The 144,179-nt window shown below is 32.9% G+C and overlaps 1 protein-coding gene across 1 annotated transcript; it reads left to right on the top strand.

The window, feature by feature from the left end:
* Positions 1–74,386: 74,386 nt before the first annotated feature.
* Positions 74,387–137,999, top strand: LOC143228057 (orexin/Hypocretin receptor type 1-like). The gene is made up of 6 exons (XM_076459396.1): positions 74,387–74,566; positions 90,019–90,450; positions 129,125–129,527; positions 133,752–133,917; positions 134,811–134,923; positions 137,380–137,999. The coding sequence occupies exons 1-6, from the start codon at positions 74,489–74,491 to the stop codon at positions 137,541–137,543; spliced, it is 1,356 nt and encodes a 451-aa protein (XP_076315511.1). The 5' UTR covers positions 74,387–74,488; the 3' UTR covers positions 137,544–137,999.
* The last annotated feature ends 6,180 nt before the right edge of the window (positions 138,000–144,179 follow it).

Genomic DNA, 144,179 nt, shown 5'->3' with positions numbered 1-144,179 from the left:
GCATACCAAAGCCTTGTTCAGACCAGTTCTCTGTGCTCAGTTAAGAGTCATGCAGAAGTTGTGAGATGATAAACAATCCAGAAGAGGGATAAAAAAATGGACTTTGGAAGAACAGTAGGGTACCTTCAGGGTAGTGTATCTAGAATCTAGAAACTTCTTTAGACCACAGGAAACTTTGTTCAAGGAAAGTCCACTGACAGTTCCCGAAAAACTACTGACCTGGATCATAGTGTCATGATCAGGTTAACATGTCAAGGTCGAAAAATCATGCAATATCTTACGACAAAAATAGTATGAACATATTCATTCCATGGTGTTCAAAATAAGTGAATATGAGATTAGTCAAACAAGGTTATTTTACAAGGAGGGCTATCTGCAAACCGATACTAACCAGTATTAATCACTTCTACCGTGCTAGCTGACGAGTAAGTGCCAACAAGACAGGACACTGGCGACATTTCATCTTTTCATGTGAGTCGTATTTTGGGCTTATTATAGTTGATGATAGAGTTTGTATTCGTCTTATGTCTAGAGAACAGATAATAGAAGACTGACTTTCTTACAGAAAACACACAGGAAAAGGTACAGTACATATTTAGACAGATATTCATTACAGTAAAAAATTGTTCTTCATATCCCTCAGGAAAACGCAAATGGCCATACGATACGGCAATATTTGATTGATTATAACTTATATTGTTTTCGCGAATGACAATGTAATTGCTCACATTGTGCTTATTGTAAAAGAAATTTTCGGTCAGGAGGATATTACAAGATTGTTGTGGCCAGCAAAGCTTCTTGACTTACCCCATTGAGAATTATTGAGTAAAACTGCACACACACAAAAATTGCTAACCACGACCTTACGCCAACTATTTTAGTTGAATTGTAGCGCCTTATAATAACAAGCTGTGATGAAATCACGGTGAATTACATCAATAACCTGATCGACAGCATGCCACATTGCCTTGCAAAAGCCAGTAGAGTACGAGAAGGACAAACCAAGTATTGAATGTTCTATGTAAATCAATATAAGACTACAGACGCTATTTATAATAATGTGATGTTATATTTTATCATTATACATATTTTGTTGTGATAGCTGAAATGCTGACTTATATATCTTTGTACATGTGTTTCATAAAATTGTTTGTTGTCCTAATAAATCATTCATGATATCAATTGAATCTGCCTCATTACATAAATTACATATGTAGATGTTTAGTATGACATTTATTTGTATTCCATCTTAATAATAATGAGCTTATTTATTATAAAATATCAAACTTTTATACTAAGACTTTATTACCAAATGTTGAAACTGAAACAGAATCAGATTTCTATACTTGTGACGGGCAGAGCTCGGATAGCCCATTAGGTTGCTTAGTGTTTTACAACAAGTAAAGAAACAAACGGAGTAAGTTACGCTGTAGCACCACCATCTGACAATGAGATTCACTAATAATCTTAAGTCAACAGACAGCACAGTAACATTCACAAATGCCACACCTTATGTCGCCATTTGAGTGCTTCAGAGATTTTGTTCACCAAAAATATTTTCACTATATAAAATAAGTTCAGAAATATAGGTAGAAATATTTCATTACTTTTATGCATAAGAATATATTAGTCTTCAAAGAAATATCTGTCATAATTGAGACACCAGCTCTCCCAAAACGTCAAAATAATTTTCATTACAATATGGAACTTGCAAATCTTACACATATGTAGGCATTGTCATTGAAAAACCAAAAGGGATAAAATCCACCATATGTGTCGATTATGGCTTAAGGCCGTGATATATGGACAATACTAATATGCTGGAGAATGCCATTAGAATATTGTTACATTCATTTTGGAGTATTTGAAATAGCTGAATCACGTTCTACGAGTGAGCTGATTACTTACACATAATCTTGTTCTGGTCATCCTAAAGGTGTTAAATGTGATTAAGATAAGGTGATTTTATTAGCTAGTCAAGAACATAAATGTTGATATTGCACATAAGGTCCGTGAGAATACTTGTAGTTGTGGCCTAGCATTATCCTGTTAAAAATGTCACCATGGATGTTGATTAAAAGATGAGAGTGGGTAACCAGCCTTTTCAAGTGGTATTTCAAGGTTACCGATTATAGGCACTAAAGAAGAACACGAATGTAATTGACTTAGACCATACTACCACACTGCTTTCTCCAACCTTTTCCACTTAATAATTGCAGATGGCCATATACTACCCCTTATATCAATGGTTGTCTCAAGTGTGACCATTCTATGAAAGTGTGGAGTAAACATTGGGACTCACTACTAAACATGATTGTTCTCCATGTCATCTAAGGCATACTCAGTGTCTATGGCATGGAAGCACTCTCGTTCATCTGTTCGTTGTCTGGATATGTGGGTTTACAAAAGAAGCATCAGAGTTCCAAACTACTATACAGAAATAAATAGTCTGAGCAGACACTCCGAATAATTTAGTCATAGATGCAGCTGTAGGTGGCTGTAGCAATCCAATATCATGAGTGTTGAAGTCATATAAGCCAATACTGTGTATGAGTACGGATGCATGATATTCTAGTGCATACATGGAGGCACGTAGATTATTGTCGAGGAAAATAAAACCAGTCTGACTCATGTTAACATGAAATCATATTGACATGATTGTTTGTTTTTGAATTTCGCACAAAGCTACTCGAGGGCTATCAGTGCTAGCCGTCCCTAATTTAGCAGTTTAAGACTAGAGGGAAGGCAGCTTGTCATCACCACCCACCGCCAACTTTTGAGCTACTCTTTTACCAACGAATAGTGGGATTGACCGTTACAGTATAACGCCTCCACGGTTGAAAGAGCGAGCATGTTTGGCGTGACGGGGATGCGAACCCGCGACCCTCAGATTACGAGTCGCATGCCTTAACACGCTTGGCCATGCCTGGCATATATTGACATGAACCCGATGATTTAGTATCCAAAGATTATCACTGTATTCATCCTGATGTAACCTTGTCAATTAACAAAGTCGTAACATAACACCATTTGCCTGCCTACTGATACAAATCTGGTCATTTTAATCAACATTTTACCAGATTACAATGAACAAAATTTGTGTTAAAAAACTGAAATATTTGTGCATTCCGTAATTTTTTCATGTAAAATGTTACTTTTACCAATAATTAGATTAATCAAACCAAAAATGAGTTTAAACATGGGTACCTTTTTGAAACAACACGTCGTACTGTAACTATTATATTAGTTTAAAAGCTTAGAAATATATAAGATATGCAATTTTTAGGAATGAGTATCCATAGAAGATATTCGCCCTAGTTGATAAGAATGAATATTTTTCTTTTATTTTTCTATGTCTATCAAATCCTTATTTTTTTATTAGCATTCTGATTAGTAAGTGCTCTAGAGGGGCTTCAATAATGTATGGCTTAGTTTATTTGCATACAGCCACTAAAACCACTTCGTAAAGTTAATCGTTTAGGATAACACACTAACTTGTCCTAGTGTCCTCCAACTGCATTATTTCAATATTCTTAAACAATGTGTTAACATATCTTCCAGTTTTTGAAGTTCGTAATCCATTTTAATTGTAATCTCCAGTCACTACAGTAGAGTCTGAAGTGTTTGATACAGAGTACAGTTTCAGACACTTTATTGTTTGTTGGACACTAGTATTATTCAGTGCTAATTATCATGTGGCTTTTGTATGAAACTACATGCTCAGTATGATCTGTTTCAATTCCATCAACACTGTTGTCTTTATCCGGTATATAAATGATTAATAAGGTTTATAATAGGCATTGAGTGTCAGTAAAACCACATTTCACAGGTTAAGACAACTGTTCATAGTTCTCAGTCCATATAAAATGTAAATCAACTTTAATGAATGAAGACAGTAGTATTGGTATCTTAGAAAATCTGTTCATAAAAATATTATCTCACGAATTCAAATATTTTTCTTAACTGTAAGCTCCAATTTAATTTTACTATTTTGTTTAATAGTAGGCAAGTAGATTTATATTCCTTACACGCCCATGAAGTTATGTTTGTGTATATGTAAACACATATATTGTTGACTTGAGTTTTAGTTCTATTTTTCTTATTTACTTAGATATTGCTTGGTCAGGATTTGATGAATTTATTGGAAACCATTCTCATTTAGTAGAGCAGTTCATAAGATATAAATGTGTACATCAAACTCTACTGTTTTCATCATGCAAAGGTAATACTGGTTGTAAACAGCAATTAAATTTCTCCATTCATCTCTAGCTTACCTTGGTTAGCCACCAAGAAGCTAGGATTTATTGACCTGACTGGTGGCTTTGTAGTAGATTCCTAAAACACAGTTAAGGCTTAATAAAGCCCTGGTCAATTTATTGTTGATTCTGAACTGATCCTCACACCCAAGCACAATTACAGTTACATAACTAACCATGTTCGAAATAGTTTGTTCTATCACACCTTCTGCTACGGTGACTTCACTGGCTACACTGATGTAAGGATGCCTCTTGATGAGGTACTGCAAGTTGTTGAAACAAACTAGCGAATGCTACTATCCTTTTTCGTTCTAGAATGTTTCTAGCAACCTTAGCTTCAAACTTCGTGGCCAGCTTACTGACCCAGCTTCAGTAAGTGTCAAAATGTTCTTGATGCTTAAATGGTTTGTGAAGGCTAATTTCATATGCTTTCTCTGAATCTGTCTATGAAGATATACCAGTGATTTGTGACAACCGGGCTTAGATATGCTTTAATATGAAAAAAGTAAAATATTAGTATAATCTGCCAAACTGAGAATATACTCAAACCAACGCCTTAATTCTACTACTGAATCAAAATCAAGCAATTTTCCTCCTTTCACACATTTGCTTGTTAGAATCACCTTAAAAATCATTTCAAATTATTTTTACTTGTTTTTTTAAACAATGGTAGATTTATTTGCTTTATATCACTGTTTCCTACAGAATTAAGTAAGAACAGCAATTTCGCACCAAATCCATATCCAGATAACATCAGCTGAACTAATGTATTTTATATATGACATCAGCTATGTTGTTTCTACATTTAAATAACATGCTCCTTGATGTATTGTAATTTCAACTTATTCTTTTAAATTGCTTTACATTTAAATAATACGATTTATACAGTTATTTGTTTTTTTAAATCAAACGTATATTATGTGCATTATTATAAAATGCTCTTTCCATTTCAGATTACAGCATTTGAACATAAACTATGTAAACGATATTTAATAAATTTGCTGATACTAATCCAGATAATGTTAGTTCGCTCTCAGTATCTTGAACGTTTTCTTCATTAAGAATTCATATACAAATTGTCGAATATTCTTATTCAATTTTATTTTTTATTTTTTCATTATTTACACAGTTTTTATATTTTTTTTTAAAAAAGGATTGCATTTATAAGTTATTTTACCAATGAATAGGAAGCAGCTACCAGAGGTCGCTCAATTTTACCTGGCTACATTGTAGCCATATATGGATCAAAATGTTACTTTGAGCTGAAGCCATTTTTGCTTTTGATTATTAAGTGGTGGTTTTAAACAATGAAAGTTTCTCATTGGTTCAACGGTAAGTATACTGAATACAAAGCTAAAATCCAAGGTTCGATTCCCCTTAGTGGATAAAACACAAGTAGTCTATTGTGTAGTTTTGCGTTTAAACGCATACACACACAAAGATAATTACATTACGGATCGGATGTAACAGTATCAATCGGATATTACAAGGATCGCCAATTAGTTACCCAGTATAATGTCACCAATAATAGGGTCATTGTCATCATCTGAACTTTGATTTCTTTTTAATTAGCATATAGATCTGTTTCCTCTGAATTAAAAAAGTAACAAAGTTGTAAACAATGATATTTTCCTGTTATTTCTCAATTCAATGTGAAGAGGGAAAAAACACAAAACATTCTATGAAAACTGTGTCTACGATATCAGTGTTACCGATGAATTCAAGGTTGGTTAAGGAACGAATTAAGGGCCATGAATTATACTCCCAATCATATATTAAGCTCCAGTAAGCCCTTCATACGTTATTTTATTTAAAACTGTGTTTTCGTGGAAAATTCTGCTGATTGCTTCTTTTTTGCAAGAATAACTGATTGTTAGGTGTTTAAAAATTGCATGTTCTTTTGGTAAAACAAATATAGTGTAGAGATTCTTTAAATTCTTACTTGATTACGTCTATACCGATAAACATTATCCTTACAGTCCTTCACAGTTTATGCTTTATAAAGTTTAACATACAACATTTCAGAATTTAAACTTTTTGAAACCAGCTAAGTTCTATTGAATAATGGTTAGTAATTCGGTTAATAATTAGACTTAATTATGTTTAAGTACTGTTTTCTCTGAGTACAAAATATGTATTTACGCTTCACAACAAATCTTGATAAAATTCTGTGTCAATGTGTGTTTTTCGTATAGCAAAGCCACAAAGAGCTATCTGCTCAGCCCACCGAGGGGAATCGAACCCGTGATTTTAGCGTTGTAAATCCGGAGACATACCGCTGTACTTGCGGGGGTCTCTGTGTCGACCTATACTCTTCAAAAAAAAGAAACGCAAAAGAGATATTTTTGTTATTTTAAAGAGAAATATATGTAATAACGTTACAAGCTCAGAGTATGTGATGTTACACGTGTTAAGGCACTGATTGTCAGACCAAAATGACAATAAAATGTGTGCACTTTGAAAACGGAGGAAAACATCGGATTTTTCGCCAAAACGCATTCGTGTCCAATAAATTTGTTTGAGAGATCTGCATGTTCTGCAAGTGCAACATGTGCAAAATCACTATAAAAGTGACGGGTTTTCGGTTTCCATAGCTCAGTGTTAAGCCACCGACACGCAATACAGTTACGCCAAGACTGACTGAAGCACAACGCAACAACGCAATTGGTCGCTTGGAAGTAGGCGAATCTCAATCAGATGTTGCCAGAGCTGTGAGTGTCCACCCAAGCACCATCACAAGGCTATGGAATCGTCACCAACAACATGGATCAACTCGTGACCGTCCACGATCTGGCAGACCTCGTGTGACCACATCCGCACAAGATCGCTACATCCGGTTACGTCACCTTCGGGATAGGACCACCACTGCGACGTCTACTGCCTCAACCATACCAGGGCTGCGTAGGATTTCCGATAAGACCGTACGCAACCGTCGGCGAGATTCTTAGGCCCCATCATGGTGAACGTCAACGACGTTTTTCAACATGACAACGCCCGTTCTCACACAGCCCGACTCACCACTGTCTTCTTGAGACACCACAACATCAACGTTCTTCCCTGGCCCTCCAGATCACCAGATTTAAACCCCATCGAACATCTTTGGGACGAGTTGGACCGATGTCTGCGACTGCGATAACCTCAACCGCAGACTCCATTTCAGCTTGCAGCAGCTTTACAGGCTGAGTGAACAACCATTCCACAGTTGTTCATCTCATTGCTTCCATGGGCAGGAGATGCCAAGCAGTTATTGATGCTCACGGGGGGGCATACTCGTTATTGACGTTGAGTGACGTTAAACTTCAACTAGTGAGCGTGGACTTCGCCTTTGCAGTCTTTGGATGTTCAACAGTGAATGTGCAAAGTTTCACACATGTCATACAAAACTACACGGAATAAACTTGTTAACAATATGTCTCAAATTTTGTCTTTTGCGTTTCTTTTTTTGAAGAGTATATCCAATTACTTAAAAAAATCTGTCATTTCTAATATTAAGCTTATATAAATTAGTTTATACTCAAGCCGTTTTCATGTGTGAAATTAACTTAAACAGTACTAGCTAATGAATTATCCAGTGTATAAAAATATCACTAAATAATCTTTGATAAGTGTTTAGAAATACAATTGGAGTCTGTGTTCGGATTGATACCTTGCGGCAGCGTTATTTCTAAATGTGTAATGATGTTATAATTGAGTACTGAAAACACAAAAAAATCTAGTATTGCGAATGAAGTAATTCACGCAAAGTATAAATGAACAGAATTAATTTTCAGAAAATTGAAACATAAAACTCATATGTGTATTAGATGTATATCTAGTTGTATATACATAAAACTCATATGTGTATTAGATGTATATCTAGTTGTATATACATAAAACTCATATGTGTATTAGATGTATATCTAGTTGTATATACATAAAACTCATGTGTATTAGATGTATATCTAGTTGTATATACATAAAACTCATATGTGTATTAGATGTATATCTAGTTGTATATACATAAAACTCATATGTATATTACATGTATATCTAGTTGTATATACATAAAACTCATATGTATATTACATGTATATCTAGTTGTATATACATAAAACTCATATGTATATTACATGTATATCTAGTTGTATATACATAAAACTCATATGTATATTACATGTATATCTAGTTGTATATACATAAAACTCATATGTATATTACATGTATATCTAGTTGTAGATACATAAAACTCATATGTATATTACATGTATATCTAGTTGTATATACATAAAACTCATATGTATATTACATGTATATCTAGTTGTATATACATAAAACTCATATGTATATTACATGTATATCTAGTTGTATATACATAAAACTCATATGTATATTACATGTATATCTAGTTGTATATACATAAAACTCATATGTATATTACATGTATATCTAGTTGTATATACATAAAACTCATATGTATATTACATGTATATCTAGTTGTATATACATAAAACTCATATGTATATTAGATGTATATCTAGTTGTATATACATAAAACTCATATGTATATTAGATGTATATCTAGTTGTATATACATAAAACTCTTATGTATATTACATGTATATTTAGTTGTATATACATAAAACTCATATGTATATTACATGTATATCTAGTTGTATATACATAAAACTCATATGTATATTACATGTATATCTAGTTGTATATACATAAAACTCATATGTATATTACATGTATATCTAGTTGTATATACATAAAACTCATATGTATATTACATGTATATCTAGTTGTAGATACATAAAACTCATATGTATATTACATGTATATCTGATGCACTTTTTAAAGGAAACACAATATACTTCATTTCCTGCTTCACTTTTATCGCTATTTTCGAAAACTGATGGTAACTCTTGTTATGTTACCTTATTCCATTGTATTTGATTGGTCATTTCAAAATTCTTACCAGACATTTGGACAGATTACTTAACCCTCGCAATCCTGAAGGACTGTTTTTATCTTTATGATTGGTTTAGTTTGGTTTGAATTTCGCACAAAGCTACGGGAGGGCTAGCTGCGCTAGCCGTCCCTAATTTTGCAGTGTAAGATTAGAAGGGAAGCAACTAGTCTTTCCTACCCTCTGCCCACTCTTGGGTTACTCTTTTACCATCGAATAGTGGGATTGACCGTCACATTACAACGCTCCCACGGCTGAAAGAGTGAGCATGTTTGGTGTGACGGGGATTCGAATCCGCGACCCTCGGATTACGAGTCGAGTGCCTTATCCACCTGGGCATGCCGGGCCCTTATCTTTTTGAATACTATGAATGTAAATCAGACTGAATAAAATTAATTTAATCTGCTTCTTTTCCAACTTTTATTTTTATGAGTTTAGAATAAAAACATCTGTTTTGAAACGATACCGTCTCACTTTTTGAACTTGGAAAAAGTGACGTATTTATCGCTTTATAACTTCCCTTGGTGGGATAGCCGTAAGCCTTTGGATTTATAAAACTACAATCAGGGGTTCAAATCTTCTCGGCGGACACAGCAGACAACCTCATGTGGCTTTGCTATAAGAAAACGCACGCGCGCACTTTTCAAGAAATTAAATTACATTTCCAGATGGATAATAGCTTGAAAAAAAACTTGTATAAAAATTTCAAATCATAAAAGAGGATATAAAAGATTAATAATTCAGAAGTTTTAATACAGCTGAAAGTGGATGGAAAAATCCATTTTAAACAATATTTTAATAAAGACTGAATTAATCTCGTATATTCAAACTTGATTTGTCAAGTTAATTTTAATACTGTTTCTATTTACATAAACCTTAGCTATTTCTTTTCTTATCAAAATGATCATGTAATAGCTTTCGTTGTAGTGATGCGTGAATTGTAGATAAACACTATGCGTGCTTACAGTCATTAACACAAAGTAAGTAATAACTTTTAGACTTTAACAACTTTTAGAACAAATATTCGAACCATTAGAGTTGTGATTACAAATAGCTTTGTACAAAATTCAACAACAAAAAAGAGAAAGTATTTAGTTGAAAACCATTTGTTCGTATTTATTTTGTTTATTTCTGGATACATATTCCATTTTTTTTCTATATATATGCATTTATATTACACCTCGCTGCCACCTGCTAGTACAGCGGTAAGTCTAAGGATTTATAACACTAAAATCAGGGGTTCGATTTCCCTCGGTGAGCTCCGCAGAAAGCCTGATGTGGCTTTGCTCTAAGAAAAATACACAAAACACAAACACATCGGTATCGACTGAACACATACATTGCACAAAATAACTAGAGGGGCACTCAGCAGAGAACATATCTAGGCTACGCAGCTTTGATCATAGTCGGCTTTCAAAAAGTAGTAAAACATGACCGTATGTTTGTCGATATTTACAGAAACGGACTATTTTTTCAAAACAATGAGGCATAATATCCTACATATGTCCACCAAGGTTTATTAAAGTCCTATCATTTTTGACTGAATTATAAAGCAAATTTAGTAATCGACAGGGATTTTTTTATTTTATTATCTTATTGTGACCTTCACTCGCTAAAACTATTTACTTCTAAGTTGAGTAATAGTCTAATTATATACCAGCATTCGTCCAAATCCTTTCAGCCGTTTCCGAGAAATCTTGCTGACAAACACACACAAATAAGGTTTAAAACATAACAACCAGCCACCGTCGTTGGCGAAATCAATTCATCGAAAATTCATTTGTGAAGTATTGTGAACATTTATCTGGAAAAAACATAAATATTTGCCCATCGCTTCCCTCACTTCAGGCATGTCAAGCATCTGGTAATCAATCATTCATATGATCCGAAATACTAAAAAGTGAATATTCAACCTAATATTTATGTATATGAATCTGTGTGTATCAATGCTGGCTTTATTACTACTGGTCGCTTTGAAGTTAATTGTATCATAAAGTTTATAATACCTTTAACTTCTTCATGAGCAATGACTCGACCTAATATTAATACAATGGGTGTTTGACTCATATAGCGAACTATCAGATCAATATAAGCAAGCTGATTAAAGCAAATTGTTGTGATTTCACTAAAATTGTCTCAAAGTAGCAACAGCAGAAAGTAAAATAGCTTCAAAAGGGGTACTGTTGCTTGGAGACAACAAAGTATCTGCCCATTAAGTCTCAACACAGTCGAAAGATACCGGTTCCGAGACAAAATCAGATGACTGCAGCCGTTACAAAACATAATGTCAGCGGATAGTTAGTTAAGGAGAGAGTTCACGAGGCTAGCCTGTGCGTCGATACTACAGGGATGCTTTCCAGTCAGACGCGAAACTGCTCGTTCACCTGAAAAGTTACCAAGTACAAGTTTAGTGCGTCAGTACCCTGTGAAGCAATATTAATTTTACAGACGATACGTGCTTACCCTGCTGCTAGATAGCAGGTACTTAGCCATTATAAATACAGCTTCAATTCCATGCATGAACGTGATTCATAAAGCAATAGTGAAAGTTTGTAGTGTTATATGTTGGTACCATTTCTCCTAATATCAGCCTAATATAACGAATAACGATAACGAATAACCGCCACATTTATTAAAGAAGAGAGGATTGTCCAAATGGCTAGACTTACAGGCTCGTTGACTTTAGTCCCTCAAACAATCACGGAATGCTCTTGAAAGACAGTGCCTCAAATTCTAAAGTTGCTCTGAAAATAATTCCACCGTACAAAATGTCGAAAATATTTCAGGAACGTATTGACTCTAGTATTTAATGGTATTCATGAACAACATTCGTGTTAACCATATTATATATTGAACTGAAAGATCGTCAACTGTGAAGATGGAACGTTCCTTCTACCAAATGTCCAATTACAAACTTAGACTGGTTTCATACGAAAGTGACTGACATTGTTTTGTTATAGTTAAAATATTATATATTTGAGTTATTATTTTGTGCTCTGTATGTCATTATCTTCTCTGACTTGTTTTATCAATGTTTCCTAAAAGACCGTATGTTATTGTTCAAGTTTTAGCATAAAATTACACAATGGGTTATCTATGCTCAATCCGTTGTAGGATATCGAACCTCAGGTTTAGTGCTGCAACTCCGTAAACTTACCACTGAAAAACAAACGGTATATGAGGCTGTTTTATTAAAAACTCTTCAGTCTTAGTGGCTTCATATTAAGTTAATAAAATTTCACAACTGAATGGTAGCTTCTAAAATAGTTTTCAATGCTTCACTCTTTTACAAACATTTATCTTTAAATAGGAGTGCGTTGAAAGAAAGGAATAAGAAAACGTTGCACCACGTGTTAATGTTTTGAAAGTACTTTATATTTTATTAATATTTTTTAAGGTTTGTACGTTATTGGCAAAAAGATTAATATTTTCAAATTAGTATTAATGACCCATTGTTTTTTTAAATATTGAAACAGTGAACTTTCTCTATGAGTTGTTCAATTTTTAGTGTTAATACATTACTTAATGTTTGTTTCCAATATATCATTCACAAATGTGAAAATATGGAAAATATTACAAAGATGAATAAATAATAAATTAAAACAAGAAAATATGACTTGTTACATAAGATAAAAGAAAAAAGAGATAAATAGAATGTTTTGAACAATAAGTGAAAGGTGATACGTTGCAAATGACAATTGGGGGAAGGATAGTCGAGTATACATCACCAAACGAAATAAATATAAAGTAAAAATATATATATATATATATATATGTATATATACATGCACACAATATTAACTTGTAGTTATTTTACCACTTCCGTTATCAGAAATGAGACTTAATTTGTCCCACAACATTAACTTGTAATTATTTTAACAATGTTATTAACAGAAGTAAGACTTAATTGTCATACAATATTAACTTGTAATTATTTTACTAGTGTCATAAGCAGAAGAAAGATGCTATTGTTAAAAGGTTAATACTGTTTGCCTTTGAAGTAAAGCCACATTGAGCTATCTGCTGTGTCTACCGCGGGAAATCGAACTCCAGATTTTAGCGCTGAAAGGCCATAGATTTACCCGCTGTCAAAAATTAATTTTGTATCATATCTATTGTAATATTACGAATCTATAAAATCATACGTATACTTTTAATTTTTAAAGCAAATGTACACGATGGAAGACTTGGAGTTTTTTACATAAGCTTATATAGATTAATTGATGGCGTTCTGAACACTAAGAGTGTTACAAACACCAACCTAGTTTGGTAATACAATAAGAAACTCTGAAAGAATTAATGTGATTCTTTATTATCGAGCAGAGAACATATAAAAAAAAACGTCCAGCAACTAATTTACTGAAAAGTACAGGCCCTTGGTTAAATTTCTGGTTTCGATCCTTACAGAGGAAACAGCGTTGCCGTACGTCGATCACGAAAAAAAAAAAAACAACCAAACGTGAAACGCAGACAACGCTGTTGAAAGTATTATTTTTCATAAACCATAGCGAGTACGGGACTTAGCAACTAAGTCTAGATTGACCTAGTGGTTAGAAGAGTTGACTTGTAATCTGCGAGTAACAGGTTCAAATCCCAAACGTGCTCGTCCTTTCAGCCGTTAGTGTGTTATAATGTAACGGTCAATCTTACAAAGTGTTTGTAAAGGATAGCATAAGATTTGACAGAGAATGCCTTTTCTTTCGCCTATCACTTTAAAATTAGGGACGTTTGTTTGTTTTTGAATTTCGCACAAAGCTACTCGAGGGCTATCTGTGCTAGCCGTCCCTAATTTTGCAGTGTAAGACTAGAGGGAAGGCAGCTAGTCATGACCACCCACCGCCAACTCTTGGGCTACTTTTTTACCACCGAATAGTGGGATTGACCGTCACATTATAACGCCCCCACGGCTGAAAAGGCGAGCATGTTTGGCGCGACGGGAATACGAACCCGCGACCCTCGGATTACGAGTCGCAGGCCTTAACGCGCTTGGCCATGCCGGGCCGTAAAATTAGGGACGACTATTGCAGATAGCTTTTAAGTAGCATTGCGCGAAATTCAACAAAGAAAATATTTAGTTGAAAGCCAAGAATAAATTTAATGGATATGGATACTATCTGTCTAGATTAGCTATAAATAATACATTTTCTATCATGGTTACAAGCAGCAAATAGTGCTTAATTTGATCGACTTACATACATTAATCCAGGGGTATGGTACACGAGAATACTTCTCGATACTGTATATTTAATTTGCGGAAAATTTTCAACTGTTCAGTAATGCAATAATGTTACAGGTAGTTTATACTCGGAGAAATAAACTAAATGACTTTCCGAGAAGTACGATTGTTAACATTTGTGGAACTAGAAAACTTATGTTTTCTAAAAGAAAACTTAAGACTTACCTCGTCAAAGCTTGTTAAATTGGAAGCTGCTGCGCCGAGCTGCAGTGAACAGTCATTGTTATTAGACTAACCTTAATTGACCGCTGGAACAGTAGTTCTAAGTTTTTCAAGGGTGAGTATATGATTAACCTCACTAGAAACTCTATCCTGCTGAGAATAAAATGTATTTTAAAATAGCATAGTCGCTATATTCTTGAGTTATTCAATTCATCTGAGTAATAAAGTGGGTAAAAGTTGAATATTTCCACACAACGTTTTGATAGTGCACTGGAGCTGTAGCAATATAAATTTCTTAATTGAAATACGGAGTAAGTTTTATAAGAGCAAAAATAATTATGCACAGAAAAGGAACAACTCAAAGCCCGAAAACTAATTGCAGATAGCGAGTTTGAATTCCCGTGTGGATCATTATAGACTTGAGTTCCCGTGTATGCTCCTAATTATGACACACATTGCTAAGTGTGTATCACATTTCTCTCTCCACCATCACTTCTTAGTTTGTACTCCTGTAGAGCTCAGTCTTGATAGCACTCTTAATTAGTCCTTATGTTTACATGTGCATGACGCTGTTTGTTTTTGGACAGTTTTTGTTAGTAGGTGGAGAGTAGGTCTTGCTATGCAAGACTCTTGTTATTTATTTATTTCTGTGTATATGTATAAATACATTTATTTATGAATATATACACATTTCTATAGCTCTGTAGCCACTTTGTTATTTTTGGATACTTCGAGATAGTTAATGTATATCCGGCGTGCTTTATGTTCAGAAATGTCTTTCTGCAAAGCGATATAACTAGTCAGAAAGTACTTGAAAGGAAACATTATTTACTCGTAAAATATCTATACACAAAAATATACAACTGCACAGAAGGGTAAGAGAGCATTAAATCCAGTCGTGCTGATAAGCTGTTACAATTCTACATTTCCTGAAGATATTTTTAGCTCCACACACGTTATCAGCTCAGATGGTCCAACTTGCTTGGCAAAACGCATCAATATGGATTCAGATAAATAAAGAAAGCCAACTGGATTGTAATTTTAGATATAGAAATAACACGAGAAATTTTATTTGTTAAATTAAATTTCGCGAAGAACTACTATAGGGCTATTTGCGCGAGCTGACTATAATTTCAAAGTGATTGACTAGAGAAAAACGTGAAATAAGGCAGAGGAGAAATTTATGAATGTCTTGTGTAACGCACGTCCTAGAAAGCATTATTTTATCTTCGGTACTATCGTAGGTCATTAATTTGCTCTACCAAATAACAAATGGATACGGAAATTTTGTAAAAAGTCTACATCAGAGCATAAGTTATAAGGAAAAAGACTTTAGGAATCGTTAGTTATAAGTCTCTCTCTATATATATATATGTATGTATCTAATTTCACTTGAGGTAAAAGTAAAATAGCAGCATTTCTAGTGCTTTGTATTTTCTAAAAAAGGAAAAAAAGCATTAGACCAGTTTTTCATTTATTTTATAACTTTAGAATATTTTTTATGGGACTGTATGCAATTAACCAAATTTTATTTATCTGCAACTTCCTGATGACGGACATAAGATTTTACAGAATTGCTGAACACAGTTGCACTTAGTTTCCTAAAATTTCGATCCTCTTAGAAATGTATTCATTGCCCGAAACGCGAGCATACAAGCTTCGCCCAAACCTTTTAAACCTAAATTCAAACGTCTCTGTACTGAAATCTAAACATTTACGACACGCAGTTTTACTCAATTTCACTGACGTGAAGCTATAATTAATTGTATGATATACTAAAACTTAGTCTATTGTACACAATTTCTTAAAATGCAAATTTTATCCAATATTCTGCCAGTCAAATCAACATCTTTACCGGTAATCGTAAAAACTAAACTCATACTCTTATTCTAAATCCTTGGTTTACAGGAAAGTAAAACCTATAATTTTATCCAGGTTCCTTAAAACTAAACTTACAGCTCTGTCGTAAATATTAAAATCTTATGATGAATTAAACAAACTTCCTAGAATCCCACTGTTTTACCAAACATTTTAATAAAATGTAAAGCTACATTTTTATTTAATGTACTGGAGCTAATATTCTAAAACTTTGACGTATACTTTTAACGAAAGTCCTAAAACAGAAGTTTTTCTCAGCTTTATGATGTATTCACTCTAAATACAGAAGGGTATGGTAGATTCAGATTCATAACTTAAATAAAATGAATTCATGGATACGCCAATACTGAATTTTCTGAAAACTAAAATTACAGTTATGTCCATTATTCAGAAATCTGAATCCATACGTTTTCTATAACCCTAAAATTTGGATGTAAAAATTTATACGGTGCGTTGAAATATGAACATAAATCTACTTTTTTACAGACTACATGTACAGGTTCACGCAGTTTAGAATCGTATCTTACAATTTTTATGTAGATCCAGCAATGTTCAACACACATCTGTACTTTCTTTGCTAAAACCTTTACCGAAAGTCTTATAACTTAGATCTACTACTATTCTAAAAATCTGACACTGTTTATGAAACTGTGTTTTAAAACTTGATTTTAAGTTTTTTACAGTCCTAATTGTAGATTTCTTTATTTCAAACAATGTCAAATAGCAGATTTCTTTATTTTAAACAATGTCGGGTAGCAATTTTCTTTCTTTTAAACAATGTCAAGTAGCAATTTTCTTTATTTTAAACAATGTCGAGTAGCAGATTTCTTTATTTTAAACAATGTGGAGTAGCTAACTTATGAATTTTTATTTTATAATTTCAAATTGTAATCTTACTAAATCGTTCTTCATTGGTTTGTGGTTAGTCTGCAGATTTATAACATTAAAAATCAGGTTTCGATACAGGTGATGGGAAGAGTAAAGATATCCTATCACATAGCCTTAGGTATAGCAACAGATAAACTTATTGAACCTTAGCCTAGAATTTTACATAATAGTCTAGAAAGTGAACGTCTACATTATTTCTTAAAATCTAACTCACAATATCAGAAGTCTAAGACTTTCCCCACAAGTCTAAGTTACTCTTTAGTAATCTAATTCTACAAATTTCACTGAAATCTAAACTCAAATGTTTGGCCAGAGCCATGAGGTTTAACTGTAGAACTTTATTCTGAAATGTCAAACCACTGTTTAAAAATAATTTATCCGTAGTTCTGTTGTTATTGTAATGTTGTGTTTTAGTACAATGTTGTGCAATGATCTAATTTATAGGTAATCCTGGTGTTGTCCCCCGGTGGGACAGCGGTAAGTCTTGGATTTACAACCCTAAAATCAGGGGTTTGATTCTCCTCGGTGGATACAACAGATAACCGATATGGCTTTACTGAAAGAAAATACACATAATTCCGTTTTTATTATAATGTTGTGTTTTAAGTACAACATTTCACAATGATCTATATACGATCTGTCTATCGAATCTGTGATTTAACATTAGTCATAAAAATAAATGCTCTGAGCAATTCTGCACTGCATCGTACTGCTTGGTAGAACTTAAGGATGACTGTATAAGATAATTCCGTTGAAGAAAAAACAAGAATCGTTAAGTGTTGGAAGTAATAGAAGTATTTCCAACGACAGTTTTGAGATAAATGCCATTAACAGGTTTGAAAGGTACGTTTTATAGAGAACGAAACCTGTGCTTGCAGAGAATTTCGTGCACATAACGACAATAGTATGTGCAGAATTTTAAAGATGAAAAATGTGTGCAAATGAAGAAAAGTCGTGGGAAGATACGCTATATTATCTGTACCTACACTGGGCGGGACTCACAGTTTCGCCTATAATGCTAATATCCTAGATCGGGGCTAATTTAAGAACAATTACATAACTTCAATAGTAAAATAAGTGCAGAACTATGAACATTAGTTTCAGGACTCAGCTTATAAATGAGCAAATTATCTTTTGTTCAGAGGTTCTTTTCATCATTGGGCCTAAGAAAGGACATTCTCTGCCCTGTATCAAAGGAACAATCTCCCTTTTTTGTGTGTGTGATTAAATCAGGGACTTTATGTAATTCACTACTCGGCTTTTGAGTTAAATTTTGTTTTGAATAAATAAGAGAGAGACGATGATTGTTACTGAGATTGCCCAACTTTCTACACCAAGGAATTATTAAACCACGTTTAAGTATGTACAGTAAGAGACACATAAGAACTGCATACAAGTTGATCTGTACAAGCTGCCAGGGGCATCTGATACGACACAATCAAGTAACACGTGTTCTTTGCCCTTACTGTAGACTATTTAGCATTTTATTTCGCTTAGACGCGTATGACCTAGATGTTAATAATCATACGCTTTAAGCAGCAATAACTATAACAATACCATTGAAATTACCAAAGAGCAGTTTCATCAAGTCGTCCGCTTTCCTCATATAAGATATACATATACAAACCAGAACTACAAACGTTTCTGGCACTACTGTTAATAAAGCTAAGAAAGAGCACGTATCTGTAGGTATCACGCAGCATGTTAAAGGAAGGTCTTACATTATCCGTTGTACAGACAGTGTTTGCATAAAGACCCATATATCTTGATTCTGTTTTACAGTAATTTCAGTTTTAACAATCACTGAGAGGTGTGTAGCTTCGAATAATACAAATTCATTTCTCTTTATGCAGTTACAAATGGCGAAAAATTGGATTTTACTGATGATGAAACTTAAGCAATAGATCCATTAAAGTGCAAGGCATAATATATAATTCACACCCAATACAAAACAATATTATAATTGCGATTCTAGCAGATATAATAAAATATAACAAAGTAAATACCATTATCTGTTACTATATGAACTAATTTGTATTATCATATTTGTCAAGAATTATATAACTTTTCCTGTAATTATATCAAAAATTACAAGCAGAGAAAATACATTCTGATTAACATTTACGTCCGCACACTACAGTACGTACCATTTTCGGAGTTATAATGTGATAGGGATACGAATATAACGTGTAAAGGATTTACTGTTATGTATTTATTTTAATATTTATCTTTGTTACAGTTTAACATATTTTTAGAAATGCATGTCATTTATATTAACTTTGTATTGCGAGAGTCCGAAATGTGGATTAAGTGAATTTTCTATGACCACGTCTTAAAGTTTATAAATCGCAATAAGTGGAGAGACAGTTTAACATAATATTGTTGGTTTGCTGCAGTCAATATACTATAACCCCAGGAAGATTTAATTGTACTAACTGCTTATTGATCAGAAACTACACATAGTTGACAAGGAACGTTTATAAATTTCGAACGATATTAACCGTTCAACTTCAGAGAATCAACTTTGGACGTTAGCATTTCTATGAGCACATTAGACATTGTCGTTAGTGAAAAACGTACATGTGTTCCATGAAGCAGCTAGCTAGCTAACCGTCAAGATATGTGTACCTGTGTATCAACATAAAATTAATTCACTCTCCGTGAACGGTCGATAACAGATTTAGTTTCAGATCAGATAGAATACTCGTTATTATTTGTAAATCTTTTGTATATAAAGTATTATTTGTAATAACTGTTCATATAAATTATATTGTTTTTTATATATTAAAATATGTCTGTGTTAAGAAAGAAAATTGTGGGTATCAATATTTTTAGCAAATATCATAAATTTGATACATGTCGACATTTAATTAATTTATAAGTTTGAATAACAGATTAAACTCGATTTCAGGCTATTTAAAATCGTAAAACGTAACATAATAGATAGGAAACTCGTTCGAGATAAAATACAATACGCAGCAATTAATATAATCAACTTATTAACTGTTACTAGATTTATTAAAATATTAAAGTAGATCTGATATGGGCTCTTTCAGGCCTCTATTGACATTTATATTTTGTTGTTTTCACCGCGTAACTTTCTAATAGAAACGCTCATAACAAGATAGCTATGTCAGTCAAAGGGAGAGAAGTCATCCTGTGACCAGTACAAGCAAGAAAAATATATCATTTTTTGTCTTTTCTTTTCAGATACAAGAAATAGCCTACGATCATAATAGTCCCTTTTGTTATTGTTGTTATTATTACTGCTGTAGTGACTGTTTATGAAATTATTTCAGGCAAACACAGAAACATACAGAATAATTAAGTTCTAGGTGGTTTACTAGCGACGTACTGTACAATAAGCTGATGAATTAATCCAGTGGCTCTAAAATGTGTTTTAATTTTCAGTTTTATTGTTAATTTGATTAAAGAACAAAATAATTCTTCTTTAATCTGTGAAGTAGGTTATATTCATATATATTTAACTGAAAAACTATGCGTTTTGTTTTTATTTATTGTAGTTAAACACAAATCTACACAATTCGCTATTTGTGCTGTTCCTACCATAGATCTACAGTTGGGTTGCTGGGGGAAGGGACATTAGAGGACAAAAAGAAGTATTAATATTCTCACTGTATCAACTTACATATATCAACTAAACAGATGTACCTTTGTGGCTTATATTTATTAAAAATTAAAGAATTTATCTCTAATGTTTAATTTTTCGTTTGTTGTATCTCCTTTAGTTATGTATCGCACATGCTTGAAGTTGCTTTTCACTTACGATTTGTATCGCCTTGTTTACACAGATGAGCAGAGACATAAAAATGCAAGCACGAATACCATTTACAAGGAAGCACAATAAAACTTACATTTTCATTGTTAGCATAATAAAAGAGTATTAAAACTGTCCAAATAAATTTATCAATAAAACAATATCACAAATAACAACGTTAGGAAAAATTGTGATTTTTTTACCTACCACTTTAAAAACATGGACAGACACAACCTTAAGTAATAAAATTTTGGAAATACTTATCCCGTATTGTACTTAGCTGATGTTGTGTATGCTCGTGATATTTTTTAAATAAAAAAATACTTAATATTATTCATAATGCACAATTATATATACAGTAGTGTGTAAGGGTGGTAAACATCCCCAAAATGTAATTTGTGAGATTTATATAAAAATTACTCTTTGATTTGTTATAGAAATTAGTTTATAATTATTGCATAATAATCTTCTAGGAGACTCCTAGAAAACTTAGTAAACAAATAACATTTATAACTTTCACTAATGCTTATATTTAGTGTGGCCTCCTTTGGAATCAGTAATAGCTTTGTACCTGTTTTATATTTATATATTATTTCAAAATATCTAGCGTAATCATTTCCACTTGTGTACAGAGGCCTTCTTTGGTATATTTGTTGCTTTTGTTGAGCATGAAAAACCAATAAATCCCATATTTGTTCTATGAAGTTACGGTTTAGACTTTGTAGCACCATTCCATTTGCTGAAGATTTCCTGATATTTTTCCTTTGCCATAGAAGCTCAACATTTCCTGGAAGTGTGCTTGGGATCATTATTTTCTTCAAATGTGAAATGTTTCCTAATCACCTTCTTCCGATAAAGATAAGATATAGTATATTTCTCGTTGCCTATTTGGCAAACGCGTGTTAGGCAGTCGGAATCACACAGTTCAAACAGACTCGTCTATTCCGAAGAATAAGATACGTACTCTTGCGATAAAGTATCATTACAGAATTCTCTTTGTGCAGTGAGGGCTTTCTTGTTCCTGTCTTTCCCATAGGCCATATTTCTACAGTGTTCTTGAGACTGTATTTCTTGAAACTTTAATTGTGTGCAACTTGTTTTAGGTTGTCAATAAGGTTCTTGGTATTTTACCTTCATTTTTTAGGGAATTGATTTTTAGACATCTAATATTTCTTTCAATGACATCCTTTTTCGTCTTTCTCGTTGTCTCACGTTATTAAACTAAAGTTATTTGTATCAGTCCGATATGTGCTTCACATTACATTCTAATCAACAGAGAATGATTATTCACTTAATTTTGGTTAAGTTAATTGTACCAGCAAACCGTATGATGTGTAATGAGCGATGCTTGTGAATACAAACGTTTAGCAATGATAAATAGTTCTAACTAGTTAGGACCGGTATGGTCAGGTGGTTAAGGCACTCGACTCGTGATCTGAGGGTCGTGAGTTCGAATCACCGTCACACCAAACATGCTCGCTCTTTCAGCCGTGGGGGCGTTAAAATCTGACGGTCAATCCCATTATTCGTTGGTAAAAGAGTAGCCCAAGAGTTGATGGTGGGAGATGATGACTAGCTGCCTTCCCTCTAGTCTTACACTGCTAAATTAGGGACGGCTAGCACAGATAGCCCTCGAGTAGCTTTACGTGAAATTCAAAACAAACTAATCTAACGGCAATTATGTATAATAATGTTGCGTCGCTTGTTTCTTAGGCTAAACGTCTTCAACATTTTCTTCAAACATTTATTACACTCAATCACCTGTGGCTAGTATTCCTTTTGTCTTAATATTTCAAATACTTAAATGTGTATTATATTAAAGTTGTAGAGAAAATTTGAAAAATGAATAATTTGTCTATTTAATTGTTTTTTTTTCAATATTTTAAACTGCAATGATTTCTATCACAGGTGTGATGAATAAAAACTACTGGAGCAATGGAGTGTTCTTATGAATGTTCACACTACATATATAGAACTTGCTACATTGAGATGAAATTTGAGATTTTTAAGTTTTATTTCAATACATATATTCAGCTGTGTTCTATGTTACCATGGATTGACGGAAAATAATTCTATTTATTTCTTCTTTCAACATTGATTTTGTATTTTTGTATGATGATTAGATCTTCGTCCATTTAAAACGTCAAAATACACTATTTTCTCTTTTGACCGTAAAAGGTTTACGTTGTCTCTGTTAACGAAAATAACAAAGCACAAAAATAATTTAGACATATTGTTCTCTTCCCATTGTCTTTATCACTAGTATGCAATGGAAGAGAAAAAACAAACAGTAATATTTGTTTTCAAGTATTTGTATATTTTAAAGTATATAGAGAAACTATCAGCCATATTATTAATTATCTACAGAAGCATAATAACATAATAAATCAGTACGCTAAATCATTACGTATTTGTAACTGGAAAAGGTTTTAAATTATTTTTCCTCAGTAATAGAGGTCTAAGTTAACAAGCATTTTGATAAATGTATAGGTGAGTAAAAGATTTCAGTGATAAGTCATTAATGAAATAGCATACCCTTTGTTCAAAATCTAAATGTGTGCTAAGCTACTCGATTTTCTTTGAAAATATTTTCAAACGTAAAACCAAGTCACGATATCTCGTATTTATTCAATAGATAAAAATTAAAATACATTTTAAATTAACAAAAAGGGGCTGTGATAATATAACTATCAATAATCAATTAGAAGTTAAATGATAAAATGATGAACATTAAAACTAAACTGGATGGACATGGCCGAGTGGCTAGTTATTCGGGCTGTAGGTCCGAGGGTCCAAGAATCTCATTCCTTTATCGCAAAATAATGATAATAATTGCACTTCTGTATGTACATTATAAGAGTGGCGGTCAAATGTTACTATACGATTACAATAACTCAGGAGTCGGCGGTTGAGACTGTTAAACTAGCTTTATTGTTGTCTGTCAGATCAGAGTTAAAGGCCTTAGGTGGATTTGCTCAAGTTTCCCGAAACAAACAAATAATGAATAAAACTAAACATGCCATAAAATATATAAAAGTACACACTGTATTATAAATTTCTGGTTAAATTTATTTAAACAGCTTTTTAAAGTATATAATAATTTCAAAAAGTGCCATGAGTGATCACTTTATTAGAATCTAAATTTGTTATCGTGTTAAATTTAAGTTTGTTTCTATAATAGTCTATAAATGTCTTGTTTGCTTACAGCCCATTTATTCAGTTGTTAGTTGGACCGATAATGTTCTGTTTAATAACATAGCGGACTATGAGTCTGATGATTCATGGCTCACATGCTGTTGCCATAAAATTGGACCTTACACTTTGGTACAATGGGCACATTATAAGAGTAATGGCCAACTCTTAGTATTTATCTAGAGTAACCAACAACTGATAGTTTGTGCTTTTGACTTACTGCCTGCCTCCTAATCTTCCAGTTTTAGATTGGGGACGTCTATCCGAATAGCTCTTATTTAGCTTTGCTTGAATATCAACAAACAATGAAGAGTCAGTAAATGATCCATAGACGCCAGCATTTTTTTATAGTAGCAAATGCGAAGTAATTATTATTTGGAAAGAAACTCAATTGGTTAAAGATCAGGTAAATATGCTGTCCAAGAACGATAAGTCACTGACATGTTCATTAATCGTTTCCGAAATCAAGAGTTTTTTTTAACAGATTATATCATTTTTTCCCATTAGTTCGGAAAAGTAGCATGGTGGAGAAATGTGTGATTGGTAACGACAGCGAGCAACACTCGAGATACTATTTATTTTTCTAAATGAATAAAAAAACACAGGTCATTTTACATAAACTATCTCTCCCTATTACGTTGTCCCCAGCGGGTTGATTTTAAATTCAACACAAACGAGGTCATGTGTCTCGTTTGGTTTGCTATTGTTAAAGATGTAAAACTCATCAAGTTACATCAAATGGTTCCAATCATTTGTTTCCCAGAGTTCGCACTGTTATTCCTAATGAAGACCTGCTTTTCTTTTTGTATTTTTTGCCGGTTACCGTACGTAACTTGTTTCATGTTTTACCTGGACCAGATAACAATGGTGAGTGATTAAAATATTTTCTAGTATCAAATGCATTAACTTTCGCTTACCGCCATTTAAAGACTGACAACAGATGTATATGAACACCCAGTTAACAAAACTGATCCAACTGCGTTAATGATGCATCCGATGTTATATTCTCATGAAGACTGGTGAGATCCTTCCTCTTATACGTGGTCATGCAGACAAACCATAATATGATTTTTTAACTAGATGTGATGGTGGTAAAAACATTTGTTAAAATATTACTACAACATTTTAATTAATTGAAGGGATTAGTTGTTTATCATTTACATTTGGAACATCAAATATCACGATCTTTTCTATGGAGCTAACTCTTCTATGGTATCAGAATGTAAATTTCAACATTATGGTAATGCTTTACTGATTGATAATTGAATAAACCAGGGTAAGAATACTTATCATTCTTCAGAACTTCCATATATTGTATGTCATAAAGGCATGTCATAAAATGTTTTGCTTTAATGAAAATACTGATCAAATTTAGGGTCTGAAATAATTGTCATTGTACTAATGCAATGTCTTAACTATATAGAAAGAAGTTATTACTTTCAAAGAATATTGAAAAGTTCTGTGAGTAAAGTTGATATTATTTGACAAGGATAATGCCTCAAACTCAGCATACTTGCCTTCTTACTAGAGACATCCAGCAAATGTATATTTGATTACGAATTATTCTAAGGTATAATATTTTGCTTTTGTCAACACATTTGGCAGAATTTTCAAATTCCAAATCATCCAGAATTACAATAATATCTTTCACTGCTAATATTTTTAGCTATTTGTGTCTGAGAAGCTTGCATGTAGTTAGGATAAAGGTATTGAAGCATTTTTTGTGGTCCGTAGGGTAAAATATTCTCGTCTATAGAATAAAAATTGTTTTCTGTTAAAAACCGAATTCCATCCTTTCCAGTTTGTGTTTTTTCTCAGGGGTAATGTTGTATCACAAAATACGATACGAAAGATATTACAAAACAATATTATATTAAATATCATATGCAATTAGCAATTTGAAAAGGCAAACCTCCCTGCTATTCGGATTTTTTATTGCTTTTTGTTAACGAAAGATGCAATGACCCTACCAAATGAGCTAAGTCATTACTTTAATAACCTGTGAGACTAAGCATATCTTAATATTCAACTCAGTATAGAATATTTCTTCAGTTTTAAACTTTTTTGCTGATATGGCCATATTCCCGTAAATTATATAAAAGATATTTGCTATTTTAGCTCTTTCATTTTCTCACAAATTCATTATTTTTATCTCTGCTTCCAAGACTAAATATTTGTAGAATGAAAACACAAAAAATATCTGAATGAGTGTTTTGTTAAAATAAACACAAGACTCAAGATCTGTGTAGTTTGCACATGACATACTTATTAAACACATTATCTGAAGATTCTGGTTTCTTTAGTTTAAAAGACAAAGATGTGCACTTTTCCAGGAAAACAATCTCTTAAAGAGGTTAGCTGTTGCACGTCTGTAGATTAGCTAAGTGAAAGTTAACCCACGAAACCTGTTGTTGATACTGTCATACTGTCAAAAACAGTTTATATAATCCCCTGGCTCAGCCCAAGATAGGTAACACTGTTAATGAAGATGGCAAGGAATACGTCAGAAGTATGGAAAAAGGGACGTTCCATCATTTCCTTGAATGTCTATAGATTAAGCATGTTTTTCTTGTTGTACTTAAATATAAATATACATGAACAACAAATAAAAAGAAGCTGTAAAAATAAATTAGAATTAAAACTGCATAAATCTTTAGAAAAAATAATGCCATTTCAGAATGTGCTACTTTTGTCGGCGAAATGTAATTTTTGATACAGAAAAACATTTCCCCTTATTCATAAAATTTATGAATTCAGTGACTTTCAGATGTTTGGAAAGTACACGCATTATTAAAAGTCTTGATGAACTTTCATAGTAACTGAAATGTTTTGTATCTAGTCTGCTTAATCTATTAAAAGGCATAAATTTAAATTAAAAACGACAAAACTCAAACAGTAAACGATTTGCGTTACGGTAGGGTTTTAAACCTGCCCATAAGACGTTTTCCTAATGAAGTTTAAGATATGTTTATAAGCTAATAATTTCACACCACTTCAAGAAAGCACTCTTGGGATTTTTAACTACAACTAAATGATTCTGATAAATACTAATCCATGTAGAATATTAGATTGCTACAGACACCTGTATTAGATAATAAAGTTTTATAATAAATAACACGTGAGTTTAAATCAGATAACAGATATTTCACATTGTAACAAACTTAAAACGGTTGTCTAGAGTAATATGAGCTTTAATGAACCAATTGAATTCGATAGTGTGAAATGTTAGTCCATGCAAACAGTATGAAACCTCATATAGGTAAGTTATATGTGGCGTAAAATAGTTATAATTTGGTAAACAGACACTTAATTATGCGTATATTTTAAACTAAATTTTTCATCAAGAATACAATCGGTTTTATATGCGATGTTTATATTAAAAACAATACAGATTTGCTGGATTTTAAAACATGATACACCATAGTTCTCGAATGGTTTCAATATTTCTTACTCTTATCAGCTCAATAAAATTAGTTACCTTACACATGACGCTTTGCTTACTGATTCAAAAAAGTAAGGGTATTACTTAAGTAATACTAAATATTGTTTAATTTTTAACAAGCCTTAGGAGTTGTAACTCAACATTTTTATGTACATGCAACATTTTCCTTGCTACACACACACACACACATGTATATGCCTATTTGTTTCAAGTAATATAGTTCGTGTATGGACTGACTTCATTATTTTCATCATGCTATACGCCCATGATGAAACTCGTAAATATAAGTACAGTAGCTTCTGAGTTCACAAATTCTCATTATAATGTCTAGCATTAAACTCACAACACTATATTACAGCTCTAGCTATTAGAGCTGGATAATTATAGTTTTACAAACAAAATTGAGTAAAATTACCTAAATCATGAAGCCCGGTTTTCAAATGGTATGTTATGATCAATATATTTTCAAACACACGCTGCAGATCCTACTTTTTAGAGGATATTCATTAAATTAAGATAGTAGAGGTATAAATGTTTTACATATTAAGCTAATAAGGGTTTGATATTTATTAAATAATGATACCTTGATTTCAGTAAAAGCTACTTTTTTAGGTTATTGAAAGTATTCTGTGCTCATTTACGTAAAAGTATAATTTTACAAAAAAAAATCAGAACTTATTTGTTGAACGCTTTTTAGCTCGGTAAACAATATTTGGTTATTTTTGTAGATAATAAATTAAGGAATGTTTTACAAAATATGTAAGTAAATAGTAATAAAGCTTCTATTTAATTATTGAGCATAAAGCTGCACAATGAACTGTCTGTGCTTTCTAATCGCGAATACTGAAAACAATATTTAATGTTATAAGCTCGGAGTAATACTGCTAAGTCACCAGGCAGAAATGAAGGTTTATTTGTTTTTGAATTTCGCGTAAAGCTATACGAAGGCTCTCTGCGCTAACTGTCCCTAATTTGGCAGTTTAAGACTAGAGGGAAGGTAGCTAGTCATCACCACCCACCGCCAACTCTTGGCCTACTCTTTTACCAACTAATAGTGGAACTGATAGAACATTATAATGCCCCTACTACTGAAAGGGCGAGCATGTTTGAAGTGACTGGGATTCGAACTCGTGACTCTTAAATTAGGAGTCAAGCGCCTTATCCACCTAGCCATGCTGGGCCGTTAGGGAAAGAAACAAGAAAGCTATGTAATAGTAAGACAATTCGTTACATTACTATTACTTATAACTATAAATAATCCGCTTTTACAAAACAAATCGAATATTAAGATGATTTATTATACAAAACTTATCAAATTTTTCTTTATTGTAATATACGAACAATTTCGAATTACGAATAATTTCGTTAAAGCACTTCCTAGTGCACTTTTATTTTATTCGAAAGTTATTTATTAACTTGAAAATTAATCCAGTTTCATCAGCAATTGTGAATCTCGTATAATGAAACTAAACTAAAAAAAGTATCATTTTTCGTATCGAGTTATTTATTGTTTTAATTCAATGTTTCAGAAATAGGGTAAAGCAGGTGACGTTTCAATAAACGAGAAAATAATAATTCATTCTCTAATTTTGAATGTCCACTAATAGATATAGGTTTGAACATTAGAAAGTTTTGATAGTATAATAAATGTACTTACTTCTTTCATACACACTTAATTATAGTGTTATGTTTAGTGACTATCAGTATAAAAGAAAAAAAATATGAAAAATAACCTTACCTTTACTTATCATTTAGGTTATTAACATAATTATATCGTAAATGAACATTAGTGTAATAGTTTCACTAATTATCACGAAATATTTGTTAATTTTTCCGTATCTCTTAGACTAATATTATATTTTCCGTAGCTAATGGTATGATATTTTATTTTCCACGAGTATTAACGTGATATTCTATTCAATTTTAGTGTGAGAATGAGTATTAGTTCCTAATTTTTATGATATATAATGAAACAAATTCTGCTCTTCTTCAATTGTATATTTATTGGTTATAATATTGAGAAAATAAAGTTTAACACAAAACAATTTTTCAAATAATTATTACCTGTTTTAAACAATGATTTTGTTTTCTTACACTAAGAATAGTTTATTAAACTAAAATAACTGCCACGTAGTGAAATCATTTTAAAACTTTTATTGGAGCTCATTTTATGAGAAAATTAATATACTAAGCACAAATACGTAATGAAACAGAAAAAGAATGTTTGTAACTGCATCACAGAATAACTTTTTATTAGCATAGCATGTCAAACAAAGATTATATTTTATAAGGTGTTCTTGCGTTGAAAATAAAGGGTGCTATCGGATTTTTGATATGAAAGCCATTGCGTTGTATTTGATAACGTTAAATGAAATTTGGAATACTGTAAGTATTAAGGTATTTTAGTTTTTGTTGCATGTATTGATTTTGAAATAACATAGTATTTTTGCAGAAGTTCCCCAGAGATGTCTCAAACTAGTTTAACAAAGGGAAAAGTTAAATATGTGTCGTGATAAAAATTGTTATCGTACTATCTTTAAACCTAATTTTCTTTTCTTTCCTTGAAATAAAACGTACAACTACGCTGAATGTTTGAAGACCTGTGAAATCAGTGAAACTAAGATAGCCTTGGCTCGTGAAATAAGAGGATTTCTGTGGATAAGCCATACTGTCAGATTATATTAATGTATTAATTTCCTTTTCTACAGTTATCTGTGTGTTTACAATTCTATTAATCTTTTTTTTTCTCCTAAAAGTATATTTTATCATTAAGTTTTTGGAAATACCTCTTACTCGGGTTTACAGGAATATTTTTTCAAGTGGTTCTGTCAGGCAATAAATTGTAAGTCGTTGAAAATAAGCTTATTTTCACGCTTACTCTATATGGTTCCAATTTCGTCACATTATACAGTTTGTCAGAAACTGAAGATCTTTGAAGTTGGTATAAATCCAGGTTTTTAGGTTTGAAGAAATCCATTCTACTATAAGATACATATTTAATCTTATTGAAAATTCTCAACTTTTACAGGCTTAAATATAAGTAATTAAAAAATTAAGTATATAGATAAGTTTTCAATTAAATGTCTTTCACCATAGCTGTATTCCCAATAAAATATTATTTATGTGGCAAATATTAAGGAAGATCTAAATATCCTTATTAAATGTTTCAGAAAGTAGGTATGTTTATTGTGTGCTTTCAGTTAGATCTATTAATGTTCATGCACAAAGATATATCTTCAAAATGTATAATGAATAATACACATATCTGAAAATAAATTATACAAAGCCACAAACAGAAGGTATTAAAAACATTTTACACTAGTATTTTCACTATTAATTACAGAACATAGTTTTAATAACACTGCTATTTATGTAATCTTTCCAAACAAAATTTCCCTATCAACATCGAACCTAACAACTTTCGTCAAGACTTTTAGTACAGTAGTAACAAACCAGATGACCAGTTCTTTCTAAATTAAACTTAAGTATCTTGTTTAATAGTAAAGACCTATCCAAAACTTGGAAAATGTACATAACTTTACATTATTACATTATATTACAAGAGCTTTAGATGACATATACCTGGCTAGTAATAAGCCGTCACCAATGTACTTTGATATGGTGCACCGTTGATAAAGCTTAAGGTTTATAAAAGTCTCTGCCTTGCTACAGACAACCGTCAGAGACAAAATGGGATCGATGGAAGAGTATAGAAAACATTGGTGATCTGCTCGAGACCTTTCAGCACACCTGTTCACACCCAAATTCATTATGAGAAATTGTTAAAATAGTGAAAGCCTAATGTAAAACTGAGTCAGTCACCCAACTCAACCACTGAGTGATCCATACGAACATTTAAAGTCCCACACTAGTACAGCGGTAAGTATACGGATTTACAAGGCTAAAATCAGGGGTTCGATTCCCCTCGTTGTGGCTTTGTTATGAGAAAAACACGCACGCGAACATTTAAAAGTAATATAAAGCAAATTTACAAATTTGATGTTAAACATGCAGTTCCAATGCCATTGTTATAAAATATACAGGCAAACGGAATAAATAATCTCATAAATAAATAATCAGTATTTAAGCATAGTCTTAACAATATTAAAACAAATGTTTTATTGATAAAAACAGTGACAGTTAAGAATAAAACTGATAATCGTTTATACAATAATTAGAAGAAACAATTAACGCCTAGATAAATGTTTATAACAGCATTATCTCTTACTAAAGCTGTTGTCAACAACACTTGCACCTTTAAATATACCTTAATAACCAAGTATTCCTATTGTTGAAAAACACGTAGGCTCAAGAAGTTTTGATAAAACTGAATAAAAACCCTATAATTTGAGCGCTTTTAAAAGGTGGACCTTTCATCTCAAAGTACAAATTTAGAATTTGCTCCAATTAGCAATAAACTTAAATACACCAAAATACATATACGTAACAATCGGTGGAAGGTGATTTAAATTACTGATAAATCTAATAATTTTATATCAATTAATAAAATGATAAAGCCTAATTCTAATAAACGATAAACCTATTTAAACATAACATTAGTTATTTAAAGAAACTAAACTAAATATTTATAAAATCATCCAAACAATAAAATATATTCATAAAGTTTTCTTTTCGGTATTTTAAGAATTTGTATTTTTTTAAAAATAACAGAAGATAAATTGAGAAGGGTTAACTATCAGCACTTCCTTCCCAATTCATCCCACGAGGGCTGTATCATCTAACTTTTTGATTTCATATCCATCCTTTAACGTATTTCTATTTGGCTTCCCTCTATTTAGACCCGGCATGCCCAAGTCCTTAAAACATTCGACTCGTAATCCCAGGATCGCTACATACTAAATATGCTCGCCCTCTTAGCCGTGGGGGCGTTATAATATTACGGTGAATTCAACTATTCGTTGGTGAAAGAGTAGCCCAAGAGTTGGCAGTGGTTGGTGATGACTAGTTGCTTTTCCTTTAGTCTTGCACTTCTAAATTAGGGACGGCTAGCGCAGATCGCCCTTGTGTAGCTGTGCGCGAAATTCAAAATAAACAAACTTTCTCTCTGTTTAGGATTTAATTTAGAATTTGAAATATATCGGCTCGTATCATTCAAAATTATCCATACTATGATTCACTTACTAATAAAATCAAATTTAAAAAGTACATTAAGATTTGCGATACACAATGCGACTGTATGATGTTGCAGCAAGTAGATTTAAGCACAGGTATTCATTATGCTTTCCCTGGTGACAAGCAGTTTCTATTCATTACGTCTTCCCAGTGAATCAGTGGTAAGGTTATGAACTTAAACATTAAAATCCTGAGATCGATTCTCTACGGAGAACAGAGTGCTAATATAATCAATTGTGTAACTTGCTAAAAATAAAACAAAAAATGATCACTTAGGCAATTTGTTTCAACCTGTTTAGGCTTACAGTCATTTTGATTTTTAATGCTGTTAACAAGCGGGATTTATAAAATACTAACTGTGAAAGGTTTTAGTCTACATTTATTTCAATTTCAAACACTGTTGACAAGTAGTTTTTATTCACTACATCGTCACTTAATATTAAATTTATTATTTGTTAGTCCTGTTGTACACCTAACATGCACTTTTAACAACTACAGTAACAACTTATTTTAACAAGTGAATGTTTTAGTTTTTATTTATTTCAACGTCTTTTATTTTTTGGCAAAAAGTTATTACTCCGTTTATCGACAGCTTGCAATTTACAATCCTGACAAGTTTGTATATGCACAAACACTACTATTTTTTAGCTTTTTCTCAGATTGCTCCAGCATAATGAGCATAGATGGCTTAATGAAAAAGGGATTGCGCTTGAATGTTAGTTTTACAATGAAGATATTATGCACTTTAATAAAATTGCGCCTAATGTTGCACAGGTAGGATAGATTTTTTGCTATTGCGAAATAAACGCAATAGGGTATAGAGCGCAAGCTTTTTCTTCTTTTCTCACAGTAAATGGTTGGCCTAGCGCGTTAAGGCGTGCAACTCGTAATCTGAGGGTCGCGGGTTCGCATCCCCGTCGCGCCAAACATGCTCGCCCTCCCAGCCGTGGGGGCGTTATGATGTGACGGTCAATCCCACTATTCGTTGGTAAAAGAGTAGCCCAAGAGTTGGCGGTGAGTGGTGATGACTAGCTTCCTTCTCTCTAGTCTTACACTGCTAAATTAGGGACGGCTAGCACAGATAGCCCTCGAGTAACTTTGTGCGAAATTCTAAAACAAACAAGCAGCTGGAAGCTGATTATCCTTTCAAGGTCCGGCATGTCCCAGGAGTTATGGTGCTCGATTCGTAATCTAAGGGTCACGAGATCAAGTCCTCGTCACACTTAACATGCTCACCCTTTCAGCCGTGTGGTCTTTATGAAGTTACAGTCAGTTCCATTATTTTTGGGTAAAGAGTAGCCTAATAGTTAGCAGTGGGTGGTAATGACTAACTTCCTTCCCTCTAGCCTTACCTTGCTCAAGTAGACAGAGTTAACGTAGATAGTTCTCTTGTAGATTTTCACAAAAGTGAAAGCAAACAAACTTTTCACTTTGTTGCTAGGAATTGCTTAAACAATCTCAGTTTAGTGAATGAAATAAATATCTTAAAGTAATAGCTGTTGTCTGCTGACAAACTTGAAGTCCTCTGAGTTCAATTCTTCATAGAGAGACAAAAATAAACAGTTTTACAGGAACGATTTTAAGAACCCATGTATAGTAATAAGAAGTGCCATGTTATTCACGAAGATAGATGTTTTAAATACTGCAGATCATCTTTACCTCTCCAACAAATGTTTCACTTACATTGCTAATCTTGTTCCGTCCATAAAACTTTGTTCTCAATAACGGAACATGGCTTGTGTAGGTACATCCGTCAGTTAAGGTTGATGGGCATAATTTAATTAATATATCAAAAAATATTAAGTCAGGAATTAGTCTTTCAAGCACAGGACTTATTTAAATTGTCAATATAAGGTGTACACTATTATTTTTCTTGGATATCTCTATAGTTCACGAATTTAACATGATCTATGTATATCGATTGATCTAGCTGGAAAAATGACTCAGTAAGAAAGTGTGCGTTTAAGAAATGAAAATATATTTTATTTGTTATGAAGCATGAAGTTACCCAATGATTTATGTGTGTTGTACTCACCGCGGATTTCGGACCCAGATTTTTAACGTTATAAGCCACTATTCAAAGTCATTATTAAATGGAAAAAAAAATTCATCAGGGTTTAAAAAGTCTGTAATTTTTTCGAGCAAGCATAAGTTAATGTTGTCAAATATTAGTTTTCAACTATTATGATATTTTGCAATCAAACTCACTAAACCGAAGGCTGCAGATAATGCATCATAATAAACGTACGAAACGTTTACAGAAACGTGGAAATCAGATTCATTGCTAATATAATGCAAAAATACAGGTTGAGCCACCATTTTTAGAGTTTTGTATTTTAGGAAACTTCTCTAGGCAACAAACTTCTATTACATGTCATATGTTACACTTAGTGCATTAGACGTAACACTTATTTCCGCATGTTACTAGAACGTCTGAAAGAAATACATTGATGTTTCCTACATTTTTAATACTTTTCCAGTCCGGATGGCTACTGTAAAAGATACTTATCTGGTGCATAAAACTGGTATTTGATTAAAAAAACTAAAATTAATTTGTAAAAATATAAGAGTTTAACACGAAACTTTTAAAAGATTTACAATTTACCATTTGACTTCTAGTGGGCTTGTGGTAAGTTTACAGACTTAGAACGCTAAAATCCAGGAATCACTCTTCTATGGTGGACAGAGCACAGAGAGCCCATTATGTAGCTTTGTGTTAAAGCAAACACGCATCAGTAACATACCATGTAGAACCTTTATATATATATTACTGATCACCTAATATTTATAAAGTTGGATGTATTTCATATAAAAATGAAGAAAAACAGGCAAAGAAAGAAAAACGTGTTTGTTATGACTTACATTTCACTACGATTGCATATTAAATTATGCTTTATTTTTATGATTTTTTGTTTGTTCGCAAACTCCTCTCATATTTTTAGAGCAAGTAGAACCACACTTGGTAGAGAAACCTGGTATGACTCTTTTGTGTCTGTGCGCGATGGGTATCGATATGGCATAGTTTTCCTATCAAGTAGGGTTAAAATGCGACCTGATGGTCAATCAGGCATGATGGGCGTCTATTAGCAGCTTTTAGGGTTGCTGAACCAGAATCTGGCATCTGAATTTGTCTTTCCGTCCATTCACCCTGCAGAATCTCAGGGGACCCTTGTTTGAAATTGGTTCATACTCCAATATACAACTACAAAAATCAAACGTGACACGCATGCTCAAGTAATAAGAACGAATGCTATGACTAAAGCCTTCTTTCGGTAACGATAGAAGTAACTAGGGATAATGGAGGAGATTGATCGATACATTGAGACTTTTTTAAATTATGAGGGATATCTTTTATTAGAGTTAATAATACACCTCCATTACATAAGTCAATATAATATCTATATTCCAAAGTGGTTGTTCTACCTTTTATTAAAACAAATTAACAATATAATAATTTTTATGGTGTGCACAACCTTTTCTGGCGAATTATGATAACACTCAACTGCATTTGTCACAAACAAATAGCGACTATTTTTAGACTATCACAGTTCATTGCCTAGTGCAGGAGTTCTGACATTCAATACTGGGACTCGTCACACAAGCCACAATCATGAAAGGCAAAAGCTCATTTGAAATAGTAATTGGAAGTGGTACAAGAAACTCATTTCAATGATGGGAAACGTCAAAACTAGCAAAGAAATGTGCTTTATTGGTTCGACAATTATTATTAAAATCATGTTCGTCAGCATACCTTTTTACTACCTTTCATTCCCCTAGTCCAATTCTTTATCACTCATAATATGAATAACATTTCATATCAACCTTTTGTCTTTCACAATTTACCATACAGAAATCTTTCTTGATATAACCAGTGTGCCAAGCCTACAGGAGTCCACTTGAAATATCAGAATACTGTCGTATATGAAAACCAATGCTGTGAGGGACAAAGTCATATGTGACGAGGTGAAGAAACTCATTACGCCAAAGTATAAAATTACATTTTACTGCAGTTGTTTTTTTACTGAAAGCTTTTCAATTAACCTATTGTGGAGTCAAAATCGGATGATTCAGAAAATAGTATTTTACATTCATATTTGGGTTTATACCAGTTCGAAACTTATATGCCTATTTTTTATTAAATTTAACCATTTAAAAAGAATGGAATTTCATACCCTAGCTCGTATAACAGAAATTAATAAAAACAATCACCGAAAGGAGAACACATAGTTTCTATAAAACTTTGTTGTCACTTACAGATCAGGTATGGTCAAGTTGTTAGTATGCTGAGCTGGAAATTTGTTGTTAGCGTCTTGGTTTCAAAGAAGTGCGCTCAGTCACTTTGGGGCCGTGATTGAGTTAATAGAATAACAGTCGCATCTACTATTCGATTAGAATATCCCAAGAACTGCAGGAAGTTGCCCTTGAATAACTTGCTTACCAGAATTGTTGATAAAAAATTCTGTTTAAGGTTATATATAGGAATAATTATGTAAAGGTTACTAAAACCAAAAGCTTCTATTGTTTTAGTTTCAAAGCCTTTAATTTTTTTGTACATGAACGGAGGAACCGATGATAATAAATATATAATAATAGAAGATAATAGATGATAATAATTAGAAGAATGTTTAAATTTTTTTATTTAACATTTGCTGGACTGTTACCTCCAAAAGTTGACCGATCATTAGTCGTAGCTTTTTTTAACATCAGTAGTATACCTATATTTTTGTATTGTGTTTGTTGATGTAGTTTGGGTATCCAAAATAATCATTGTATTTCATGAAATACAAACCAAAGTGTGTACAATGATTTTGTATAATACAGTCTTTCTGTTGATCTGAGATATGTGTTATAAATTAAACACCAGGTCTATATATTTAATTTTAATATACATGATTTTACTGAGGTCAGATAAAAACTTTTATATAAATGTATCTCTGACTGTAGTTTGCTACTTAACTAGTTCAGTACTTAATGAATAGTACTACATGATAAATCTTATCTTTGCGTTCATAACAGTTTTAATTGTAACGGATGACAAACAGCAAGTTTCACCCAGTTCACGTTACTCATCAAACTTAATCCCTGGTATTTATATTCGATTAAATAAATGTAAGTTGTTGTTTTTTTTTAAAGGCAAAACCTAGTAAAGACCTTTATTATGAGAGACATCTTCGAGTTCTGTTAGTTTACTATCTGGTGTGTTCTGTGTTTACGTCTGTAACACGAATGAGCCAACATGCAATCTTTTGTGAAAAAAATACGAATTATTAGAAAATTGACAACCATGAGGAACATTTCTTTCAATTTTTACTTGATCGTAAAGGCAGTGAAACAAAACTCTCTCTCTCTATATATATATATATACACATATATACCATGCCATTGGCTGTTACTGTGAAAATGGTCATTTTACTTTGGAAAGATAAAGTCACTAGAGCTGATGAGTGATTCAGTTGTTGGAAAGATGACGTCAACAGTTAGCGTGAACTACTGTTTGAAGAAAACAGAAAAAAGTAAGAAAGTGAAAGAAAAATTAAAGAATTTCATCTGTTTGTGATTGGAAACCTGAGACAATTTGTAGACATTTATATTTCGGCTTCAGTGAAAATAAAATATATTTTCTGATTGGAACTTGCTTTCATTGTTCCACTTTTATTGCGCTGAAAATGGACTAATAATTATCATTATTTTATTTGTTTTATTTTGATCACTTGGAAACAGGCGCGATGTGTATTTTATGTTGGTAGGGGTAAGATGAACCCGGAGCAAAATTATTATAGAATTTGTTTTGGTTAAGAGAAGAAAAAAGCAAAGATAAGAACAAAATATGTTACGGAATGATTTTAACATCCATATCTTGAACATAGATAATACGACCAATTGAACATTTATTACGTTGTTGCGAAACTAACGAAAAAAACAAGACTTCTATGTACATATTTAAGCTGTTTTTCCTTTTATGACGTCATGTTAGTATTTAAAATAAGCATACATTTTTTTGTCTTGACCATGAATATTAATCCATTAACTCCCCATTATAATAAGATGTTTGTTTGTTTGTTCTTTGAATTTCGCACAAAGCTACTCGAGGGCTATCTGTGCGAGCCGTCCCTAATTTAGCAGTGTAAGACCAGAGGGAAGGCAGCTAGTCATCACCACCCAACGCCAACTCTTGAGCTACTCTTTTACCAACGAATAGTGGGATTGACCGTAACATTATAACGCCCACACGGCTGAAAGGGCGAGCATGTTTAGCGTGACGGGGATGCGAATCCGCGACCCTCGGATTACGAGTCGCACGCTTTATAATAAGAGCTTGAAATCGCTGCTGCGACAATACCAAAACCTCCTAATATTAAAAGTTATGAAAAGATCAATAAAAAGGTTACCATTCATAAGAATATTTCCTGAGTATCATATGGATGTTATAGTTTGCTTAGAAATATAGACTAAATACATGATTTTGAACATGTTATTAACTGAATTTCCTCAAAAACACGTAAATGTTTTGTAACTATGCTTTACACAAATGGATCGAATATTAATTATAATGAAGGAAGGACATTTTTCCGGATACTTTTCAGATTCCATTTAATTGTTAAAAACTGATGTTGACCTACATACTTCCTAACCTTTGTTGCTGTAGTATATAAGTCCTGTAAACAAAGTACATATACCCATTATACAAGAAGATAAGACATTTGTATATATTTAACAGCATAATTTCGATATAATCCGAGCAAAGAAAATGTTGAATATTTAAAATTCACTGATAAAAACATAAAGGTATAACTTTAAAATATTAAAGGGCGGATATTGTGCAGTATTTCAATGATACTCAATAAATATGTATATTTCACCTACCTAACATGTTCACAGAGGTAAAATTTGATATGAAATGTGTTGCATATAAAAGTATCTGTTTTCGACATCGAATTTTGTTTCTAAGGCTGGATTAAGCAGAAAATCAGTAACATGTTCAACTAAGTCCTGGAAAACCACTGACTGCAGTATAATTTACCGAGTAATATATCCAGGAGAGACATTGATTGCCTTGCAGATGGACAAGACAGATGTAACTTAATATCTGTAAGAGTCCCGAAGTATAGTTTATCATTTATGATATCGCTTTCAAATTAGTGAAAATGTCCATAGAAGATCAGAACATGGACATCATAGACGAAACACAAAAGAAATCAAGTTACCGTTACTGTCATGTAGAATCACAACAGAATGCTGCACATCTCGTTAAGGAACTGTGACTGGAAGAGTAGGATTTGTGTCACAAGACACTACCATCAAACCCGGAACAGCTGGGCATAACAACATCGCTATTGGATACGCAACCTATGAAGCAAAGTGTTCTTCGAGAATGAATTCAGATTTCGATTAGAACGAGACAGTATCCCTGGTGTTATTGTGATGAAATTGGTAATGCAAAATGTATTTTCTTTTGTTCTGGAAAGAGGCGCGTTTCTAAAAGGTGTTATGCGATGTGAGCTGGTATTAGCACTTTTGCTTCATACATCTCTACAACATTCGAAGTGTCTCATTATTAGTACAAAGACATCATTATAAGATACTACTACCATTTAAAATGTACCTCAGAACTGCTGGTATGGGTATTAACACTTTTATTAATAAAGCAGAGAACAACGTTTCGACTTACCTAGGTCATCTTCAGGTTAACTTCATTCTCTGCTTTATTAATAAAAGTGTTAATACCCATACCAGTCGTTCTGAGATACATTTTTATTCCAAATGGGTTTCTCGTCATCAAGAACCACTACATTTAGTTGTTCATTCTCAACTGCAGTGAGTGAGGACTTCCAGTTATCGGATGACAAGATGCTCTCTCGTCGAAATCAACTTGTTGACATTACGTTAGAAGGCGAAATAATTTATCACATGGAACTGTTAGCATTTAACCTCGTCTTAGTCATATAGATCATGAGTGAGACGTTTAGTGAAAGGAAACATCCTTCACAGACACTACAACAAGAGAAAGGAATAGTAAATAACCTGACAAGAAGTGCTTATCCACTTCATCAATTGTATACCAAGAAAATATGATAAATGCGTCACATTTGCTCCAAAAGATCAACCTGTATATCACTAACAATGTGATTTTGTATCAAGTCGGACAGAACAGTAGGGTGACTGACGACGATGATGGGATATATGAGAATGTCACAGTTACGGCCCAGAAGATTACAGATTTGAGTTTAACTACATATATTCATGTAAAGCAAACATTTCTAACAGTAGTAATAATACAAAAATATGTTTTAGAAATAAAATGCCTCCTTTAATAGCAAAACATTCTCAAGAATAATATATTTGCTTTTACCCAAACAAACAAACAATATATGTCAAATAACTCAAACTCTGAGAGATAAAAACACTAATAAATACTTCTACACTTTCAAGTATTACGAAATCGAGAGCTTAAAAACGTTGGCCGTTAGTTCCATATTATTTTTATTCCGAAGCTATCCCTTACTTTACTGTCAATAACATTTAAGTGCAAAGAAAAATATATAATGTTCAGATTCCGTAGAAGTTACAGTCATTTTAAACCAAAGCAACCCCTTTCTCCCAGGGGCACAGTAGTATGTCAACTGACTTGCATCTCTAAAAGTCGGGTTTTGACAACCGTAGTAAGTAGATCACAGATCGACCTTTGAGTAACTTTGTGCTTAATAACAAACAGCAAATAACCAAAACTTGTATAAGCGTATAATTTTATCTGGAGCGAGAGCAGGTGTGTGAAAAAAGACATCACAAATAAGCTGTTTAACAAAGTTTTTCTTGATACATGTACATTTTTAACCCAAAGATTTCAAATTAATATGAATTTTTAAGTCGCTTTCGTTTGATTTATTGAATCTTAATAATTTTTACTTTAGTATGAAATAAGAAACGAAAATTCGTGAAAATGGGATGGATGGTATAGGATAACTTACGATGAGAATCCTTCAAAATAACAATAAACTCATAAGATACTGTTTCACGTTATTAATCTAAATGAGGTAATTTCAGCTCCAGGAAAGATTTAGAACATCAGTTCTGGTTTATACTTAACTACTGTCACCTTAGCACCAGTGAGAGAAAAAAAAAACAGCCGTGTTTACACTAACAAGTCCATATGTGGTTCATTAGCTCGGCAAATTAAAGTTTAATACTCTGCTTTACCATTAGGGGGCTTGCAATGTCAATCCAGTATGTATTGAAGTTGTCCTAACTTCCTCCATATATTTCAAGCAAATACTCTCAAGTTTACAATACATAGGGCCTGACAGATACATCGAATTATTTAGTGGTGCCAGTCCATTATATGTGTCATCAGTCATAAGTCCATATCTTTCGGGCCATTTGCTTGTAAGTTTCACAGACCTTGTATCCGTTTACCAGTTTGGGAGAATTGTGGTTTTGGGGTGAATTCTGTTTCTTCATATTGGTTTGATAATTCTTAAACAATGATTGTTTTTCACGATTGTGCCATTAAACACACTATTCTCGTTATTTTGTTGCATGGTAAATATTGTTCAGTTTACAAACAATAAAACTAAACAAACATATTTCTCCAAAAGAAGTGATTTGTGGCCAATCACGTAATGATAAGTAGCCGTTTTTTGGTGTGATTTGTAATTTAAAAAAATAATAAAAGGTATAGAGAGTAAAAAATCAATTATATGGTCACAAAAGATAATCACATAAATAAATAAAATTATTAATTTCATGTTGCAATATCCATCTTGAATATTTTAATTTTTTCAGAAGTGCCGAGATGGCATCATTCAGTCTTAATCAATAGCGGCGACACTCGAAATGCTTTTAAGCATGATTAGGGCAAATTAATTTATTAGACCTTTTATTAGCTATATTTTTTGCGCGCCAGCAAAACCAAGGGTGGGACATACGTATACCTTATTTTATTTTATTACTCGTTTCTATATCTATCAGTCTTTCCCCAAATTGAAGTTATTTTAGACAGAATTAGAGAACATTAATATATGATACCTTTGGTGTGGTCAAATATACTAATCGAAAGCATTTGACTTTTTGAGTCCAAAACTGTAATTAAATCTCAAACTGCTCAAGAGACGACGAAGCTATGAACTTAAAAGAGAAAAAATAAAAAAGCTCGGAGCCATTTTATAAGACGCTATACCGCGGGTAAAAAAGCATTATGTGGACCATAGGTTTTGGTTCAGGCCTGAAACGGGATTAAGGAACTCAACTACCAGCGGTTAATAATCTTAATCTGATGGAGAAGCGTGAAGACAGCAAGTCAACCACCCTCATTACTAACTCTTGAGATACGCTAGTCAAATAGTGGAGTTTGACAAACACTCTTATGACACACCTATAGGTCCAAATTTGGGAGCTCAATTCAGAAGCATGAATCCCCAGGTTCACATTCCAATAAGCTAGTCACTAGGCCACGAAATGCCCAGAATGTTTAATTGATTGGTATCAGGCTACAAATGTTAGCATTCACTTTGCATTAAATAATGTAATCTTTCTAGAACCTAGTAGTCGTGAGACTTATATTTCCCAACAGAATAAGTTAGTCAACAAACATAAGAAATGACACTTCGTATCTTCAGGGAAATATAAATATCCAAGTTGGGCATCAAGACACGTACCAAAAGTTATATGTGTCATGAAAGCTATTGTCTTATTTTCTGATTTTAATTTTTATACGTTCTGCTTGAAATATTTAATTTTAGAGTATTTTTTCTAACATATCTTTCAAGCTAATCCACCCCCAGTTAATTTTATGGTGATGTTTTGTTTAATGATGACTGTACTTGTTAAATCGTATTATAACCATATATCTTTTTAGTTGTTAATATAACTCCCTTGAGTTTTTAAAATATAATTTCTAGCTCTGTTCTGAGTCACGTAAAAAATCCTAATGAATTTTTTAGTTCTCATAAAGAAGTTTAAAAGTTTTAAGAAGTTTAAGCTTATATCAACTTTCTTAATAATAATTACATTCTTATGAAATTTCATGAAAGAAGACTTATCTAATTGTCCGTAAGGCCTAAAAAAAGGAGCATCTGACAGTGACATGTTGACAAAGAACAATTATAAAACCACAAAGCCTAATTATGAGTAACAAAAACAGCTGAAAAACAATTTAAAATCCTCTAGGTATTAAAGATGAATTTCAGAGACTAGGTAATATGGAGATCTCAAACTCTTTGTAATTAATATACATAAAGGTGCTTCAAATGGACAACTAAAACTTAAATAATCAACATCGCAAAAAAACAGAACAAACTTCCAAGGATATGTAATACCAGAGAAACTAGTTTCAACATATTATCGAGTCTTTTTCAGTCTCACATTTAGTCAGAAAACTCGTCAACAAAACATAATTATTCCTGACCTTCTGTGTTTTTAATGATTGGTTTGGTTTGAATTTTGAGCAAAGCTACTTGCAAGTTTGCGATAGATTCATGATGGGGAATCGAGGTCTACTAATGAAGATGAAGACGGTTGATAAAACACATAATATTTTATTTACTTGAAGGTTATCTATGCTTGCCCTTCCTATTTAACAGTGATAAGCTGGAGGAAAGGAAACCAGTCAACATTACCCATCGTCAATTCTTGGTCTACCCTTTTACGAATGAATAATTAGATTGATCATCACAATATAATACCTCCACTGCCAACAGAGCATGCACGTTCGGTGAAGGGGATTCAAACCAACGACCTTCAGACTACGCTTTAAACACCAGTCCATTCCACACCATGTTTTTAAAGGAAAGAATTAAAGTTCCTTAGTCACGCAGGCGTTTTTAACCAGATTTTGTGTCGGAATACGACATGAAACTGAAGAAAGCGCTCAAATGTGTCGAAACTAGTTTTCATAGAGACAAGAGGAAAGAGAGGTCGGGCACGGTATGTCTAGATGGCTAAAGTACACGAGTTATAATCTGAGAATCATGGCTTCGAATCCCCATCACACCGAACATGCTTCCTCTTTTAACTTTAAGCGAAATTCAAACTAATTAGAGAGTTTCTTCCATTTACTGTGGTCTTTCACTAAATGTTCACATGACTATAGTGTTCTTCTATCGTTATTGTTATTAACATCATACTACGTAACGTTTTTTTCTCAATATTTATTCAGCATTCGGTTATTTCAAGTTTGAGATTAGCATTACTAATTTATTATTTTCAGGCTGGGGGATCTAATCTGAGTGTCGCAGGTTCGAATCCTTATCGTACCAAACATGTTTGCCTTTTCATTCGTGGGGCATTATAATGTGACGGTCAATCACACTTTTAGTTGGTAAAAAGAGTTGGCAGTGGGTGATGATGACAAGCTGCCTTCTCTTTAGTCTTACACTGCTAAATTAGAGACGGCTAGCACAGATAGCCCTCGAGTAGCTTTGTGCGAAATTCGGAAACCAAAGAAACATTTATGAAGTATAACGTAGCTATTATTTATTCAAGATATACATATTCCAGGATCAATACTAGGCATCTTATCTTCTTACTAGACTCACAGTCTCAAAACTTAATCAACATCATAGAATTTTTAGGTTGAAAGTGTCAGTAATCTTACGATATTAATCGAGTATTAAGGTTCCAATTTTAATAGTTATTCACTACTTAATTAATACCAAGTTGAAAACATTTATTTACAAGAATTATGATTTAATTACTTCCAGGGTTGCATCTGACATAAAAAACTAACATCTAGGGTTCGATTTCCCGAGATGGACATGGTGGATATAGCACATTGTATAGGCTTGCGTTACAAATAACAATAACAACATCATCGTAATTGATTAAGCAGTTAGTTAATGTGAATGAAATTATTTAATTAAGTGTGAAAATATTTTTAAATATTTTTTGCGAAGTTGTTCGTTCACTTTTTTTTTAATTACAGTTTTAGGTAATGACTCTTTACTTACTGCACAATTGCTTTTTGGACAAACACAAGAATTACTTAGTTAATTAAACGTTAATGTACACTAGTACTTAATTAGGCTTTAACTATTTTCAGGACAACAGTGTCATTATGTTTCCATTATTAATTATTCAATGACTTAAGCACGAGTAATTGACCCTCTGTGGCTCAATGGGAATGCTTAGAGCTCATAACGCAAGGCCCGGCATGGCCAGGCGTGTTAAGGCGTTCGAGTCGTAATCCAAGGGTCGCGGGTTCGAATCCCGGTCGCACCCCACATGTCCGCCCTCCCAGCCTGATAAATTTACACTGCTAAATTAGGGACGGCTAGCGTAGCTAGCAAGCTTTGCGCGAAATTCAAAAAACAAACAAAAACAACATCATAGCGCTAAAAATTGCGTTCCCACAACTGCGGTTGGCACGGAATAGATAGTTTTTAGTGTTATTATTTTTGAACTAAAAGTAAACTAAATTCAGTCGTAACTCCAAATGAACGAGCCTACATGAGTTGTCTTTATATCCCGCATAAGTTGCTCTACTATTATGGTGAATATTTTTTTTTTATTCTACAGCCACAATACGCTTAGCACGACCAGGTGGATCGGGCGCTCGACTTGTAATCTGAGGGTCGCGGGTTCGAAAGCTCCATCACACCAAACAATCTTGCCCTTTCAGCTGTAGCGGTGGTATGTGTTACGGTCAATCTCATTATTCGTTGGTAAAAGAGTAGCCCAATAGTTAGCAGTTGATGGTGATGACTAGCTGCCTTCCCTCCATTCTTACACTGTAAAATTACGAATGGCTAGCGTAGATAGCCCTCGTGTGGCTTTGCAGGAAATTAAAAAAAATAACGAAAAAACAATTTTGATTGTAAATGTTTTGTCGTTTAAAAACTTAGTTACCAAGATAAGTATTAAAAACTTAATTATCTAGGATAAGTAATACTTTACAGTCTAAAAAGCCTTGTTACGCGAAGTATTTTGAATTTCCCAATAGGATGCTTTATACTGAATGAACTGACGCATGTAAATAAAAGACAACAAAACGCATCTGGCATAAATAATCACCATTAACCGAGTCCAATACTGCGATATATATCAATACCTTGGCGATAGTAATTAGAGAAGAAGTTGTAACTCAGGATTCGAAAGTATTGTAATTGCGCTCTAAAGCCGTTTCGTAATTGCTTTTCATTTTCTAGGTTTGTTTCATTTGCTACAAGAGTAAAAGTATCTTTTTTTTTCAAATTGACAGTGTCGCTATTAAATTAATTTTAGGTTTACATAAACAGCATTTATTAACCGTTTAACTGTTTTAATTCAACAGTAGTTAGTGTTTGTTTTAAAATTTCAATGTGGAGCTCAACTACAAAAAAATATCTTTTTTCTATTAGCAGATGAAAGAAATTGACCAAACTGAATCCTTCTCAAGATCTCCTATGCATCAATATTTCTAAATGAATAGAAAATTATATATAGTTTAGATTAAATTAGATTTATTCTGCTTAGCAATAGTCGATGTACCTATTTTTTCTGTTCCTAAAGCTTAGATTTTGAACTTTTTCTAAATATCATTTCCTTAATCAATTGAAATATACTTCACGCATATATTTGTATATATAGACTCTTCATCCATGATTCATTATTTACATGTTTTATTTTAATGAAAGTTTTATGAATTATACTAACCTAGAATTAAAATTTGTAAACATTTTATAAGATTTTGTTTTTATTAAACTACTTTTCCTGAAAATAATGCCTTACCATGAAGAAGGTATTGTAAAAAGATCAGAAATATTTCTTTTCGTGAACTTTCGAACCATTTGTACTCATTAAAAGGTGTAGCAAATAGTCTATGTGTTTTCAGGTAACAAGAACTGAAACAACCTGGTGAAACAACCGAAGGTTATTTTTGGTTAGTGGACATAAATTTATCATCCAATAATCTAGAAGTTCTAACATCTGCTTTCATGCTAACGAGTTAGAGTAGCCTAAGATTCATGTTGTCTGTTTTTATAAAATTGAACCTTCAAGAATTCATCGCACACCTTGTTATAAAGACCTACTTTTCTCTTTACTGGGCAACAAAATGATAATAGAAGATTCATCGAACAAGCAAAACTGAAACTGTATACCCTTGGTTAATTTAGGTTTCGTTTTCTAAAGGTTTATAAGAACGTCAACAACATATATTAGTTTGTAAAAATGCAACTTTATTGTAACAGTAACATCGCAACTATTATTATTATGTTTGTCTTGTTCAGTAGGTATAACCATATCGCAGCTTTTTTCAACCTAATTACAAGTCACATTGTTCACTTCACTACACTCCTTTCAAACTTAATATTTCAGCTGCTACAATACATTCTTAGTATTAATATCTAAGGTCTTTTCTCTGGTTCCTACAACAGTACTTACATGTAGATAAATCGATACAATTTCTGAGTTAGGAACAAAATATATTTCAAAACAAAAGACGTAATCAATACAATTCACAAAACAACAACAGACAACATTATGAACAGCACTTACAAACATTTGAAGGAAAAAGTATTATATGAATCTAGGACCGTATTTTGTATCTTCAAGCACTCTTTTAATGTTATTTAAACAGACAAAGTATATTCTTACAATACAAGGAGTTTTTAAAAATAATTTGTTTTTAAATATAAATTATTACTTCGACATATTTGTACAGAACCTTTATGTTTTTAAGAAAATTTCGAAATTATTAAGTTGTTATTTTTAAAAAAAATATGGTTCACTGATGATTCAGAGTTATCGCTAAAGAGTTATTAAAGTAATTTACTTTATAAATCCAAATAGTGTACACAGGTTGAGTACACTATATTAAAACGATTTTGGAATCTTATCTTTTCGTTACGGTTTACTTCACTAGGGGAAGTCACGCTTTATCTGACTGCTGTGAATGTTTAAAATAGACTACCAATTCAATTTTCATTAAAAAAAACTCTGTCGTAAGGCTATCATGTACAAAGCACACAACTCTCCCCACATGCTTCCTATTTCTGATTTAGTGTATGAAGACCCTGGCTTCCCTGAAGATCTTTCGAAAGACTGTTTTTACCCATAATTAAATAAATATATCATAGAAACTCCATAAGTGATGCACTAGGCGAATGGACTGCCATCTCTTTGTATAGAATAGCCATTTCATTCTGTAACTGTTTTAGGTACGCGATAATTAAATAAATATATCATAGAAGACTCATGGTTTGTATCGCTTGTACAGATAGAGATCCTTCTTGGTAATATTATTCACAGTTGTTTTGAGCAAGTGGACAGCTTCTGTCATTGATATTAGTGTTTATGAATTCTGACCTATTACAAGATGTTACACTTTCTTTGGGCACAGCATATTGAAGCTTTATTTCTGAATGGTTTTGGTTTGTTTTGTTTTGAATTTCGTGCAAAGCTACACGAGGGCTATCTGCGCTAGCCTTTCCTAATTTAGCAGTGTAAGACTAGAGGAAAGGTAGCTAGTCATCACCACCCACCGCCAACTCTTGGGCTACTCTTTTACCAACGAATAGTGGGATTGACCGTCACATAATAACGCCCCCACAGCTGAAAGGGCGAGCATATTTGGTGTGAAGGGGTTTCGAACCCGCGACCCTCAGATTACGAATTACCCTCAGATTACGAGCCGAATGCCTTAACCACCTGGCTATGCCGGGCCCTTTATTAGGTTGACTTTAATAAGTTACTCGATAACCAGCTACTGATTTTTTTTATAAAACCAATACTTTTTATTTATATACGTTCGGGTCCCCCGCTGATACAGACGTAAATACAGATTTACAACGCTAATATCAGGGGCTCGATTCCCCTCGATAGACTCAGCAGACAGCTTGAAGTGGCTTTGCTATAAGAGAACACACACACGTATATATATGTTCAGTAAGAATATATAATTTATATAGATATTATATTTTCAGTATAAGAAAGCATATGCTTAGATTCCATTAAAAATTTAGATAACATACGATTGAATTCGCATAAAAATAAAAATATAAAATCTTTTCCTGCGTTAAGCTTATAATGTACCCAACAAATAGGCTCGAAAATAATGAAATAAACCCAATAGTTTGATCCCTCGCTACATTTATTTAATAATTAGTTAGCAAAATTGTGTTATGAGAACCAATTATACACATTTTGTTTGTCAAAAAAAAAAGGAAGTAGTCCTTGCCAAGGTAATCAAACCTCACAAAAGATATTCAGTTAAAAATAAAGGCACTCGGTGACTCAGCGGCAAGTTGGAGGGCTTATTTCTCTTAAATTGGGTCCACATATCCATGGTGGGCACAACACTGATAACCCACTTTGTAGTTTTGTGTTTAACAACAAACACAAGGATAGATATCGGTTATTGAAAAAGGAATTGATAGGTGATAGATTAAAATCGATGACATCGAAAATTTAATTATTTTTATTTGAAAAGTTAGTTTTATTGTTCATGTGAAGGTAATGAAAACGAGTATCTATACTGAGTATAATTTTTGTGAATTGAAAACAAAAGCTAAAAGGTATTAATGAAAAACAAAAAATGAAACAGCTTATTCTTGTTTGCAATGTTATAACTTAATTCTTCTATCAATACACGGGTATAACAAATATTAATTTAAAGTAACTATTTTTACATACAGAGGTTTTATGTTTCAAAAGTACAAGAAAACAAAAATAAATGGTTTAAATGTTTCATTTCGACCTGTATGAGTAGTTTATTTACATATTTTGTTTACGCATAGAACATGGACTTCGGATTTAATAGGAAAGATAATTTTCTTTTCTTACATGGGCAGTCAAGAAAGTATTTATACAGTTAGCTTAGCTGATGAAAACAGAGAGCAATGTAGCGGAAAAAATACTTTAACCATTAAAAAGAAGCAGTTTTAAAGATAGAAGTTCGCATATTTTGTGTTTTCTCGTAAAGAACGGAAAATTTTTGTAAAAGATCTTTATATCTGGAAGAAATAAAAAGAATTGAAAAGTATTACTAGAAACGAACATCAAAAATTGAAGTCTTAAAATCAATGAAATGTACAGTGAAAGTTGATGTAACATTTTCGGAATTTTTCACTCCAGAAGCTGGCGTCCCTCAAGGAGGGGTGGTTAGCCCTACATTCTTCATCACATATATGAACAATATGCCACAGAAAGATCCTAATCAGGGATACTCATCACTGTTCGCCGACGATGTAGCAGTCTGGAAAAGTACCCCAGCACCAGCAATTGCAGCCACAAATATCTAACCACAATTAGATAGAATATGCAAATATTGTCAAAAATATAGAATCAAGGTAAACACAGCAAAAACCGAACTAGTGGTATTAACAAAGTTAACGAAACACAAAAATGTATAACTACAGATTTATATGAATGGAACACTCCTTCAGACTGCCATATCCCCAAAATTTCTAGGATTAACTTATCATTCAAAACTAACATGGATAAGCCGTCTAAATAACATTAAAACTAAAGTCTGACGAAGAACAAACTATGCTAGTAGTCTAACTGGTAAAAACAGTGGAGCATCAGCTGACAATATTCTAAATATATACAAACCATACATAAGACCTGTAATCGACTACGCAGCTCCGGCACGGATTAGTTTAAGCAAGCAACTATTGAAAACATAAATATATTTTAATATAAAAACACACAAAAATAGCAGTCATTACTAATATTTATTACCACTGATGGTTTATGTACAACAGTTGTACAAACTTATAGACAACACTGATTATTTTATCGATGATCCAGGTCCACAACGAACAAGCCTGGCATGGCCAGGTGGTTAAGGCGCTAGGCTCCTAATCTATAGGACGCGGGTTAGAATCCATGTCACACCAAACATTCTCGCCCATTCCTTTGTGTTGGCGTTACAATGTTATGGTCAATCCCACTATTCGTTGGTAAAAGAGTAACCCAAGAGTTAGCGGTGTGTGGTGATGACCAGTCGCCTTCCGTCTGGTCTTTCACTGCTAAATTAGGGACGGTTAGTGCAGATAGCCCTCAAGTAGCTTTGCACGAAATTCAAAAACAAGCAAACCACAATAAATAAATTAATTCTGAGTTGGTATTGCCACACTTCGCTTAATCTATTAACTGTCGTTTCTTGATGGGCGTTACACCGCTTACAAATTCACTTTTTATCGATGATCTCGTAAAAATAATAACGTCCGAAGTAATTCGCTAAAGTACAACGGTTTGTAATGTTCGAACTCAATAAATGTTCTTAGTTCAATTCTGTAGTTTCCCGATTAATAAGCGTTACTCACAATTATAGCCTTGTAAGCCAATAGCCTATCTCCTATAGATGACCCGTAATATTATTCTTTGTCTCTCGGCGCGTCGGTTCTTATATAAAAATCACACGAGTTTATCGACGTTTCGACAATACTCTAGGACATTTTCATGAAAGAAATATTGTTGATTGTCACTTTCAAGGATCTTTTACAAATTGCGAGGAAAGGTGAGACTTGCGCAATGCACAGACAAAGATATACATTACATGCAAGAAAGAAAACTATACAGAAGCAAACGCAGACACTAAAACAAATGCACAACACTCAATCTATTACATGTGATATATTAAAAAATAAAGTTACTGAAACTGTGCTTTATAGTCAAAACATAATGGGGTTTGGTATCCGCAGGTACTACAAGTGACACTACTGGAGTTTATGGATACTATATTCCCTATCATGTTGGATATCATGTATTTTTAAAATGCTGAATCACTTTCTAATTAGCTGTAAGATGGTAACTATGATCCTCTGATCTTTTTTCTTGCTTGGTTACCTAAAGGAACTAGTTTATATGAAACTGTGCTCTATGATGTTGGTGACTTCCAACAAGGTACAGATACTATGTGTTCAGCCGTTGGTGATGAGCTACAGAAGCATGTATAAACTACTTCTTAATTTTATTAAAACGTTTGTTTCATTGCAGTTACTGGTGTGGAGTAATTTTGTCAATGTTTCGTTTATTGTTCTTTACATCTTTTCAAATGACAATTTTAGAATGCAATTCATCTTAATAAAACTTTTGAAATACATAACCTTGAGAATAACTATGAGTGGCCTAAGTTATATCGTGACATCATTTCATTCCATACCAATTATTTGCTATATCTCTCTTTCCTGAATCATATGTTTTTCACTATAATTCTGAATCACCCATATATTCACCTGCGAAGTTGTATGATTCGTTATCTGCTTGTAGGTTTGGATAACACTTTTATTACAGATAATTAAATAACATTTGCAAATTACTTATTTAAAAATGTATTATAGGTAAGTGAAAAAATTGTTAGGAAGTTATATATTTATGTCATTCATTTTTTTCTCTCACTCGATTATGGACCACAAGAGCTTCGGCGGTATTCGTGAAGGCTAATAATGCTAAAATTGTCGTGGACAAAGTGGAGATTACCCATTGTGCAGAAATGTATCGTGTATCCACTGTTACATCAAGTATTACTGTATGATTTTACAGTTAATTATACCTGAAAGTTTACTTTATGGTATAGATATTGTAAATGTCTACTTTTAACGGTAGACGCGTTCTTGAACTATATATGTGTACTACTTTTACTTCTTTTACATGGTATTAAATATACATTAAAGCTACTAAATTCCTATATCGGATGACTTTTTAAGCTGATTAATAAAATAAACAATTCTTAAAATAATTAAGCATATGAAACGCGACCAAATAAACTGTGGAAATTATTTTTACCGGCTAAAGTTTAGTTGTTAGAAACATTAAAAACTTACACAAAAGTTAATGTAACTGTAACTGTAGGTAATTAGTGGTTAAACAGACGAAATAAAATTTACAGTATTTACTTTAATGTCTGTTTGGATTTAAGCACAAGGTTGCACAATAGGTTATGTTTGCTCTGCCAACCACGGCTATCGAAACCCTGTTTCTAGCAGCGCGAGTCACCAGATATTCTGCTGTGCCACTGGATGACATTTACTATCTGCTATTCTGACTTTATAAGAGCGTTGTTTTATCAGTGCTACACAAAACATATACTTTCATAAACTTCGGCCCAGCATGGCCAGATGGTTAAGGCATTCGACTGGTAATCTGAGGGTCGCAGGTTCAAATCCCCGTCACACCAAACATGCTCCCCCTTTCAGCTATAGGGGCGTTATAATGTACGATCAGTCCCATTATTTGTTGATAAAAGAGTAACCCAAAAGTTGCCAGTGAGTAGTGATAAATAGCTGCCTTCCCTCTATTCTAACACTGTTAAATTAGGGACTGCTAGCGCAGATAGCCCTCATGTACCTTTGCGTAAAATTCAAAAACAAACCAATCGAAAAACTTTAAAACAGATTTTTAGCGCAAAATTATATTATTTCAGTTTAAATAGTGTATATGAATATCTATCGGCTTGTGTACTTGAAAGAATAATCTACAAAACAAGACAATGTTCATGATTACTGAGATCTCATTACCCTGCTGAAATGTTAATATCATATTTAACGTTATGTTCCTTTACACTGAGGATTATTATATTTTTGTACGCAATGGAATTGTACCCTACATTACATGTGCTGACCCGTTTAACCTCTTTATAACTAGATATTCTGTATTCCCAGACACCAGAAAAATTATAAGATATGGAAAAATAATTAAAACTTTATATTTGATTGATTTATTGCATCAGTGTCTTACAAGCTCTCTCAATGGATTCAGCATTTATTATTATTTTATTACATACTCTCGCATATCCCTTGTATAAAGGAATAATATTGGCCTTATGGCATGTTAAGGGTTAAGATAATTCACTAAACCAGAGCCAAAATTAATGTTTATATTTTAAACCTAAAATATGAATTCCGTGATTTCTCTTAATTATAGATTAACATTTTTACTGTTTTGAGTATTTACGTGTCGTAAATGTTAAGTCTATCTTCCCTTCTCTCTCTCAATCTCTTTTCTGTATGAAATGAAACATTAAAGCTATTCCTGAATGTTTAAGAAAAAAAGTCATTGTTAAACGATTTATCGAGTAATTGGAAATTATTGGATTTAAGATCTTGATTTCTGTAAGTTGGCGTGTTTGAAAGAGTGATTTTTCTAAGGATCATCGATTTCGTGTCAAGTAAGTCGGTAGGAACCGCAAAATAATAAGGGCATCACGAAAAAAAGTAATGTGGAGAAAAATCTTAACTCTCTTCATCTTCACCTAAACAGAACAAAATAATAACTATTTCATAACGCAAGCACATTCATTGTTCAAAAGACAAGTGTAGGCCCGGCATGGCCAGGTGGTTAAGGCACTTGACTCGTAGTTCGAGTGTCGCGAGTTCGAATCCCTGTCACACCAAACATACTCGCCTTTTCAGCTGTGGGGACGTTATAATGTAACAGTCAATCCTACTATTCGTAAGTAAAAGAGTAGCACAAGAGTTGGCAGTGGATGGTGATGACTAGCTGCCCTCCCTCTAGTCTTACTCTGCTAAATTTGGGACGGCTAGCACAGATAGCCCTCGAGTAGCTTTGTGCGAAATTCCCAAACAAACAAAAAAACAAACAAAAGCTATATGAATGTTTAACAAGCCGCATGGCGTGTTATTTTTGGTAGTATTTATTTCTGCATTTACTTTGACATTATGTTTTTCTTTTCAAGTGTGTAGTATGGCACCTTTACTGTAATCCTAGCTTGTTGTGTTGAAAACACGACGTTATTTACTGATAACAACAGTGTCATTTTTCTCAGGGCTCAAATACAAACCACGACTGAGCCACACTCAAGGAATGTTTTACAATATGGTACACTTTTCCTATTTTTTGAACTTTAGGCTGACTTTACTACACTTTATTTCAAAATATAAAGTCGAGTATAACTTACTTTTACATTTACAAAGTATTTACACCACAATACACATGAATAAAACAGAAATACATCGGATTTACAACACTAAAATCAGGTGTTTAATTCCCCTCTGTAGACTCAGCAGATAGCCCAATGTGGCTTTGCTGTAAGAAAACCACACACATGTACATTTTTACATAAGAACTAAAGATTACAAATACAAGTTACGAAAATGTAGAAGGGCAGTCATGTCACAATAAATAATAATTAGAAACAAATAATCATGTTAAAATTATTCTTGAATACCAATTATAAGAATAGGAGAGTAAAGATAAGCTCTAAAAAGGTAATAATGTAATACAACAGAATGCAAAATAATAAGTAAACCGAATCCTTTAAATACCTGATAATAAGCTAAACACGAAGTAGATTCTCGAAATTTAAACAAAACCAAAATAAATCCTTAAATATTACATAAAACAAAAAATAAGATGGCACGAAATAAAAGGTTTCCTCAAACACAAATTAAGAATATAAAAGAACATCGATCCCATAAAAGTATAAAAATAAATAATCTAAAACACAAAAATAACAAGAAAACTTTTTATAAAGCTGAAATATATAAGAGACATAAGCATGAGATGAAAACATTTGAGAAGCTGTGTACAAACATGCGCGCGTATCTTTAACACCTGCTACACTGGTCAGCCAAGCATTTTGTAGTATTTAATTTGGGATAGTCAATGGGAAGGTCATTACGGAAAATTGTAACTTAGGATTATTTCGACAGATTTTGATGAATGAAGTTCAATACAACTTCTTAATTGAAAGTAAAAACAACTAAACATTAATGAAAATATGACATGATGAAATCTATATGGATTATACTATGGTAGTACAGTATTGGGTATTATACCATCTTTCTAATAATTACTTTTCACTGCAGAAATGGCATTGTAATTTGAGAATCACTAAGGAAATCGTCTTGTAATAAATTGTGCACCTGCTTCAACTTCAACACAATATCTTTGGGCTTTAGTGTGTCGTTAGTTTTAAAATATATTTCAACTAATGATTTATTATGTATTACTCCAATCTCTCCTCTTTGAAAGTAGCTCTCCATTAGCACAGTTGTACATTCTGGTTAGAACATTCCTCAGTCTTAATACTTCATTTAATAAAAGAGAAATAAAGTTATTTTTGTGTTAAAGTAACATTTCTATAGTCTTATATGTAATCACATTAATATTGCCTGTAATTAATATATTCCTTTCTATACCATTCAGATGTTATGCAAACTGTGTTCGTGTATTGCAGGAAACAAGTGGAGAAGTAAGACTGTAAACTTTTGTTTCTATATACGTCAGTTGCTACCGGTCACTAATCTAGATTCTGGAAATTCATTAACACAAATGTCTATTTTTCTTTTCAGACTATTTTCAAATAATATAGCACAAGTAAAGGCGACTACAGAGCTGCATGTCATGGTAGTTACACCTTATCTTGATATATACACTTCCAATGTCTATTTTCATGCATTTTAACTGCATGTTGTTCAGAAATAGTTTCTCACTCATAATCTATGAGCCTTCACTAAGCTTACGCATCCTAAACATACATGTGTGAGGTGTAGTGGATTGGTATAGGGATATCTGTAATTAGATTAATGTTAGATCTTTACTCTTAGATTGTAAAATCGTGAGTTACTGCAGGCAGGTAAGCCATAAACAATATTATTACTATGCAGTCTCAAATTACAAAAAGAATCATAACCTTTTCAGGTTGAAACCTTCGTCAATTCATGTCTGCTATTACTTTCAATAAGATGTTTTACACCAGTGTCATCTCCAGTCTTTCTTGGCCGGTCATGGGTGTCATTAATTATAGCTGGAGTACTCTGCTCATCACATGCCTGTGAGTCTTGTAGAAACCACCCAATCCAGTCTAAGCTGTTCATTCCAATAGTTTTTTGAGTTCGTTAGATTTCAGCAATTTTCCTTTCTCGGTACCCACCTATGGTAAGAAACACATTATGGGTCTTCATAAAATTGGCAAAATAACAACATCCAGGACAGGACGTCTCTTATACCTAACAACTCTTTCATATAGTTTACTTCCGGTATCTAACTCTTCCTCCTGGTCATGGTTCCACTAACCCATGCAAAATGTTATTTTTTTGAATTTATAACTTTAATCCAATATGGTAAGAGTTCAAAAGAGCACAGACAAATACACTTGTACAACTAAAACAAGCACTCTGTAAAAACAAATCATGTGGTCATGGAACCAGACTTTTAATCTACTCTGTGATATTCTTTAGTTCACTAATTTCCCTTGAATAATTGCAAATCAGACATAAGAATTATCTTAACCTCGACTGAGTTTGATGCAAAGAAAACAGGAAACAAGTTAAAAGTGGTAAAATAATCTTTATTTCAAACATAAACACATTTAACGGTGAAAAAAAGCAGGTGCATAGTGTGTAATATTTAGGTGAGACTTAATAGAAACCCACTTCAAAACTTAGAGTCATCCGCGTTTGTTCTATTTTCTATTTCACTTCTTGTTTTAACGTATAGGAATACCACGTTAAGTACTATTTAATAGCAAATGCAATACCTTGTATAACCTATCGCTTGCTTAAAATGGAACACAGAAAGAACAGTAGTTTCTTATAGTGTTTTTATATTAATACATTTCATTGATTCACTGACCATTTCTTGTTTGAATAAAGCTAATTATTTGATACAATTAAAAAAAAGTGTAATTAATAAAACTTTAGGATATTTTATACAAATACTATTTAATGCAGCCGAGTTTCTGATTAAAAACTGTTTTTGTTGAATATTATTGTATGTTTTCTCATGAAAAAGTCACATCAGGCTATCTGATGTGTCCACCGAGGGAATCGAACTCGTAATTTTAACGTTGTAAATTCAAAGACTTACGAGTCTTCCTCCGGGTTACTGTTCAACACTAACGTACAAAATGAACTATTCTTGTTCTGACTATTTCGAGTGTCTTAAATCTGATTTTTAGTGTTATAACCACTCACACTTTGTGTCGAGTTACTGGAGAGAGGAGTTTCAGAGATCCATATATTTCCTATAAATTGTGTTCTTAAGATGCATATTCAGTCTTTCTTAGAATTGTTTATAAAATAATTTATGAAATATCTCAGAAAAATTTTAAGTTTCATCTTAAATGATGGCTTAGGAAAGAACTTTCCTTATTTGACTATTATTGCTCAAGGCCTAGTTTTCGTGAAACTAGGCCTAGAGCAATACCAGTCAAATAGAAAGTGACTTTCTAGAATTCCACAAAATTGGTGAACTAATAAAATGGTTGTCATGGCAACAAGCAATGACTTTAGAAGGAGAAAAATACCGAACATTTTGAGATCATGTGAAAAAAAATTGGAACACAAAGATATTATTAGACATTTTAATAAAGCCAGAGAGCTAACAGCCCCGAAAGGTACGCTGACGCTTGTCAAAATCAAGATAATTTGTACCCATTAGAGAATGTTAAGTTTAGGAAAAGTATCGTACCCTCCAACATGGTTGAAAGTTTTAAAGAGTTAATATTTTGAATTTATAAAAAAACAAAAGTGATTAAGTCACAAATACGTCATTTCAACAGAACTCGAAACGACACAGACACATCATAATCACTTTAATATTTACATGAAAAAAAATTCAAAATTTCTGGCCTTGAAAATCAGTGAAAGATAGTTCAAATAAAATCTTAAAGTTTACTTAGTCAAAATATTAGTAAATAAATTTACTATTTGCAATGAACTCCAATGTATGATACCAACAGAAACTCGTTATGACTGGCTATCCTAACAGCATACATTTAACTCGACTGAAGATATCTCTATGGTAGACTGTTTCTGTTTTAACGACAAGAAAAATCATTTTTTGTCAGTAAAACACGACCATAAGCCTATATTTTACAGAAATATAGCTTCGACGTGAATACCCTAAATTAATGCCTTTTTTACAATGTAAAAAATAAGGCTTTACAATAAAATTGCATAGGGCCTTTTTAATTGTCGCAGCATGTGCACACAAAAGAAGACAATATATAATATATAAAAATGTATCTCAGAACGGCTGGTATGGGTATTAGCACTTTTATTGATAAGGAGAGAACAACATCTCTGAAGGTCATCTTCAGGTTAAGAAAACCTAGGAAGGTCGAAACATTGTTCTCTCCTTATCAATAAAAGTGTTAATACTCATACCAGCCGTTTTGAGATACATTTTAATTTCAAGTGGGTTTCCCGTCATCAAGAATAGATAACAGTATGCTATAACTGAGACAATTCGCATTGTACGATCCACTCGCACTTTTGAACATAAAATAAGCATAATCAGCTTACATTTTTAAATTTCTCATAATTATTATGCTAATACACATACAGAGGACAAAAACGCTCAATTCTGTTTGATTACCTGAGTATACTAAGTAAACAAACTTCAAATCCATCTCAGCTGTTACACTTCTTGAGGCGACAGTGTAATGGTGATGTTCATGAGGGTTACTTGCTGGTGCAAAAATGTGGTTTTAAATACGCCTTACCAACTAAAGCAGCAATACTTATTCCAAATTTTCCCAGTGTAATGAAACATGTGAAGTATACTTCTAAATTTCTTATATATGCAGCAAGAGAGCGTTTATGGCTTAGTTGACTTTTCTTCAGATGGTCTAATAGTTTAGTTTAGTGCGACATAAATACAGAACTGACAGTTTTGCAAGTTGGCGCAGCTTTTTAATAACATATGTGAAACATTTATGTAAAACACAGGTGGCACTGCAACGAGATCTTATAAGTTTTATTTCATTTTATGAATACAATGCAAATCATATCAAATGTTCAACATGCTTTCCGTTACTTTCAGCAACAGCGTTTCAGACGAGGTAAGGCACAGTAGAAGAAGCTCATCTTCATTGATGTGTATCAAATAATGTTGAACCTTACTAAATATAGTAAGTTTACAACTATCCCATTAGACGATCCCGACATCTGATTGGATTATTCTAGGCCAATACGTTGCTGCATTACATCGTTACAATACATTACAAATGTCCTCTTTATTGAGGTCATCATGGCCAGGTGGTTAAGGCACTTGACTCATAATCCGATGGTCGCGGGTTAGAATTCCCGTAACACCAAACATGTTCGCCCTTTCAGCCGTGGGGGCGTTATAATGTAACACTCAATCCCACTATTCGTTGGTAAAATAGTAGCCCGAGAGTTGGTGGTTGGTGGTGATGACTAGATGCCTTCCCTCTGATCTTACACTACTAAATTAGGGACGGCTAGTGCAGATAGCCCTCGTTTGACTTTGCGCGAAATTCAAAAAACAAATAAACAATCCTCGTCCTTGAGCTTTACAAGAAGAAATGGTAAAGTGTAAGAAGTATCGATCATCTCAACAGAACAAAGAACCAAAGTATCAGCAAACAAAATTCTGAGTGTGAAAAAAGGGTGAATTGCTGAGATTTAATTTTGGTTCTTCTTAAAGCAAAATAGATCGTGATAGATCAGAAAGCTTTAACAATGTTAATCGTATATTAAAATGTATTAAGAAATTTAAATATGTTGGTTTTGAAACGCCAAATTATGTAATATAAGCAAGAACTATCTGAGAACATTAATGTTATCAAGTTTCCGGAAAGGAAAATTGTGAATCTTTGTTTTTGTACGGTGTTAGACAGTAATATCCCTGAAACAACTCAAATTGCAATAACTCACATTCACTAATGAATCTGATGTTTTTTGAAAAGTGTTTTAGAGACATGTAGAAATAAAAATTTGTTAAAATCTTACTTTAATAATAAATAACTAATTTATGTTGAAGTTACTTAAGGGGAAAATGTTCGTTTTTTTGTTGTTGAACAGGTTTTATAAACTCGATTCCTCCTGTTTCCCAATGACAGATTAGGTAAAGAAATCGTAAAACAGGAAGATGGATTATTGTGTCGTATCATCTGTTTTTGTCACAGTGATTTTCAATAAAATTTAAAGGAATCGTGTTTAATGACAAACCGGACACAAATTCACACTGAAAACAGGAACAGTTTAATAAGTTTTGCTGCTCCAGATCGGACAAAATAGGCTAAAAACTGGAACAATCAAAATTTAACTTGGACGTCTGGTAACCATACCCCGAGAATAAGAAAAATTTAGGTTGGAGATTCTGTTTAAAACCTCTAAACTTTGGTTAAAGATTAAGTGCCGCAGATTGAATACTGGTAATTTTGATGAAATAGTAAACTTAGCCTCATGTAAAGATACGTATAAGTTAACAAGGAGGCTAACAGTTGCAACAGTATTAAGAGCACCGTGATATGGGTTATTGTATGGAAGTGTGGCATTAAAAAGAGCCACTGAAATAAAACTAAGGGATTGTGGGATTTTTGTTTGAACAATGTTCCTTCAGTTAACTGCCATATCCGAGGGAATAGTTGATTAGAAACTTTAGGAAGTGAAGTTTTATCAGAATGAAAGGAACATTGTGAAAGCTATTCTTAATTAGACGATTGTACCATGTTGCAGCTAGACCAAAATTACTTACGAAATAGCAACAGGCAATTTTGTTGTGTATACCAGGTAAGATTTGAAAATTATATTTATTGATATAAATTATGAGTTTACTAACGTAATCTTAATTAACAAGATCCAGTGTCTTAGATCGGCTGTTCTAGAGAGCGCTTTTACAAAAGATACAAGTATATTTTTTAATGTTTCCTTTTAAGGAAAAACATTTATATAATTTTAAAGTAACACGCGCTCTGAAAAGCACATGAAAATTATTCTCAGTACTTGTGTTTAATAAAGTTTTTATTAATCAAAAATTCAAGCACATTGTGATACAATTCACCATCTGAAATTACATAATATTTGGGGTACTGTTAATATTTCAGTGACTATACTCGATTCACAACTATTCGTTGATGAATTTAGCTTCCCCTCTTTGTAATGTTTGAAATTTGAATCCAAAGTTTGATTTTCTTGTATAATCTTGTAATATAAACATATGGAAATTTGTTTGGTAAAATATTATGACGTAAATAAACAATATAAGCAAAAACACGTTTGTCGATATTATTACATCCTGGTACACAACATTCGGCAGAAGACGTTTAATAGTTAAAAATAAAAACAAGCTCCAACGCTGCTTGACACTTCTTTAATTAAGAACTTTCGATCTATACTAAAGCCATTCTTAATACTACAGGAAAAACTTTAATGGATCATATAATAAAGTTCAATGTTAGTGCTCCCAATTGGATGACTGTGTGAAAGTCGACCTCACTGCAAACATACAGTATCGTTTTACAATTCTTCCTATGTGTTCTATATACGTTTTTATACAACCCTACAATTAGCAAAAGTATGGTTCTGTTTCATTCTCCCTTTCTTTATACGTTTATATCCAAGCATATTTTATATATTTAACCAAAAAACATTGCTTCCAAGGAGCCATTACAATTATTGTCACGTGTTTCTAGTTGTTTTTAACGTAGCAAATACAAAACCAAATATTTGAAGGCAATTACTTTATCACGTATCATCATATCATTATTTCACGAAACTTTATTAAAAGTGTTTCTGAAAACGAATACATAGTGCGAGAGTAAAATAAACTCGAAAATTCTAACAGATCTTGAAGTTTCGTGAAAGGTTTTAAAATGTTTTTACAAGAAAAACAGCAAATATATATAAATGAAGTAAAAAACATTCATACTGAATATTAAACGTAATTCTACCAGCTTTTGCTTCATCGAAACGAATACAAAATAAAATACTTTAAAGACAATTTTGATCTAAGTTATTGAGTAAGAAAAAACGTTGAGCTTCTTTACTGGTTTTTCATAAAATTTAATATTTTTTAACAAACTTGGCAGTACACCCAAATAGTAATTGGTGTTTGAAGAAAAATGTTGAGTGATAGATAAGGCAAATAGTAAAAACGGACTGTTTAACACAATCGTAACAATTATAAATACATACAAACAGAGTTTGACATTTCAGATGTTTTATTCGGGAAGTATGTATTAGGTAGAACTACTCACGTGTTCTTTGTTGTTGTTTTTCCAGTACAAAACAAGTTTCTTTTACATTTTTATTTGCCATAAAACAAAACAGACACTGGTTGTTGCACGCATTGTTTTACGCAAAAATGAAATTTACTGGGATGATGTAACCACTTCACTTTAGTCAAGAATAACATTGTTCTATCACATTTATATTTCTTGGTCTCTCTTTAGTACAACTCTGAAAACTGGTATTTCAAAATACTTATAAGCAACCTCAGCTTAAGTAAAGATCAATTTTACATTAATGTATTATGATGCAGCTTAAAGCTTCTAATTATTTTTATTAATTTTTAACCTGGAAAACATGATCCTATTGACGAGTATTATTGAGGGAAGTTGGAAAGATAATTATTTACTCTATGCAATCGTTTCAATTGTAAACAAAATTATAAGTAATTCAGTAAATGTAAACGTGAGGGTGCAATTATTAATATAATTGCAAAGCCAAAGGTTCATATTCTATTTAATGGAGTCTCCCAGAAAGAAACAACATATGTAACAACAACTTATATCAGTGAATGTAAAGTAATCATAACATAACCTTATTAATAAAAACACCATAAGAACACGATCTGAAGTTAGCAAGTGTAAAGTGAGAAGTGCTTAATTATCTAAGTGGAATCTTATGTGTATAAGAGCACAATCCAACATTAGGGCTTAATTTTCCAGGTAGAAACACTTATGAACACAACGCAACATTAGGGTTTAATTTTCCATGTAGAAACACTTATGAACACAACGTAACGTTAGGGTTTAATTTTCCAAGTAGAAACATTTATGAACACTACGCAACATTAGAGCTTAATTTTCCAAGTAGAAACATTTAAGAACACAACGCAACATTAAGGTTTAATTTTCCAAGTAGAAACACTTATGAATACAACGCAACATTAGGGCTCAATTTTCCAAGTAGAAACATTTATAAACATTAAGGTTAATTTTCCAAGTAGAAACATTTAAGAACACAACGCAACAATAGCAAATGCAAAGTATATAAATACAAGTAGAATATGACTTGACATTTATTTTATTCAGTGTGACATTCAAATACCTCCCTTAATCGGATGCCTTTCATTGTTTACTTAGATCTAGGTTCTTTTGAATTGGTAAATTATTAGACCTTTCTCTATTAAAGAAAATAAATAAAAGTTGTATTTTAATTACGTAATGACATGTTTCTGAGCTAAGATAGGAAAATTTAATTCTACCACTACATATTTTTGTTTTTATTTCTCTCTACAGAAAACTGTTTTGTGTTAACAGTTGTGAGAAAAAAAGTTGAAGTTTATTCTAATTCATTTCTAATTTCTGGATCATGTTATCATAAAAAATTGTCGATCAACATAGTTCAAGAATAATAAAAATACTAAACTTCTGCCATGCATTCATTTTACTTGGAAAGTAGCATTAATATGGCCATTCAGTTAAGTCTGATATTAACAGAAACATAGAAATAATTGATGATATTAGTTTTGAGCTGATTCAGGCATAAACGTTTTACCAGTCAAGCAAGTTTGTTAAATAATTATTGAATTTTAAGCTTTATTTAAAAAAATAACATATTCGTGTTTCTACGAGTTTGGGCCCCGCATGGCCTAGCGCGTAAGACGTGCGACTCGTAATCCGAGGGTCGCGGGTTCGCGCCCGCGTCACGCTAAACATGCTCACCCTCCCAGCCGTGGGGGTGTATAATGTGACGGTCAATCCCACTATTCGTTGGTAAAGAGTAGCCCAAGAGTTGGCGGTGGGTGGTGATGACTAGCTGCCTTCCCTCTAGTCTTACACTGCTAAATTAGGGACGGCTAGCACAGATAGCCCTCGAGTAGCTTTGTGCGAAATTCCCAAACAAACAAAATCTACGAGTTTTAAATCAACATAAGTATCAATTTTAGTTTTAGTTTTTTGTCTCAAAAGTAAAACAAAGTCATATCATTTATTTTGAATTTTTTTTATTTATTTAAGTAGAAATACAAAACACTCGATCAACTCTTAGTATATACCAATTGCACTAAAAATATGGAAATTTATTATTATGCTATTTACAAAATCACAAGCAATTTTTCTCGTTTGCAGCAGGTGGAGACATTCACATATTTTCGTGCATTTCTTTCCATAGCTTTTACAATTGCATGAAATCGATACAGGCTAGTTAAACTATTATGTAGTCCATCACAAAATAACTGTATTCAGTAAAAAAAACAACACAAAATCTATGATACATAAAATGTTCGTATAAATACGCTTAGTACACATTACTTAATTCTTTATAATTTTGACAGATAAAATGACGATGACGTTACACCATTATGTATCTCAAAACGGCTGGTATGAATATTAAAACTTTTATTAAAGTAAAGTAAAAAACAACGTTTCGACATTCTTAGATCATCTTTAGGTTAACAAAGAGTTAATCTAATTTAATTAACTAAGAGTTAATTAGTATGTGTATAAAGGTGTTTTTTTATATTGTTTTAATCTTGGTTTGAGCTATTGTATAAGTAGGGCTTCTTTGATTTTGCATTTGTTTATGTTTATTTTCCCACTTAGTATCTGTGTGTTTTCCATGGTTATGTTGTGTTTATTTGACTGCAGTATTCAAAAATGCGTGAAGGTGTTTTTTTGTGTGTGTTCTTTGAACATGGTTTCCATTTTGCTGCTTGTTTCTCCAATATTTAAGTCGTGGCACTTGTTGCATTGTATTTTATAAATAGTGTTGATGTTGTGTTTCTTAGTGTAGTTTTATACCAGAAGTGTAAGTTTACAATGTGTCTTTGTGTAATGTGTTTTTTGTTTAAACTCCACTATGTCTGAACTTAGCTACGTTACACCATCGTTAACAGTACACGCTCGTGCGATTGTAACGAAACTAAGAAACTTAAACTAAAAAATTATCAATAGGAAAAATAGGAATTTTTTATTGTTATTTCATATAACAGTGCCGAAAGGGAAAAACTAATCCCTACTTTTGTGAAGACAAAATTATCCAAGAATTTTAGTTAGTATACAAACATCCATAACTTACAGAAGAAAAACAACTTACTAAAAGTCATGTTAAACTCGAAATATAAAGAACTAAATGACTTCCAGAAAAAAAAATGAATCTAGACAATCAACTGGCCTGCTGCATTCAACCAGACATTTATGGACTCATAAAACGCAGCATCAATCAAATCAATAGCAAAAATAACAAGGAAAAGAAGATCCGCCATAACAAAAAACTAGATAAACTAAGGTGCCAACAACAAAAAAGACACCAACACGACGAACCATCAGCAACCTCGTAATTACACTGCACAACAAAGTTTTTGCTTCTTGAACACTATTGGGTGTTCCTTATAAATTTTTGGCTGCTTATCATGAAAATCAAATCCAAATATGCTCATCACGTACCGATTCATCCAAATCTTCAGCTACACCAGGACATGGCTACAATAGGAAAACGATATCAGGGCAACTGGAATCCGTCAATGCTTGCTCACTACTGTTGGACACTGCAACGTGATGCACCGGACATTGAATACAAACGAAAATCAGGAGCAAAACACTTTTAATTATGTTGAACTTAATAGTGTATTAGAAACATAAACGCAAGTAAATACATTATTGCCGGTAAACAGTTAAGTGTCTATTTCTCAGAGTTCTAACGTGATGAAGCAAAACCAAAACTATATTTGTACATACCCACCAGATACCTGTCACAATCAACAGAAACTTTTCAGGAAACAAAACTTTTCAAAAACATTGTTGTGCAGTGATAACAGATCCGACCAACAATTAAGAATGAAGAGTTACGTCTGCACAACGTAGGACTATACTTTGTAGCAACATCTAAAAATATTTCATCCGTTGAAATGAAAGCCTGTCTGGAAGACCTAGATAGAAGACTGGCAGTTCATTGTACACAAACCGAAAACACCAACAAAACAACGGAAAACAACCAGCAGAAAGAAGACAGTTTCGACAACAATTCCATCGACAACCAACAACCTAACCTTCCAGGTAGAACTGAAAATATCTATTTCATCGAAACACTTCAACAGAGTATCTTAAACAACTTTTTGAAAACAATTTTTACGCAAACTCATTAACACAGTTTCATAGAAAAGAAAACACAATTTCACACGGAAAAATATAAATTCTATAAACAACCAGAAACAGGACAAAAACATCAAAATTCTAAAAGTAGATAAAGGCAAAGCTATAGTTATAATGAACACAGACGAATACGTCCAAAAACATGAACAACATCTTATCAGATACAAACAAATTTAAACTAATACCCACAAATCCAACAAAAACACATAAAAGCCAATTAAACAAAATACTAATATAAATGTAAAAAATCAACACAATCTCAGAAAACCTTTATTCTTACGTACACACCGGCTCATACACACCACAACCCAAAACCTCACAAAACTGATTCTCCACTACGACTTGTAATGTCGACCTAAAAATCATTTAACAACAACCTCGGTAAATGTTTGTTGTTTGTTTTTGAATTTCGCACAAAGCTACTCGAGGGCTATCTGTGCTAGCCGTCCCTAATTTAACAGTGTAAGACTAGAGGGAAGGCAGCTAGTCATCACTACCCACCGCCAACTCTTGGGCTACTCTTTTACCAACGAATAGTGGGATTGGCCGCAACATGATAACGCCCCCACGGCTGAAAGGGGCGAGCATGTTTGGCGCGACGGGGATGCGAACCCGCGACCCTCGGATTACGAGTCGCACGCCTTAACACGCTTGGCCATGCTGGGCCAACCTCGGTAAATATATAGCATCAACTGGCTCCTTTTTCAAATACTCTTTTAACATTAAATGTATTCTTAAACAACTAAATCATAAAGTCTCAAAAGCCAGTTTTGATGTAATCTCCCTCTTCACAGAAGTCCCAACAACTAAAGCCTGCAAGATAGCTTTAGAACTTTATATTCAAGACTCCATTCCACTTATACATATCTCCAGCAACTAATCAGCAACCCTTATAGAATTCACTACCACTAAAACTAACTTCATGTTCAATGACCAAAACTACTGACAAATAAATGGCTTAATTATAGACAATCATGTGTTACCAGTTCTATCGAACATTTTCATGACACAGATTGAATCTCAAGTGATCAATTCAGCCTTACACCCTCCACTATACTGGTACAGATACATTGACAATACAATTGCTATATTCACATCTACAAAACACACACTTTTTTTTCAACCACGTTAACTCCATACACCCTAACATTAAGTTCACATGTGAACACGAGAAAACGAGACAGATAGCATTTCTTAACCTAAGATCACAAGAATCGATACACGATTCAAAACAAAATTTCACAGAAAAATCACCCATACTGGATTATACATTCCCTGGGACTCAACATATGAAACAAAAAAAAAACTGGTATCTTACATTTGTACTTCGAGTGCGTTTTTCGTCATCACGAATACAAAAACTAAACATATTAATAAACCAAATAAACACAGCCACAAAAACTATTTTAACCCGATAAAATTAACGATGAAATTAACAACATAAAACGACACTTCATCAACATCAACAAATTTTCTACAAAAACCATTGAAAACAATTATACACACACACACACTCAGATCAACAACATAATCAACAACAAACAAATGATAGTAAATCCCAAGAAACAACAAACTACATATCTTTACATTGCTACATAACATATATTCTCGATATCAGCAAAGAAAATTAACCAACACCATCATTCATCCACAAACTGTACCACGAACGTTACAAAACTAAATAAGCGTATTTAAAACTCTTTACTTGTACATATTACTTAGTGTAATGTCGTTAAAAATGTTAAGCATTCGATCTGCATTAAGCTTAAGAAACTGAAACGTTAACATATGTGTGTTGTATTTTATTCGTGCTATTTCATGATAAATTGTTGATGTTATTACCCCTCCATCTCTAAACAGGAATTAATAAAAGAGATCACAAAATGTAATTTCTCCAGCATTAAACGTTACTGAATTACTTTTCCTGGAACTGATTTTTACTTTTCGTAATATACTATTGCTTTAACTAGCATCTACTTCCGTCACACGCTAATTCTTTGAAACCAATATAGTTTCGGAAATTTGAGCAAAACTATGCAAGGACTATGTGTGATAATCCTTAATAATTGTGGCCAGTACCACCTACCACCAATTTTTACCTGCCCTTTCTTGTGAAATTTGACTGTCACCTTTATAACGCACCTTCTGCGCTAGGGTATAGAGCGCAAGCTTTTTCTTCTTTTCTCACAGTAAATAGTTGGCCTAGCGCGTTAAGGCGTGCAACTCGTAATCTGAGGGTTGCGGGTTCGCGCCCGAGTCGCGCCAAACATGCTCGCCCTCCCAACCGTGGGGGCGTTATAATGTGACGGTCAATCCCACTATTCGTTGTTAAAAGAATAGCCCAAGAGTTGGCGGTGGGTGGTGATGACTACCTGCCTTCCCTCTAGTCTTACACTGCTAAATTAGGGACGGCTAGCACAGATAGCCCTCGAGTAGTTTGTGCGAAATTCCAAAACAAACAAACAAACACAGTAACTGAACATCAACAAAAACCCTCAAATCCATAACTAGACACACTCGGTTCTTTATAGAGACAACCCACGCCTGATCAGTTATGAATATTGCCAAAATTTTATCACGTTAAACATATATGCAAGAAACCAACACAATATCTGTTAACGTACGAAATCACCTCATTACCTCCGCTTATGTAAGAAATCAGTACATTATATCATTACACAATTATGTAACAAACTTATACTTAATTACTTTTAAGATTTATTTATAAACTTAACTTTTAACCTCATTACACATGATAAATACATTTTTATTATGACTGCACACAAAAAGTTGAACCTCATTACTTTTTAAGAAACAACAAAAAAACAAATTAAAATTAAGAAACACTAAACTGTAGAGAACATTTCTTACTGAAATGGTTATTAAGTTCTATTAAGTATATTTTTAACACAAGACATCTATCTTTATCCGCTAAAATCGCCTCAGTGGAAGGAATCGGGCATAAAAAAATAATAATTTATCCAAACTTGTTGAAAGTCACAAAGGCCGGTGCATACAACACGATATAACGGTTATATTTTACAATTTCCGAATCGGACAACATATGGTCGACTTATAAGTGGTCACATAGCCAGAAGATATATTATATTCAATAACAGTACTTCTTTTTGGGTCCACAACGTAAGTCCTCTTTTTTTTTTCACCCTTCGTTTCATCTGTTATTGAGACAAGGGTTGAGTAAATCTTTAGCAGATAGTTCCAAGCTACGCTGACCGTGACTGGAACTCTATCGACACGTCATCATCAGTTGTCATTATTTTCTCGATTACTTGCACGTGAAAGATTCTGAGATGTTCGATTTGCAAACTACGCAGCCGCAGAGTGTAATAATAATGGACATTGTGAAGCACTTGTTGAGGCAAATCCATCCATCAATCTCAAAGGTATGTTGGAAGCACTGAAAAGTAGGTTTGATGAAGACAAGGACAGTAGACTGTCAGAAGAATCAAAACAGAACCGACAACCTGAAATGAACAATAAAGTATGGTCGCAAACTTTGGTTTAAGAAACAAAACAGTGGTGATGAATTAGTGTGTGTTGCCACAGCCCATTAGGTGGTGCGACCATTCGAACACCTCGAGTCTCTTTAACTGCTCATTTGTCTCGAATGGCGTACGATATCATCATATAAACTGCGTATTTGGATACAACAGCTTCAAACATATCCAAAGACGGACAGATCTCATGTTAAGCATGATATTGTTTGGGAATCCCACCTGGCCATAATAACGAAAGAAGCACTGGATGAAAGTTGTTGCTCCCCGCTAGTACAGCGGTAAGTCTACGGATTTACAACGCTAAAATCAGGGGTTCAAGTGGGCTCAGCAGATAGTCCAATGTGCCTTTCCTATAAGAAAAATACAAACACACTTACTCATAAAAGTTGTTGTTTTCTTTCAAGAAACTGACATTAATTTGTTTATAACCTTAATACGGCCCGGCACGGCCAAGTGGTTAAGGCGCTCGACTCGTAATCTGAGGATTGAGGATTCGAATCCCCGTCACACCTAACATGTTTGCCTTTTCAGCCGTGGGGGCGTTATAATGTGTCAGTCAATCCCACTATTCTTTGGTAAAAGAGTAGCCCAAGAGTTGGCGGTGGGTGGTGAGGACTAGCTGCTTTCCCTCTATTCTTACACTGCTAAATTAGGGACGGCTAGCACAGATAGCCCTCGAGTAGCTATGCGCGAAATTCAAAACAAACAAACTATTATAACTGTAATTAAGAAACACACAAACACTTCGTGCTATTATCCTTATGTCATGTTTGTTTGATTGTATAAGCACTCACTGCTATTACCCGTGATGTTTTTTTTCTTTTGTACAAACACTTAATGCTGTTACCCTTTGTTACCTTTGTTTGTTTGTTGATTGATAAGCACAAAGCTATGCTATGAAATATCTTTGTTATACCCACCACAGGTACCTAAATCCGATTTTTAGCGTTATAAGCCTTTAAACTTGCCACTGAATCAAGGGACCTTCTTTTTATTAAATACTGAAATTACTTTGGTCTTTTATGAAAATGTATTTCTTAGATCACATTACATATTCTGAAGTTGAATCTTCCTATGCTTTTCAGTCTACTTTTAATAGTATTTTACCTTGATACTAACATTGTACATTCCTTTTACACCCTAAATCTGTCATTGGATGCTGAACGTTTAATGGTCATACACGTTGCACTTAGTAACTGCGCGTTATTACGCCTTGGAATTGAAACACATTGATAATAAATGTTTAACACTTCTTTACAAACTGTATTTCCTTTATTATCTTAATAAGTTACTCTATGAATAAAGCATCTGAAACAAAAGTGAAATTTTCACATTCATTAACATATACATATATATATCTAAAATTAAAATCCAGTTAGAACTGTAAATATGAATACGAAAACCAACGTATCAGTTGATTCACCACATCGTATTGAGTTTAAAGGAAATTGTGTTTTTTCGTTTTCTTTTGAAATCAATTATATATATTTCTCGTATTTTTCAAGTTTTTTCAGCCTATTTAGAGAATAGTATTTTAACTATAGATTCTAAAGGGCTGTGAGTTTATGATAATCATGGTTGTTATATATGTACCTAATTCAGCTGGCACTGCTTTTTATCTAAAAGATATCACATTTTTTTGACATTGCATAACTTTCTATATTCATATGTTAAAACTTATACGATTTCTAAAAGGTAATACAAATGTTGACCCATATCTATCCGTAATCTATTGCAAAACAATATTTATGGAGAGATTCTGAAATCTTCCGAAAATAAAATTCAAACTATCACACAAAAACAACATTATGAGACTTGAATTAGAACACTGTTTTTTCTAAAAGGACCTGTTATGTTTTGGCAGCCCCTGGTTTCTTTCTTCAATAGTATTTAATTTACCTGTGAAGAATCTAAGAAGGTTAACGTTAGACGTTAAATAGACGTTAAAGTTAATTTTTAAAGTTTATTTTTATATCAAACATGTATTTTAAGTTATGCTTTCCGTGATGACGAGAAACCCAGTTGAAGTAAAAATGTATTCTGAAGACTGTTAACCTGAAGATGACCTAAAAAAGGTCTAAACATTGTTCTGTATTTTATTTTAATTAAAGTTTTAATACCCACACCAGCCGTCTTAAGAATACATTTACGTCATGCTTTATAGTTTTGCTTTCGTGTCTTAGTTTGATAGATGTAAGTATGAAAACACATATGTATTTACATAGAAATATATTAATTTTCTAAACTAAGTTCGATCTAAACAATAATGTTGCCAAGTTCAAAGATTATGTATACCCTATTTTTATCTCTATTTTTATACAATGCTCGGAGAAGACAATAAATTAGAAAACCCAAACAATGCACGGATGGATTGTTATTAAACAAACATCCTGATGTCAAATGGTAAAGATTTCTAACAAGTAAAAAAAAATAGCTTGAAAAGGTCCAGTCTAAAATTGCTGAGGAGGGTTTTCATGTGCGCATGCATGTACTGTGCGTAAGCTCGCGTAGTAAATACAATTAGGTTCTGAAATATGTAAATTATAGCTCTTAACAGCTGGGAAAGGCTGGTAAGTTTATGTTTTCTTATCTACATCCATGTGATGGCAGACATTTTTACGACAACGTAGAAAGGTCTATTTAAACGCAGCAGAAATGAGAACTTAATAATTAACATAATACTTTAACAGGTGTAGTTAGTTAGATAAATATACAAATACAGCAGGACGAATAAATATCAGAAATATGTAAGGAATACAAAACGTAATTTTTTCAAACTCAAATATTTTACGTAATTGTACTAATAACAATACGAACACCAGTTTTGTATGCGTCTTTCAGCCTTGTATATTGCGTAGTTGTCGTAAAAAGACAGGGAACCAATCAAACTACAAAATGGTACACAACGTCATTTCGTGAGTGAGTCGAATCTGCAAGCTACACTCAACAAGACACGGCGAACTGATTCTTCTGTACTAAATTTCTGCCAGTCCAGCTTCAAGTACAGTCATCCAGATCATATTTGCGATAATCCACCTCCAGAACTCTGTATATGTATCATAAGAAGGAGCTGAACCCGAAATTCCAAATCAAAGAATCTCTTTCACCAGCTGCTTCGTCTGACAGGAAGGTTAGTAATGACAGATCTAAATCACCTCTGTTTACCTTTTCAGTAAAATAATATTAATGTTTTAATAAGATTTCATATGTCATTGTTTAAAGATGTAAGAAGGTGGATTTTATTAGTCCGTTTATTCTGATACATTATCAATCTACGCGGGTTTTTTCTTTATATTCTAGGATAAAATATAAAATAACAAGTACATTTATTACTGAATTGTAATTATTAAGCTATTTAGACTTTTCCAAAGAGTTCTAAGACATTTAAAAAAAGTTTTAAATTACATACAGAAGGTTTTTAACACTCTAATGCCTTCCTAATTTCTAATACGCATTATTATAGTGCACGTTCAACACAGTGCTCATATTTTACATTCTGTTGCTTTATGATATATCTTAAAAAGTCAACTATTATATTTAGAAATTCTGAGATTAAACGACATGTTAAATTATGTGTGAAAAACCTCTTAGAAACAAAGTTGTCGCTTTTATTCTCTATGCAACATTAAAGTAGAAATGAAGAAATAAAAAGTTATTTAATCCCCTACATACATCAGTTTCGCCTAAAGAAGTTCATATGCAAACAACACCTTGAATTACCTTAGAAAGGTACCTATATTTCTAAAGCTCAACAATTACTTTGCGCGTTTTGATTAGCTGCAACGAATTAATAATAAATGAAACGATTTTACATGTACGTAGGAATGTATATGACTTGTTTCACTGTATACCGGTTTAAATAAGTAGTCTGTTTTAATAGGTGCAATTGATTTTCAAGTAACATGAACGAAGTTTCGTGTTTAAAGTCACCTTCGGTACACCATATGCATGAAAGTTTTTAAACAATTCAACACCGAGATACTCTTGTATAATCTATATGTATAAGTTAACAAGAGCTACATGCTTATGGACTCAAATTTCAGGATAAAATGAAATACGTAGCAATTTTTGGCAAATAGAACAACATTTGATCTTAAATTGACAAAGCTGGATTTTACTGGTAGTGTGTCAGCAAGTGAGCAGTTATTTACCTTTCTTCTCAGTGTGAAGATTCCTTCTGGTCATTCTGTCCATGATCAGTAATGTGTTAAAGCCATTTAAAAACTTCGTGGAGTCTTCATTTGCTTCTCTGCTCATTCATTATCTCTCTGTTCTCTTCGTTTGCTCTTTCAGTCCCTCTGCCTTTCTTCCCTACATATATATTCCTACTTTCTAACTCCCCTCAGCTGAAAAAAGCTGGTACTTTCTCTTAAAAATCGGCGTACATTCCTTCAACCAAATAAGGGTACATCAGTCATATCTTTTGCTTTGCTTGCGTGTACTCGCAAGAATCAGCTATACGATGACTTTACAGAAACGTTCAGTATTGGCAGTATTTACATTCATGTTGTGTTGCACCAAAAAGGAAATAAATTAGTTCTTCATTAAATAGAAATATAATAAATTTAGAATGTGCTGCAAACGAAATTTCACCACACAGCAGAAACCATGACATCAAAAAGGTAGGAAATTTTGTTTTGGAAGCTTGAAATGTCATGCAAGGCAATTGCAAGAAGCAGGAGCAACGTATCTTATTTTGCTTTGATTCAAATACTTTAAAATTATTTTTCTCTCATTGTTATTTTATCAATTTTAATCAAATTATGTAGTTAGGTGAAGAAGTATATATTTTTTTCAAAACAATCACGATTAAAACAACTCAGGATATTTAAATAACATTTTCTCCTAAGCTACACCATGTACTCTACTAGTAGCTTATAAAACAGTGAGATTTCAAGTGAGGTTCAAAAATGAATTTAGGCAATGAAGGTACTTGAATTTCAAGTTGTAAAGGTGTGGGAGCATTTTGATAAAAGCACCGTTTTTTATATAATGGGTGTTTAATAAATGTCTCGTCTTTAACTTTGCGTTAAAACATAGAAAGTATTCGAAACTGTTATTTCTATTTTGTGTATTTAAAATTTGGCTTTGTTTTTGGTTACTACTTTCAGTTTTACACTTTAATACCTCTCTTCACTTGCTACGAATAAAAAGAAATACTAATCTTTGTGCTCGGAATACCGGCATTACAGAAACAAACATAGTACTTGAAAAGCCACAAAATAACGATATTTAAATTTGCAATTAGCCATCAAGTAAAAACTTGTTTATTTTGATTTGAAACCAAAGCATTCACGTGTTATTAAATTCTACATTGATGCCCTTACAGTTACTACATGCAATAGCAAGAGATTGAAGGGTGCACTAGCCACTAGGTATCGAATGTTAGTTAAGTATAAATAAATATTTTCTTTAAACATAAGTTTTGCTATTACCACAAATAGCGAAATGGATAAGTATCCATAATAAAGTATAAAAAATCTTAGACAAGTAGTTAAATCACTATATCTCATAGCATTAACTAACTAAACTTTAACGTTATTAAAATTTTAATCAAGTTGTTTTGTTTAGGAATTGCTCTTTAACATATGTTAACGTTTTCAAAATTACATAATGAAAGCTACGCTACTAAATCGTTAAAAAATATGTTTTAACACATAACACCATGCCAAAACCACTGAAATAACGTAGCATCATCGAGTTTCTTATCAAAGCCGAAATATAAGATGTCAATGATACAGTAATAAATTAATGTGTATTAATATTTGAAAGTATATTTATCAAGGAATAATTATTTTTTGAATAGTAACTTTTTAGAATTTATGCAGTATAAATGAATCCCGTATCACATCAGAATTGACTAGGACATATTTATTTAAAGTTTGTGCGTTTTTTTCTTATAGCAAAGCCACATCGAGCTATCTGCTGAGTCCAACAAGGGGAATCGAATCCCTGATTTTAGCGTTGTAAATCTGAAAACTTACGGGGGACACTTGTTTAAAGATATAGAACAAAAGAATTAAATCATTAATGAGATATAGTAAATTATTTACTATTCCTTGTGACTTTTGTCGAAAACTTCAAAGATTTCCAGATAACGACTGATGAAATAAGGTTTAAAACAAATGATTAAATGTAAACAGATCTTTAAAACTGTTGGTAGTTTATAAAGTATTAATACTTCTGTCAAAGTCTATTAAAGATATTTTATCATAGAAAGGAAATTCATTAGTTTGTATATTGGTAAATATACTGATAATTAACTTAACATATACGAAACTGTGTTTTTTAAGGATTTTTTATTAATTTACCAATAAACTGTTGGTAGTTTATAAAGTATTAATACTTCCGTCAAAGTCTATTAAAGATATTTTATCATAGAAAGGAAATTCATTAGTTTGTATATTGGTAAATATACTGATAATTAACTTAACATATACGAAACTGTGTTTTTTAAGGATTTTTTATTAATTTACATTATGACAAATTTTATCACAATTCGTCTGAGCTTTCAAGATAGAGATTTTTACTCAGTTTATAATGTTTTCTTTTGTGTTTGTTTTATAAGGGTCTCCCATAAATGTAGAAGAACCTTCTTTGACCAAGTTCGTTTACTTAACAGAAAATAAAGCAGGAAATACTGATACACATTTATTATATGTTCAACAGAAGCTAATAGAGATTTACGTAGTTAAAGAAGACTATAAATGGAATCGTTAATGATAACATGTTTTAATAACTGAATTTTAAAGGTATCTATGTTACATAGCTTAAAAGTAAACACATATGTTTACTGAATTGTTTGTTTAGTTTTTGTGGGGAGAGTGATTAGGGTCCAGAATGGTCGGGTGGTTAAGGCACTTAACTTGTAATCTGAAAGCCGCGGGTTCGAATCACGTCACACCAAGCATGTTCGCTCTTTCAGTTGTGGGTACGTTATAATGTGACGGTCAATCCCACTATTCGTTGGTAAAAGAATAACCCTAGAGTTGGCAGTGGGTGGTAATGGCTAGCTTCCTTCCCTCTCGTTTTTACACTGTTAACTCAGGGACGACTAGCGCAGATAGCCTTCATGTAGCTTTACGCAAAATTCAAATACAAAGAAACCAACACACACGGTTATTAAACCCATAACTTTACTAATAGAACCCACTACCAATTTCTTCTTTTCTTATCAATAGATAAAACGTAGAATAATTAATTAAATGCAAAAACATTAATCGAGTTTTATTAAATACATCTCATAAAGTTCCACACAATGTTGATTTATCGAATAATTTCTAAAAATCAACCAAAATACTTCTCGAGTAACTTCTTTTTATTTCTGAAGTTTTAAAAATACAAAACTATCTTCTTATATTCATAAACTATCCTCGCGTGTAATTGTTGCATAGCTAATTTCTCTCTTTCAAAGAAACATACATGAATTAAAAATACAGTATTATTGAATTTTAAGAAGATTTATATTTATTCCATGATCACAGACATTTTAATGAATTAATGGAAGTTTCCAGTTTATGACGAGCGCAGATAGCCCTCGTGTATCTTTGCGTGAGATTCAAAACAAACAAACAGTTTATCACGTAAATATTACCTATCGAAGTTTGCTGTGTTATTAACATTAAATATCATTCTCAACGTGCGTTATTCGTGACGACATTTTATATATTTATAGAGATTTTCTTCCGTTTATGTCAAAATAGTATAACTATGAATATTTGCTGTACATCGTACCGAAACGTGATGCAGTATATATATATATATATAATCTGAAACGTAATTAGATCAATATATTACAGTTACTTTTGATCCTTCTGTATCAGTTATAAGCATTTCTTTTTGACGCCATATAATTTCCATATTCTAAATATTTCTGAACGCTGTACAAATAACAAAGAAGACATTTTTGTTGTTTTATTTTTCAGGCAACAGCTATAAGAAATGCTGGCACTCTTTTACAACTTATCCATTAGATAGTATTAATATAGACTACATGGCTATGTAGTGTTTTGTTTAGTTCTTTTAACCTGCATGTAATAGTGTTCAGTATTTAATAGATGTTACTTGTTATTCTTCAAATGCATTTAATCGCTCAAGATTAAAGATTTTCTTTTAGTTAAAGGATTAGAAGCTAAATCCACATGGAAGATTTAGTTATGAACTGCCTACTCATGATCTAAATGTCTGAAAGTTCCTATAAATATGTGTGGATGTTTCATTAATTACTTTCTCCTCATTTCTACGAGATAATCATTTTCTTCGTTATATTCCAAACTAAAGATAACGGAATAGAAATAATTACTTGAAAGTAATTAGATCGATAACACTTTTGATCATTTATAACAATGGCTAGAGTGTCACTAAACACTAAGATAAATTAGTTTACAAGAAACGGAGTTTTATTTGAAAATGTGAATACTTTTTCTGTTCTTTCTTTGTAAAGCTTGCTAAATTAAATCATTTGTCCGGAATTTCTATTTCGTTATCTTAAATTTAAAAAATAAATTACTTTGAAACTTTACTTACGATTATTCCTACAGATTTTTTATTTTTGGTTTTGCTAACATTAAAATTGATTAATGAAATACAGTAAACACTTTAATGAACCACTATTCAGGTTTACTGAATTTAAGATAGTGAACACATCTAGTTTTGTTCATACACAATTATACAGTGACAAGAAAATACAACAAAGTGACGAATGTAATCATATATCTGACTAATCAAAAATTATCAAAAGCAGCTATTACTGTTGGACCTTTCTGGCTACATATGTTTTCCTGCATGTAAAATATGCATTATTTAGAGAGAAAAAAATTAAATTCTTTAACTGTAAAACTATGAAAAATACGCAAACACAGATATCAGCAAAGCGTTTCGATCTGTGATTTTTCTTTTCATGAGACATTGATTAACTTACAGTAAGAAACTGTATAGGGAAAAAGTCTTGTGAATCAAACATAGAGAAGGTTTAATATTGAGTCAAAACAGAGAAATCGAAAAGTGGTAAATGAACACTAAAGAGCCAGAACACACAAAAATAAACATTTATTGGATATTGGATGAGTAGAATGAGATTCTCTGGTTATTAACTGAAAAAATAAAAAAAATATTTTACTGACTATTGAGAAAACAATGAAATGCTGACGAACGTTTTGCCTCTATGGAGTCTTTAATTGAATACCAACTAAATACACAAACCTTGAACAAGTGTTATATTAACACGAAGGCGTTGATACAGTACTGATTGATCAGAAAATTATTGCTTATATGCTAATTTCACACAATATTTTCACTAGTGTTCCATTTTGTTTAAATAAAAAATAATAACTAGGAAAAGCATAGGTTCATTTAGTATTCGTGGAAAGAATAAACTGGATAATTTTCATGACGTGTTATTGTTTGTTACAAAGCACAAATCTACGCAAAGATCTGTCTGTGCTCTGCCTACCAGGGGTAACTAAACCCGGTTTCTAACAGTATATTTCCGCAGACATGACGCTGTGCCACTGGGAATAGGGGAAATTTGAAGTGTTTTATCAGTGAAAGATATTGTATTTTGCTAAAACACTTCGACACTAAAAAGACGTAGTTTAGTATCACATTTCTCGAAATTCCTAACAAACAGAAGCTAGCATTGCTTGTTTAGATGCTCGAGTCACAATCTGTGGGTCGTAGGATCAAACGGCAGCTCCGAACGTGCTCTTTTTTCAGTTATGGTTCTCGTATAAGAATGTTATAAAGAATCAATCAATCTCACTCCTAGTTGGTAAAAAATTGCCAAGAATTGGTGGTGGATACATCCATCGGTTTCCTTCCCGCTGGTCAGCAGTTCAAAACTAGAGGTCCCCCGCTGAAATAGTAGTAAGTTTACGGATATACAGGGCCCGGCGTGGCCAGGTGGTTAGGGCGCTCGACTCGTAATCTGAGGGTCGCGTGTTCGATTCCCCGTCGCACCAGACATGCTCGTCCTTTCAGCCGTCGGGAGCGTTATATTGTGACAGTCAATCCCACTATTCGTTTGTGAAAGAGTAGCCCAAGAGTTGGCGGTCAGTGGTGATGATTAACTACCTTCCCTCTAGTCTTACACTGCTAAATTAGGGACGGCTAGCGCAAAAAGCCATAGTGTAGCTTTGCGCGAAATTCAAATAAAAACAAACAAATAAACGAATTTACAACGCTAGAATCAAGTGTTCGATTTCCCTCGGTGGACACAGCAGATAGCCAATGTTGCTTTACACTAAGAAAACAAGCACACAAACACAGTTCAAAACTAGCGACGGCGGCAGATACTTATAATATCTCAAAGCATATAAATAATCTCGTAACAGGATATTACTTTAATGTTGTTTTTAAGAACTTTTACTGAGAAAAAACGCATTATCCCTATCTTGCTCTTGCCGGCTGAATTTTCTTGAGCTGATTTCAGAGAATGTTGCCGCTTTTCAGTAACAATGAGCTAATATAAAGTAAAACGCAAAGTTGTAGCCCTATTTTAAACCACTTATTTAATTCAAAGGTGGTTTTGATTACTTTTTTCGTTGTCAAAGAGCCTGATGTATTAAAGTAATATTCCATAGTTGTAAAGAGAAAATACGAAGAATGGAATAAACCAGATGAAATTTAGTTTTGAATATATTAGTTAATAACTACTACAACTAAGGTTTATAAAGATAAGATAGATTTATAATTTGAAATGTTACGTTGCCAACAAACATAGTAAGCATAGACATGAGTTAACCTATATGCGAAAAGTATAAAATAATATTATTCAAAAGTTAAGAAAGCAAGCCATAAAATTAGCATTGATTTATCAGATGAATAAAATCCTCAACACTATCGTTAGATTTTCGCGATGTCAAAATAAACATAATCATCCTTTTAGCTATGAGGGCGTTGTATGTTTCGATTAAACCCCACTATTTGTTGCTAAAAGAGAAGTTCAACATTTGGCGGTGGGTGTTGATGACTACCTGCATTCCCTCTAGATTTACACTGCTATATTAGGGACATCTTGCGCTGATTGTCTTCGTGTAACTTTGCGCGAAAGTTCAAAACAAATTAAACAATTTTACGTACGCACGAGAAGTGTGATAACCCAGAAATTATTTTTGAAATTTTGAGTGTTGTTTTTTATTTTTGTTTAAATATGCCTAAGCAAATATTTCATATTACACATACAGACACAAGTATATGATACGCTACAGAAAGAGTTTGACCTAAAATATTCTAAACATATTTGGAATATGTTTCTTCCAAATTCAGTCTTATTTTTAATCCAAAGCTTCTGTTTAATATTTACTATTCTAGAGTACTCTTATTATTTGGTAGCCTATTCAAACACACACGCGATAAACACCTTTATTTTCCATGAGTAATCTATTATTTACATTATTTCAGTTACTATTCTTGAAGTGGTTGCACAGTTTATGATGTTTTGGTTGTATACCAGCATTAGAACGTGAATAATTTATTAAAATCGACAAAATCTGCCTAAATACTAAACTTTGTAGTTACTAGTTGAAGTTACTTTGACATTTTTATTGTTCTTTTGAGACTAAAATAAACTGAGAGACTCTTTGAAAGTGAATGTTCACATATAAAACTAGAAGTTTGGTTTGTTTCGAGTTTCGCACAAAGCTACACCAGGACTATCTGCGCTAGTCGTCCTTAATATAGCAGTGTAAGACTAGAGGGAAGGCAGCTAGTTATCACCACCCACTGACAACTTTTGGGCTACCCTTTTACTAACGAATGATGGGATTTACCGTCACTTTATAACACCCAACGACTGAAAGGGCGAGCATGTTTGGTGTAACGGGGATTCGAATCCTCGACCCTCGGATTACGAGTCGGGTGCAATAACCACCTAGCCATGCCGGGTCCGAAAAAATTATTAGCGATTGCAAAATATGTAAAACAAGTATTAAATTATTTAACAAGGCTCGTATTTTCATGTATCTGATAAATATATGTAATTTAAATAATCATATATACAGAAGTTTTAATGCAATATAATAAAAATATTTTAAATATGCAAATCAAAAAATTACGAGACAGCCGCAGCCAATGAAAGTTCGTGGCTTTGCGTAGATACTGTATAATAAGCCTTTTCAACACAAAGTGTTAATTCACTCAGGTTATATGTTTTCATACCGGAAATTCAGAGAGTAAAAGAACGACATATCCGGTGTACTTTAAGACATTGAGAAACAAAGAATTAGTTATCAACTCAGCCACTAGGACAATCCATAAAGAGATGTGCAACAACTCGCGCTCCAGCTACGGTGAGCAAAGTCCACTGTCTATTAACATGTGAAAACCCGGAAACACAAGGCAAGTGGCAAAAGCCGTACACTAGCTCCAGGCAAGACAGTCAAGAAAAATTTCTATCTGGAAACTAGTTCAACAAGATAAAGCATCTGGTCATAACTCTCGTTCAACCGTCAAATACTTCAAGTACTAGATGAATTGTGGAATGGTTGCTTTAGACGTGACAGCCTTACAACAGTGGTTTTCTTACAATGGAAAAAACAGTGCAAGATCATTGTCAAAATGCACGGTCGTCAGACAGGCCATAACCTGATGTGACAAGATAGACTGTAACGACGTGGTGAGACTCCAAAGTCGTTTTTAATATAACGTACCCAACTTGTGTGTGTGTGGTGAAATATGTCAGAATTCAGTAATTCGTAAATGACAGATTTCAAGAATTTCACTGAGAAGCTAAGGAAACACAGATTAATGCTATCACTATTCACTAAAATGTGGTGCGTAAACTATTAATATACTGTCTTATAGAACTAAAAGGTATCGGTCATATTTCCAGCTGATTAAAGTCCTATACTGCTTGGATATAGTAGTTTTTAATGAAAATGTTATCACATTTCTGTTGAGAAGTGGCATTTTTACATGTGTTGTTATTATTAACTCCTTATCAATCCAAACTACTTACATATATCAAACCTAACATTTTGTAACTAGTAATGATCATCATATATAATTAAATAGCTGGAAGAAATAAACTTAAACCACGTAAGGTAAACACTTTAAAAATGCCTAACCCATTAAAGATTGGGTTGGCAAATCACGATATAAATAAAATTTTTGTAAAGTTCCACTTTTACATAGTCCAATAAGGGTTACTACTAAGAAATAAATTTAATACTATATTATATAAATATTTTTAGACCAGTGCCGAATAAGCTTTTCGCCTAGCACTATTAGATACACTTTAACTATTAATATTGAAAGTAGTGTTGCCCTTTTGCAAAGAAAAGTTCGGAAATTGAACGAAATGTGTCGTCACATTTAGTAATACCGTAATTAAAACACATTTGGTATTATTGTTATGTTTCGTTATATACTTCATATCATAATATGCACAACATTTTGTGGCCTTTTGCATTTCATTGGTATTCCTCAAGCCGGATTGATAATAGTAGTAATAAATATTCGGTGCCAACATCTTTGATGTATTGTGAAAGTTACCGTTTCCACAGTATTACAGCATAAGTAAGCTCTGAATTTTAATTACAAGCTAGCTATTTTGACCCTTAACTCAGGAAGAACGCATATCATACGTCACCGGCCGCCTGAGTTATAAAGCAATTTCATTAGTATTCTTATAAGACTTGATTGAAGTTTAATGCTTACGGTTTCACTAAAGGTTTATCAAAATGAACTTGCGTAAAGGATTATAATGCTGACAAACGATGTTGCTAAACGTTTTTATAAAATATGCTGTTTCGTAAAAGCTTAATAAATGAATTCTTTACGAGTACTTCTCTGAGCCACAACAGTTGCTCGTGTTATGTTTTAATCTAAGATTTTTAATATAAAGTGAAATTAACCTCATTCAGTATTAATCCAGTCATTCTTGCAAAAACACACTTGAAATTCAAAATACCTGGTTATTATGAGTAAGCGTAAAAATTAAAGTGTGTTCCCATATAAGGCTTATTTCCCTTTCTTTTTGAGAGCCAGACATTTTAATGATATCAACTTAAAAATAATAGTCAACAAGCAACCTCACGTTCTGTTAAATTTAAATATAAATTTCTTTATTGGTAATAAAATTTTACTTTCACCCACGTGTAATTGCAAAAGATTTTCGGCAGATAATTTTGTCTGTTTGGTTGGTTTTAAGTTCCTAACTACACAAAGGGCTATCTGAGCTGTGCTATTTCGAATTTCAGCTCCAACAGCCTTTCAGTCAACCAATGATTTATTGTAAAGTAGCCATTTTACTTGTTTGTTGTTCAGTTTCCCCTGTGAGTATCAAAACAGTATTTTTAACATTGTTGGCCCTTAAGATTGCTTCTACGCCATCGGCGAGGGTGTGGAAGCACATGATTACAAACCAACTGCAAGTATCGTAACCTTGTGCTAGAGGTTTGAAAATAATTATGCATGATATAGTACACCCATCTTTTACCAAATAGGACACCATTTCTCCTCCAGAACAGCCCGAATTCTTCGCGGCGTGGATTCAACAAAGTGCTGTAAACATTCCTTACGGAATTTCGTCCATGCTGACTCGATAGCGTCATACAGTTCCTGCAGATTTGTCAGCCACACAAATTTACTAGTGTAAAAACCTCCCGTTTTACCTAATCCCAAAGGTGCTCTCCAATAATCTGTACAGTCCCCAGTCTCTTTCCAATAGTGCACTTTTATGCCAGCAGGATAATGCGCCATCTCACAAAGCATGCATTATCTCAAGCTGGTTCCACGAACATGTACATGATCAGCAACAATGCTTGGGTACGTTGTAACGTTCAAATGATACTCAATCGGTATTAAAAAGCCTAATGTGTGACAAGAAAACATTCCCCACACAATTACACCAGCAGCCTGTGTCGTTGACACAAGGCAAGATAGATAATCAGATTCGTCAGACCAGGCGACGTTTTTCCAACCTTCAATCGTCCAGTTTTGGTGATCCCTTGCCCACTGTAGCGTCATCTTCCTGTTCTTAGCTGACAGGAAAAGAACCCTGCGTGGTCTTTTGCTGCTGTAGCTTAACAGCTTCAAGGTTTGATACATTGTGAGTTCTGAGATGTTCTTCCCCACACCACTGTTGTAAGGAGTGGTCATTTGAGTATTAATGGCCTTCTTGTCAGCTTGAACGAGTCTGGCTGTTCTCCTCTAACATCTCTCATTAATAAGGTGTTTTCCCCCACAGAACTTCCGATCACTGGATGTTTTGCGTTTCTCACCATTCTCTGTAAACCCTAGTGACTGTAGTGCGTGAAAATCCCAGAAGGTCAGCAGTTTCTGAAATGTTGGAGCCACCACATCTGGCATGAATAATCATTTCCTGGTCAAAATCGCTTATATCACAAATCTTCCCCATTCTGTTGTTTAGTCGAACAATAACTGAACCTCTTGCCCATGTCTACATGCTTTACATAATGAGTTGCAGCCACATGATTCACTGTTTGGCTATTTGCGTTAAAAAATAGGTGTGCCTAATAAAGTAGACACTGAATATGTAGACAGTATTTTTAGAGTTTTTTATTTATTTTTAATTAAGAGATTTTTCTCACTGAACGCCTTAAAATTAATAACTTTTGCTCGAACTGGAAAAGTCGCCGAAAAAACATTGTTTATTTCTTTAGAAACAAAGGCTACTTATTTTTCATGAGGCTTTACTTCAACGTTTCAGTATTTCTTTGATTATAGGCTAACTCTATCTCTCGTTCCATGTTTATTGAATGAAATGCAATGGTATTTTCTCAATATGTTTCACCTTTTACTACACTTCAGTACACCAAAAGCCCTTAAATAGTATATTTTCGTGTTCAGAACCCTCTCTTTTGGAAATTTCCGCACCCCAGTGGCACAGTCTGCAGACTTACACTGCTAGAAACGCGTATCGATACCCGTAGTGTAAGCATTGGAAATTCTTCGAAGAACGAAATTAGACCTGATATTATATATTTGTTTGAATTCACTAAAAAGCACTGAAGTTAAGTAATGCTTGTCTTGATGAAAAACAAAATAATCTACGGAGTGTGAAAAGTTCAATAGAATATATTATCTTAGTGAACAAGTAATTTACTTGTGTTTTCTGAAAGTTTGAAATCGAAACATAAAATTCCTTATTTGAAATATATTGAATAGAGTGTTGTTGTTATTTATAAGTAAAAAATACTTCCTTGAGTAATTCTTTTTAACGTATTTTTGTTGGTTTGCAGAAAAGCTTTTGTAAGTATAAAGTATCCTGCAAATCGCACGTAATACTACGAGTAAATTTGTCTCTTAATCCAAATATATTGACAGGATAATGTGTTTATTTTATTGTACATTTAGAAAGTAGGTTGAAATCCAGTATGAATTTATCGTAGTTTCATCCATGCTTACTCGATAACTACGTGTTTGCAAAATAATAAGAGAATACATTGACAATTTTAAGGGACCACTGAGAAACGCTTAACAGACTACTACAGACAACAATACGAAAACAGAATACAGAAGTTTTCGTACAGAACATGAAATACAATTTTGGTGAAACATCACTCAGTGTGTAAAAATAATTCAAACAATAATGAAACACTTGCGCTCACATGAGCAAAATTGACTCAACTGTATGTGCGTATGAGTGTGTCTGTATGTTTTTTCTGTCTTATGAGTTATTAAACAACATACAATTACAAACTATTGATAGAATGTTTTGTAAGATGGTTTTTGTTATATATAGAATTAATGCAGTTAAATGAAATACTTTTTCAGACATCTTATAAAAGTTTGTTGTATTTTTTTGCTTGTACACAAGAATGAATAAAAGAATTTGTGTGTGTATGTGTATTTGAAGTAAATTACGTTTTCATTATTCTTTCATTGATAACAAAACTTCAAAGGTTAAACAGCTCTATGTTATTACAGAGCTCCCGTTTTCTGTTTAAGATAAAATGTGAAAGTATATATACATATATATATATAATTATAACTATTATACTCTTCTAATTTTATGTTAGAAATGTCAGACTTGAGTCCAACCTATTTTATAATATATAAAAATGAAACATTTATTCTAAAACCACTACTGATTTGATTAAAATATAATTTTAACAGCCTATTTCTAAAATAAATCGACTCCAATTGATAAATGTAAGGCTGAACAAATGTTTTTGTAGAAAATGCTGAAAACAATATATATTATAGACGGATGATGTGAGTATAGAAAACTTTTATTTGAAAATCAGAACACAAATAACGTTTCAACCTCCTTATGCCATCATCAGGTTGAGAATGAGATTTGAAAGAGTGGCCATTATTGATCACATGCCGTGAAGACGTCAGTAATGATAGGTATATAATTATAGGAGGCGCTGTAAATATTTAATCTGTAACTTGGTAGTTAACATTAAGGAATAATTAGTACAGATATAAAACTGCTACTTGGAGCTGGCTTAATGTGGGCTTAAGTTCTTGTATAAGAAGAGTTTTTTATACTTTTAAATTTGTTTACTATGGTTTCTTTAAGAACTTAATATGTTAGTGTTCTCTATGGTTATACTGTGGTTATTTGAAATACAACGAAAAGATTTATATTTGTATTAATTATTCCTTAATTTTAACTACCATATAATAGGTTAAATATTTACAATACCCTTATCATCTTTTATCATTAGTGGTGTATCCACAACAGATAATCAACAACGGTCAGTCTTACAAATCTCATTCTCAACCTGACATTCGACCCAAGGAGGCCGAAACGTTGTTATTTGTTTAGTGCTTTTCAAATAAAAATTTTATTATACCTATATCAGCCGTCTCTACTATGCATACTTACTTCATTTGTGTTCCTTGTCACCATTTTATTTCAATTTTTTATAATCATCACAGTGTTCCAAATTTGAACGCCGCAACTATTCAGGCTCATGTTACCGCCATTCCAATCGAAAACACGATTCTATTATGTTTGATATTAATTACAGTATATTAGAATTCGTACTGTATTGTTAGACAACGAACAGATCTCTTCATTAAAATCGAAAATATTGACAAACAAACAGGATATAATTTTCTTGTTATAAAAAACAAATTAATATGAGATTTAAAAAAACAATAGCTACACAGATTAAATTATAAATAACTGTCCATGTTTGTTGTTAAAACTATTATCTGAACACACTTCCTGAGTCAATAAAAAAGTTAATTGGCAGTGTACTTAGAAAAATTATGTAGACTTTTATCACTTCTTGCTATACTGTCCATTAACGATATCTTGTTAGAACTTTAAATCTATATACTGTTTTTGTTCTCGGGAATAACTTAAAAGTAACAAATTCTTTAAGTAAACTCTTCAAGTAGTTAGACTAATGTTAGTCTCAAATTTATATAATATTGTAAAGTTTGTTTCTTTGCTGCACAGTAAATCTCGGTTATTTTACTACTTGTTTCAGTTAATAAATAAAACAATAATAATGAACAATTTTTCAATCGTTAACGAATACTGGGATACGAGTAGTTTTATATGTGAATACTGAAGTAGTTAGTTTGATCAATATTCAATTAATTTTCATACTTTCCATCTACGTTTTTCTTTTTCTTTTGTTGTTGTTGTAAATATAGACAACCAGAATGGAAAATCTAAGTGGTGAAGACTTTGTGACCTGGCCAGACATGAGCTTAGCAGTTAATTCTAACGGAACCAAAGAAGACAATTTAACTGACATCAATGAGACCTGCACAAATCTTTACTGCATTCCAGATGAGGACTACATAGAATTAATTGAGGAATATATCTTTCCAACACCGTACGAGTGGGTTTTGATTTCCCTTCACATGACGGTATTCGTAGTTGGACTCGTAGGAAATGCCTTGGTCTGTCTTTCTGTATACAGGAATCTCTCCATGAGGACTGTCACCAATTACTTCATCGTCAACTTGGCTGTGGCTGACTTCCTCGTTATACTCATCTGCCTGCCACCAACCGTGCTGTGGGATGTCACAGAAACGTGGTTTTTCGGATCAGTAATGTGTAAGCTGGTAGTTTATTTACAAGTGAGTAAGAAATTTATTGTTGATTCTTAGATACATTAGGAAAATGACATAATGTTTAAAGTATAACTATATATATCTATATGAACTTAACATTTGAGTAATTTGGTCGTGCATCTACTGGTAAGTTGCTGCTGTAGCTACATTTAATTTAGATAATTCAACTGATATGTAACTTGATTGTTCGTCTACAGGTAAGTGGGCCCAGCATAGCCAAGCGTAATAAGGCGTGCGACTCGTAATCTGAGGGTCGCGGGTTCGCATCCCCATCGCACCAAACATGCTCGCCCTCCCAGCCGTGGGGGCGTTATAATGTGACGGTCAATCTCACTATTCGTTGGTAAAAGAGTATCCCAAGAGTTGGCGGTGGGTGGTGATGACTAGCTGCCTTCCCTCTAGTCTTAAACTGCTAAATTAGGGACTACTAGCACAGATAGCCCTCGAGAAGCTTTGTGCGAAATTCAAAAACAAACAAACAAATACAGGTAAGTGACTGCTGTACCTGAGTATAAGTTAAAGAATGACGCAAAGTGTAACTTTGTCGTTAATCTACAGGTAAGTCTATATTGTAAGTAAGCGCAGTTTATAGAACTCTACCAATATCTATCTCGGTTATTTATCTACAGGCAAGTCTTTGCTTTAACTAAATACAACTTAGAGAACCGAATTAGTCAATAACTTGTTGTTTTATCTGCAGATAAGCTGAGTACAAAATTATAGTGTATCAAATATATTTAATTCTTATCTTATTTAGACATGTGACTAGTGGGAAATATAGACAAAATATCTTATCAATAAAAAAAACAGAGGTTTCTCCGGTATACAGTTATTATAACAAGCTGTTAACAAAAATTACTTAGGTAAATCAATGATCTTAATAAAATAAAACAAAATGCTTAGAAGTAAGTACAATAACTTATTCTTTAACCTGAAGAATCCAATGCGTCAGTAATTGTGTTGAAGATCCCCTTTACCATCCGTGATGTTGAATAAAGTGCTCCATAGTATTAGAACACCTTGAGTAAATTGCATAATGAGTTTGTCTAAAGAAGAAACTCCTTGACCTGCAAACACTTTTAAAGGCCCATTCTATCTAGAAGTAAACTTAAGATCTCGCTTGATCTGCTTATAAGCTTAAGCTCTTTTAAAGTAAAGTTCCTATGAGTGTAAGACAAAATAACCATTTGACCTACAGGAAACTGAAATAATTCGCTTGGCGTTGCGTATGATTTTTAAGAACTTCAAACATCTTAGACAGGACTAAATTGAAAAATACGCTTAATAAAAAAGTTAAATGAAAGCCCCATTGTAGCTGCAAGTAAACTGGTAACCTGCTTAATCTGAAAGTAGAATTAAGGTGTATTCTAATTACAAGTAACCTGGTAACCTGCTTAATCTGAAAGTACTAAGTAACCTGGAAAGTAGAATGAAGGTGTATTCTAATTACTGGTAACTTTAATCTGAAAGTAGAATGAAGGTGTATTCTAATTACAAGTAAACTGGTAACCTGCTTAATCTGAAAGTAGAGTGAAGGTGTATTCTAATTTCAAGTAAACTAGTAACCTGCTTAATCTGAAAGTAGAATGAAGGTGTATTCTAATTACAAATAAACTGGTAACCTGCTTAATCTGAAAGTAGAATTAAGGTGTATTCTAATTACAAGTAAACTGGTAATCCCCTTGATTTGAAAGCAAGATAAATATCTCATTCTAGCTGATGTAACCTAGTAACCAACTTAGCTTGAAAGCATGAAGTTCTCATTCTGATTGTAATACAAATGAAATGATGAATTTTATATTAAATGAAAGTAAACTGGAAGAATAATTTTGCAAGTGAGGTGAAGTTTGCAATCAACTAACAAGTAAACTTAAAAATCATTTCATCAATAAAATATTTCTCACCAATTAAAGTTGCAAGTTGTAATACCATATATTCGGGACTCGATCCCTGCGTTCAGTAGAGTGCAATTAGTCCATTGTGTAGCTCTATTAAACAAAATCTCGAAATAAAAAGATCTGTCAACTCTTACCTTTATATCTACTTTAATAATAAAGGAATCAAGAATAACAGGTATAATATTTTATTTTTCCGTTACAAAATATATTCCAATTACTTCAATGAGAAATAACCATTTTTTGAAAAAAAGATAATAAATGCAACGCCAAGTAAAAGACTCACCCACGGGAATGAGAAGTAACTTGGGCATATTGCATAATAGTTAAGGACCTCGGCTCGTAATCTGAGTGTCGAAGGTTCTTATTTTCGTCACACCAAACACACTCGCCCTTTCAGCCGTTAGAGCGTTATAATGTGACGATAAATCTCACTATTCATTGGGAAAATAGTAGCCTAAGAGTTGGCGGTGGGTGGTGATGACAAGCTACCTTCCCTCTAGTCTTACACTGCTAAATTAGGGATGGCTAGCGCAGATAGCCCTAGTGTAGCTTTGCGCGAAATTCTAAACAAACAGAAAAGCTGCATAACGGTATCGTGTTAGCTCTGTTAATTATGCTTATTTGATAGCGCCACCAATGTATTTCTATTTAAAATATTTTTAAAAGTCTTTCTACGGGAGTTCGATATATGCTATTATAAAATGGGATTTTGTGTTGTTCGTATGGTACGAAATAAACACATCTTACATAATTACGCGTGTTATTTGTAATTAGTCGTTATAACTAAGCATCTTTAGTATTGCCAAAGGTTCATAAAGAAATCGTACGTCCATAATATGGGATCACTTAATCGAGAACTTGTTTGAATCTACTAATAAAACCTGTAGAAAAGCAATTCAGAATTGAATAATAAGTAAGTAGAATATAATACGTCGCAGACTTCAATGCAGGTTTATTCAAGATGACATAGTAAACGTTTTCTTCTTAGCAGAACAGATATTTCTTCAGAAAGTCAGATTTAAAATGTTAGAAAATGCAATTAAAAGGACCAAGTATTCAGCAATAGTTTCCAAATATGACACATAGATAATGTTATTTTGAAATTTTAATGAAACAAAAGTCCTCTTTTACGTAAGATTACGGACTTACAACATTAAAATCGGGGTTTCGATTTCCCGCGTTGGACACATTAGATATTCCAATAGAGCTATGCTCTGAAAAAAAAACAAATGAATAAATAAAACGGAACACTTGGAGTATTTTACTTCTGTTCAACTACAAAGATTAGTAATAGTAGTTAGGGTTACCTATTCTCAATAAGGACGTTACTTAATGTACTGTAAGACCTTGGAACAGCTTTTTTTGGTCATTCTAATAGCCATCATTAGGTATTGTCACATAACACTGACCAGAAACTACTTCATTCATCGTTTATCATAATCATATTATACTAACCATCATTAGAGACTGTCCCATTACACTGTAATGGAATTACTTTGTCTTTTGTTGACCTTTGTCATTCTAATAGCCATCCTTAGGTATTGTCACATGACACTGACCAGGAACTATTTTATTTTATCGTAGATCATATTCATATTCTATTGACCATCGTTATATGACACTATTATGTTTGTTTGTTTGTTTTTCAATTTCGCACAAAGCTACTTGACGGTTATCTGTGTTAGTCGTCCCTAATTTAGCAGTGTAAGACTAAAGAGAAGGCAGCTAGTCATCACCACCCACCGCCAACTCTTGGGCTACTCTTTTACCAACGAATAGTGGGATTGACCGTCACAATACATCGCCCTCACGGCTGAAAGAGCAAACATGTTTGGTGCGACAGGAGTGCGAACCCGCGACCCTTGGATTAAGAGTCGGCTGCCTTAACCACCTGGCCATGCTTGGCCACCATTGATGGCATTTAAGTGTTAAATACAACTTGGTGATTGGCAGTAAAAGAAATATGTAAGTTTTAAACACTTTGTCCGTGGTGTCACAACACTACATTATAAGTTATTCTTATATTGTCACTAGATCAAAGTTCATTTTGTGAAGAACTGTCAACAAAGCATGGCATTATACAGCACAAATTAGTTCAAGCCTTACATGTCTCCATAAGGAACAGAAACGTTTTATCCTCAGTAAAACGGATATATTGTTTTTTCAAAGCCCCCCCGCTAGTACAGCAGTATGTCTCCGGATTTACAACGCTAAAATCAGGGATTCGATTCCCCTCGGTGGGCTCAGCAGATAGCACGATGTGGTTTTGTTTTAAGAAAACACACTCAGTAGTTTCAATAGGGGTTCCTGTGAGATGTTTGCCAGTTTTCTACATTATAAACAAATTGTAATCGTTGTTATAACATAAAAGTTTGTATGAAACGTTAAAGAAAGCTCAGTAGGTTACATATTCTAATTTTGGATATTCAAACCAGCAACTCAAGTGACAGCCACATATACTGTAATGCATTGGTAGAATGACAAGACTTAACACTGGGTGTTTTTGACTAATTGCGTTCCTTCTAGTCTATCCCTGTTACATTACGAACAGCGTAGCGCGGATATCTCTTCTATAGCTTTGCAAGAAATTAAAAACAAACCAAACATAATCTTTGAACATGACAGCCATACAATGGAGCCTACAGTAATGGAAACTACGCTGCAAAACTATTAACAAAATGTATGTTCGTCAGATAAAGCATGTGTAGACATGGTATACACGTAACGGCATAATATAACTTACTAAACCTTTGTGCGGATTGATGCCAATAATTTTACTTCGTTGACACTTCGTTCATGCTTTTAAGTGTGTTTAAAATGCTATTTCTAATAAAGCGGTTTATCTGTGATTTCATTAGCACTTGTCCAACAAATGCACAGTCTGACTTCTAAGCTACTGTTTTCAAATATAAAAAGAAAATGTTCAGAATATTCCAAGTATCTCTCTCGATCTACACATCAGTTTACTGACCATTCATGCACCCTGCTAGTACAGTGGTAAGTCCAAGGACTTACAACGCTAAAATCAGAGGTTCGATACCCTTTGGTTGGCTCAGCAGATAGCCCGAAGTGGCTTCGCTATAAGAAAAACACACAAACACACACTCTTATCATTCATTCGTCTTTGCTGTTTTTGTTGTATTTTTTTCGTCCAGTCCAAGTTCTTATCTATCGGCTCGGCATGGCCAGGTGATTAAGGCACACGACTGGAAAACTGAGGGTCGCGGGTTCGAGTCCCCGTCGCACCAAACATGCTCGCTCTTTCAGCCGTGTGGGCGTTATATGGTCCCGGTCAATCCTTCTATTCGTTGGTAAAAGACTAGTCCAAGATTTACCAGTGAGTGGTGATAACTAGCTGCTTTTCCTCTAGTCTTTCACTGTTAAATTAGGACGGCTAGCACAGATAGCCCTCGTGTAATTTTGCGCGAAATTCAAAACAAATAAACTAAACTTTTATCTATTAAGTTGAAAAAATCAGTGTCAAGTGTTTAATCTGATCATTAATCTGTAAAAAATGAAAATTCTGATTGACTTTCTTATTCCGATTTCAAATTACGTTGACGTACTTTTTTATTCTCTATAATTTAGTTAACTTTACTAATTTATTGTGTATCGTAACGAATAACATGGTATGTTACTATAGTGTTTGATTTTTCCAAACAAAAACATTTTTACAGCAATTTATGTAGATTTGATAAAATTTTATTTGTTCACTTCTTTACTTTGTTATTGTCAATGGAATTTCCTTTTCACGTTTAATCTTCATAACAATTTTAGGCTCCACTTGATGAAAAATCCTTGGCCCGCAATGTTGTCAAAATTTTAAAATAAATTTACAATTCTTTTGCTGTTATTTATTTTTAACAAATACCCTTTTTTTTAGTTATATCGCGCTACCTATTGAGACCGCTTTCAATTTATTTTTGTTAGAGTAGTGGAAATTATTAATAAAATTTTATATCCTATTTCAACTCTTTAACTAATTTATAATACACTGAATGCGACTTGAATAATCTAATAAAAAAAGGTTTTAAAGAGCTATCTATATATGTAATGTTTACGTAAAGTTCGTTACAATAAAGTATGCAAAATGTACATAAAAAACAGTTTTTTTTCCTTTACAATAGTAAGTTGTGACGCCTGTCCTTATAATCAACATAGTAGATATATAGAGGAAATACAAAAGGACTATGAGATTTCTCTTTGTTGTTTGATTTTTTAAATACGAAGTAATGAATCTTTTGTACGTCGGGAAGAATGAAGGTATTTTATTTCATTACGGTTTTGAGATGAACACAATTTAAGAAATTTGAGCTTCTTCATTGATATATTTATACTAGCTTATTAATTATTGTAGATTATTTTATAGGTGAGTTCTTAAATTATTTTAGCTCTCTCTCTGCTAAGTTGCGGAATGATTGTGGGACAATGTGTATGATGCTCTTATATTGTGAAAGAACACATAATTACCTACTAAATGGATGTTTTTGAGAAGCCTTGCGAGTACTTTTAGAATTGAGAAACCATATACTTACTTTAATAACTTGCCTATCTTGTCAATGACATGTTTCTTCTCACAATATCAATACAATTTTTATAATATATCGTGCTGACTTTCATATATTAAACAATCAAGGATCAATTCTATTATTTGCATGGCTAGAATTGTACTTAAAGCTTGAATTGAAAATGTTTAGAGATAAAATTTTGAAAAGAATTTAAACATGGATGATTTCTTTAAGACCCAATAATTATATACGTCCTTCTGCTTCTCATTAGCAATTCAACAACTAGATTGTCCTTAAGTTTTGTAGTTTTTGCTCATCAATAAAAATGTAAATTTGGCCAAAATTTAAATACGAGACTCAGTCTCTTCTTGAAATTGCAACGCGTCACTGAATTAGACAGGATAAGAGAATTCCGTTCCTCATAAACAACCCTGGACAAAGGCAAGCCGCACAACAAGACTTGACATCTTATTGTTCTGTTTTCATGTTTATATATATATATAGAGAGAGTTCTTTAACGTGAGCGCATGAGTACAAAAACAGATTTATTTTACAGTGTTTCTAACAACAAATAATTTTAGTCAAAGCCTATTTACTTTGAACTTGGTCGTTTTAGATCGAACTATCCAAAACGAAAAACTTCATCCTGTTTCTGTATTTATCAGAAAAGAAGTAAGAAAAACAAAATAATTGAACCCATTAATAACTAGTAAAATCATCAGTGACAAAAGTAACATCAGAAGCTATTTTAATTTGATTTTTTAAACTGTAAAATGGAGCAAATTGAAAGCTCATTTGAAATATTGAAACTAATTTTAGCGACGGTATACAACATGAGTTTTAAAACACTTGTAGATCATACTTAAAAACTACATATTTTATGTTTTGAAGGTATTTTATGGGAGGAAAATCAGGAAAAAAAAAGGAAAATTTAGTTTTAAAGAAAAAATCGATATCCACAAAAGGAGTTTTTACTTACAAAACGCAGCTGTGAAATCATTCAGAAGTTTCGTCGTGCCTATAATTTCCATCTTTATTTTACAATTATTACTTCTCCTCAGATAGTTATATTTTAATTATTTTACTCACTTTTCGCAAATTTGAGATTTTTACTGAATCGCTATGTAATTATTGAAACATTTTGTTTTTACTTACAAACTTCTCATATTTCCGACTTGAATTTTGAAACGTATAAAAATGTTCTGTGCTTCAAGTTTTGTTTGCGATAATATTGTACGAGTTTTTTCTCCGCACCATTTACGTAGGGATTTCGGCAGCTTATTATGGTTCAAGATCGCGTTTGATCACGAAAGTAACGATATAAATACAAGAAAAAGAAGTACACGATTTATTTTAATAAATAAATAGTTAAATCAGAACGAATAAAAATGGTTAACTGTCATTGAAAGGAAAAAAAAAGGTGTTTTCTCCATATAGTAATGTTAACATGTTTTCCGGAATTCACTTCTCTGTAGCTGCGTTAACTTGTTACAGATGAAACGATCCAGAAATAAGTGTACTAATAGATGCAAACATACACATAGATACAGAGAGGAATATAAAATATATAGAGTTCTGCGAAATAAACTGATGGTACAAAGTCGGATCATTAATAAAACATGGACTTGAACTTTATATTTTGTGAGACTAACCCGCTTCTATTAAAACGTATAAAATATATTATATCCGAAAATAAAAACTTACAATAGAAGACACAGAAAACATTTTTTTAAAACAATATTTTATTATTAATGTATTTTCAGCTAAGCATAGTACTTTTAATCGTTTCCGTCGAGTTGAAAAGAATGGTAAAATTGTAACTCGCTAGACGAAAATTACATTAATGACCTTTTATTATCCACGTGGTTATCGGCTTGCTAAATAATGGAATTTTAAAACTAAGTCAATGCTTGATTTAGTGAATTCTTAAAGACGTATATATGATGATGTACTTTCCTATGTGTTATTTTAATAAATATAAATATAAATACTATTTTCACATAAATAACATAATGTATCTTTGAGGAAACTACATCTTTAAAGGTAAGCCAAATATCAGTTTAAAATTTCGTTTATTTCTTTAGACTTGTTTGCGCGAAACTATTCAAAAACTGTATGTGCATATCCGTTCTAAAATGTGTGTTTTCTTATAGTAAAGCTACATCAAGCTAACTGCTGAGTCCACCGAGGGGAATCGAACCCCTGATTTTAGCGTTATAATTCTCTAAACTGACAGTTATACCAGCAGTTGACTAAATATAATGAAAAGACAGCTACTCTACAGCAACCACAACCAATTGCGGGGATACTTTTACATTATCAAAGAATGGGATTTGATCGCTACATTTATCGCGCACAGAAAGCCCAAAATTATGAAATGTATTTCCGTGAAAATGGGACAACAGCAATAACTCTTTCGATTTACAGTTAAGACAAATTACGCTCGGCAATTTTTTAAGAAATTCTCATGTTTTTGTTAAACGAACTTTGTTCTGCTTTGGGTGAAAATTATGACGGATTATTTTGTCGGAGGATACTTAATAAAAGCAGCTTGAATTAAACGTGCTTGGACGAGAATTTGTACCTTACATAAAAATAGCGTATTAAAAGTTTCGTATTTACCATTTCGGTCCAGATCGACTGACTTTCAATGTCGTGGGTCCGAATCTTTGTTACATCAAACATGTTTGCCCTTTCAACTGTGGGGCGTTATAACGTTATAATCAATTCCACTATTCGTTTGTAAAAGAGTAGCCCAAGAGTTGGCGGTTGATAGTGATATCTAGATTCCTTCTCTTTAGTCTTATACTGCTAAATTAGAGATGGCTAGCGCAGATAGCCCTCGTGTAGTTTTGTGAGAATTTCCAAACAAACAATATTTAACCAAAGGACAGACTTAAAAATCTACTTCTACGTACAATTGATTTGAAATCTATACCGCATTAACGAAGAGAAAGAGCTACTTTGCCCGAAGCATATCAACAGTATTGTCAAGAACACTCTTTAAGTCACTATCGTCATAATGAACAAAACTGCGATATTGCGTTCAAACTAAATCATATACTGGCACAATTAATTTCTTCATAAATATTGCTGCGAAAAATAAAATGGGTTTTAACAACAAGAAATATGTGTTAATTTATAAGGTGCTCTTTCAGCTTCGGCCCCCACTAGTACAGCGGTAAGTTTACGGATTTACAACGCTACAATCAGGGGCTCAATCCCCCTCAGTGGGCTCAGCAGATAGCCCAATATATCTTTGCTATAAGTTTTCTTTGCTATAAGAAAACACACACTTTCAGCTTCAACATCTATAACAACTGAAGGAACAAAAATCATGTAAGTGATCACATGTTTCTAAAAACGGTTATATTGGGTGTTAATCACATTGTTCATGTTATTGCAACTACTTCCACTTTCGGCGACTTAAACTCAGTTCGATACTGTTATCATTTACTGTTGATTCACACTAAAATTTCAAGTGATTCTGTCTCAAAAATATGATATTATACATAAGGTCTTAATCGAATGCATTTGTCGCCACTGTTGCCCAAGACGTCTTACGTTTAGAGTAGAGATTCAACATCAAGCTGTGAAATAAATCTTCTAGCTTCAGTTATAAATTCTTGTCTGTGACATATCGCAAGTCTCAGAAACGACGCCGTGAGTGCATGCCAGCAAACAGCATGGGCAGAGACACTACCAGACAACGATAGAAGTGACCAGAGGTGCACTCAGACTTTTGAGCTTGTGACGTGTTGAAAGAAATTTCGAAACTTTCATCATCTTACAACTGCTCTCTAGTATACGATCCTACTTTTCCACTGACAACTGCCGAGAACCAGACCTGTTAGTACATCCTCCAGGAGTCGGAGGGAGAACCACTGGTCTGTTTTAAATCTTTTTTTTTTCAAGTTTGATCTGTTAGTACTGGCACGACCAGGTGGTTAGAGCGCTCGGCTTGCAGTCACGCGGAATAAAATAACCGTCGCAACAAACATGTTAACCCTTTTAGCGTGAGTACGTTATAATGATGAGTGGTGATGACTAGCTGCTTTTCTTTTAGTCTTACCCTGTTAAAATTAGGGACGGCAAACGCAGATAGCCCTCGTGTAGCTTTGCATTAATTTCAAAAACAAACAAATATGCAAACCATGAAGTCCGAACATTCTAACCAGTGATATCAATCTGACCCAAGTTTGTGTGGAAAGGTTTGAAACGAGTCATACGAATCAGTTTCCATGAACTGCCTATTGTTGTTATGTCTGGTGCACAAAGGAAACTTGAACATCGCGAAAGGGTATGAAACTAAGAAATACATAACTTTATGTGATAGTTAAAGCAGTTAAAATTACTATATGGCTAACTGATACAAATGTGGCAACATGTACACATATTTCAATTCAGCTGAAGTATTACGAAAACTGAAAAATTCAGCCATTTAGAAATCCGTAATGACACCACCTTTAATTAAATCTATCAAGTGACATGAGCTAAATGCAGAAAATATTTGTGTGTTAAAACTAAAGTAAGTTCTACTAGGACTTAATGAAACATAGAAACTTTGTACACAGTAAAATATTTTAACACAATCCAAAGAAATCACTAAAGGAGTTTACAAAATATACAATTAAGACAAGCTTGCTTAAATTAAACATGAAATTCAATTTAATATTTTAAGACACTTTCACTCTTTACTAAAACTTTGGCACGTATTGAAATATAGATAGTTTTAAGAAATAAGAGCACTGTCCAATTTACATATATTTTGATTTTGGAAACTAATTTTAGAATAAGGAATGTTTTCAAACATAAGAATAAATTTTCAGATCATAAAAGTTTCATTTCTTACTTATACATTTTATCTTCTTATTGCAAAAAGAAAATACAATGGGTCTGCCTCTAACGACTATTCGATAGAGTTAGAAACAAGGGATCTATCAGTAGGCGGCTATTTGATATAGTAAAACACAAGGAATCTATCACTTCGTGGCTATCCACTAGACCAAATTAGAAGCCAATCACACAGAATAGTACACGTGTCTTAATTCACTACTTAATAATTATGCTGTTGGAAATACAGCTGACAACGTTACTATAGTAAATTCGTTTGTTTGATGAATTTCGAAAACCTCCCCAAAGACGATCTGCAGTCTCTAATTTAAAAGCGATTGACTAGAAATAAATTAGATAGTCAACGCCACCCACCACAGACGTTTTAGGCACTCTTTTATTAGCGACGAGTAGGATTAACCATCATATTATAATGTATACACGGCCAAAAAGGTGTTTATGTTTGATGATAATATTCGAATTTCCAATAAAGAGATTGTAAGTCGAGTACCTACTATGCTGTATAGATATTTATTTTGTTGTTAACCGCAAAGCTCTCTATATTCGACGCAACATGAGTATCGAAACCTGTTTTTTTTTTTATTATAAGGTTTCATATTTACCGCTGAACCACCTGAGGCTAGTGAGTAAGCCTAAGAAGAAAGTGTATTTAGGTATTCGAGAAATTTTGAGGCCAGTTTTAAATTCAAGAAAACTCGACTTACCTTTTCTCCCGTTATTCTTGCTTTTTGTTTATAAGTTCAACCTAATGTTCATCTTACAAACCGTCCAGCTAAATTACAAGTTTCTTAGTTTAACTATTTTACTGTAATCAACAAGTTTAGTGATATAGCAAATAATTTCTCAGTAAAAATGTCCTTACATAGTTGATTTAATTAGCTTTCTCAGTTAAGCTAATCACCCCAAATTATATCGCAAATTTCTATTTATAAATACCACCTTTTTCAGTTTAATACGTCAGACTCATACTAAAATCAACCAACTGATGAATATTTCTGGATAAAAGTAACAAAACTGTTTATTTAATTAGGGAAGAGATTGACTTACTAAATACATCAAAGTGCTAAAGCAGCAAACCAAATAGTTTCCTAGGATATGAGTGATTAAAATTAAAGTTTTCCTTATAACTTGTCCAAAGCAGCCCCTCTTTCCCTACTTGCTTTCCATATGCTATCTAATTAGTATAACGATAGCTTGAAAGTGCAAAGAAGTCCACAGTCAACTTCGTATAGCGTAAATAATCATTTCACCCTACTACTGCTTGAGATATGCAACGGTTGAATAAATATGTCGCTGAAGCAACTTGCGTACGTGACTTGCGTTGTCTTTCCAAACTATGATCCTATTTGATTAATGTACGGCATCTGTCACTAACATTTGGCATGTGGATTCTCACATGTTACAAAATGCCAAGCTCTATTTACCACGAGTGTGGTGAAACTTCTTGGAAAATTATTTTGTATATAATCCTGGTACCCCAAGTTGATCCCTTATATCTTTGTTCTCGAATGATATTAAATACAAAGAATAACCCTGTCTTCAGAATTCTAAATCCCAAATCTGGAAACATCTTTATGTTCTGAGTGTATGAATATTTTGCGTCGAAAGGGCTTTTATATACCCCTCCCAAAAGCAGGGTTTTCGGTGGTATTACATTACTAATATAACGATAAACAATATCAAACGATAGTTCTGATACAACCAATTCCACTGCGACTTTATATCGATTGTGTTACAAACAAGCCACAGTGGAATGGATCGTACCTAGACTTACTTATTTGTGTATTTAAAACTGGTTTAACATTACGTATTTAATCTTTTGTAAAAATTAATAAAATCAAATTTAAATATATATATATATATATACCACAAAACATATTTCACTAGATCTTAAAAGAATTTTTACGAAACTTCTAAAGACAGATTCACCATGGTATACTTAAAAATGAAGAATACTGTAATTCATTGTTCTATTCTCTTGCACTTATAAAATGCAGGTTTAGAATTTAGATCGTTAAACTAAGAGTCTTGCAATACCTTAAGTGATATAAACGCACTAAATGATTGAAGATGCAAACTCGAAGTGATAAAAAACAATAACAATGAAAAGTCCAGAATAAGAACAGATATCTTAGTGTTAATGTTTTAGGTTTTTTTAACAATATTTACGGGAAACGAAACTGATGTAAAGCATAGAATTAATATAAAATTTTTCCTATGGAGAAAATTTACCAATAAAACGTCTTCATCATTACAATCTCTTCACTATAGAACAGATAATGTTTTTCGTTAACATTTCATGGTCCCATCCAGTATGCACATGAACTACTTTTTCTTCCCTTTCGTTTTCGGTTTCAACTAAATCATGATAGAAATAAGCATTGTTTTTTTTTTTTTAGAAAAGCCACATCGGGCTACCTGATGTGTCCACAAAAAGGAATCAAACCCCTAGTTTTAGCGTTGTAAATCCGTAGACTTGCCGTTCACTTGCACGTTCATTTAATTCTACATTAGTCTATTTATTATACTTGTGACAGTAAAACGGAGGTTTTCTTGAAAAAATGAAAACTGAAACCAAATTACACTTAATGCTGCAGTGTGTTAGTTGGCTAACACATCTGTTTGTTAATTAAATTCGTAGATATGAGTCTCTACCTTTAGTCACAACAAAGATCTCCTTTTAACAAATTATTAATATAAGAAAAATGTTTGCGTTGAGGTTGATTAGACAAGAACATTTCGTTTTGAAACCCGTAATATCTTAATTTAAGTATCCAAACTATAAATAATACACTTTATAGTAATTTTTTTTTTATTTCTTCAGTTTTTCACAAAACGTAAATGTCTATATATTTGACCTATAAGCCTTCACATGTTTGATTACTTTATCAGTACTACAACAATAAGCAATAATAAAAACGCTGTACCGGATCTTTGTTATTGTGTGTGTGTGAAGGTTAAAATATTTTAGTGCATGTGGTGTGTTGTACATAAGGTTTCCTAACTTGGTATATGTGCTCCCACTTTTATACAAACTAAGCCATGAATTTAACATACACAGCACAAAAACATAATTCTCTTAGAAATGTATATAGAAGTTACATTTTATCAACACATCACCATATGTTGTTAAACAAAAAGATACACAATTGGTTACCGAGCTATATCAGCTACAGGGATCGAAACCAGATTTTTGCGTCAAGGACAATCAGACTTGCCGTTGAATCACGTGGGGCTACTTTAGTGTAAGATTAATTTGGTGTAAAACCAATTTTCGTACTACTTTGACTAGTTAATATTAGTTACACTGTCTTATAACGATTTAGGTTAGCAATTATATACAAACAGATAGGTAGAACTGCACTGTATGTGTATTATATATATATCAAGTAATGATGAAAACCGAAGCTGGACAGGGAATCAAACTCATTATTACTGAAATAAGTTATTTGATCAGCGATACACCTTACTTAAAACATGTTTTACCATGCGAAAAATGTTACCAAATGATGTTGATTGCTTCTTGGTTTTCACTCTCGATAGTTCCATACATTGCTTCTATTCTCGATAGTTTTAGTTTCTTACACTAGCTCCATACATTGCTTCAATTCTCGATAGTTTTAGTTTCTTACACTAGCTCCATACACTGCTTCTATTCTCGATAGTTTTAGTTTCTTACACTAGCTCCATACACTGCTTCTATTCTCGATAGTTTTAGTTTCTTACAGTAGCTCCATACACTGCTTCTATTCTCGATAGTTTTAGTTTCTTACACTAGGTCCATACACTGCTTCTATTCTCATTGGTTTTAGTTTCTTACACTGGCTCCATACATTGCTTCTCTTCTCGATAGTTTTAGTTTCTTACACTAGCTCCATACATTGCTTCTCTTCTCGATAGTTTAATTTCTTACACTAGGTCCATACACTGCTTCTCTTCTCATTGGTTTTAGTTTCTTACACAGCTCCATACATTGCTTCTCTTCTCGATAGTTTAATTTCTTATACTAGCTCCATACATTGCTTCTCTTCTCGATAGTTTAATTTCTTATACTAGCTCCATACATTGCTTCTCTTCTCGATAGTTTAATTTCTTACACTAGGTCCATACACTGCTTCTATTCTCATTGGTTTTAGTTTCTTACACTAGCCTCATACATTGCTTCTCTTCTCGATAGTTTAATTTCTTACACAAGGTCCATACATTGCTTCTATTCTCGATAGTTTTAGTTTCTTTTATATTATCTCCATATCCTCTTTCTATCTGTTTAATGTTATATATTTTAGAAATAAATCCATGCTACTAAACTTAAAAAAAAAAGATTCAAAGAAACCACAAGCATTTTCGTCACTTTATTCAAATATTGAATATTTACCTAAAATCCTCCTATTTATAAACAACGAACTGGTAATTACAGCGTTATGTTAATGATATACCAGAAGAGGTTATGTTTCTCGATAAATATCTTTATGTTTGTATATATAAGTTAATTTAACCTATCAGTTAAAGAGGAAATGTTTTTGAGCAAGAAAACAGTTTGTGAGCTTGTTTAAAAGGACTTCCAAAATTAATGATTCATGTAATTTTTTTATTTCGAATCACAAGCCAATGAGAAATATTCTAGTCTAAAGTGAAAGTCGTATTTGATGAAGACTTGGATAACAATACAGATGGTACATTTTGCTAGCTGATAAATTATAGAAGATCAGATGCTTTTCACGGTTAAAAACTCAAACGAATTTAATTCTTCGAATAAGTAATGTACTCCAGAAATTAAGTGGTCACTGTGACGAAGTCTGGTATTTACGTCACCAGTACTTCAGAAAATATGAACTCCTACTCTTAACATTTCTACAGAATAATATAATCAAACCACCATAATTATCATGTTTGTGAAATATTGATACTAAAACATCACAAATGCTAAGTTTCAACCCAGTTAAACGCTCCAGTAAAACGACTAGACATATTCTTTTATAGAAATGAATTCAGCAAAAATCGTCCTGATGAACAAAGTTGTCGTGAGCAGTAACTGTCTTCTAGGTAAGAATAGTACTTGTAGAGAAAGTATTGGAGGATAAATCTATAAGTGTCGCACAGATGGAAAGTGCGATGTGTCGGAACATTCCTGTTTTTCTTCTTCATGCTTTTCAAAACGTCACCATTTCATTTTTATTTGTTCATATAGTAAACACATGTCATATTGCATATTTATCTACACAGGTGTAAAAAGCCACAAATATCTTATAAGGTAAATGAAAAGGAAATTTGATATATAACTTAACAACAACCATAGATAGGTAGTTCGGTAACCTAACACACTAGCAGTTAAGAAAATTAGAGTCTAAGAACGATACTTCAACTTTCTGTTCTTCGTACAGTTAACTTTTGAATTACACATTGTTTAAATACGTTACCTCTGACTGCACCCTCTTGCTCCTTTAGAACTGGAAACTATGGGTTATATCTCTCTCCTTTGTCTGATGTTAATATGTTGTTATTTTCTTATGAACCTTCACTTCCAGTATCTTAGCTAATTTTTCTAGCTGTTAGTACATGCATACCTAATTAGCAAGGTTTTCTTTTATTCAGTCTCTGTCTGCACTTATTATAATAAATAAAAAGAGTTTAAAGTAAATGTTGTGTAAAAATGATGTTTTAATAAAAGTAACAAAAATTAATAATCACATATTGAATAATGGACTTCATTATGATAATGTGCTAACTAATAATATATGAAATAAACATCATACTTCAATAATAGAAGAAACAAAATGAAATTCAGTTTAATTCCCGCATAGTTAAAGAAACTTTCTCTGCTAGAGGTATTTCCTCATAGTTGTTACTCTCTCAATTTTAGACTTTGGCACATTATTTGAAAGAAAACAGTTTCCCGGTAAAGACCAAAACAAAGTTAAAACAAACTCGAGTAAACTTATAAATTCAACACGATTTCGTCAATTATGTTATTTTGAATATGCTTGGAATAATAAAAAAAATATTGATGATCAGGTAATATACTTTATGGTATAAATATGAAAAATAATTTAGATCCAATATAGAAGCGAAGTAAATGCTCTGTTCGCAGCTATTTGTTAGTCACTGCATATTTTAATACCTTATTTTCATAAAATATTCCTTATTAGTTCTTAAGATTAATAAAAAATGTAATACTGCTTCTATGACTCTCTACATAAAACTGTTATTTTTTTATGAAATGAAGAATCGGTTTATCTCATGTATTGCTACTGGTTTACATGAACCACTAAATTATATAACTAACTACCAAGATCTGAATATGTTATATTATTTCAGATTTTTACATGCTATCTTTTTTCTTCTATTTTATGCTTTTATCTTGTAGTGAGTATTTTGTTCACAATTTTCATTGCAATTTTCTTGCTTCATCACCAAACTTTCTTTTCACACATTTATTCAGCTTCATGTTTTTTCATGAATCCTCCTCTTGCTTTTAACTGTTCCTTTGGAAAGCTGCTTATCTCGAAGCACCGTACTCTATATCCTTCTCAATCTTTGCACTTATTCTCACTATCTTTTGTAATATTTGCCTCATAGATGCTTCCATTACTTCCTTTTTTCTGTCTTCTTTTATTTTCAGTTTTCGTTTCCCTGTTCTTTATCACATTTCTTTCATCATCTTTTTATCTTCAGAATGTTGTAAAGGTTTTATTTTTCTGAGTAAATCTCGCATACTTTTATACTTCTAGCTTTTATATTTTTTTAATGATCGTGTCACCTCTCAACCAAAGATATAATGGTTATATGACGGGCCTCGTGATAACTCCCTTACTAACCAAGTAGTAGGATAATAGACCGAGAGAAGGGCCTAATACATTTAGCCAAAATATAGACATGCTTGTATAAAGGTTCGATTGGATTAATATATATGTATGAAGCGTTATGAGTTGTAAAATCATATAAAATAAAATTAAAAGTCCGTTTCTCGTATACTTTGTAAACTAGCGAACACAGTAACATCAAAAGTAGTTACGAAATATTTTTATTTTCTGACCAAATTAGGCTACCTACACATATTAGAACTGAGGGATTATCTAGTAAAAAATACAAGCGTACTAGAACTGGAGGATTATCTAGTAAAAATACAAGTGTATTAGAACTGAAGGATTATCCTGTAAGAAATACAACTAATTTAATTTACGTTTGAGTCGTCAATTGAATATCTACCTATTAGTATAATTTTCGGCATTAGTCCAATATTATCTCATGTGTTTTGTCGAAATTAAGATATTTAGGCTAATCCTAAATCTATGCTAAGCTAACAATGCATACTTACGTTTGTAATAAAGAAATAATAATTTGAAATTTGCAATTAAACATTCTATATAAAACTGCTAATAAAAGTAGCATTGAAGAAAGATAAAAACAACACACAGTTGTTTGTTTTATGTATCTTACCGATTTGTTCTTTAAAAAGATTTACATCATTATACCCGAAACCGTTTATAATGTCGTTAGCAACGTCTTGTAACAAGTGAAAGTTCATTGTTTCACTATAGAGTTTGATTGCAGCACTTTACAGATTGTTCAGCAAAAACTGATCTTTATGGAAAAAAAGATTAACAAAATCGTACAATAAATAGTAAAAAAAATATTATGATTAACTCAGTCACGTTAAATGTAATATAAAGAAAATCAACATGCTGTGAGATGTATATAATATAACTAATCTGAATTTAACTTATTACCCACATAAGTAACAAATTAAATTAAACACTAAGAATTAGTTGAAATGTATAAGCAAAAATTAAGGTATGAAAATGTACAATAATGTAGGATTATACAAAGGTAACAACAATGGTAAATATGAAAAGTAAAATGATCAACATAAACTAATGTAATCAAACGAATGCATAGTGTTATCGTAGATAAAGAACTGTTACTCAGTTTGTACAGTGGTAGGTTTAATTAATAGAAAGTAAAACCTATTCATGCAATAACCTATAACAACACAAAATAGAAAGTAAATCACCGAAACAAAGAGTGTGTTCTGCTGCATCAAACATTATATGAAAAATAAATGTATTTCCAGAAAAAAATGAGCATATACTGCTTTTGAATATCAATGCACATGAGAATTAAACCAAGGAAATCTAGTTTTAGATCAAATACAATCTCACAAACGACTCACGATAGTAATGGATCCATGTTTGGAGCTTATATATGCTCAAAAAAGGAAAGAAAATGTTCAGTAGTTATCCTATCCAATGGCTGAACAAGTCTCAGTGGGAAATTAAAAAAAATAATGACTTGTAAATACCGCTGTTGAAATCTTTTGATATTTGGAAAAACGACACCAGTCCCGTTCTAAAACCGCTCAACTTAAGTAAACCTTTTGTATGTATATATGTGTGTGTGTGTTTACAAGTTACGAGGAAATATCACCTGCACCCTTTCAAAATGGCTGAGAAATATTTAGCGTTTTTCACATCAAACTTTTTCAATCTTTCAAATAATTTTATACCTAATGCTTGATAAATATGGCATACAAATGTAGTATTCCTGTTGTCTAAACATATGCATATGTATAAAGACCACTACCTGTACACACAATGTCATGTCTATACATAAAATAATCTCCACTGTTTTTAAGGTTATTTCGTGTGTTTAAACACTAAATGGAGGACTATTAAAATGTAAGAATATATCTTTATTTCGCAGTGGCCTTCGAATAAATTGCAGTTAATTATTGCCTATAGCTAGAATACTGAATACAAAATATTGATCGGTGATGTAGTATCGCAATATGAATAAGATTAGTTCGCTACGAATTTTCTAATAATTGAAGGATTGTGGATCTAGTTGAACAAATTGAAGAAACGGAACCATATTTACAAAATCAATGAGACGTCTTTAATATATATTTAAATTTGGAAGTTGAAACATATACGCATTACATGTAAAATCTACAAAACAATTATAAATAATTATCTGGAATTTCATGGATAAACTAAAACAACACTGACTTACAATTGGACTTCATAAAATAAAAATAAGCTTGTTATTGTGAAATGGGAGTAACTTTATATGAAAGGCTATATTAATTACCAGAAATACCAAAATAATGTAGGCTTTTGCAGAATGTAACAACAATGATAAGTACGATAACTAAAATAATTAAAATGAACTAATGTAACTAAACGAACACATAGTTGAAGCAGTATTACTCAGTATTTTTAATTATTGGAAAGGATTAGATATCAATGCACGTGAGAAAGCTTATGACGGCAATGAAAACTAGCTTTAAATCAAACAAAAACAATTTTAAATCAGATAATAACAGATTAAAAAGCGTTACATCTGTATACCCTAAACCTACAACAATCTCGTTAACAAAGTCTTGTAACAAGTGAAAGCTCATTTTTTCATTACAGAGTTCGATTGTAAAAGCTATTACAGTTATTAATATAAGTGAACAAACCACAAACTGATTAGTAGCTAGCGACATATGTCGACTTTTTTCTTTAATCATTAAAACACGTCACTTATCGGAGATTAATGCAAAAATCGACGCATTAGGCATTATTGGTTGTTATGCTACTAGCCGATTCGCCCCCCCGCTAGTAAGTCTCCGGACTTACAACGCTAAAATCAGGGGTTCGATTCCTCTCAGTGGGCTAAGCAGATAACCCTTTGTGGCTTTGCTATAAGAAAAACACAAACACACACAAATTAGCCGATTCGCTGCTTTATCAATGTTGATTGACTAAACTGAGGGTCTTTATAGCCTCTGAAAATCTCGAAAATGTAAATTTTTTTTGCTCATAAAAAATCTTCGCGTTGTTATATGAGAGATTTGAAATTTGCGTCGGCTATACTTTCCCTGGCTCATCCTTACATGCTGCTTATTTCTGATAAGCAGATAGCCAATTGTGTGGCTTTTTGCTTAAATACGAAGAACAAAAATAAAGAAATAATAATAATTTTTAAATAAACAATGTATATTTTACAGATTTATTTCAACATTCTGAGTCCCCCACTAAAATCAGGGGTTCGATACCCCTCGGTAGACACAGCAGATATCCCGATGTGGCTTCGCGTAAGATAAACATACAACATTTTCAGAATAAATATTTCTTTATGTGCAAGAGAGACCGCTTCATCTCAGTTGAGATGCCCTAACCATGTCGGGCGCTTGTTCTCTTCTTCTTTGTTGTAGGTATTTGGGTATATTGAATTTTTAAATACTCAGGAGGGTCAGGTACACAGGACCTCTTCCTCTTGACTTGGAACCTGAAGGGTGCGAGTTCGAATATCCGCCACACAAAACGTGTTCGACCTTCTAGCTGTGCGAACGTTATATAAGACGGTCTATTCCGTTATTCGTATTGCTCAAATAACAGCTCAAAAATTGACGGTGGGTAGTGATGACTAACTGCCCTTCCCTTGGTTTTTCTCTGTTGAATTAAGTACGGCTAACGCAGGTAGCCCACGTGTAGCTTTGCACAAGATTCAGAACAAACCACAGACGTATTTGTAGCTAGCCAAGCTTGTTGAATTTTATTTAATCATTAAAAGGACGTCACTTCTAGAAGATTAATGAAAAATCGACGCGCTAAGCATTTTAAGTCTTCTGAAACCATGTTCGGTTTACAAAAGAGTCAGTTCAAAAGAAAAGACGACCTGAACGCTTTGCTCTCGTCAACACACCCACTACCTGTAAATATTTGAGTTTCAAAATGCTTCTGGTAGGTGCTGTTGGTATAATAAACGACTTTCATAATAAACTACTTAATGGATGTAACGTCAGCAATATTAAAAATGTTTCTGAAAACATGTTTAGCTTGTGCATTAACGTCAGCACATAATGAACGATTCTAGTAGCATGCCTAATAAAATATCAACGTATTTAAATAACGCGTAAGCATTATTTTAAAATTTCCATCAAAAATCTTATTTTGTACATTATGTCAGCATATAATGAATAATTATTGTAACAAGTCAAGCATGAAGAGAAATTTAGAACATGAAATATCTAACTCATATAATGACGGTTTTGATAATAGTTCTATTTTCTACATGTCGGCATATAACGAACGTTTATTGTAACAAACATATTTGTGGAACGAACTAAATGACTTATTAGAAATTCAAACCTCGGATCTTCTGATTTTAAAAACTACGCCATTTATGCCCAATAGTTAAGAACTAAAACAAGCGTTTCTTTATTATGTATCTCACCAGAATTAGATGAATCTGTGAAAATTAGTTGTTCAGTTGCTAATATCTGATGCTATATTAATATAAAAGTAATCAAATGCATTTTGGAAATAAGTATTATGTAGGGATGGCAATGCGAAAAATACAAAAACAAAGTAGAAATAATAAACAAACCATACAAAAAATCCCAACATAACTAACCAAAAATATCTGTATATATATACATATGTATATATGTATATATAACGAAATGGTAAGTTCCTTTCATTTCCATGATTTAAGGCTTGAATTAAAATATTTAAACTGAATAATGCTATAAAGTCTTACAATGGCTAATTTCCATACGCTTGTAACATTGACTCAATGGCTGCTTATGTATGGATTTTTGTAAGGTTTTATATGCTTGTCCCTACCTTGCTTCCATACCTTTTAACATTGCCACCCACACATCATACTTAATTTTATCAATTTTTTTTCGTTACTTGTTTCCCTTCATTTTTTAAACTAACAATATTAATGAATAGCAGCAGGGTCGTAGATTTTTTACACCCGATGGGGGGGATGCTTTTTGCAACCACTTATGTGGACTGCTCAATTTTCAAACTGGTAATCTCTGATTACGTGAACCTGAAAGCTGTAAACATGCAGTCACAGAGTAATCTTGTTGCCACGATACTTCAAGGTTTCCATGTAGGTTTGTATAAGTGAGGTGTTGTGAACAGTTTTCAAAATGTTGACAGAATAAAGACAGATGTGTTACAAATTAACTGCCACATGAATTTATTCCTGCACATTACACAGTATAAAAGATGGCCATTATACTTGACAAGGTTACTAATAACTTTCATTGCATGAATTACGTTTTCAAATATTAATAAAATTAGTAATTACCCTTGATGAGTTTATATCTACTGAAAAACTGTTCATGTTGTTTGATAAAAATAATTAAAATGTCTTTGCGAACTCTTGAAAATTACACATCAATACAGTGTAACACATAATTATTCATACTTTTCATTGAAGTAAGATTCATTTAGTCTACATGTTTCCAAACGTAGACCTCCTTTGTGATGATCTGTTTATGAATTCTTTCATAAGCTTTTCTATATTTATCTTCTCGACCTCATGCTTGTGAGTGTAACAAACTGCCACATGGTTGAGGCGGCACTGAGACATAGTTGACCTTAACCACATCTTCAACCGTCTCAATACGGAAAAGCTGCGTTCACAATCGCAGCTGGATACTGGACATACAAGCAAAATTTTCATGAGAAGAAACACTTCACGAAACATCTGCTGGCTTGTTTCATGCATTTTACAGTAAGCATCCTTCGCACCTTTTAGAGACACTGCTTTTGTTGTTCCTTTGAACATTGGCAACTGAAACTCAAGCCGTTATGCAGAGATTTCTGGATATAAGTTTATAACCGAGTTGTCAATCTTGCCAGATGTGATCACGTTTTCAAGTGCCAGATATTGCCTCAAGTCATTGTTGTCTGCATTGAATCTAGTAGTCAGATGTTCTATGATTGTGTCCACAAATTCAAAATATTGGCTTCTGTAGTAATCTCTAGCTGTTGCACAATGGTGTGCTGAGCCATCACCTGTGATCCTTCTGAGGGGTCTGCGAATGCGTGGTAGTTCAATAGGCACCAGATCTAGGAAAGTTACCTTTTTCTCAGCTTCATCAAATATCTTGTATTTTTTCTCTGTTCGCAATACCCGCAATTGCTCAACTGCCATTGCAGATGCTTCAATCATGCCAGATATTGTCGCTGATTTTGCTTGGAATGCACGGATTAGTTCCTCTAATGCAGCTAATGGATGCTGAGCCATTAACAATCCTAAAACTCTTTCCTTTGTCAAATCTGTCCAGCAGACCTCGTGCTTTCACTGCTACATCTGATTTTTTATTTGCTAATTCAGACAAAGAATCAACAATGTTACTGTAGTGATCATTAGCACATGTAATTGCAGATAGGCGGCACAACCAGCGTGTTGGACACAGTGGGCGGATGTATTTAACTGGACCATTCTGGCTGTCTGACGATACAATATTTTCAAAGATTGTCTTGTATTTGCCGGACTTCTGAAGCAAGACACCAAGTTCATGTACCCACTGGATAGAATCTCGAACACATTCACAAGCTTCAACTGCATGTGTGCCTTGTGTGCTTCGCAGTGAAAAAGTAAAGCTGACGGTTGTTTCTCTATTATTTTTGCCTGGCATCCACTGTACGCACCATTCATGTTAGCGGCTCTATCATAAGTTTGTGCTCTTAATCTTGTCAGTGGTAAATTGAGTCTAGTCAGTACATCAAGTATAGTCGAGGATATTGTTTCACCAGTTTTATTGGAAACGCTGTACAAACCAAGAAATGTCTCATGGACGTCAAGGTTCTCATCTACGTATCGTACACATATTGCTTCCTGTTCGGCATATATAACATCTTGAGTCCCATCAACCATTAATGCAAAGATTTTACTTTGATGCACTTCGTGTGCTATGTTCCTCAGTATTTGATGGCTGAACATCTCCATTATTTCATTCTGCTCCTGGGGTGATGTGAATGTGGTTTTCTTTGACAAGTAGGCCATCAACTCAGGATCTTCCTCTTCCAGGAGCTTCATTAACTGCAGGAAGTTCCCCTCAATATCAGTATGTCTACATAATGCTAAACCTTGACGCAGTAAGAAACGTAAACTTCTGAATATTTTGGCTAGACTTCTTTTGCATTCTTCCTGCTGCTTCTTTTTTCAATCATGTAGCTGGATAGTCACTGGAGTTACATCAAGTGAACCTTCTGGAGATATAGCGAATCTGTGCTGAGAGGAGGATTGGTGTTCGTTGAATTTCTGTTTTGCCTTTTTCCAGTTGCAAAAAACGGTGAATATGGCCTCTCCAATTTCCCTGTAAAAAGGCCTCTATTTTCCGCCTTGGCACAATGAAAGCATATGACTTTTTGAGTCTGATTGTCGAAGTGCAGCCATGGGAACTCATCAAACCATTTGCCTTGGAAGTTGATATTTTGAGATTTTGCTTTCTGTCGTGGTATTAGTTGTGTGTCTGTATGATATGGCTTTCCACACTATAGCTGTGGAATGTCAGATTTTAAGTTACTGCACAAACTTGTTTCACAACAATCTGGTAGTTCATGATGTGCAATAGTTGCACAAGCATTTTCAGACTCGTCCTCTGATGAACATGTTATTTCCTCTGTATGGCATATTTCTATTCCTTTGCTTGAGGTTGTTGAATTATCTACATCTGCATTCTCACTTGTAGTATTGGTAACTGGCTTGCAGAACTGTCTAATATCGGAAAGTTTCAGACGCTTGCTTGTCATAATTGGAATCTGTTTCCCAGATGACTCAACAGGCTAAAATACAGTCTTCATTGAAAAACTCTAACGTACAACGAACGAAGATAGAACAGAATGGAAATTGGGCTGAACTGTACAATGTATTTAAGTCGAACGCGCAAACCTCACAGTGACTACCAAGCCGACTGACCGTCTGGGCATCGCTGGGACAATAATGTGTGCTAGTTACAACACAAGTAATAGCAAGTTTCTCAAAAAAACTTAAACAATCACAAATATATTATATTTCTGTTAAAGCTCATCAAAAGGCAAATACGTTGTGATATAATGTCTATAAGCATGTCTATTAAATAAAAACAACTAAACAAAAACTAGCAATACAATTCGAGTAGAGGCTTCAGGCCGTTGAAATCGTTCCTTTTGTGTTCAAATTACACAAGGAAATACAATATTTTTACTATCTATGATAAGAGAATGTATTGTTTTTTTACTATAAAGCACCAGCACTTTATTAGAGGGCGGTGATAATTTGAAATTTCATGGATGAATGAGGGCCACAAACACAGGTCTAATAAGCCCTGTTGTAAAATCGAGGCTCAGACTAAAGAGAGCAGAGAGGGGTGATGTAGGGCGCGTCTGGATCTGAGCGGCCCGAACATGTAGTTAACTGTACACTAAACGTACGCTATGATCAGCGGCTTCGGCAGCTAAGAAGAGTAAGGCGTTCGACAATAAAACCGGCTAGACATGCATAAGAACAAATGGCGTAGGAAAACCGCACAATATACACATAAGATTGATGCAGCTACAAGCTACAAATGGCCTGCCAGATCTAGATCACAGGAGTTTACACTTGGGAGTAATATTTTCGAATTTCATGTTCTGTTCAATCTGTTGTGATAAAAATTTTACTTAATCTTACACTACTTACAAGACGTAGGTAGATTCTGTGATAATACTTGCAAGCCTTGCATGTATACTTAGGCCTACTGACTGATACTTACGAACTATCGCTTGGATCGAAAAGCTTAGAAGCACGCCTATATTAAAGATGTACATTTCGGCTACTGAAAAAGCCTGCATCTAGGCCCAATTATGTAATTCGATTGGTAAGAACAAGGAAATCACAAGAACAAATACACAATTTGTAGGCCTGTGATGCAATAAAATAATTCAACAGACCAAACTCTAGGGGGGATGATTGTATGCATCATACCCCCACCTAAAATGAAGGAGGGATGTATTCTACCCATCCCCCTAGGATCTACGCCCCTGAATTATAGCAGTCGCTATAAAGGCAACAGTTTTATCCTGCTGTAACGAGTTGTCTTGATGGTAATCATGTGTTGAAGCTACTAAAACGCTGAACTGCTTCTGCACACCTCCAAGTTAAAATGCAACATTTAGCGTGTAAGTCATTGTGACAACTTTAAATATTAGCTAGATAGTCCTTCTGAATCAGAATCAAAAAAATCAACAGAACATTGGACTGTTATTCTATTCGCCGATTTTCTACTTTAGCAATGTTTATTGGCTAAATTGAAGGTCTTAATAACTTTTGAAAATTTCGAAGACGCAAAGTAGATGTTTATAAAAGTTTCTTAGATTGTAATAAAAGAGGTTTGAGATTTGCGTCGGCCATTTTTTACCAGCCCATCCTTTCATGCCAAGCACTGCTCTGCGTGGTAATTACAATACATAATAAGAAACCAGTAAAGCATTGTTGAAAATTATTAGATCGTTTTGTAGAAATATTATTTCTATACTAAGATCGGAATAAATGAGTAGATATGTTTGTAACAATTAGATTCTTTGCTAAATGTTTGGCTGTATTGAAGGCCTCAAATAATAAAAAAAAAATAGTGCTTATATTTCAATAAGCACTTTCGTCCATTGGTAAATATTTTATGTAACAACAGTTTAGAAGAAGTAGTGAGTAAAACTATTTCCAGGAATTTGGCCATATCATTTAATATGTTACTATGTATCAGTTATTCCGAAACAAAACCTGCAAAAATAATTTGAAGAGTTAAATCTTTTGATAATTATTCTGCTAATATTTTGATTATTTGATGCATCTCTATGTTATAGAAGTAAGGGAAAATGAATAAAACTACTGCGAACAATTAGTTTCTACTGTATTAGAAGATTTAGAATTATTGAATATACGTATTGAAAGTTAAAACAACTCCATTGCGATATTTCATAGGCTCAAAATAAAATAGGAAAACCTTCACAAAGGATTCGATATTTTGGTGAGTGTTCCACTAGATTACGGAGTTTATATTTTTTATATTTAATCGTTCACCACAGGTGATGATCTCGTGTATTGATCAAAGAGCTCCTTGATACTGGTTTACACACCGCTAATCTTGATTCTGAAATGGATAAATCAAGATCAATATCAAAAAACAATACCATCTCCAATCTATGTGATTTTCATCCCAAAATCTAAAATTGTTGATTGCTGCTACGAGTTTGTGTATTTCTTTAACGATATCTATATTTCTCTAGAAGTAGTATTTTGGTGTGTTCAGTTTTTTGTTTAAGAAATTATGATATAAGACTCAAATGGTGTTTATTCCAGTACAATCATTTAAAGCTTAATTTATAAAATGACAACTATTGAGAATATTCTCTAAATGTAAATTTATTAAGCATGTAATTGTATATTCTACTATTCTTCCATAGTAACATCCACGTGAATTCAGGTGGCGATATTTTTGTCCACAAATTTTCATATTCTTACTTATCATGAAATTTATACTATGTATTTCAACGGTGTATAAATTACGTTTCTTTGTTTATTTCTTAAGCACAAAACAACACAGTGAGCTATCTGTGCTGTCCCCACCACGGGCATCGAAACCAATTTTTAGCATCATAAGCCTCCTTACTTACCGCTGAGTTAAAATGAGGGTCATAATTTATGTTTGTTTGTTTTTTATTTCGCGCAAAGCTACTTGAGAGCTATCTGCGCTAGCCTTCCCTAATTTAGCAGTGTTAGACAAGAAGAAAGGCAGCTAGTCATCACCACCCACCGCCCACTCTTGGGCTACTCTTTTACCAACGAATATTGGGATTGACCGTCACATTTTAAAGCCCCCCATGGCTGAAAGGGCGAGCATGTTTGGTGCGATCGAGATTCGAACCTGCGATCCTCGAATTACGAGTCGAACGCCTCAACACGCTTGGCCATGCCGGGCCACAAAACATCGTACCAGAGCGTCATAATTTATGTATCAATCCATTAACATACTATTGGTACAGAATGTGTCTTTACACATTTGTAATATATTACATTGAAAGCGATTAGCTGTTGTTAGAAAACGTGGTTTCCTTTATTGGGATAACTAATATTGGCGAAAGCTACAAAGGTCATGACTTGTACACATCTATAAATAATTATAATGTTAATGAGCCAAAGTGTTCTTGCTAAAGTGTTCTTTTTTACAACTATAAACATTATCAGATTCAACAAGCATCCCATTAGTGTCAAATCTTACTCAAGCATACTATTTTACATCATTACTCACTATCTGAAAACTTAAGTGCAATTAAGAATATAATAACATTCTTTAGTGAACAAGCTACGGTTGCGATACATATTTTGTATAATATTTTTTTTCATTTAGATTATAAAACAACATTTTACTAAGCCTAAAGTATATGAGACGAATGTCTTTCATCAGACAAGTTTGTCAGCAGAGAGGGCTGTAAAGAATTTTATATTTATGATTAGTATAATAATGCAAATGTTATTGAAAATTAAAAACACTTTGATATGTTTGTAAGGTAAATCAAGGATTCTTGTTTTATATCCTATTAAATTAGCAAGTCGTTTAATTTTAATTTTAACTTCTTGCAGAAAATTGTTAGTATGAGACTTTCTTTGAAATATCTTTAAAATAGACGTTTGGAAAATCAAATATTTTTTTTATTTTGTAGTTTGCATTGTATAATTAAGTGCCTATGATATTGTATTACAAAAATGAATTATCTTTGGCAATATAAAACCTGGCTAATTTAATTGCTGTCCTGACATTTGGAATCATAACTTCATCAGAATCACTATACTTACGGTTTGAAATGAAATATTGCTTACTGATTTGTGCAGTACAGTGATTAGAAACAAGATACGTTTCATGAAGAATGCAGTAATTTATTTCCATATTTTTGAAAAGTTAATCACAATGACAGTTGCTCTGTTGCTACATTGTTTACAACTTAAAAGGGAAGTTTCATAGCTCCAATGAAATTTAACATATAATCGCTATAGGTTTGAAGAGACACGTAAAATCATAAACATTTAGATTCATGAAATATATATATATATATACAAAGTCTTAGTTTGTCATTTCATATATTTGTTGCAAAACTTCTATTCACAGATTTTTATATATATCAACAGGTGATGAAAATTGAAATATTTACTGAAAAGTCAAGTAGGAAAGAAAGGGTAAAGTAGCTTTAAAAAGGCAGCATAATTTATAAAAAAAAAGTTACTTAAATTTGGTTAGTCTCGACCATAAACTGACGTGATGTAATCTTAACAGACACATGTTTTCATTTTATATATATTAAAATGTTTTGTTCTTCTGCCTCTTTAAGAAATTGCCTTCTTTGTATATTGTCTATTTATTATACATGTGCAGAAAGTGTCTTATTCTAATATCAAGTATAAAATAATCTATTTCCTTCTGTACGTTTCTCTTAGATAAATCAAATTATCCTGTTGGTTAAATAGTAAAATAGAAAACAAAGTCGAGAGGGTAATGGTTGTGTAGCAATCATTATGAAATATTTTCATAATGTGGATATAACTGTTATCCAACTTTATTGTTTTCTTACACCACTTTTATTTGGAACAATAACTTGTGAATATACTAGAACTAGCTATGATTCAGCGTTAAACATTGGGTTTTTATAATGGTGCAATTCTGGATTCAATACCTGTGGATGGCACAACACATGTAGCCCATTCTACAGTTTTGCTTTTAACAAAAAATAAAAGAAAGAAATTATAAGCAAGGAGTTATCAACTTTTCATTTTTTTTTTTATAATGCGCAAGCAATTTATTTGATTAAGGCTGTATTGTGTGTGTTTTTTTATAGCAAAGCCACATCGGACTATCTGCTCAGCCCACCGAGGGGAATCGAACCCCTGATTTTAGCGTTGTAAATCCGGAGACATACCGCTGTACTAGCGGGTAGCGATTAAGCCTGTAAAAGAAATGTTATAGCTCATAGATAACCCATAATCCAAGTAAGATAAAAAGGCTAATGTTATATTTAATAGTCTTTATTTTTTCTGTTTGTTTAGTCAGTTTGGGCTAATATACATTAGTATAAAGAAAACTCCATAACAAGTAGAAACTACACATCAGAATATGTTTGCTCGTTTTGATTTTCGCGCAAAGCTACAGTTACGACAGAAAGTGTTCGTACCCCTGCGTCGTGAGTAGTTTTTTCCTCATAACATAAACAGTATCATGATTAGGGTAAATAATAAATATATTATGCACCCATCTAACTAAATTTTTATGTAAATTGAACGACAAACAAACTGTTTATAAACAAATAACTAAACATAGAAGGGGCAAAAAGTGTTCGTGTGTGTACTTTAATGGTCAGTTGTGTGGCCCTTCAGGCGAATTACTTGGCGCAATCTCTCTTCATAGCCCTCCATGATCGTTTGACAGTACTCGACTGGTATTTTCTTCCATTCTTCTTTACAAAAGGCCTCCAACTATTGCAAGTTTTTCGGATGACGCTGATGAACCCTGGTCTTCAACTCATGCCAAACGTTTTCAATTGGGTTGAAATCGGGTGACTGCGATGGCCACTCCAGAACGCTTATATGGTTCCTATGCAACCAGGACTGCACATATTTCGATGTGTGCTTAGGGTCATTGTCGTGCTGGAAGATCCAACGACGCCCAAGCCGCAAGTTCCGAGCATCATGCTTGATATAACTGCCTAATATATCAACGTACTTTTTTTTCATGATTCCGTTGACGCGGTGAAGGCTGCCTACACCAGAAGAGCTGAAGGAACCCCATAGCATGATCGAGCCACCTCCGTGTTTAACTGTAGGGACGGTGTTCTTTGGAAGGTGTTCCCTCTTCTTACGGAAAATATAGCGAACATCATTGTGGCCGAAAAGCTCGATTTTAGTCTCGTCTGACCACAGAATACTCTTCCAATAGGTAAAGGGTATATCTACATGCTTTCTTGCATACCTCAATTGTGCTTCTAAATGAACAGACTTTAAATATGGAGTTTTACGAGGACGGCATGCTTTGAACCCAGAAGAGCATAACATGTTCGTAACTGTAGAGGTGCTTACTTCAACCCCAGTTTCCCTTACCAATTTTTATATTTCATTACGTGTTAAACGAGGGTTCTTACTAACCTCCCTCTTGGTTCAGTCTGGAATTTTGGTGGGGCTTCCGGAACGAGGGAGGTAAGTAGTTGATCCTGTAAGCATAAACTTGGCAATTATGCTTTGAACAGTAGATTTCGGCACATTAAGTTGTTTAGCAATACCGGAAAGAAACACATGAGATTTGTATTTTACAATAATTCAGTTTTTTAAATCACTGGACAGTTGTTTCCTGTTCGCCATGATGACCAAGCAGATAATGACGGAAACGGCGCTAAATTGCCGAAATACATTTTGTGCTAACTAAATTCCAATAATTATGAACCCAGTGTCTAGTTCTGAAATGGTATAATGTAGTTTATTCGCCAAACTAAACAAATGTTTTACGGGAATATCAGTTTTTTTCACACGTTCTGAAATGTACGAACACTTTCTGCCCCTCCTATGTTTAGTTATTTTTTAATAAACAGTTTATTTGTCTTTTAATTTACATAAAACTCTAGGCAGATGTGTGTTAGTATAATATTTATAATATATTGTGCGTCTATTAGCCTAATTGTGATGCTTTTTAAGTTATGAGCAAAAAATTACTCGGGACGCAGGGGTATAAACACTTTCTGTCGTAACTGTAAATGAGGGTTATCTGGGAAGTCAGCTAGTCATCACTACCCGCTTCCAACTCTTAGGCTACTATTTTACCAACGAATAGTGGGATTGACCTTCACTTAATAACGCCCCACGGCTGAAAGGGCAAGCATGCCGGGTTTTAGAATAGAAGCAAGACAAAGAAAATTAGAATTTTTGGCACAGAAAACTACAAACAAATTTTGACTTGTAAACTTGGAAAGTGGGATAATACTAGAGTTCCACGATAAGAAACTCAAAACAACAAAAAATAATAATTTTAAATCAATTATAATAATAGATTTTACTTAAAGCTCAACGTTTAAAATTATTAGAAAACATTCAGTGATAGTAAAACAATAGAAACTTGGAAGTATATTAAAGTAAAGAACAATGTTCTGAGACACACTGAAAGGTAATATATTTAATAGAAATTTTAGCCCACTAGCTTTGGCAATGCAGCTTCTTACATCGGGCCTAGTATTATCGAAACTATTCAGTTAACGCTTACAATAAATATTTTGTCTTTCGTTGTGTCAAAAACGGTGTTTTTGTATTTTACTCTTAATATGATTGCTCTATGTGCCTCATAAAATTACAAAACTTGACATCACTGAAGAACGCAATGTAACATTCAAATCTGATTCTAAAGCAACAAAGCCTAAAATTTAGAATTAATAAGCAGTTAAGAGCTAAATATAGCAGAGAAAAATATGTATATAAATATCTTCTCTTTAACCATTTACCTCCAAATTAGGAAATATTAGCGTAAGTAGCCTTAGGAGCATTTTAAACAAAATTTGACACTTCCGCTTCTACTCTTACCAACGAAAATTGGGACTGAACGTTACATAATAACGCCCAAAGTACTAAAAACGCGAGAACATATTTGGTAATGAAATTTGAGCCCGCCACCAACATTTTGCGAGTCTAACGCCCTAAGCACAGAGCCACCAAAATAATTTAGAAATCTTAATCTTCAAAAATTGTTATTATTGACCTATGAGCCTAACGTAATAAAGGATGTTGAAGTAAAAAAAAGTCGTTAATTTTTTTTTTGTTTCCTAACACTAATGTCATAAGAAGCGCAAGGAACCAACTTTAATAGAAAAAGGTTGAAATATTTGTTATTTGTTTGAATTTTGCACAAAGCTACACGAGAGCTACCTGCGCTAGCCGTCCCTAATTTGATAGTGTAACACTAGAGTGAAGGTAGCTAGTCATCACCACCCATCCTTAAGTCTTGGGCTACTCTTTTACCGACGAATAGTGGGATTGACCGAGACCTTATAACGTCCTCATGGCTGAAAAAGGGAGGGTGTTTAGTGTGGTTGGGATTCGAATCCACGACCCTCAGATTTCAAGTCAAGTGCCTTAAACACCTGGCCGTGCCGGTCCGTTTGTTATTGGAAGTTTATAATTAAAAATCTTGTATTGTCGGGAACAGGAAGAGTTTCGTTTTTCGTTTAAGAACTTATTTAGATGGAAAACATTTCTATAAATAAAATAGTTATTATTTCTGAGCTTTATTTAATATATTTTTGTATAAAATAGGGAAAACTTCTGTGTTCTGATCAATAATAAAATAATAGTTAGAACCATCTCATCGCTGTAGTTTGTTTTAATCACATGAAGTTTTCTAGTTAACTTAGATTCTAAGAATAAAAGAAAAGCTTAATGATCTGCACTGTCATGAAAGTTTTTAAAATGATAAATTCTCTTGCGTATAACCGAGTGTGTCGTTACTACAATAAATAATGAAGAATTCATTATTCCTAAATGGTTTAATCAATGTTTTCGATCTTTACAGATTCATCAATCTTGATATAAACAACATCAAGGGCGTCGCTTGGACAGCCACTTTGTTTATTATCGTGGACTAGGTTCCTGTTCGTATGTTTGTTTGTAACTGTTTATTTAGCATATATAATCAGAAAGAGCACAACACTTCTTGATAATCCATGTCCTTAGGTCTGCATTGTTGGCTATGCAACTTTCTCAGGGATACAAACCTGTCATTTATAAAGTTGTGCTGACTGTATTAATAATCAATCGATAAAGCTCACCACAAAGTAAAACCGCGGCATAATTTGGTAAGAAAATAAAATATCAAATGTCCATCAACCTTAAGATACATTGCCAAACCTTCTTACCATGTGTATTGTGCCCGGTACGGCCTAGTGGTTAGGGACACTCAACTCACAATCTTAGGGTCAAGGGTTTGAATCATACTCACATTTTTCAGCCTTTGGGACATTATATTGTTGTGGTCAATCCCAATAATTGTCAGAAAGAAAGTAACCCAACAGTTGGCGGTGAGTGGTTATAATCAGCTGCTAAATTGTGGACGGCAAGCGCAAATAGCCTTCGTGTAGCTTTGCACGAAATTCCAAACAAACTATATGTATCATTTTGGAATATTAACTATCTTGAATATTAACGTTAACATCTGTTTTCCTTTCTGGTTATTTTTTGCTTCTGTTTGATAGAAACTTTAAAATGAAGTTGAATAAAAAATCCACTTTTCAGTTTCATGTGCTATTTGTCTTTGCTTTTCGTAAGAATGTTCACCGATTCACAGGATGACAAGTCTTTTAACTTGACCTTTGTAATCAAAGGAAAGTACTTTTACTGCTAAGTTTGGTTATTTAGTTGAGGTACTGAAATAATGTCCTGTTGAGTAGCTACTAACACTAAAGAGAAGAATTGAAACTCTTTGAGGCCTAATGAGAGAAAAATAATAAATACATCTCTATTTAGACAAGATTTTTATCAAATATGTTCAACCTAATATGTATCACTATTTATTTTAAACTTCGTTTGTTTTCACTTAATCTAATTGTTTAAAGTCAACAAGACTGTAGGTTAATGGATTTAACGTTTTAGAAACATCCGTTAAAAATCAGTCCCAATTTTTAATCAATTATGTCATACGAAAAACTGTGCGGGAAACAAAACAAAAAGAAACACAAAAGTTTGTAAATGAATTATTGTAAAATTTGGACGAACGAAAGGATGATCCTCTTATGTAGGTAATTATATCTCGAAATGTTCCTCGTTTATTACTGTGCTTGAAATTATTGCATTCTGAGCAAAAAATACGCTGTACAATACTCAGTTTTTAGCTTACGTAAGTAACAAAACACAAAACAGAAAGCCTAAACGAATTTAACTAAATTATACTGAAACAGAGGTAAGTGTAATAAAAGCATGCACTTTAATCACATCAATCACGAATGTTTAAACGCAATGAACTTTGTACCTAACATGAATAGTTTTTTAACTTGAACTTCATTAAACTGAAGGCATTGTTTTAAAATCAAACTGTAATAAATGCAAAAACTTGGATAAGGAAACATAACTTCATTTCTTTCTGCATACACGTTTCTACATTTACAAAAAGTCTTAAACTTTGATGATGAATGTCATTGTTGTTGTTTTATTTATTTAAATACCTATTTTAAGAAGTTATATCAAATAGTTATTTTGTTCGTTCTAGTTTTCTTCTAAGATAAAATGACATTGTGATGAATGTGTAATGAAAGTAGTGGCTATAACAATTATAATTTTATACGGTATGGTATTCGAAACTGAAAGTAACAGTTCGTTCGCTATCTGAGGATAAGAAAATATATTTTGTGTTACCTTAGTTACTCGTACACGAACTATCACTTTTATAATGTGTTGTAATCATTTATCACGACAACAAAATCCGTAAAGTAAGTTTCCGTATAAAATTATATAAATATACATATATATGGATATTTAGGTTTGTTTCTTTAAGAATTTTCATATCAATTATAATAATATATCCCAATAATAAACCAGGTGATAATTATGTTTCAGAAGAATATAATAGCCGATTAATACCTTTTGTGTTTTAATCTAACGTTAGCGAGCGAATATATATAATTGTTTTTAAAAACACAAACAAACGTTTTCTCGTTTTGTCCTAAGAGATGCTATAATAATGAATTTGGATTTGTTTGAAAGTTGTTTGGTGGTTTTAGGATACACAGCTCACGTATAGTAACGAATTTTGGTCCTAGTTCATGTGGGATTATATCCTTTAATGATACGTTCTACACTTAAGTTTCTTTCCTAGGTTTTGTCAAACGTACGAGTTGTAAAAAATACTTCGTACTTTTATTTTTTTAATTGAGTTATTTTTGCTTAAATGGAAGAGAAAGGTTAAAGATGCCATAATCAATCTTCTCGGATGAAAAAAAAAAAGTCAAAAGTCGTAACAAGTACTTTGTACCTTTTTACATTTATTTTTGCTTTGATGGAATTGAAGGGTTAAAGATACCGCAATCAATCTTCTTGGATGAAAAAAATCGAAGTCTTTAATTGGGTTTTTCAACATGAAAGTCTTTCTTCAGATACTTAGATCATTTGCGTACTTGTTGATCCTATTCATGCACGGGTGTTCACGTGGATTTATCTTAATCATCTCATTCAAACGTTGTTTATGCACGTGAACACCCGTACATGATATGGGCCAATAATTGCAAATTTCAGTATCATCTCTGAGCAGAGACACGTACTACATGAAACCGGTTAAAAGGTTATATTAATTTCAATACAAATGTATATTTCTTCATTTATATTAAAGTATAAATAAAGAACTGGGTAGGTATTGGCTAAATCATTTTGTACGATATCTGAAGTTATTTCTTAAAGAACCTGTAATATATATTTTCATTCAGGAGATATTCAAGAACTGCATGGCGTCTTTACAGAATAATATATATATATATATCATTTAATAACTTGTTTGTTAGAAATTATCAGACACTCCTTGCTTTTTTATTGTTTTGTGGGTTTTTATAAGCAAAACTATTCATATTACTTACATATTTATACAACTCTTTCTGTGCATACTGATCAGGACATCGATGGTGTGCTGAATACGTTATTTTGGTTCTCTAGTTTTTCAGTTTTACGTAGACGTTATATTAAAAGAAGAAACTTACCAGTTAGGCTAATCTTTCCAACTTAATTAAAAAGTAGCAACATAAAAATTCATACACATAATATTCAAAATATGACGTCCAACACTGTCAAGTTGTGTACCTAACAATAATTCCTTACTTTAAAAACTTAAAAATTTGTCTAAAAAAATCGATACACACAAACAACTGGAAAACCGATTTAATATCATCTTGATTAGGTTTGTGTATGATTAGCCCACTGAAGCTTGGCATGACTGAATATATATTTGCATTATGATCCATTTTGTAATACAGATTATTGTATGAATAGTGAGTGATACCGTGTAATTGTTTGTTTGTTTTTGAATTTAGCAGTGTGAGACCAGAGAGGAGGCAGATAGTCATCACCACCTACCGTCAACTCTTGGGCTACTCTTTACAGTAGGATTGACCATCACATTATAACGCCCCAACGGCTTAAAGATCGAGCATGTTTGGTGTGCAGGGATTCGAACCCGCGACCCTTAGCTTACGAGTCGAGCACCCTAACCACCTGGCCATGCCGGGCCTACCGTGTAATGTTTACAAGTTACCAAGTTTTTCATCACACGTAATCAAATATTTTGTAAAATGCACTTTCGCTTTGGTGGGTCCCCCGCTAGTACAGCGGTAAGTCTACGGATTTACAACGCTAAAATCAAGGGTTCGATTCTTCTCGGTGGGCTCAGCAGATAGCTCGATGTGACTTTGCCATAAGAAAACACACACAAACACACGCTCTGGTGGATAGCAAAATCACAGAAAAGAAACAGTAAAGTGTTATTTATTTGGTGTAAGGTGAAAACGTAAGCTAAATATAAACATATGTGTAAGTTAGTATTCGACATGGCTCGTGGAAAAAATATACCTATCCATGATTAACTGTATCCTTCTTAAGTAAATCTGTTCTTTCCAGGGTGTGTCCGTTTCTGTTTCAGTCCTAACCCTGACTTTCATTTCTCTGGATCGCTGGTACGCCATCTGCTTTCCTCTTCGATTTAAAAGTACCACAGCACGTGCCAAGACCGTAATCTTACTTATCTGGATCGGCTCTTTTCTTCTGGTGCTACCGGACGTCATTGTACTTGAAACCCGACCTAATCCAAACCTTCACATTGAAACTCACTACTTAATGGATTGCACGTATACATGGGACCAGTTCTACACCCGCATTTACCAACTGTACATCGTGGCTACTCTTTATGTAGCACCTTTTCTGCTCATGACCGTGACCTATTTCCAAATTGCTCGAGTGCTGTGGGACAAGAATATACCTGGGTCCGCTGAGGCAGAAGTAACTCGTCGACAGAGTCGATCAGGTACCTTAGTACATATTACAAAGGTTTCTGTTTGTTTATTTGTTTGTTTTAAATTTTGCGCAAAGCTACACGAGGGCTACCTGCGCTAGTTGTCCCTAAATGAGCAGCGTAAGACTAGAGGGAAGGCAACTAGTCATCACCACTCAATTTCAACGCTTGGGCTACTCTTTTACCAACAAACAGTGGGATTCTCCGTCACATTATAATGCCCCCACGGCTGAAAGGGCGAGTATGTTTGGTGCGACGAAGATTCGAACCCGCGACCCTCGGATTACGAGTCGAACGCTTTAACCCACCTGACCATATCGGGCCTAGAAGTTTCTGTATGGTGAGAAAGGAGGCGTGTTATAACATTTTGAGTATTTTCTTACATCAACAAATACTTTCTAGATACTTAAATGGGATACTTACTATCAGTGAAAATATATAGGAAATGGTTTTGCTTTTCAAAGAAGTTGATAAATTTGTCTGCATTGTTCTGAACCTTGTGTTGCATTAACAGAGCCTAAACATCTAACTTTTTACAATGCATCAATAAAACCCTAAGATCCTTAAGTACTTTCAACAATATAGAAAAGTAATTAAAAACAACCACTTTTCCTACCACTTGCCATTCGAAAATAATTAAACTATGAAATGAAAAATAATACATTCCTATAATGATAATGGTTGTCAAAGTTCTTTTAGATTAGAGAGAGAAAAATACCAATGAGTTTGTAGTTTCAGCGGATACTCGCCAATATATTTAAACTTCATGAGTGGGTTTTAATTGATATCTGTCAAAAATATAAGCAAAGAGAAGTAAAAATAAATATCAACGAGTTGAAATGATTTGTGTTGTCTTCTCCGTCCATGTGCCATAGTTTCAGAGATTTTTCATTTCTTAAACGAATATGACGCGAAAAGAACGTTTCCGAGATGTCAGGTTTAAGTCTTCGGCGTTAACTTTCCTTCTGATTCTTTTCTTAAAACCATAAACCTGACAACTCCATCCTATGCAGACAAGAAGCAATTTCTGTCTTAGGTTAATTTCGCACGTACAGCACGAAGAATAAGCGTCACATGTTACATTTTATAATAAGCTTAGGAGAATTTATAGTTTTCTCTTAGTGCCTCGCAATAAAGATGGGCATTTAATGGTTCAGTAAAATAAGAATACAGTGTTCCTGAAAATGCAAATATGTAATGCTCTTATATAGTCTAAGACTAAGTTGATTTCTTAATTGAAATACATCTGGTTTGGAATATTTAGAGTTGTTTACGATAACTGTATGGATATTCTACCCGACAGTGAATTAGCCGAAAAGGAAGAAATCTGTCAGTGAAATAACATCATAGTATCGTAATAAAAGACATCGGAAGAACTCAGACGGTTCAACTTATCGTTAATCTTAATAAAAACAACATAATTATTTGAAACTTAACGCTAGATTTGTTTTAAGTAATTTACATTAACGTAGCTCATTAGCTTCACAGCATACAAAGTAAAGTATGTGTTAAAACAATGTGAATTAAATTTAAGTGTAAAAACATGTCTCTTTTATTTATGGCATATTATGAAAATGGGATGACGAAATATTCTTCCATATTTCCGTGTTTATAACAGCACTAATTTCTTTCAACTTTTACGTTATATCTTATGCAGATTAGAAATATAACGTTAAGAATAGTTTACAGTCGCTTTAATTGTTTATAACAGAACGACTTTAAAAGAATTTTCATTTTATTTCATTTTAACACTTTTCTCAAGCAAAAGGAAATTAATGTATTTTAGGTCTTTCCAGTTAATCAGCCGAGCGCTGTCCCAGACAAGGTACGAATAAAGAAACGAATAATTGTTAAACACAGGGATAATAGAATGAGCTAGTAAAAAATCATACAAGTAACGAAATGGATAAATAGTTTATCCTCAAAGCTGGATCCTGAATGACCCCTGTGTTTCAAAGACCTATCTTGCTAACTTATCTTACCTTACCTATACGTTATCTTTGTCATTTCTAGCGTAAACGTTCGAAAATATGTTTAAGGTATCAGCTAAGACATGATGTTGTTACATGACGTGCACTTACCTTCATATGTTAACATTAAGATAATTATTGTGCATTATTTATGAATACCTTTGGATGATTGAGATTATTGCTAATTTTTCACCCATAATCCTTCATCATTAACATGTTTTTACATTTCTATGGGCTGTTTAACTATGTGCACAAAGTTTAAATATTATTTTATCATCTATAATTTCACTTCTATATAATTGTAATCTCGATACCTGCAGGCCTTACTTTTATGTACACTCTTCTTACTAATAATATTATTTTGTGTACAGGATCATGCGTAACTTATAGTTAACGTACATAGATTCTGAATCCTATGATTCAACATCACGATCTTTTGCCGTACAAATGTTTTCCGTGTTTTGGGGTCATTAGTATGTTGTAAGAATGGCAAACAAATTCTGCTCTTTAAAGAAATGAAACCAAGAGTTGAAGATACACTGTGTTGACAAGTTGTCTTCCCTCTGGTCTATCAATTTGAAATTAAGGACAAGTACGAGCAGAAAGATCTTCTGTATCTTTTCACAAACTTCCAAAATAAATATATAAAACAGATAAATTGTAGATTTAATCTAGTTTTATTTTTTTATTCTTTGTTTCTGGGAACTAAGTTTCTAACAACACTTTTGATATATCTACCAACAATATATCAATATGTCACAGCTAAACGTGTAGAGTTACTGTAGGACTTGCATCTTCCCTTCTAAAGTTGTAGACAATTGCTTTTCTTGTCCCTGTAAAGATAGCTCTGTACACTCAGTCATATTATAGTTAGAAAATTTATGTAATTTAATTATTAGAAGACTTTTCTGGTGACCGAAGAGCCAAAATTATTATGTCAAAGACCTCTTGTGAAATCATCAAACAACGCACAACCTGTGGTGTAGAGAATTTCATTTCAGTTTTTACCACCTTAAATATCCACCATACAAAGTTGACACTTAAAATCAACTCTTAAATTAACTTATGAAAAAATATGTATATACATATATATTTATATAACTAGAGAGGACCAGATTAAGCAAATCAATATTTGTATGTTTTACATATCCTATAAGAATGTTTTGAATATGCCAATGAAGAGATGCGTCACCACAGATTTAATATGTATAACATGATTATCATATTATATATATATATAGTTCATGGTAAATTCTAGACCATTCGACAATACAATGTGCTATGTCCTTAAATGGATGAATATGCTAACACAAGTTTAAAAAAACGGCAATGAACAACACAGAAACAAATAAAAACTCAATATTGATATATTACCTCAGAATAAAACAAAACTGTGAGAAGTAGTAAAGCCTAGATAGTACGAACAGATGATGTTTCCTACTTGTGGTAGGAACGACCCGAGATAAACAGAACTTGCGATCACTAAATACATGAATTTATTATCCACTAGAACACTAAGACTATTTTAGACAATAAGTATTATAACAATTATTATATTAAGAAAACGTGAAACTAGTAAAATTATAAAAAATTTAAAAAATAAAAAGTCGGGATAAAAATACAGGGTTCCTTCCTATTTATTTGATCTCAGTACCTTCACAAGACAAAAACATTTCGGCGCAGCTTATGCAATCACTAAGGTATTTCATTACGTTATCTGATAATAAATATATAATAGATAATATATGATGATAGGTAAAATCATATATTTCTTTATAAATAAAAAATATACATTGTGTTGTCTACAATTAAATTGTAAACGTTGTTTGAATATATTTCTCTGCAGTGCCGTAATCTGAAATATCGATATATCAAGGGTTAATTCGGTGTGAATTAGTTAAAACTGTAAGGAAAATTTGATAGTTTGGTATGTTATAAATGCGCGCGTGCAGACTTAAAAACTCTGGCATATGTCCAGGAAAGTCGGAAAATATATTAGAAGAAAATTGCTTCCCCGTTTTGTTTTGGCTAACTATATGAAGCTTTGTGTAGCACACCATTATTATTTTTTAAATAGACTTAAGTGCTCAAGCTTGTAATTTCAACATCAATAACGTAAACGTAACAAATAGATAAACAGACAGAACACGTGAATATTTTGACACGTAATTGACTTAGCGATAACTAATCATAAAATAAAATACTCTTTAGCAATTGTATATCTGGTACTTGAAGCTCTAATGTCTCTCTTCTATTTCGGTGCCAGTTACACTAAATCAGTCCTGCAGAAACGGAAAGTTACGCATCTGTTCTGTGAATCCCAGCTGTGAAGGCCAAATCCAATCCAGACAGAAAGCCGCTAAGATGCTCATCGCTGTGGTAGTGATTTTTGGTATCTGTTACCTTCCGGTGCACCTAATCAACACTCTCAGGTTAGTCGAGTTTAACATAAACAAGAGTTGAAATGCAAAAGAGACAATACAGTCAAATACAAATAAGTCAATACAACAAGAAATCTCAACTCTAACATTTTTAACACAAGAAAAATGTTTCTTGCTTCAACTATTCATCAAGCAAAACGTTTATAAGTTAAGTGATTCACTTGCACTTTAAATAACGATATGACACAATTTACCTACGTTAAATCTCTTACAAGAAAAAATTTATTCCACGCAAAAGATAGTTTAAGTTGAAAAATGAAAAACAGCCTCTACAAACCTTGAACGTATATAACACATAAGACTTAAAATATTGGTAAAAAAGAATAATTATTTGACTATTAATAATACAAATAAAATGCTTATGTCTATCAGTCGACAAGTTTTGTGTTTTTTTGTACATTCAACAAAAAGATATTTGATTAAAAGTGATATAATTGTTCAACATTAATTAGATTCATAAAATATATTATTAAGTTATAATTAAAAAGTTATTATTCTCCTAACTTATATAAAATAAATAATGCAATTCATTTAAGTTTGATTGGATGTTTACACGGGTGTAAATATTTAGTTACAGATAACTTTTTACAGATAATTTTTAGGACGTTTTATTTTTTATCACTTTTGTGAGTTGCAGTTTGCTTTAAAGCACGTATCTGTTTATGTATTCGTCGATATGCCATTTCCTCGTCCAATAGGTCCGTATGAAAAATCTGAAACGAGTTCACTAGATAACCTCTATACAATTAGTACATGTGTTAAGAAAATAAACTGAATCCATTTTAAAACCATCAATTTATCATCAATCCCTTGTGAATGGAATAAAAATAACTATGGAAGAGGAAATGGAACGCATTGATATATTTGGAATTTCTGATTCATAGGTACACTATAGGATTACCCCAGACGCATGCCACCTCTGTAGTATCTCTCCTCTCTCATTGGTTGTGTTACGCCAACAGCGCCACCAATCCTATTATTTATAATTTCATGAGTGGTAGGTAGAAAATTAATTTTGTTTCTAATAACTTGAATTAAATAGTTTCGTATTTCTTTGTTTTAATACATTTACTAAGTTTTGTATAATTAGTCAGTTTTTACTACAGAAACTTTACCCATGCAACATGAAAACTATGTCATGAAAAAACATTAAGCAGCAAGCCACACTAAAATAACTTATAAGATAATGGTTAAATAAATGCTGGTATTAGCTACATCCCTGGTGGCAACAGGCTTTATTAGATGATCTAGTACATTTGATATAACTGAATTTCAAGAAATCTACTCTTTCTCCATTTTTCTCTCCATAAGTGTATTATAATATCTATATTAGTTTGGAAATAATGTGTAACACATCGCAAGTTAGATAGTTTCAAAATATTTTGAAGATACTTCAAAAATGTAAAATCAGCAAGCACACATTAGCCGAGCTTCACAAGAACAGTTTGCATTGTCTCAGCAGGTAGAAGTAGTAGCCCTACGGGCGGTATGATTTGTTCATGGTGAATGGTCGACCATTCAACACTATATCCTCCTACAGTTAACTGATGGCTGAATGAAAACTTCAGAGCTATTAATGAGGAAGCGTGTTCGTTAGACGATGTAGAGGTAAAAAAAACGTAACAGTATGAGAGCCTTCGATGATCTCCACGAAAGCGGAAACAGTCACTCGGTAAATTTAGGATGTCCTGGTGATTACCACATTAACATTATAATGCGATTAGCACCACTTTTGTCCTAAATAATTGCTGCTATTCTGCGAAGCATGATTTCAGTTAGGTTCTAAAAAGTCTCTGGTACAGTTCGTCACCATTATGAATTCAATATTTTAACTAGTTACTGATGAATAGAAAGCGGTTGTCTAACCTTACGAAGTAATCCCTGTCGGCTGTTTTATAGGGTAAACATACATTCAAACTACACGTGAAACGTTCGTTCTTTATGGTTGACAGCATTAGCCTACCAGATTAAAAAATTGACAGGGTAACCAGAAATCTTCTCGATTATTTTGGTACTTTACATTTTGATGTTCGTGGTGCGCCCAGGCATTTAAAGGTGAATGCGCTCTACAACTAGGACCAGTGGTCAAATTACGCAATGCAATTCACATCATATCAGCCACTAAATTTTTTCAAAGTTACTCCAACATATTCTCTATCAAACTGTTTAACTAACTTATTTCAGATCTAAATTACACAGGTAGTTCTTGTCACTGTATAAAATCAACGACCAGTCATAACAAATGCAGAGCTAGCAGTTTTTACGTTAAGCAGATCAGAGCAAGTCATTAAATGGAATCCCATATCCTTTGAACATTTCAGTTCTCTCATATTATTCACGTCCCTCAGCAGCACAATGGTATGTCTGCAGACTCTGAAACCTGATTTTCAATATATTCTTGGTGGGAGAAAACAGTTAGTCCAATGTGTAAGTTTGTGCTTAACTTTGAAAAAGAGAATGCTGCAAAAACTGTATATGGTTCTATATTATACATTATCACACTGAATGCAGTAATATCACTCAATTCTAAAAACTAAACTTTTGTAAGGACTTGTAGCTCATCATAATTTTGTTTTCAAGTTATTGATATCATAAAAGATATTCATATGCAATTGATCAAACATGAACAAATTTTCAACGATTTTACTTATTGATTTTTATGTTCCCCTCATCATATAATCTCGCCTCTCTAGCATCTACGTAATTTACAAATTGTTGACATCTTAAATGTACTTAGATACCATTAACTTAATACAAGTGCGTCCACAACTCGTATAAGTTCAGTTATAAGTTTTAGAAGTATTTTGTTTTCAAATGTTTATATAAACACAATACTTGACAAAAATGACACCCTAAGTTGTTACCATATTTTCACTTTTATAAAAATTGTATGCAAAGATGTTTACCCAAATAATTACAAAAGTAACAGCACAATAAATATATTTCTGCTACAGGTGATTAATCAACTCAAAATATGTTTTTTTTTATAAAAGTGAGCATATTTTACGTTTACGTTTAACAGTTAGCATATTTAACTTTAATATAGCTTAAGTTACACTTAATTGTTTTGTGTCTAACGTAACTTACAGTAACCATGGCCAATCGTCATGAAATGTGACAAAGAGCGTTCTGTGGTTTAACTGTACATTTTGTAATATAACAACGACAACCACTGTCTTTATTTAATTCTATAAAAACGTTGTAGTTTTTTTTATATTTTAAGTCTATGAAGTTATATGCACCGCTAGTTTCTTTTTAATATGAGAAAAAGTGTAAAATGTTATAAGAATTTTTAATATAAAACACGAACAAATTTAGATGAAATCAATGTAAAATAAATTATATTCAGATTGAACATAGTAAGAATTTTTCCGTGTTTTGATTATAACCCTAATTAATTTTTTATTTATATTGAAAAAATGAACTCTGCGTTCCTCGTCTCTTTTTTTTCAGCAAAATTCCGAAAAGAATTCAAAAACACATTCAAGTGTAAGTGTATGGGCCATAGTTACAGAGGGCGTTCCAGAGGTACAGCTAATACCTACAATTCTAGATACACAAGTTCGAAGACCCAGTGTGAAAACATTCACTTGAATTCCATGCGCCGATTTACCTAAAAATTTTATATTTATCAGAGGGACAAGACGATGAAATAAGTGTTTCCTGAAAGAAAGGGAAGTCGTTTTGGAAATACACTTAATACACTAGTTAAATAGTACTGTCCTATCATACTAAATATTCTAAATGTTCCCAGCTTTCCTCTTTACGCACTTATTATGTTTTTTCTATTTTCTCTGGCAATTTGTGTTTATTCTTAATCATTATTCAATTATATTTGCATTCCTGAGTAATTACAGAGAACGCCCATGTGACCAATTTATATGATATCAATCACACAATAAGAATTTCATAAAAAAGTCAAATAATTGATAAAAAAACGAACAATGAATCACAATGCTTGATACCATAAGTAAATTCAAAACTTAAAAGCAAATTTTGAATACTTAGGACACATATTTATGGTATGATTATTTCTGTTTGAGAAACTCTAGCTTCTTCCTGTAAGTGAACAAATAAAGGCATTTGTTTTTTTTTTCTATCCATTTATAATTTATATAAATGGCCATTTCGCGTGCGCAAAAGTAGTTTTATAGTTGATGTAACTTTTCTTTGTAGCATTGCTTAAGTTTTTTAAGCACAAAAACAGTGTTGAAATAAATCAGTTGATATTAACATTTAGCCACATTAAAACAATATCTTATAGTTCATTTTACGGTAGATTAATTTCAAAATTTCACTGTCATTATTAAAATCCAGTTCTTAAAGCAATTTTAAGATTAATTAATCAAAACAAAACTTTCGGAAAGTAACGTATACTAAATCTTGCAAAATGTTTTGTCACTTCTGTATGATTTTCCTTTTAATTGCAGTCTAACAAGTTTCCGCTGAAAACTGATTACACGTATTACTCAGAAACAGTTTCAACGTGTGAGAAAGAATTATGAAACGTACAAATTGCTATAATAGATGAAATGCATCAGTTATTATACAAATTAACATGATCGCATCCTTCACTCAATACATAACCAGTACGCTTTAGAAGTAAAAAAATATAAATATAAAACAAACTTAAGTAACAGCAATGAATACCAGTATTAAATGAGAATAATGAGAGAACCAACAATTAAACGAAGATTTTTGCCATTTTGAAGGAGATGTTTCTTACAAACTCTACCAGAGATATATGACTTAGTTTTTTAAAACTAATATTATGTATTGTGTTGAAATTCCTAAATCGTACAATATTTTATCGATTAAATTAAATGTACAATTTATAAACGTCGATTACAGACCTAAACTGTTGGTTACAAATGTGCGTGTCTGTATATATGTATATATGGGAAGTATTACTTATTGTTAACATTATATTGCAAATACTCTAAATAAATATGGTCTTCATGAAAATCCATTTAAAAATCAGTTATTTAAATAAGTCTTCATGTTAAATTTGGATTTGTTAAAGTATTTACTATATGTACTTCATTTTTGATACTCGACATATTTTTAAACTAATGGCAATTGCCAAAATATTGAAAACACGTCGAAGTTATTCAGCTATAAGTCATACTCAAACAAGATTTTTAAAATTAACCTCAGAATACAATATCACAACAGTTGATATTAAGTATGTATTAACTTAGTCTTAAACTGTAAGTATTTTGAGTATCTAAGCACAAAAAACAACGGAAATAAAATAAGTGATGGTCTAATCAAGAAATATAGAAGAAGAGAGTTTCAATTAAACATAGTTCTATTTTACTGTACATCCCATTGAAAAATGTACTCATATGCTTTTTTGACAAAAGATGTAAGACCATTAAAATAAAATGGTCAGTTTAAGCCAGTCATAACTCAACGTGATGGATAGAGCACAGATGTGTGAATTTGAACTCAAACATATAAATATAAGCTTCTGTTTGACTTAGTTGCCTATTTCTCTTGTCTTTCAGCTCAAACTTGGGGATGACTAGAGCAGGTTCTACTTGTGTACCTTTACACAAAAGTCCGAAACAAACACACAAGCCTAAACAAACCTAGTTATTTTATTATAATGTTAATCGAGTTTTGTTTAATTGAAGCTGTTAATTTGTATTTAATTATGCAACTTATATTTACTTTTTTTTTAAGGGTAACATAAATACATCCTACTTCTAATTTCTAGTGTAACATATCAAAATAGTAACGTATGATTGTTTTTGAATTCATTATCCACAGTTAAATTTTTCTGCAGGTTGCAGAGCATTTTACGCTGTCAAAACTGTTAAGAAATTTGTTAGAAAGTACAGTTTACCAACTTAATATAGTCTATATCAAAACCGTTGTTTAAGTAATTGATTTTATAAGTAGCGTTTCGATCACTGTCATTTTTGTTAAATCCCATCCTGATCAGACAAGTCCTGGTTTTCAAGAAAAGTCTTATCGGGACTAGATGTAGCTGATATGGTGTAGTTGACCTGTTATTATATTTTTATTTATTTTCATAAATTTTATAATAAATATTATTTATTATGTAATGAATACCATGAAAGCCTAAATGTTTAAATGTGAGTATATACTTATAATTTAGCCATACCATATAGACTTGTTAATGTTTTGCATGCGTGTTACTGATACTATTTCATGTAATCATCAGGTTCCTAGTACGTATTTGGAGAAATTAATATATTGATTATCAAGATATTACCACATTATTTTTGTTTGAGTTAGAGATTTAATGTATTTTCCAAATTGTGTGAAAGTTGACTCAATGACAACATCAAAAAAGAAAAGCAGTTGGCATTATAAGTTGAACTAAATATTAATCTTGATTAATTGTCATAACGTGTATATTTTATATTACTTTGAAATTTTATTTTTAAGAACTAGAAATATATTACGGCAATTAAGTTCATCCTCGAACTTGATTTAAAAGACGATTAACTACCCAGTGACACAGCGGTATATTTGAGGACTCACACAGTTAGAAACTGGGTTTCGATACCCGTGGTGGGTAAAGCATAGATAGCTCATTATATAGTTTTGGTGTTAATTCCAAACAAGCAAAAGACGGTTAATGGAAACATTATTTAATAATTTAAAGAAAAAGAGGACATTTTTATTAAGAAATTTGTTACTTCCACGACTCCAGTCAGAACAAAATTAGCTTCTTTACTGCATTTCTGAAAACACTTTTTATAAGTTCTTATAACGTTGATAAAAAAGTTCGTTTTTTTTAGTTTTCACTGTCTTTAAAATACAGGACTTTATTACATACTCTGTTATTTTTTAAAGGCAGTGAAAATTAATTTATTTCTTCTAATGGAATATTTTTGGAATACAGTTAAATAAAATATTTTAGTAATTCTATCGAAAAATAAATTAAATAAAGAAGTCTTTCATGCTACAGTCAATTACGCAATATCACAGTACACTGTTAGAGTTCTAAGAAATAACTTCAATAAGAATACAGCTATAATAAATCAACTTTGACAATGTATCTCGTCAAGTACAAGAGGCCATTTAATTGGTACTGCAGGAAAAACATTTTTTTTAAATATCGGCTACAACGGAACCTCAAATTAAAGTTTGCGTATCCAAAAACCTGCTAAAACGTTCGTATTTAAAGCTGCATACGTGGGCAGTTTGAAGCTTTAATTCTGCAACATTTGTACATTAGCTGCGATTACCTTTCAGAGAAGTAATTAATATTGTTAATATTTACGAAAAGCCTGGTTCAGCCCTTGTTACAGAAGGCACTTCTGTCTGGCTGTCTTATATCTGGTTATTAGTTTAGAATGACTACAGTTGAATCCTACAGGTTCCTGAACTGACAGCTAACCTCACGTGAACATCAGGTTTTATTAAGGTTGAATATGCTAATTCTAATTCTTTAGAAGAACTAATAACATGTAATCCAAGATTTTAATGAGTTGAATACTTAAATGTTGTATTTTCATTATGATTCACCCTTAAATCCAACAGAGTTTATGCGAGTTCTTCTTCTCATTAAACAAACAGCTAATGAGACTACACGGGTTACTGTTACTAATGAGACTACACTGGTTACTGTTACTAATGAGACTACACTGGTTATTGTTATTAATGAGACTAGATTGGTTACTCTTACTAACGAGACTAGACTGGTTGCTGTTACTAATGACGCTAGACAGATTACTGTTACTGATGAGACTAGACTGGTTATAGTTATTAATGAGACTAAACTGGTTACTGTTTCTAATGAGGCTAGACTGGTTGCTGTTACTAATGAGACTAGACTGGTTACTGTTACTAATGAGACTAGACTGGTTACTGTTACTAATGAGACTAGACTGGCTATTGTTAGTAATGAGACTAGACTGGTTACTGTTACTAATGAGACTAGACTGATTATTGTTATTAATAAGACTAGACAGGTCACTATTAATGATGAGACAAGACTGGTTATAGTTATTAATGAGACTAAACTGGTTACTGTTTCTAATGACGCTAGACTGGTTGCTGTTACTAATGAGACTAGACTGGTTACTGTTACTAATGAGACTACACTGGTTACTGTTACTAATGAGACTAGACTGGCTATTGTTAGTAATGAGACTAGACTGGTTGGTGTTACTAATGATACTAGACTGGCTATAGTTAGTAATGAGACTAGACAGGTTATTGTTATTAATGAGACTAGACTGGTTACTGTTACTAATGAGACTAGACTGATTATTGTTATTAATGAGACTATACTGGTCACCGTTACTGATGAGACTAGACTGGTTATCGTTATTAATGAGACTAAACTGCTTACTGTTTCTAATGAGGAGAGACTGGTTGCTGTTACTAATGAGACTAGACTGGCTACTGTTACTAATGAGACTAGACTGGTTACTGTTATTAATGAGACTAGACTGGCTATTGTTAGTAATGAGACTAGACTGGTTACTGTTACTAATGAGACTAGACTGATTATTGTTATTAATGAGACTAGACAGGTCACTATTAATGATGAGACTAGACAGGTTACTGTTTCTAATGAGACTAGACTGGTTACTGTTACTGATGAGACTAGACTGGTTATTTACATTAACGAGACTAGACTAGTTATGTTACTAATAAGACTAGACTGGTTACTGTTACTAAAGAGACTAGACTTGTTCCTGTTACTAATGAGACTAGACTGGTTCCTGTTACTAATGAGACTAGACTGGTTACTGTTAATAATGAGGCTAGACTGGTTACTGCTACTAATGAAACTAGACTGGTTACTGTTATTAATGAGATTAGACTGGTTACTGTTACTAATGAGGCTAGACTGGTTACAGTTGCTAATGAGACTAGATTGGTTACTGTTACTAATGAGACTACACTGGTTACTGTTACTAATGAGACTAGACTGGCTATTGTTAGTAATGAGACTAGACTGGTTGGTGTTACTAATGATACTAGACTGGCTATAGTTAGTAATGAGACTAGACAGGTTATTGTTATTAATGAGACTAGACTGGTTACTGTTACTAATGAGACTAGACTGATTATTGTTATTAATGAGACTATACTGGTCACTGTTACTGATGAGACTAGACTGGTTATCGTTATTAATGAGACTAAACTGCTTACTGTTTCTAATGAGGAGAGACTGGTTGCTGTTACTAATGAGACTAGACTGGCTACTGTTACTAATGAGACTAGACTGGTTACTGTTATTAATGAGACTAGACTGGCTATTGTTAGTAATGAGACTAGACTGGTTACTGTTACTAATGAGACTAGACTGATTATTGTTATTAATGAGACTAGACAGGTCACTATTAATGATGAGACTAGACAGGTTACTGTTTCTAATGAGACTAGACTGGTTACTGTTACTGATGAGACTAGACTGGTTATTTACATTAACGAGACTAGACTAGTTATGTTACTAATAAGACTAGACTGGTTACTGTTACTAAAGAGACTAGACTTGTTCCTGTTACTAATGAGACTAGACTGGTTCCTGTTACTAATGAGACTAGACTGGTTACTGTTAATAATGAGGCTAGACTGGTTACTGCTACTAATGAAACTAGACTGGTTACTGTTATTAATGAGATTAGACTGGTTACTGTTACTAATGAGGCTAGACTGGTTACAGTTGCTAATGAGACTAGATTGGTTACTGTTACTAATGAGGCTAGACTGGTTACTGTTACTTCTTAGACTAGACTGGCTACTGCTACTGATGAGACTAAACTGGTTATTGTTATTAATTAGACTAGACTGGTTACTGTTACGAATGAGACTAGACTGGTTTCTGTTACTAATGAGACTAGACTGGTTACTGTTTCTAATGAGACTAGACTGGTTACTGTTACTAATGAGACTAGACTGGTTACTGTTACTAATGAGACTAGACTGGTTGCTGTTACTAATGAGACTAGTCTTGTGACTCTTACTATTGAGACTAGACTGGTTACTGTTACTAATGAGACTAAACTGGTTATTGTTATTAATGAGACTAGACTGATTACTGTTACGAATGAGACTAGACTGGTTACTGTTACTAATGAGACTAGACTGGTTATTGTTATTAATGAGACTAGACTGGTTACTGTTACTAATGAGACTAGACTGGTTACTATTACTAATGAGGTTAGACTGGTTACTCTTACTCATGGGGCTAGACTGGTTATTGTTACTAATGATATTAGACTGGTTACTGTTAATAATGAGGCTAGACTGGTTACAGT

Source organism: Tachypleus tridentatus, chromosome 10, assembly GCF_004210375.1.
Source record: "Tachypleus tridentatus isolate NWPU-2018 chromosome 10, ASM421037v1, whole genome shotgun sequence".
NCBI classification, from domain to species: domain Eukaryota; kingdom Metazoa; phylum Arthropoda; class Merostomata; order Xiphosura; family Limulidae; genus Tachypleus; species Tachypleus tridentatus.
This window is presented reverse-complemented; position numbering and strand designations above follow the sequence as displayed.

Bases quoted from the DNA above. Each gene is read 5' to 3' on its own strand.
- LOC143228057 (XM_076459396.1), top strand. From the start codon at position 74,489: ATGTATCATAAGAAGGAGCTGAACCCGAAATTCCAAATCAAAGAATCT. The intron at 129,528-133,751 runs GTACCTTAGTAC...TTTCGGTGCCAG, and splicing joins TCGTCGACAGAGTCGATCAG to TTACACTAAATCAGTCCTGC. The intron at 134,924-137,379 runs GTAGGTAGAAAA...CTTTTTTTTCAG, and splicing joins TATTTATAATTTCATGAGTG to CAAAATTCCGAAAAGAATTC.